Raw genomic sequence first — 144,179 nt, 5'->3', positions numbered from 1 at the left:
AGCTAAGTTCAAATATGGCATCAAACACTTCCTAGCTGTGTGACGATGAGCAAGTCATTTAAGTTTGCTTGACTTAGTTTACTCATATGATCTAGAGAAGGAAATGGCAGATCACTTTAGTATATTTGCCATGAAAACCCCAAATGGGGTCACAGGATTGTACATAATTGAAAAATAACTGAACAACAACAAAAAACAAAAATAAAATCTAGAAACCAATCAAAGATTCTTGAAGGGGTGGCTGTTGTGGTCAGATTTATGCTTCAGAAAGATTAGTTTGGCATATGGAAGATAGATGAGAGAGGAAAGAGAATGGAAGCTGAGAATTCATTTTGGAAACTGTTACTTTGAATGAATGAAAAATTATTGATTAGAACCTAAATTTAAGTAAGCACTGTTAATAGAAATAAGGGTACAAGTTGGAGACAATCTATAGAGACTGATTCAGTGAGACTAAGCAATTAATTGATTAGATTTGGGCAGCGAGTTCAAGTAAAGAAGCTGAGAGTCAAGGACTACTCCAAAGTTGTAAATCTTGGGGAACTGGGAGTTGACTAGTGAAAAAAGTATAGATTCCATTAGAAACATATTGAATTTGAGATATTTACAAGACATTCAAATGGATATTTACAAGACATAGTCAATGATATGTTGTTTGTTTGTTTGTTTTTTCCTGAGGCAATTGGGGTTAAGTGACTTGCCCAGGGTCACACAGCTAGGAAGTGTTAAGTGTCTGAGACCAGATTTGAACTCAGGTCCTCCTGAATTCAAGGCTGGTGCTCTATCCAGTGCACCACCTAGCTGCCCCCCCATAGTCAATGATATGGAAACTGAGCTCAGGAGATAAGGATTCATTGGTTATCTAGACTATGATAATTTACCCCATAGAAACTCATAGAAGGGAAGGCAAGAAAAGGAAAGCAAAGAAAGGGAAAGAGGAAGGGAAGGCAAGAACAGAAAAGTTAGACTTTAGGGAGTATTCAGGAATAGGCAGCCAGAAAGATATATATATATATTTTTTAATTAAAGTGTTGTTTTTTTCAACATTGACTCTTGAAAAATCTTATGTTCTAATCTTCCCCCCTTCTCTTCACTCCCTTCCCTAGGGAGTGTAATCCAATATATATTAAACATGGTAAAAATATGTTAAATCCAATATATGAATACATATTTATACAATTATCTTGCTGCACAAGAAAAATCAGGTCAAAAAGAAAAAAATGAGAAACAAAATAAAATGCAAGCAAACAACAACAAAAAGAGTGAAGATGCTATGTTGTGATCCACACTCAGTTCCCACACTTCTCTCTCTGGGTGTAGATGGCTCTCTTCATCACAAGATCATTGGAACTGGCCTGAATCATCTTATTGTTGAAGAGAGCCACATCCATCAGAATTAATCATCATATAATCTTGTTGCCACATATAATGATCTCCTGGTTCTGCTCATTTCACTTAGCATAAATTCATGTAAACCTCTCCAGGCCTCTCTGAAATTATCCTGCTGATTGTTTCTTATAAAACAATAATATTCCATAATATTCATACCATAATTTATTCAGCTATTCTCAACTGATGGGCATCCACTCAGTTTCCAGTTTCTTGCCACTACAAAAAAGACTGCCAAAAACATTTTTGCACATGTGGGTCCCTTTCCTTCCTTTAAGATCTCTTTGGGATATATGCCCAGTAGAAAAACTGCTGGATCAAAGGGTATGCACAGTTTGATAGTCCTTTAAGGCATAGTTCAAATTGTTCTCCAGAATGGTTGGATCTGTTCACAATCCACCAACAATGGGGGCTAGTTCCAGTTTTCCCACATCCACTTCAAGATTTGTCATTTTCTATTCTTGTTGAGAGGTATGTAGTGGTATCTCAGAGTTGTCTTAATTTGTATTTCTCTGATCAATAGTGATTTAGCATCTTTTCATACAACTAGAAATAGTTCCAATTTCTTCATTTGAAAATTGTTCATATCCTTTAACCCTTTATCAATTGGAGAATGGCTTGATTCTTATAATTTGAGTCAGTTCTCTAATCTTGTCTGCATTTGTTTTGTTTATACAAAACTTTTTTACTTAATATAATCAAAATTATCTATTTTGTGTTCAATAATGATTCCTCTTTAGTCATAAATTCCTTCCTTCTCCATAGATCTGAGAAGTAAACTATCCTATGTTCTTCTAATTTGCTTATAATATCACTTTTTACATCTAAATCATGAACCCATTTTGACTTTATCTTGGTATACAGTTTTAAGTGTACGTCAATGCCTAGTTTCTGCCATAGTAGCTTCCAATTTTCCCAGCAGTTTTTGTCAAAATAGTGAGCTTTTATCCCTAAAACTGGGGTCTTTGGATTTGTCAAACTAGATTACTATAGTCAATGACTATTTTTGTCCAGTGAACCTAGACTATTCTATTGATAAACTACTCTATTTCTTAGCCAGTACCAAATAGTTTTGATGACCGCTGCTCTATAATATGGTTTTAGGCCATCTTCATTGGCATTTTATTTCATTTATTCCCTTGAAATTCTTAACCTTTTGTTCTTCCAGATGAATGTTGTTATTACTTTTTCTAGATCTGTAAAATAATTTCCTGAGAGTTTGATTGGTATGGCACTAAATAAGTAGATTAATTTAGGTAGTATTGTCATTTTTATTATATTCGCTCAGCTTACCCATGAGCACTTGATATTTTTCCAGCTGATTAGAGCTGACTTTTTATGGAGAGTTTTTGTAGTTGTATTCATATAGTTCCTAACTTTGCCTTGGCAGATAGACTCTCAATTATTTTATATTATCGACAATTATTTTAAATGGAATTTCTCTTTGTATCTCTTGCTCCTGGACTTTATTGGTAATATATAAAAATGCTGATGATTTATGTGAATTTATTTTGTAATCTGCAACTTTGCTAAAGTTGTGAATTGTTTCTAGTAGTTTTTTAGTTAATTCTCTAGGTTCTCTAAAAGAATACCCTTATGTCATCTGCAAAGAGTGATAAATTGTTTTCCTCATTACCTAACTCTAATTCCTTTAATCTCTTTTTCTTCTCTTATTGCCAAAGCTAACATTTCTAATACAATACTGAATAGTAATGGTGATAGTGGGCAACCTTGTTTCACCCCTGATCTTATCAGGAATGGATGTAATTTGTCTCCATTACATATGATGCTTGCTGATGATTTTACATAGATGCCACTCATCATTTCAAGGAAAAATACATTTATTCCTATATTCTCTAGTGTTTTTAATAGGAATGGGTGTTGGATTATATCAAATGCTTTTTCTGAATCTGTTGAGATAATCATGATTTTTGTTAGTTTGGTTATTGATATAGTCAATTATGCTAAAAGTTTTCCTAATTTTGAACCAGCCCTGCATTCCTGGTATAAATCCTACTTGGTCAAGGTATATTATCCTGAGGGTGATGTTTTCTAATGTCTTTGCTAATGTTTTATTTAAGATTTTTGCATCAATATTCATTAGGGAAATTGGTCTATATTTTTCTTTCTCTGTTTTCATCCTATCTGGTTTAGAAATTAGCACTATATCTGTGTCATAAAAGGAATTTGGTAGGACTCCTTCTTTCCCTATTTTCAGAAAGACATTTTTTAATGATATAGTAAAGGAAATAGAAATAAGAAGAATCATAAGAAATTCAAGAAAGAAAGAATAAAGGAAGAGATACTAGTCAACAATGTCAAATGCTGTGGAGAAGTAAAAAATAAGGATTGAGAAAAGACTAGTAAACCTAGCAATGAAGAAATTACTAGTAATCTGAAAAATTAGTTTAAGTTGCACAACAAAGTTTTAAACCATATTACAAGAGGTTAGGAAGTGAGTAGGAGGAGAGGAAATGGAGGCAACAGGTATTAACAGCTTTTTCTAGGAGTTTGGCTGTGACTAGGAAGAGAAATATGAGATCATAGCTTGAGGGAATGGCTGGGTCAAATAAAAGTTTTTTAAGGATAGAGTAGATTTAGACCGATCTTTTAGCAGCAGAGAAGTCAGCATATAGGAAGGAGGGCAGCAAGTATTTACAAAGTACCTAGTATGTGCCAGGACTTTTCTAAGCACTTTATAAATGCTATCTCATTTGATCTCACAATAAATCTGGGAGGTAAGTGATATTATTATGCCTATTTTACAATTGAGGAAACTGAGGCAAATAAAATTAAGTGACTTGCCCAGGATCATATAGCTATTAAGTGTCTGAGTATGGATTTGAACTTAAGTCTTCTTGACTCCAGGATCAGCATTCTGATATGCTGTGCCACTCTTAAATAAGACTAGAAGAAATATAATCCAGGGCACATAAAGGAGTTGAAGTTAGCTAAAAGAACCATCTCTTCATCAGAGAATAAATGAAACAAGCATAGATAAATTTTTTAATTAAAAACTTTTTATTTTTCAAAACATAAAAATGGACAGTTCTTTAACATTAGCCCTTGCAAAACCTTGTGTTCCAATTTTCCCTCCTTTCCTTCCCCTAGATGACAAGTAGTCCGATATATGTTAAACATGGTATGTTTATATGTTAAATTCAATATATGCATATATATGCATATAATTATTGTGCTACACAGAAAAATCAAATCAAACCAGTAAAAGGAAGAAAAACAACAACAAGAAGAACATGAAGAGAAGAAGAAGAAAATGAAAGTAAGCAGGAACAAAAAGAGTAAAAATTCTATGTTGTGAACCACATACAGTTCAGTTCCTACAGTCCTCTCTCTCTGGGTGTAGATGGCTCTCTTCATCATTGAACAATTGGAACTGGTTTGAATCATCTCATTTCTGAAGAGAGTCATATCACCAGAATTGACTATTGTATAATATTCTTGTTGCCATGTATAGTAATCTGGTTCTGCTTATTTCACTCAGCATCAGTTCATGTAAGGCTCTCCAGGACTCTCTGAAATTATCCTGCTGGTCATTTCTTACAGAACAATAATATTCCATAACATTCATATACCAGAACTTAATCAGACATTCTCCAATTGATGGGCATCCACTCAGTTTCCAGTTTCTGGCCACTACAAAGAGGGCTGCCACAAACATTTTTGTATATACAGGTCCCTTTCCCTTCTTTAATATTTCTTTGGGATACAAACCCCAGTAGAAACACTGCCCAACAAAGGATATGCACAGTTTAATAACTTTTTGAGCGTAGTTCCAACTTGCTTTCCAGAATAGTTGGATCTGTATTGTTCCACCAACAATGTATCAGTGTCCCAGTTTTCCCACATCCCCTCCAACATTCTTCATTATCTTTTCCTGTCATCTTAGACAATCTGAGAGGTGTGTAGTGATATCAAAGATAAATATTTCAACAAATAGGATAAAAGAAATGAAATCATGGAGGGCAACCCTCTTGTTCTCTAAATCCCATAGTTATTATGCCCTCAGATCCACATTAAGTGCCCTGTGACTTTCAAAAGGATATTGCTGGGTTACAAATCCAAGGAAGATCATCATTTCCTATTTCCTACCCCTCCTGTCCTCTTGCCCTGTTTGAGGTGCTGATGGCCAAACTCTGCCTGCTGCCCAGCCATCTCTGCAGCTACTTCCTCTTGAGTTCTTTAGCCTCTGTGGTCACCACAGTAGTATGCTACACAACTGTCATTTATTCCAAAATTTTCTAATATTTCATTATATCTAACCTTGCACATATACTTGGCCCTATGAATGAATAATACATAAATATGTTACTTAACTCCTGTTCTGTTGTAAAATGTTGAAATGGGGCAAAACATTTCCAACAGAGCCTAGACATCACTAAATAGTGCAACGTTCTACTCTATTTTTACAATTATCTTTTTCCTCTGGCCTTTTCTAAGAACAAGGTTGGGTCAGGATTGGCAGATTGCATAGTGCTCCCAAGACCTTCCTATATTGAGGATCAGGGAAAAGATTTCAGCGAGTCTATTTCCATGAATGCTAAGGGGACTTGGTTAGAGTCAGAATTTGTGGTATAAATGAGTAGAGATCATCAGCTAGTGAAAATAGAAAGAACTAAGTTGTAAGATTGCCGGAAATAGGAGCCAATTGGCAACCAGAATTACTGATCACAAAACTGAAGAGGCTTGAAGTAGTAATGGTCTACCAAAGGAGGGCCACATCAAAATCAAAAACACAATCAGATCCAAGATATCTAAGAGGAGGTGGAAGGCTGAGGCTCAGGGAAGCAAAGGTTTGGTCCTGGGTGAGCAATAGGGTGTTAAGTTAGATACAGAAGGATCCAATTTGCTGCACTTGCTGGCCTCAAGAATACATTCCAGCCTTAAGCTCAACCATGCAGAACTAGGCCCCACCCTTCAGTTTTGCCCAAATTTCCTTTAGTTGTAGAACTTTCACCTTCACTGCCACCCTCATTAACCCCTTTAGCAACCATTTCAGACCCATTCACTAGGTGGATGTCAACTCAAAAATAAGCTGTGTGTACAGATTAGATCTTCTCACTCAGGATTGCAGCTGCATTGCCTCCTACTACTAATCCTAGTAACTGTAGGGTTTCATCTGCTAAGTCTTGATTTTTGGACACAAAAAAAGGAAGGCGAATGGCAATGAGAGGTACTAGCAATAAGAACAGTGATGAAAGGCAAGAAGAATCAGAGCTGAGGCTCTATAAAAATGATATTTATCAAAAAAGTATTAACCAAAGAATTCCTTAATTTGACCCAAATGGGAAACAAAGGAATAAATAGTATAATTTAAACATATTAAATAATTATATTATATTATATTTATTATTAAAATATTATTATATTATATTTACATATTCTTTATGTACATTTTTTAAAATTTTAAATATGGGCACAGACTTTTTTTGCCTTTATTTGTACCCCCAACACTTAGCATAGTGACTGGCACATAGTAGATACTTAATGTTTGTTAATTTGATTTAACTATAAGCTATTTACAGAAAACTCAGGAATGTTAACTAGGCTAGTGTTTTTAAAATTTTAATAAAAGTCTACTTCGTAACCAATAACTATCAGCTAATAAGAAATGAGTATCACCAGTTAGTGGTTAGTGCTTTGTTAAATAACTAAAGATACCTTTGGGAGTTGAACTTAAAATATGGACCCACACTTACCCCCAAATCCCTAAATCCTAGCTCATTCTTATTAGCTAGAACTTGCCAAAAATGCTCATAAAAGACGCATCTATCTTGATATAGTAAGTAGAATTTTGCAGAATTATGCTTCATTCATCTAAAAACCACATTGTAAATTTTTCAGGCAGAAGCTAAGTACTTAAAGGAAAACATGAGCAAAAGAACTATTTTCTGGTTAAAATTAAGGAAAAGAAATTTTTTTTCTTCTAATATACTGGAGGGAATTCATAACAGATGATTCTTGGGAAATTATTTTTCATAGCTTGATCATATTCTATTAGCATTTCAGACAGCAAGATCAGTCTTAATTCGAGTACCTCACATTTCAGGTTATAATGAAAATAGGATTTTTCTTGGGTATTTTTTCAGTGCATGAAATTTTTAAATGATTTTCAAAGGAAATCAATAAAGTATTATTATTACAAAACTGAAGGAAGCTGCTTATAGTTAAGACTCAATTAAAAAAATTTTTTTTTAATGTGACTTGTCATAGACCCTAAAAATAGTTTCCACAGAATACATGAAGTTGCAGATTGACTTTATTATTTGGGTAACATAAGTCCTCCCACAGATTTACACATAAATTATTTAAATTAGCTCAGGACTTACCTGAGTAACTTGGAGAGTTAAAAATTGAATTAATTTTGAAAATTTGTTCTCTAATCTTAAATCTTCAAATAATTAACACTAAAGCATTATATGTCATGGGAACATGAATTTAATCAAGTTTGAAAAAACAACTTTGAAATGGAAAGTAATATTTTAAAAATTATTTAAAAGTAATGTTTGGAATCAAGTTAACTTATATAGCTTACTTTGCAGCTTTGTCAGTATTGTGGTTTCATCTATGACGGCATTTTCTCCACTAATGCAGATTATAACCTCTTCATCTTCTTAGATTCTTATATATACAATGTGTGTATGTGTGTGTGTGGAAAGTATATATATATATACATACATATATTTATATATTTATAAGTATATATATATTACAAATCCTCCATAGAAAGCCTACCTGATAAGCTGGAGGGCTTCCCCTGGTTTTTTTAATAGCTCAGTGGGATAAATATAGCATTCACACTATGACTTTCTCATTTTTACTATATTCCTAATTTAACTCATTTTTGTTTATATGTGTCCATATGATTTTACATTATTTTTTACCCACAAGTCATCATTACAGTAAAGAGATTAAACACATGTTACTATGTGTCAAGCAGTATGCTAAGTGGTGAGGTTACAAATAGAAGGAAACTAGACTGTCTAGCCACAAGGAGTTTATATTCTAATGGGAAAAACAATCAGGGGAGTGGAAAACCTGGAGTGAGGAGGATAAAAGCATATCATTGAAGGGGCAAGGCTACTGGTGAGAAGGTGAAGTCTAGAAAGTGAATTGAGAAAGGACTGAAGTGAGCAAGGGAAATATGGTAATCTCACCAATTCTGAGAGTATTAGCAGAAACAAGTTATCATCAAAAATGAAGTATCTCCAAGATGGACAAGCTTGTGTTAAGAAAGTAGATTACAACACCTGAAGTGTGCCTCCTAAAGGACTAAAAATTATTTGCTACACAAATATTAAAAAAAAAAAACAAACAAAAAAAACTTCACAAGGGCAAAATTGGGAGCTATGACCACTTCAAGTTGTATGGAAAAGATTAGTGAACTACAGATTCTTAGGAGTCTACCAGGTGACACAGCATCAAAAAAATTAAAAGCTAGCATAAGGTTATGTTTGAGTATAAATAACGAGGCAGATAATAATTCCACTTTTCCCTGCCTGTTCATGATATTATGTTTAGCTGTGAGCATCAAATTTTGTATCTTCCTTTAAAATTTTTTAAAGTTTTATTGATGAATTTCTTTCATATTATAATACTTTCTCTCCTCCCAAACATTGAACCTTCACAAAGAAGCAAAGATGGGCAAATGTGACTAAAACAACAGCATATGGTAGCTTATGCAATATGTCATATCTGTGGTCCTACACCACTCTCTCAATAGAGAGAAGCTGTCTCATCAACTGTTCTCCAGAACTAACATTGTCCATTGCAATTAATCTTGTGTTCAGCTGCTTTTTAGTATAATTTTCATTTAAATTATTGTAGTCACTACATACATTGTTCTGCTGGCTCTTCTTTACTTTACTCTGCATTAGTTCTTATAAGATTATCCATATTCCTCCAAATTTCTTGTTTTCCTTGTTTCTTATAACAGAGTTGTGTTCCATCACATCCCTATATTATTTTATAGCCATTCTCCAATTGATGGTTACTCCCACTTTAGCTTCATTTGTTTTTTGGTTTTGCTATCTTTAAAAAAAAAAAAAAAAAAAAAAGCAAGAACTGGGACAAGTAGATGGCATAGTGAATAAAGCACTGGCCCTGAAGTCGGGAGGATATGAGTTCAAATCCAGCCTCAGACCTTTACTACCTATGTGACCCTTGGGTAAGTTAGGTAACCTTTATTGCCTCTTTTTTTTAAAAGCAAGTATTACATTTTTAGCAATAATATTGACAAATTGGACTATATCAAAGGAAAGGAAACCAAGATTCTGATGAACCTAAAGATCATGTAAAGACAAGTTATATTGAAGTGAAATGGTAATATTTGATTGGAAGAAAAGAAAATTTAGGACAAAAATCAATTTAATATGGATTTATTGAGTGTATTATACTAGACCCTGAGGATACAAAGAGAAAAGAAGGAAGGAAAGAAGAATGGAAGGAAGGAAGGAATGAAGGGAAGGAAGGAGGAAGGGAGGTGGAAGAAAAAGAAAATAGCAAAGAAAGAAAGAGTCCTTGTTCTTAAGGAGCTTATGTTTTACTGAAATGTGATGGTTATTTTCCAGTATTTTAAAGGATATCACCATGGAAGAAGAATTAGACTTGTTCTGTTTGGCCCCAGAAGGCAGACCTAAGAGTAATAGATAGAAGTTATAGAGACAGATTTCAAGTCAGTACAAGGAACACTTTTATACAATTATTGTCCAAAAAAGGAATGTGCACTTCAGGAGCTAGTAAGTTTTCCATCACTGGAGGGTTTCAAATGATTGCAGGATGCTCACTTGTCAAAAGTGCTGCATTGGGGGTCTTGCTCAGGTATATTCTGTACTAAAGAAACTCTAAAGTTCCTTCCAATTCTGTGGAATTTATGAAGTATATCATTATATATAATTATATATAATCACATTTCAAAGTAGAGTTGTTCTGAATGTTAAGTATTGTATCCAGAATAAAGAAGATTCACTAAACTGTCTTGATGTTCAGAATACTGGTTTCTTTTATGATGGAGAGATGGGTGACATAGCTAGAAGGAGAGGCAAACTAGTAGTAGTAGTTACTTTTAGATTCAGTAGACAGATAGCAGAGGATACTCATATTCTCCTTTGCAGATATCAAAAATGTAAACCTATTCTTCACAGGGGCCATCTGCTACAAGGAAAAAAAAAAAAAGTGTTTTTCCTTGAGGAAAGAGGAGGAAGAACTGCTGTTAGTAGCCTCTCGTGAACAGATTACTGCCATCTGTCCTAGAGAGATGCTATCTTTCTACAAAAGTTTTATTTCTTTATTAACTTTTCAGTGAAGTCTATTCTAAAAATCATGGTTTACATATGCCATGCTTTGAATTAGCAGCTAACATTAAAACTTTTCTAGGGAAGGGAAACATCATGCAAATTCATAAATATCTCTCAAGGCTGAAGGAACTGGGAGAAATGGGGCAATAAAAGTAAAATGTAAGTAGGTACAAAGTAATACACATAGGAATAAGTAATCCAAATGATTTAGAGTGCTAAAGACTGAATTTGATCACAAAAAAAAAAAAAAAGCAAGATTTGTAACTATAGACTTTCCTAAAGATATGGCACAATATCATAGGTATTATTTTGGTTAAAGTTAAAAAAAAAATTTTAGAGGAAGGTACTAAATAAGGTATTATAAATGAAACAAATCTGTCTTTGAAAAAACTTTGGCAAGTATATGTGAAACCTGTAATTTAACTATGGCAAAGTTATGTAATATCTTCTTGAGAAATCATAAAGGTTATGGGGTTGACTTGAAATCAACTTTTTGAGGGTTCGATTCCTTCCTTTCTCGTTTTAGGATTTAATGAATACAGGTTGGTTATGCTACACAATTTGATGGGAATATATGATGCAAGGAGACCTTCTAATGGCTTCTTGGTCAGTCTTGTCTCAGATAATAGCAAAACAGTGTTATGTCATATTATTCAATTAATCAGAAAAGTCTCCTGACCCCTCCCCTTTTCCCCCTATAGTATCTGTCAACATATAATCACCCCAATACAATCTTGGCTCTGCTGCTTACTAGTTGTCTGACTTTATACAAGTCACTTCCTCTTTTTAAGTCTCAGTTTAGTCTTCCATAAATCAAAGGAGTTGATTTCTATTATCTCCAAGGTATCTTTAAGCTCCAAATCCTATAATCCTATGATCCTATGAATTGTTGCTGCTCATTTTGGCCAGGGAATCCATCCAAAATGTCAGAGGAAGGGTCATAAATGGTAAATACTGAAAAGGAAGAGAGCAGGAATATTCACCAAGTGCATTGCTCTGCAGCTTAGAGTCAGTCTAGACAGTGTGGGAGAAAGAAACATGAGTGAAAATGCCAAGAAAAGATTAGACCACCTGGATCAACCAACTAACCAAGAAGGATATAAGAAAACACAGGTCAATGGGGCTTGGATAGATTCCCTGGAGCATGTAAACAGCAACACTGTTTTGTTTGCTCAAGGACTGTTTTTTGAGCTCACCTGGGCTATTCAGGACTGATGAGCTTTGGCACTAGTAACAACATGCTCATGTGTTTAAAATGCAAGAAATATTTTATTTTACAACATGAGGATAAAAACTATCTGAGAATTTAGGCACGGGCAATTCATAATTTTACCACTCTTTCCAGTTCCACTTTCCTAGTTCCCTTCACTGTTATCACTAATCCAAAGCCAAAGCTCTTTTTTCTCCTTAAATCCTTGATCACTGGGAGAGCAAGATTCTTTCTGTTTAGGTTCCAGATTCTTACATTGCATCTGCCTGAACTCCAACTCTGTAAGTCCCCTAGATTTTGCCATTAGAATAACTTGAACTCCATTCCCTTTCAGAGGGATTGGAGCTCTTGAGTGTTACTACTATTAAAGAAGCAATATTCATAGCTCTATGATTCTGGAGCCATGTTTGAATCACCATTTGCCATATGACTAAAAGAGACATATGACTAATTTATACCTCAATGAGTAAGAGACATAGGATTTCAGAGTTAAAGGGGCCCTTAGACGCCATTTAGTACAACTCCCTCCTCTTATAGATGAGGAAATGGAAGGCCCAAGGAGGTTAAATGACTTTAAATGTGCCTAAGATTACCCAGAAAAATAAGCAGAACAGCAAAGATTTGGTCTCAGGTCCTCTGAATCCAAATCCAATATTTATTCCATTTGTTGATACAACTTCCCATTTTAGTCCTACCTGTATAGGAATAACTTCTATGACACCCCTTGGAAAAGATGACTTTCAACAAAGGGAATGTCATTGTTTCCTGGCTGCCCATTTTTCTTTTGGAAAGCTATATTAGGAATATTTCCCCTTTTGTTGAGATCAAAGGATGACTTTCTATAATCTCTATCCTTCATTCTTATTTCTTCTGTTTTGCATAGAACATATATATAATTTATACAGAATATATATAGAAATATATATATATTATAGAATATATATATTCCTATTTCATATATATATTATTCCTATTTTTTTCTGTTTTGCACAAAGTAGAACAAATCTTCATTCTTGTAGATAAGTACTGTAATATTCTAATTGAGAAATTGGTGGTTTTAAAGACAGTAAATTATACATGGAAAAACTATATTCAGATGGAGTGCCATAGCCCATAAGTTATCATTATTTTATACTTTTTCATCTAATTTTTTCATGTAGCAACATGACCTGATTTCTTGTATTTTCTGAACTCTAACCTGTTTCTAAAAGTCCCAACGTTCTTTAGAATTCTGTTCTTTCTTCAATTTTACCAATGTCAAAAGTTCAAAATCTATCTTATTTTTAGGTCTCTGATTTATTCTGAGTAAACTATTAGCATAAAACATTAGCATATCAGTTAACAACAATTTATGAAATACAATGTACCAGCCAGCCTGTTTTTGTCCGCTAGGGAGTATATGTACATACACACTTATGTATATACACATTTATGTATATATGCACACACATATGTGATATATTGTACTGTTTATGTTAGCCCTATTCTATACTCCCCTGAGCTCCAGTAATCTGTCATGAACTGCCTAATGGATATTTCTAACAGGATGTCCCATAGATATTTCTAAATCAATATGTCTAAAATAGAACTTACCTTTTCCCCAAAAACCCAATCCTTTCCAGTTTTTTAAAATATAGATGTATTTATATGAATATACATGTCTGTATACATAGATAGATGTATGTGTATATGCATAGAGAGAGGGAGGGAAAGAGAAAGTAGAGAGAGAGAGGAGAGGGAGAGGAAAAAAGACAGACAGGCAGAGAGACAGAGGGTGAGGAAAGACAGAGAGGAAAAGGAAAAGGAAGAGTGAGGGAAGGAAAAAAGGAGAAAAGTAGGAAGGGAGAATGGATCATTTGCATAACAATGTCCTCTGTAATTCAATTGCACTTTAATCACTCTACCAAAGACAAATTCTGATTATTATTGTTACAATGGATTCAGGCTATAGGTCCTGCCACATTCCCAAATTCAAACTAATTACCTAAATAATTAATCAATATTGTCATTAATAAAACTGGAAGGGATTTTAGAGGCTATCTAGTCCAAACCCTTCATTTTACAGATGAGGAAACTGAGTGTCAGGGAGAATAGGTGACATGTTCAAAATCATACAGATAAGTAGCAATGGAATTAAGACTTAAAACCAAATACAAAGCTTCTTTCTGCATCACAAAGTAATCTAGGAACTAAAGATTCAACATAACATTTAGATTCCATGGAGTCACAGATGGTTTTGGAGGAGGGATTTTTTACCTCAGGTTCTGATCTTTATACTTCACAATTAGATGTTGGTCAAAGTTCAGATAGGGACAAATAAAATAATCAGGAGATGTGAAATAAATTTAAAAGATTTTGGCTCCAATTTTGAAAGTTGAAACCTGGGAAGAGCTATAAAACTGATGCGGGTTGTGGTCCCTTTAAGACTAGCCCTTTCAGATTGATTTATTCCTTTCTGATTCCCAACCCCTCCTAGCTGAAGAAGCTAGCACTTTTGATTCACAAATCCTGGTCATAAGCACCCTTTTGAATTCTAATAGGAGATGTGGGGCTCTCACAATCCCCATCAGATCTGAGCCAACTTGGGCTGTCCCAACCCCCATTCTAATGATCTGCTCAGGCTTCCCAACCCCCACCCAGCAAATTCTAGCCCTTGCTGAAACCCAGCCATGAGTCAACCTGAGACTCTATCCACAGGCCCTATAAGCTATAAAAGAGCCAAGCTGGAGTCCTCCCTTTGCAGAGGTCCCAAACCTGCCTTACCCCTGGCATGCCAAAAGATCTCTGCCCACTGGAACCCTGATTCTGTGCCTTTTATCTCTACCTTCAACTTTACTAACTAGACTTTACTTCCAAACCCCATAATAAACCTCTTTTATCAATCTAGGTTTTCAGGTCTGTAAATTCTTTTACAGGGGACTCTTGGGCTGCTACTAGACCTCATTTAACTCTGTATCTTTGTGCTGAATCCAAAGGGATTGCAGGGGAGCTCTTTTTGACTTCCTGTATCCTGAACCTGCCACTAGACCTCAATTAACCCTAATTTCATTTAGATACCCTCAATTCTAAACCTCATCAAAACCACTAAGTCTATGATGGACTGAATATGGATTTGTTCACTAAATTCCACAATATTAGAAGCAGAGGCAAGTATTATATTTTTAGGAGATAAAAGTTTTACTTTATACTTTACACTTATAATAGTGATGAGGTTTAAGTTTTGGGGTTCCCTTTTGTAGGGAACCAAATGGTCTAGATTTAGGGAACCGGGGGCAGCTAGGTGGCGAAGTGGATAGAGCACCAGCCTTGAATTCAGGAGAACCTGAGTTCAAATCTGGTCTCAGACACTTAACACTTCCTAGCTGTGTGACCCTGGGCAAGTCACTTAACCCCAGTCTCAGTTTAAAAAAAAAAAAAAAAAAAAGATTTAGGGAACCAAAATGAGATTAGGGTTTCTGGTGGTTAGGGAGTTAAATGATAAAATCTAGTGGCAGGTTCGGGGTTCAGGAAACCAAATGAAGAGGTTTGCCTCCCCTGTACTCCCTTGGGATTTGACATAAGGCTAGCCTTCTGGCTGCACAGAGATTCTCTGTAAAGGAATTTTCAAACCCGAAAATCTAGATTGATAAAAGAGGTTTATTATAGGGATTGGGAAGAAAGATTAGAAATCCTGACAGAGAGGCATAAAGTCTCGTTAGAAAAATAGTTGTAAAGGTAAAGAGGGTAGTACTGGAAAAGAATAATATTCCAGTGGACAGAGGTTTCCTTGGCATAGCATGGCATAGCCTGGCATGTTTAGAACCTCTGCAAAGAGAAGATTTTAGACTGGCTCTTTTATAATAGGAGCTTTGGCTACAAACTGAAGAGGGCTAGTGGGTGGAGTTCCAAATTGGCTCATCTACAAGCTGGGTTTCAGCCTGAGCTGGAATTTGAAGAGAATTCAATGAGTTTCTTTAATTCAATAGGGTTGGAATTTGAACCAACCCCACCTAGATAACAATTTGTCTTGTTTCCGTTGGGCAGGGTCCCTCACTGAGGAAGAGTTGAAGGAGATTTTCTCCTTCAAGGAATTTTCTTTTGGGTCCCTTCTTCAATAGAACCCTTCTCTTCCCATTCCTTTCCATAACCCCAAACATTTATACCCATCATTTGTAGTTGATCACAGGAAAACTTTGAGACTTGACTTCTCACCATTTATGATTGATTCAAAAAATCTACTAATTGGATGTGACCTAAAAAAGCTGATAACGCAGGATAACCTGGTAGAAGAAGAGGTAGATTTTTGTCTGTTATCTCTCATAGATGCACAATTCCAGGTGTCAGAATAAGACAACTAATCTAATAAGAGATCAGGAGTCCTCTACACCAATATAATAGTGACTAGGAACATAGCTTCTCACATGAAATGTAGATTCAACTAACCTAGCTTTTATTAGGAGGGTCCTGGCATTTGTGTATGTTTTCTTTCTTTTTGTAAATGACCCTGTGAACATCAGAAGATGCTAAAATGCCTATGAATGATGATTGCAAGGGTAAAATCTACTAGAGAAATTTGCAGCATCAGTAATTAAGTCTATTGATTTGACCAATGTGAGAATTCATTTTGTTTGACCACACAGACTATCTCAAACATCTCATTTCTGACCTAAAAGCTTGCTTTTTTTTTTTTTTTTTTTTTTAACATTCTTTGGCTTCTCTATCATGCTCTCCCCCTTAATTCCTTTTCAGCTTCCTTTTGTGTATTGTCTTCTCCCTTCAGATTATAAACTCTTTGAAGAGAGAGAGACTATGCTTTTTTGAATCTGTATTCCTAGTTTCTGGTAAATGTCTGGCACATAAGTAGGTACCTAACAAATGTTTATTTGCTATTGATTTTATATATACATATATACATATATGCATATATATATGCATATATATTTTTAACAAGAGTTTTATTATTTTTTAAGAAAGACAGGATGAAAAGAAAAAGGATTTTTCTTCATTGAAAAAAATTTTGTCAGACTAAAAATCTTTTGAAAGATATTTAGATTTCATACTTTTAAAATATATAGTCTAACCAATGATACCACTTTAACACAGTAAACAAATACCATCAAAATTTCAAAGAGCATGAAAAAAGTCCTAATAAAATGTCAAACTTCAAGCCAAAGTCATAACTATCTATATTCATGATAAATATCTGCTATATAGTGATTGGAAAGTTCCTCAGAAGAGATATCTCCAAATATTAGATACTTTCTAAGCAGAAGGTATCTAAGAAGGTATATCTGTGAGTGCTTCCTAAATAAAGAGCTGAGTCCTGCTAAAGTCAGATAGAATAAGGGATACATAAATGGGAAATAATTATAGAATATGCTGACATGAAGTAATTAAAAGTTCCTGCAGTTCAATCCAAGTAAAAGTGAGGAGCATTCAGGTGTCTACAACATAAACCACAAATTTTTTGGGGGGGTCAAGGAATATATCATATTTATCTCTGCAGCTAAATGACTGCCAAACACAATGCCTTGCATGTAGAAGGCACTCAACAAATCCTTATTGCATGGATGGATGGAGTAAAATCCCATTGTAGCAAATTCAAATCTCCACCTATTCATTTTATTGTAGTATAATTTTGGAAGAATGAATACTAAACTTACCTCAGTAGGCAGCAGAAATTAAAATTCAAACAAAACTGTTCCCTAGTCACTCTGTAAGAAATTAACAAGTGAAAAGCAGCAAGAAAAAAGAGCAAGGTGTCATGCTACAAACCCCTTCATTCTCATTCCTTTCCTTTTTAAGCTTTTACATATTATGTTGTTTTGATAGGTGGTTTTGGAATTTCAGTGAGTTTTTCTTTTTTGGGTAGGGGTATGAATCAGGATGTTTGAGGTACAGAGGAATGAAGAAACTCAAAGGGTAACCGTTGCTGGATGGCAAAGCAAAAATTGCGATGTTTTTTCCATGTCCCCTACAATATAATCAGATGTGTTTTTATAGAGAAATGATTATAGGGACATAGCCTAAGAAAGCAGAATAAATCCTCATAATGAATTAATTGTAATTAGGCCAACAGAATGCTATAGTTACAAGGTCTTAGAAATAATTTTATAGCTTCTGTTTTAATGGTTGACAGACATAAGGTAATACTCAAAAATACAAAAAAAATACAAAAAAACAAAACAAAAAAAAATACAAAAAAACAAAAAACTACTTTTTGGTACAAAGAAGTTGGGATCACTGCCTTCTTGATCTCTGTTGAAGGGCTTTCTGTTCTGTCCCAAGTGCTCAAACATTGAGCTACTATATTCTCTGTCTGAAGCAGGAAAAACACATATGTTCAGCGCCCAGTTATACCTGATAGGAAGATGATCCTCTCTTATAAAAAGCTATTTGTTTTTTCAGTTAATAAAGAGTGAGACCTTTTATGAAAAGCTTATTTGAAACTTAGAATTTAAAGACAGGCCTTCCTTGTACACAGAAGTTTTCATGTACAGTTGATGTGGTTCCTCTGGAAGCCAAAAGAATGGTTTAATTTATTGATTAAACCAAAAACTTTGATACTGGCCTGAGCATGTCAAATCATTTTGGGGTAAGAGTAAATATTTCCTAATTGAAAATTAATGATGCAAAATTACAAAAAATAAGCTTGGACCTTAAAAAAGTTATCTGAGAAGATATTTCCATTGCAATTCTGCCCTTAGTTTTTCACAATGATGGTTGGGACATTAAATATACTGCCAGATATTTTATATACATATATGTATGTATATATTTAACAATTTATTGTTTGTTTGTTTTTCCTTCTTCCCGTTTTCTTTAAAAATAATTATTTTTGCCATGTGGGTTGTCTCTCTGGGAGGGGAAAAATGGAGAGATACAGAGAGAAATTTAAATAACTATAAATGTCCCCAAGAAAATGCTTATTTACAAGTATCTTCAGTAAAAACTTTTCTTTTTAAGTGTGTCAGCCAGACTAAAATGATTAGAGCTTCTGGAGGGATGAGGGAAAGAAATGATTCAGTAGCAAGCTTAAATGCTCAGAAGGTTCTAGTTAGAAATACTAGAACACTGTTCATCTCAGTTGAAACTCAAAGGAGAGTACAGAACCTATGGATGTTAGTAAGCTGCAGTCCTGAACTAGAGATTGGCACATTTCTAAATCATGAAGACCTAGACTCTTGAAAGATAAAATTCATAAAAGATAGTTTGGACAGAGTAGTGGAAATAGAACATGTATTAAGGAAAACAACTAGAAGATTTTCATGTATCTTCTCTAAATCTTCATTTTCTTCTTAGTAACCCAGAAACTTTGCTGAAGGTGGTAGTATATCTGTGATGAGATAGTGAGACTGAAAGAGGAAGGTGTGGGCAAGGTTTGAGAAGGCAAGCCATTGCAGTTCCCTTTTTCCCATTAAGAGAATTAAAGGATGGATGGAGGGTATATATCGATCCTTGTCTGTCACATTGTAACCATGATTTCCCTGAAAGAAAATCATTCAATTAGACTTGAATAACTATACAACTTCCCAGCCTAACACATATGACTTGATTCAATTTAATTCAACATTTATTAAGTATCATGTGCAGAAAAGCATTTGCAACTGAGCTAGGTTTTGGGAAAAGACAAAATTTAAATAAGCTACAGTTTCTGGCTTTCTTGGAGTTTGTCAGTCAGTTAACATTTATTAAAGGTCGCCTATATACTAGGCATTATGCTAAGTGATAGGGATATAAAAAAAGTTCCTATTATGAGTCTAAAGGGAGAAACAACATGCAAACAGCTATACACAAACAAGTTACATACAGGATAAATGGGTAATAATCAACAAAAGAAAGTTACTAGAATTAAAAAGGGTCAGGAAAAAGTCTTCTTTAGAAGATGAGATTTTAGCTAGGACTTAAAGGAAATCAGGGAATCTAGGAGGCAGAAATGGGGGCATTTTGGTCTCATAATCTAGTAGAGAAATAAGTGGGATACACACATTATTATAATAATAACTAATAAATTGTAATGCATAAGAAAGGTCTAAATGAACATGTGGTACAAGGCAGTAGAAAGAGCGTCATTATGAAGAAGGGGCATCAGAAAAGGCTCCATGGAAGAAGAAGTATTTAAGTTGGATTTTATAAATTGGATAAGGTGGAAATTAGTAGACAAATGGGAAAGGGTACACAAAACTACACAAAACATCTTTCATCAGCTTTTTTGTTTCTGACTCTACAAGTATCATGCCTTCCCAAAATCACTTGAAAATCTCACCACCTGAAATCTCATCAATTTGGAGACTAATCCAGCTTTGATACCTAACACCTTCTCAGCACACTTTGCTTCCTCTTTACCCTGGTTGGAGGGTTGGAGAGTGAAGCAAATTCTTTCTAAAGTCTTCTTTTATAGAAGGCTCAGAATTTTCTAATTAAATTATTCATTTTCCATTAGCTGCTTTGCTTAATTTTGACTCCATAAACATGTCCTCTGGTCCCTCCAACTTTTATGCTTGTTTTTGAGTATTATCTCATTAAATTTTAAGGTTCTTTTGGGCAGGAACTGTATTTCTTTTTCATATTTGTATTGCCTGTGCTTAACACCTTGTCTGGCACATAATAGGTTCTTTAAAAAATGTTTAGTGATTATGACTACATGATAAGAACTATTTTTTCTATTCTGGAAAGAAACAAAAGTAGTATAGACAATTGACTATATGGTTGGTTGGTTTATTTTTTTAGCTCAGTAGGAAGTAATGTTTACTAAGTATTTGAGCAAAAGTTCCCTAAAACACTATAATAATGCTGTTTCTGCTTTTTACCTCCTCTCCACAATTCATCTGGACTACTGAAATAGTCTTGTAACTGACTTTATCTCAAATTTCTTCCCACTGCAATCCACCTCTAAACTTCTTACATCTTACTAGCCTCTCCTCACTTTATACTCCAGATTTAGTATACTGGTCTATTTGCAGTTCTTCAAACATGATAATTCATCTTCCTTCTTGGTATTTTTATATTGGCTATCTACTCTGCTTTCTTACCTCTGTATTTTTGTTTCCTTTTGGCTTCTTTGTACACTCATCTTTGAACACTGTACGGGAAAATTGTCCTACTGTTTTTGTCTCTTCTCTCCCCTTTCCCTTCCCCTCTACAATTACTACTATAATATATTCTGTATATCTTTTGTGTTCATAGTTGTTTGCATTTTAAAGCTAATACTTTCTTGGTCTCCTCAGCTGTTAATGTCTTACCTTCATATACTCTGTCTTTGTCTTCCCCAAAGACAGAGACAGACAAATACGTGTGTGTGTATAGATAGATAGATAGATAGATAGATAGATAGATAGATAGATAGATAGATAGATAGATAGAGAAACGAAGAAAATGTACCTAAATATTTCTATGCTCTTCCCCTCATTAGAATGTAAAATCTGTGAAATCAAAGATTGTATTTTTCTTTCTATACACTTAGTTCTTAGTACAGTCCTAGAACTTTAAAAATGCTTAATTTTTTTTTTAAAAGCTAATTGAATTGAATTAAATTGGATTGCAAATGGAGAAATAAAAAAATTTGAGTTTAAGTAAAGTCACTTGCTAAGGTCACTTAGAAATCTGTGGCAAAGGAAGCCCTGACTTCCTAAAACTCCTCTATAGCTTCCCTTATTAAATCTCAAGTTTGTTGTTGAGCTCTGCAGTAGTGGATAAATATCTATTTGTCCTAATTATGTCTATGTTAGGAGAGTGGGGGAACCCTGAAATATAAGGCTTTCCATTTAGATGCAGTAGTGTATTCTTACCAGTACACTCTGAAGCACCTTGTAGATGTGTTAAAATATTTAATTGATTAAATAAGTTCAATTCAACAACAAACTTAGCAAGTCTGGGGATAACAAAAAATAGTAAAAAAGATTCTTCTGCTACTCAAGCTTATCATAACACAATTTCTATTCTCAATAAGCTTTATAATCTAATGGAAGAGACAAAATAGTACACAAGTTCAAAGTAGAATGTGATAAATGCAAAAGAAAGACTTCAATAAAATGCTATAGAAAATTTGAGGAGGGAATTTTTCATGAATGGTAATCTATTCAATTATGAGGATAGTTCTATGTTTAGTAATCACATACTGAGGTGGCAGTGGCAATGAGAATAGAAAAGAAGGAATGTTTGAGCCCATGAAGGTGGAATCACCAGAACTCTATCTTCACAGGAGTATCATGAAATTGACTTAGAGTTACACTGGTCATTAGCAGTCACCTCGTCCAACTTCCTTATTTTATGAATGAGGAAATACAGGTCCTAAGAAGGGAAGATCTTGCCCAAGGTCACAGATCTGTATTCAAACTTAGGTCTTCTCCACACTGAATGAATTTGACCCTTTACCATTCTGTTACTAATTCATCTTCTCTGTAATTTTTGTATTTTCATATAAATATATTTCATCTTCTATAGTAGGAAGAGGACTTCACAGATTACAAACATGTGGTCAATTTAATTTTAAATTCCCTAATCAGTCAATTCCCTTCACATTAATCATAGTTTTTCCAGAGATCTGAGAAATTTACATTTTTCATCAGTTTTCCAGTCACCAATGGATGAACAAAAGTATAAAATACTTATTTTTAAAGAATTCCCAATTTTCTTTATTCTCAATATTATCAATAGAATGAGAATTTGTATTGAATCTGTGGTTTCCTAGACCTACACCTATAGTTGCCTGGGGCACTGATATGTGACTCCCCCAATGTTATTAGGCCACTATAGATCAGAGGCAGGATTTCAAGAGTCTATTTGATTCTTTGATCTGAACCCACTATCACATGCTGTGTCTCAGGGAGAATACATATCAAAAATTTCAACTATAAGAAGATAGATTGTGAAAAAAAATTTAATGCATAAATGTTATTTCAATTATGTTCAAGACTTAAATTGGGTGGCATTACATAGGATTTCAGAGCAGTGTTTTTAATACAATATCTGGAACATAGTAGACAATAAGAGCTTGTTGGTTTGACTTAATGAATTTTTATTATCTTTTTAAGATGAGTAGGGAAAACACCACAATTTTAAAGACAGTATCAAATATTATAAGTTGTATTGGATCTACAGTGGTTATATTGTAATTAGAAGGAAGAAAATATCTTATTTTTCAGAACTGTCAGAAGAATAGACATTAAGAAGTTTTTGAAAGAAGAATTTGTGGACTTGGACATTTTTGATAAAGACACAATACTGCAATACTGTTTTGGAATTTCATCAGACAACTGCAAATTTTTTTTTTTAATTTGAAAAAAATTTCAAAAAATTACCCCAAATTGGATGATAGTCCATTTATTAAAGGAAATTTAACAGATGTTCCCCTTTTTTGGGGAAATAGGAAAGACTTGAATTATGCCCCACTCCCCCCTCACAACATTAAAATGTTTCTGGCTCTACTCCTAGGACTTCTAGGAATGGACAATTAAAGTAAAATAAAAACCCCAACAATATAAACAACACTAAGATGAATTTTTTTAAAGGCTTGAAAACACTAAATATTCAACTCTTTTTTGAAATTCTTAAAAGCTGTGACTTTGGAGTAGATCCAAGGTCAGTAAACTAGGTCCTCTCACTTATAATTTCCTAGACTGCCAAAAAATAAATACTCACTTGCTGTGACATGCCCCTGTTATGCCTCGCTCTTTCATAACCCGTAGAGCTTCATCTCCCCCTTTATAATCTGAGTGGTTGGGTCCTCTATCCTACCATTTAATTGGGATGTCTTGCATCCCAAGCAACCGCAAGGAATCATTTCTCCCATCCATAGTTGGTCGTACCTTGATCCTACACAGCAACCAAAGTTGGAACTAACTCAAGAGCACATCCTTGGTACTCAGCTCTTTAATCCCCACCCAGTCTCTACAATCACTTCATTCTTAGGAACAAGAGAATCTCTTCTGTGGGATGGGCAAATGGAGATGGAAAGAGAGGAAGGTCTATTTCACTCTTCAGTTTTAACTCAAACTCTGACTGTGTTCTGTTAGTTGCAAGTTAGGGGGTTGTTCTGGAGTCACTTTCTCTCTTTAGATCAGGCAGAGAGATGTGTGTGTGAGAAGGAGGAGGAGGAGGAAGAAGAAGAAGAAGAGGAAGATGAGAAAGGAGGAGGAGGAGGAGGAGGAAGAAGTAGAGGGAGGAGGAGGAGGAGGAAGAGGAAGAAAAGAAAGAGGAAGAAGAAGCACAAGAAGGAGGAGGAGGAGAAAAAAACAGAGACACGGAAGGAATGAGAGATAGAGAGGGGAAAAGAGGCAATGAAGAAGAGAGGCAAGAGAAAGGGTATAGGGGAAAGGGAGAAGACGGAAAGAGGGAAAATGAGAGAGAGAGATTGGTAGAGAGAAAGAATGAAAGTGGATAGGAGAGAGAATGAGAGGGAGAGAGGAAGAGAGGGAGAGAGGACAAAGTGGTGGTAGAGAGATGGAGAGAAACAGACGGGGAGAAAGAATGAAAGAGGAAGAGCAGGAGACAATGATGGAAGAGAGAATGACATGGGGGGCTCAAGAAAAAGAGTGAGAAAGGGACAAGTGGTGGCACAGAGATTGACAGGGAAGAGGGGACAAGAGATCGAGAAAGAGGGAAATGGTGAGAGAGAGATTGATGAGAGGGGAGATAAAAAATGAAAACAACAGAGAAGGAGAGGGGAGAGAGAAAGCAGATGAGAGAGACAGCGAGAGAGAAGAGAGAGTAAACGAGAGACAGAGAGAGAAGAGAGAGAAATGAGAGAGATGAGAGAAAGGGGAGAGAGAGGAGAGAGGGAAGAAAGGGGAGAGAGAGAAGAAAGAAAAGAGAGAGAGAGAAGAGAGAAGGAGAGAGAGAGGAGAGAGGGAAGAAAGGGGAGAGAGAGAAGAGAGAGACAGAGAGAGACAGAGAGAAAAAGAGAGACAGAGACAGAGATAGAGAGAGACAGAGAGAGAGAGAAAGAGAGAGGCAGAGACAGAGACAGAGAGACAGAGAGAGACAGAGACAGAGAGAGACAGAGAGAAAGAGACAGAGAGAGAGAAAGAGAGGCAGAGACAGAGAGAGACAGAGACAGAGAGAGAGACAGAGAGAAAGAGACAGAGACAGAGAGAGACAGACAGAGAGAAAGAGACAGAGACAGAGAGAGACAGACAGAGAGAGAGACAGAGAGAGAAAGACAGAGAGAGACAGAGACAGAGACAGAGAAAGACAGAGATAGACAGAGACAGCGAGAGAAAGAGAGACAGAGAGAAAGACAGAGACAGAGACAGAGAAAGACAGAGATAGACAGAGAGCGAGAGAAAGAGAGACAGAGAGAGAAAGAGAAACACAGAGAGAGACAGAGACAGAGAGAGAGAGAGACAGAGACAGAGAGAGACAGAGACAGAGACAGAGAAAGAGAGAGAGAAACAGAGACAGAGAGAGAAAGAGAGAGATAGACAGAGACAGCGAGAGAGAGAGAGAGAGAGAGAGAGAGAGAGAGAGAGAGAGAGAGAGAGAGAGAGAGAGAGAGAGAGAGAGAGAGAGAGAGAGAGAGAGAGAGAGATTGAGAAAAGGTGGCAGAGTAAGAGCATCTCTCCGCCGTCGGGTCAGCCCCCGCCTTCCCGGCGGCAGAAAGGAGGGGAAAGGAGTGTGGAGGGGTGTATGTGTATATGTGTGTATGTGTGTATGTGTGTGTGTGTGTGTGTGTGTGTGTGAGTGTGTTGGAGGGGGTGGGGGAGCCGAAATCTCGCGGTGTTTGCCCGCTGCTCGGGCCGCCATATTGTGTGACAGTATTTTGGTTTGGACTCTGCTGGCGAAGAGAACGAGAGCTAGCGAGAGCGCTGGGGGGGTGGGGGGAGGGCTGGAGCGTGAGCGGGGGGGTGGGGGAAGAGGGAGGGAGGCCGAGCAAGTCCGAGCCGAGCAGAGAGGATCGGGGAGCGGCGCCGCCACCCACCCACCTCATCGCCTTCGACCTGCTGCTGCTGCTGCCGCCGGCGGGGCGACCCAGCCCGACCCCCTCTCCTCTTCTCCCCTCCCCCTCGGCCACGAGAAGCGGCGGCGGCGGCGGCGGCAGCAGATCGGAGGGGGCTGAGCAGGGAGGGAGCGCTGAGGTGTCCCCCCTGCCGGGTGGAATAGGAAGCGGCGGCGGCGCTGGCGGCGGCCGTGGCGGAGGCGGCGGCGGAGACTGAGACGGAGACGGAGACGGCTGACCTAGTGGGAGAGGCGGCGGCGGTGGCGGCCGCGGCGACGACGGTGAAGGGTGAGCGGAGCGCGCTGCCGGGCCTTTGCGGGGCTCCCCCGGATTCCTCCCCCTTCTCCCCTCAGCTGCCCGCACCTCCCTCGGGCCCCGGTTGGCAGGATCTTCTCCGGGCTCTGCAGGCCTGTGCGCCTGGGGCGCCTGCCGCTTCCTCTCGTTTTCTCTCGTTTTCCCCTTCCACACCCCCTTTCCTTTCTCCCCTTCCCCCACTGTGACAAGGTGGAGATCGGGTCCTCGGGAGCCGGAGGACCGCCCGCAGGGAGGGAGGGAGGGAGGGAGGCAGGGAGTGCAGAGCCCGCCCGGGGGCTTCCTCGGATCCCGGCACCGGGGAGAACCCCAAGGTGGGGGAGGGCTCCCGCTGCTGCCGCTGCCGCTGCTGCCGCTGCCGCCGCTGCTGCTGTTGCCGCCGCCGCCGCCGCTGCTGCTGCCCCATTGCCCTCGATCCGCCCCTTCGCTGTGTGTAAAAAAGTGTCTCTGTATTTGCTAGTGTTTGAAATGGGGGTGGGGGGATGGAGAAGGAAGACTTTGGCCTGGGGTGGGAGCGGGAGGCTGGAGGATTTAAGAGGAGTGGGAGATCCTGGTCCTTCCTCTCTCCCTCTCCATCCATTGTAATGATGCCTTTAAGGGGTCTCCGTGCCTCCCGGAGGAGGGTTGGGTTTTTTTTCCCCTTTAATCTCTCTTCTCCCTCCACCTCCGTCCCTCTAGCTTCCGTTCCTGGCTAAGGTAGATGGGATGTATATTTACTTGGGGGGGAAAGGTATGGTAGCAAATGTCCTTACAGGTGACAGGTGCGTGGCTGTGCTGTCCATGCTGTGGGGTTCATTCGAGTGATTTGTATAGCAAAGTGTCGGAAGCGGTGTGACTTTGTGTGTTTATATGTTTGGTCGTGTTCGATTCCATATATAGTATATTTGAGATGTTAGGGTTTCCATTCTTCTAGTCAACTTAATTGTTGTGGAGAAATTCTTCAAATGCTTCTGATAAGAGAGGTTTCTAGTAGTGGGAATTTGCGGCGTCCTCGGTCATCACCCCCACCCCCACCCCCACCCCCACTCCTCCTGTATTCCCGAAGTCCGGACTCTTAATTGGGTTTTCCGTACTCTTTATTCTTTGCAAAGAATTTGGCCACAAATGGGTAGCAACCTTAACACCAAGTAATCTCATTTTGCATCCATTTTGTCTTTTTTAAGTAAATACTTTATATTAAGGTCAGATTCATTCATTTTTTAAATAAAGGAAGGTAAAAAATTTTTTATCAATTTAATGCAGTTTTAGACTCCATATGCAGCAGACTGGAGTAAGGCTTTTTTGTTCTGTTCTCAGTTATTACTTTTGTTTAATGTATTTTACACTGTCTAGGAATTGTCAATATACACACATAAAATTTTCCATTTGAAAAGATTTGAATTGTAAGCTTGAATTTTTAAAATTCAGTTTTAAATAGCACCGCACATACAAGCTTTTCATAGTAAGCTTTTTTAAAGCACTTGTTTGTTTTGAACTCATTTTCTTTTCATTTTATAAAGTTTTGGCTGAGCAATTTGATAACTAAAATTAATGAGAACAATGTCAGGTAAATGAACTGCAGAATGGATTAACTATAAATTTAGTCTTACAGGATCATAGAAAAAAGTTCTTTTTAAACTTGTACAGACAGAATGTGTTGAATGCTGATGCTATCAGTGTATTAACAGGAAATAGAGCAAAAATTCCAGTGATTCAGAATTTGATTGAGGTTTTTTTTTTCTTTTAATCTAATCAGTTTTTACAGGTTATGCTATATTTTATGTTTAACATATTGTAAGAGATCAAAATGAGAATCAGGCACATTGGTCACATTAGTCATATTAGTCATTTAACCTTTATATGTTTATTTCATTTTTTTCTCCTCAAGTGTTTGGAATAACTTAAGGTTAAAAAGTATCTTCCAAAAGTAACTTTGATGAACATCTACCAGAACAGCCATGAATAGTATTTTGTAACTCTTATGAGCCAGTTTGTTGTGTAGTTCCTGTGCTGCCTACAAGTCTGATTTTTTTTTTTTTTTTTTTTTTAATGATACTGGCTTGTCTAAAGACTGAATGTCAATTATAATTAATGGTGCTCCATTGAAATGATGCTTATTTTTGGTCCTCACTTTGAGGAAACTAGTCTACACTATTGTTAGTAATATCTTAAACAAGTTTTTGTAGGATTTTCTTATGGTGATTACATCTGGTGAAATGAAAATTTTAAACTACATCAAACTGAGTAGGCAGATTGATTTATCAGGGTAAAATGTAGATGTTTACTGATGTCTTCTAGTATTTCTTACCTAATTGTTTTGTTTTAAGGTATTCTTTTGTAGAGGCATATCATATTTAGATAAATTATTTCTTTGGAATCTTGAGGAAGAGTTGAGGAATAGCAAAATTACCTCTTTTTTTCCAACAAGAACATTTAGGATGGGAAGATATCTACTTATATAGCATCATTTTGGTAAAATAGTCTTTATGCAGGATGTGGTGTCCTTTATTTTAAAAAAAAGTATCCAGGAAATGATTGAAGTAATAGGAAAGAGGATAGCATTTTTGATTATGAATTAAGATGTTTGCCAAAGACTTTGCATCCTTTAGTGTCCAGGATCATAACTTAGGAAAACAAAACCTGCTAATTTAGAAATTTTGCTTTGTTATAGAAGTCTAAAGGAAAATTTCCATGATTATGTTTTAAAGATTGTCTAGAGAGTGTGTGAATTTGGGCATATTAAACCCGTGCTCTGGATCTTTTTCATTCTTAATACATCTCTTCCTGGCCCTGGTTACCATGACTCTCTAAACCACTGTCTTTTATCTTCTCTTTGCCCTCCCTTGCAGATTTCTGAGGAGGGCAGAACAAAATATTATTAATTTGTTTCACTTTTCTGAAATTAACAGATCATTATCAGAATTGTTATCCATCTAAAATTTGGGAGGATGGGTTGTAAGATGTGGGTAATTATAAGAGTATAGCAGTTAAAAAGGAAAGAGGATTTCTGATCTTTTTTTTTTTTTTTCGTTGTACATTTCTTTTTTTTTTTATTTTTTTTTATTATATATATATATATTTTATAATATTATCCCTTGTATTCATTTTTCCAAATTACCCCCCCTCCCTCTATTCCCTCCCCCCCAATGACAGGCAATCCCATACATTTTACATGTGTTACAATATAGTCTAGGTACAATACATGTGTGTGAATATCATTTTCTTGTTGCACAATAAACATTAGAAGAGGATTTCTGATCTTATTGAAAAGTACATACAAAGGAAACTGAGTTGAAGCAAGGGTGGAGAAGGGTTAAGTGACTTGTCCAGGGTCACATAGCAAGTAAGTGTCAAATGTCTGAGGATGGATCCTCCTGACTCCAGGGCTGGTATTCTAGCCAGGACCACATTTAGCTTTCTCTAGAACTCTTTATATGATTTCTCAAGTTTCCCTGTGGAACATAACTTCTAGTTGAAGAACAGTTCATTGATAAGGATTCAGAAAGATGCAGGAGTTGTGTAATATATGGGTATTCAATACATTATCTTTGTCTTGATTTCATTGCCTTTGTGAGTCATATTAGTAAAGTATTTTTGCATTCATTTTACATTTATGGTTGTATTATTTTAAGGATATTTACTTCATTAAAGGTAGCTAAAATCAAAACTTGAGCATTCTGGAATCTTTCTGATATTATTTATGATGAAGATGATGAGTGTGATAATAGTTGGCATTTATATAGTACATTAAAGTGTTACAATCAGTATCATTTAATCTTACCTATGATATTGGTATCACAGCAATAAAATAACAAATGGGTTATCTTCTATTTTACATATGAGGAAAGCACATTAAATTAAGTGACTTAGACAGGGCCACACAACTCAAAAATTTAACCACCCAAATGCTTTTTCCTTTTGACCTTCTTCTACTTAAGAGCATCTTAAACTGTGGGGCACAGTCCCCACTGAATGGGGGATTATGAAATTATGATTTATTATCAGTAAATGATTTTTGATTTGTATACCCAAAAATGTTTAGAAAGCCCTGCTCTACCTCAGTAAATAATTGAATGTTAGGACAGCAAGCACTAAAAATTTAGAAATCATTTTTTAAAATTTCAAGATCTTTTCCTCTAAAATAGCAAATACAGTAATACCCCCAATTAATTTCAACTTCCAACAAGAAAGTATTGAAATAATTGTCACAAACCCCTTGTTCTAATGCCAGTATTATTTGTCTTGAATTTCTAACGGAGGCCTTATTGATTTTTATCTAATAGTTCTTAACAAATTTGGTTATCTAATTCTTTAGCCAGATAATAGCAAATTAGAAATAGTGGCCTAGAAAGAAGGCCTATGAATCAGACACAGGAACAGTAACAGTGATAGCTGATAGTCTGAAACCTATGGAAGAAATAGAAAACTAAAACTCAAACCCGTAATGGTATTATCATATATAATATAATAATGGATATTCAAACTAATGACCATGAGTCAACCACAAAATACATCATCTTCTGTTTCAGAACACAGGAAACAAATTAGTAATATCTTTTAGAGATATTTTCATGAAAAAGTGACCAGAATAAGTTTTCACACTTGAGGGGATAGCATTTCAAATTTTTTTAAAAATTCACTTATGTTAAAAATATTATTCCCAATGATACTAAAAGTATTGCTATATTTTAAGCAGCCTTGTCATACTCAATTTAAACTTTAATATGAAAAAATTACAGTTAAATGCTTTTATCTTTCATAAATGCCATGTTCAGGGATACTCTTATATGACACCATCAGGGAATGTGGTATGACAATTAATCACATATTCCAATCTGTAGATACTGAATATGAATTACCAATATTTTTTATACATAATCTAGTTTTTCCTAAGTTTAAGAACACTTGACAATCTTTATGAATGTGACTGTGGCTGTAAATTATTTTACAGTGAAAGCTAGACAATGTGAATTAGTAGGGATTTCTACTTGGCAAATTGGACAAAGTAATTTTCATTGTAATTTGATTTTTGGAATTTAGTGACCTCTGTAAGTGCTTTTATAATTCTAATATAAAATAAAAACTAACATTAATAATAAAATTAATTTTCAATTAAAGGGTGGTATCTTCAGAGCATACAATTTAAGGGAAAAGGGAAGATTAGAATAAGGCTAATTATAGCACTAATTATTTTAAAGAGTTTACACTTATTAAATAGTTTATCTCAGCCTCTTTGTAGAATTATTTAGGAATAAGTAGCATTCCCATAGTGAGGGTGGGGGTGGGATAAAAAGTTTGTGTCTGCCTTTCACACAATAAATTTTGGGTGTACCCTTTAATGCACTGTCTTTCATTTATTTATTTATTTTGTGCTAGCTGTTTTTCTTGAGTCAATTTTGGTGGTTTTTCTATCCCTTGATTCAGAGGAGCATTTACAAAGGAGTAGAAAGCCATTTTTTGATTTTTAAGCTCTCAAGAATCACTTTAATTTTAAAGCTAAATTAAGATGTCATGAAATGTATTATCACTTTGAAATCTATTTGTGTCTATTTAGACTTGTTTTATGTCTGTCTACATCTTTCACTAATATTATGAATATATATATATATATTATTGAAACGATAGAAAGCTTTATTAGCACATTTTCCCCAAAAAATATTTTTTGCTTTGAAAAATATCATAGGTGGAGATGAGGAGGTCAGTCCCTTGTGCCTGAATTACTGTGCAGTAGACCATTCTGAGGCAGTGATTAATAAATAGTCTAGAGCTTTTAGAAGCAAAAATAGCCCAAAATAAAAATATAATGCATGTGGCATAATTCTCGAACATGAACTGTGTATTTTATAACACATTACTATCTCTGAGGGGAATTTCATTTGAACTAGAAGTTTATACTGGCATTATTGAATATAAATATATTTATATTAGTTTTCCATCTGTGTCCATGTAATAGCATATTCTTATATTGCCTTGATATTTTTTAAATTTTGATAGTATTTCATTTTTCCAAATACAAGCAAAGACAGTTTTCAACATTAACCTTTGCAAAACTTTGTGTTCCAACATTGTCTTCCTTTCCCCTCTCTCAAGAAACTAAGTAACCTAACATAGGTTAAACAAGTGCAGTTTAAACATATTTCCTGTAGTTGTCATGGTGCAAGAAAAATCAGCTCATAAAGGAAAAGGCCATGAGAAAGAAAGAAAAAAAAAAACAAGCAAACAAGAACAAAGGTAAAAATATTATGCTTTGATGTACATTCAGTCTCCATAGTTCTCTCTCTGGATGAATATGAGGCTTTCAATCCCAAGTCTATTGAAATTGTCTTGAATCACCTCATTGTTGAAAAGAGCCAAGTTCATCATGTTGATCACATAATATTGTCATTATGTACAATGTTCTCTTGGTTCTGCTCACTTCACTCAGCATCAGTTCAAGTAAGTCATTTTCAGATTGCCTTGATTTCTAAGGAACATTGGTATTTTGGGGAAGGAAATAATTTTAAGGAAAAGAGAATTCCTATTCATCCTTTAAAAGATATCTTTTTCAAAATGTTTATTGCTTAGTTCAGCTTTTTCTTACTCTTTGATAAGTTTCTGGGGTCTTTGTAATGAATAAAAATTAAAGTCTTCTTGAAAACTAAGTTTCTATTAGGCCTTAGCAATTTACTTAAAATATATTTTTCAACATTCATTGATGTTTTAAGTTTCTCCATGAGAAGTTTCTATCATGATTTTCATGTCCTAAGATAATTTTTTAAACATAGTTTGTAAATAAAAAACTATTAAGACTTTTAATGTTATTTTTGTTTTAATGATTTAAAAACCCTTATTATGAAAGGTGCTTACTTGAGTGAATTCAGGAAGTCCAATTTAGCTACAGACAGGTAGAACATGGGTAAAGGGAGTCTTAAGAATTTGTAGTATTTTAATTGCCTTGTTAAAGAAACTAGCATTCTTGTTTTCAATTAAAGAAGGAAAGACAAAACAGACTTTTTGGCAGAGCTTCAGAATAGTGGTATAGAAGCCAAATAATGAAGCAGTATTTGAGAGGATCCTACAGTATCTTTGGGAAATAGCTAATAGAAGTTTAGGACATAGTACAGTTAGAGTGATTCCTGATAGGGAAAAAATACATACATTTTTATAGTTATAGTAGAATGCCATTTGTACTTAAATAAAATGGGTAATAATAAAGGAATAATCTCTTAATGGAGAAACCTGTTTGTTCTACATGAATGGCATTAATGAAATCATTGTCTTAGATCTATTTTAGAGTAATAGTTGGCATTTAATAAATGCCTATTGACTTAAAAATTATATTCAAGAGCAGTAGCTGAAAGACCATTATCAAGGAAATTGTGTTTGGGGTCCAATTTATAGGACAGTATGAATTAGAATTAGGCATTCAAGAATGAATGGCCATCAACTTAACTTGGAAGGAGTAACCATGATAAATTGAAATACAGTTATAATGCTGTTTTGTTTTCAGTGGAGGTAAAATATAATACCCTTTGGGTAGGTGTGTGTGTATGTGTATGTAATTAATTTGCAACTAAAACAATCAGGAAGCATTTATTAATTGTGTACCTATACCTGAGCACTGTGGTTCTTTCTTTCTTTCTTTTTTTTTTTTTTTTTTGCTGAGGAATTTGGGGTTAAGTGACATTCCTAGGAACACAGGACTAGGAATTGTTAAAGTGTCTGAGGTCGGATTTGAACTCAGGTCCTCCTGACTTAAGGGCTGGTGCTCTATCCACTGAGGCACCTAGCTGTCCCAATCGCTGTGATTCTTAAAAAAAATAAAATATCCAATAATATGTTGACTATTTAGATTATTAATTGTATTATAGATTCCTAGTTATGGCTTAATAATAGTCCTTTCCCTCACACCCTGCCTTATATGTTGATTGTACCTCTTAACTTTAATGTATATTTTATTTTTCAAGATTGTGCTTAAGTTTGGGGTCATGTATAGTTGTTCCTAATATAGTTTTAATTTTTTTTTCTAATAGCTTAAACTTTAGTTATTTTCTATTAAGAATCTTATTTTTGATATTTGGTTTCAGGTTAATTCCTTTCACCCAAAAAATCTTGATGTCAAACCAACCTCAAATAGTATTAGCAGATTTGATGGAGCAACAATTAATCACTTATTAAGTGCTTTTTATGTGCCAGGCCCTGTGCTAAGCATTGAAACTGGCCAGTGGACTGGTCTATATTATATAGCTTGTGCTTCAGCAGTACAGGGCTAATAGCAAAAAAAATGGAATGTTGTTCCACTCCCCATCAATGAGTGGAGAAAGGTTTGCCAATGTAAATGGGATACTGAAATCATCAGCTCAGTTTTGTAGAATATAGTTCTCACTCAAAAAAAAAAAGTTTTTGTTTATTCAGAAAAGTTGTCAAAAGCAGTAATGCTGACATGGAATTTTTTTAGGGAAAAATATATTGAAATGCTTATTACAATACCTCTTGTTTATTCTTTGGAACTAAAAGTTAATTTACCATTGTCTTTACTGTTCCTTTTTTATTTAACAAAGAATCACTTTAAATAACTACTTGTGTGTTGTTTTAGGTGTTCTAACCCCTGTACCCTGTTAGTTCAGGTTTGCTGTTGGGATGAAATGAAGCACTTATGAGTCATTGAACAAAGGAGGCGAATGGAAAGGAATAAGCATTTATATAGGGCTTTTGCCAGGCACTGTACTGAGTGCTTTACAAATACTACTGTATTGAGTCTTCACAACAACTTTGCTGTTATTATCCTCATTTTACAGTTGAGGAAACTGAGGCAAGCAGAAGTCAGTGTCATACAGCTTAGAGTGGAGGCAGAAAGTTTACTTTATTCCATATACAGCAGGGATACAGAGGCATTTAGCTTCTCTGAATAATGGAGGAAAGTTGTAGGCCTCATCTCCATTTCTAGCTGGATCTGGAAACTTGTCTAGTCAGTATTTTATCAAGGTATACTGATTCACATGGTTTTCACCAAGTGTGAGAGGCACTGACTATATGTAGCTGGGGCTTGGAAGCTTCAGCCAGTCAGATTGCTTGGGAGGAGGAAGTTGGGGAACTCAGGGACACTGAGTTAAGAAAGTATTGGTCCTATCACATATGTTCAAAAGAATAAAAATTATTCTATCATATTCAGCAAGGATTTATTAGGCACCTACTTTATGCAAAACACTATTAGGGCTGGAAATATAAAGACTAAATGGAAATAGATCTTATTCTCAAGGAGTTTACATTCAACTAAGAGATAGACTGATAGATAAAAACAAAATAATTTGGGAAAGGATAAAGATTAGTTGAGAAAGTTTGTGGAGTGGGATACATAATTAGGCATGGGTGCAATGTGAGTTAAGACAGAGATATGAGTTCAATCTTGTAAGTAGATCCATTTGATTAGAGAATGTATTGAGGATAATACAGAAAAGGTTAGAACTGTTGGAGTTAGATTGTGGAGTGCTTTAAGTCTAAGGTTGAAGACTTTTGTATTTTTTTCCCTAGAAGAGGGCTTTTGAGTAGTGGAATGGCATGGCTAAGTCTGTCCCTTAAGAAGATGGTTTTGGCAGCTGGGTAGAGTTGGATTAGAAAAGAGAGTCTAGCAAAAGGGAGACTAGTTGGTCTCTTGTTACAGTCCAAGCAAGAAGTACTGAGGATCTTACATAAGGTAATGCTTCTTTTAGTGGAGAGAAAGGAGAAAATGTGAGAGAGGTTGTGAAAGTAAAATAGACATAAGATTTGGCAGCTTTATATAAGGATGAGGAACAGAGAGGAGTTGAGTCTTAATTCCAAGGTTGGAAATTTAATGACTGGAAAGATGGTAATGTTTTCCACAAAAATGTTTAAATGGAATTGCATATCTCTTCACTGACTTTCTTCTTCCCTAGTAGTCAGAATGAAAAGATTAATCCCACTTTAAACATATCCCATCTGTTTGATCCTTGTTTCATTAGGAGGCCACTATCAGAAGAGAGCCATATTGTAGAACATGATAATAAGAGGTAGAAGTCGACAGAAGGCATTTACTTTTAGCAGAAGGAAAAACTTCAGTAATCATAGCCATTCAAAAGTGGAATAAATTCTCCACCTTTGGAAGCCTCCAAGTGCAGGTTAGATCACTTACTGAGATGCTGAAGGCTTATTCTAAGTAGTTTATGATTCTAGTAAAGTTCCAAGTAGTACTACTTGTACTTGCTGACTTACCAGGGAGCTCCGTAGCCTCTTTTCCTCTAAGAAGAATTAACTGACAGAGACCACTCAGAAGTGTCGAACCAAGGACATCAAGAACAGCAGGTGAAGGGAGGGACAGAGGCCTTTAGGTGATTAGTGGAAATCTTCCTTCATAGCTTTGATTTATATCATGCCTTTCTTTGAAAAAAAGTTAGTTTTTATATAAGTAATTATAGTTTCTGCACATTAACTTTATTTTCTTTTTAACCAATTTCTAGTGAGTACCTCTGTATAAAGCATTGGAACATTCATCTATGGATCTCAGAGGCTATCTAGTTCAATCTTCCTCATTTTACACATAAGGAAAATGAAACCCTACAGAGATGGAGTGACTTCTGAGGTCACATTAGTGGTATGAAATCAGAGGTAAAATTTGAATGCAGATCATCTGAATATCATTTGTGTGACAATTCGTTTAATCTTCTTAAGCTTTAATTACTTCATTTGTAAAAAGAAAAAAGGAAGGTATGTGGAGGAGTTGGACTATATCATTAGTGTCAGAAATGGATCCTAGAAAACCACAAATTAACATTATTCATCTTTTATTATGTTTTTATTTAAACATGACTTCAGAGTGTTATGGGCAGAAGTTTGATGTCTCTGGATTACATGATACCTGAGATTCCTTGCAACCTCTGATATGAGATACTAAATCTTTCCAAGAATATAAAATGAATCCTTATTCTAGTTTATATTTATATGTATAAAAATTCCTCCTTTACTGTACCAAAATATATGTGTGTATATATTTTGGTACAGTAAAGAAGGAATTGAACTAATAGTTGGAATTTTACTAACTTAACCAAGAGTGGAATAAGTATTTATTAAGTGGTTCCTATGTGCCTGTTATTGTTCTAAGTGCTTTACAAAAATTATCTCATTTGATCCTGTCTACCAATCTAATTTGTTTTGGTAAAAACAACAGATCTAAAAGAAAACAATTTGTGTTTGATTTGCTGTAACTCTACGGAGTATAGACTAAAATGAAATATTAGCTTTATTTTTTTTTTAAATCACAATATTAATTGTTTCTGTTTTTTTTGCTCATTCCTTTGTAAAAGTCTAAATTGCTAATTTTAAATTAACCAATAATCCACAGTTTGTATTTTTACAGGGAAAGTATTAAAAATTTGGAGGGACTCAAACTTTGATTATATCTCATGTAAAGTTAAATATAATAGTGTAAAACTTTTACCACTTTATGTATAAAAATGATTATGAACTACCAATAAGGAAGTTCTCCTTAACAAAGCAAATCAGCAAATGAATAAAGCTGCCTAAAGACATTGAGAAATTTGACATTACCAAGGTTGCAGAAAGTATAGAGTATAAAAACTGGGAGTATAGAAACTGGATTTGAGACTAGATCTTCTACTCAGATACTACAGTAAGGTGCTAATATATTAGTAATATCATGTGTTGGTAATTGAGGTGCTAGACATACTTTGTGATATGAATTAATATTAGCCAATGTGATCATACATTTAAATAAATGAATATCATAAGTTTAAAATATCTAATAGTGTGAATAAAAACAATTTCTGCACTTAAAAAGAAATGATTTGATCTTTCTTTGAGACAAAAAAAAAATTGCTATTTGGTGTTGTAAGGATTTGTGTAAACAGAAGTATCATCAATATAGATAGGAAACTATCTAGGAAGTTCACTTGAGCATTTGAGGGAAGGAAAATATATAGATAAATCACTGTGTAATATGTGAGAGGAAATTAGTAGTATGGAATTAGAAGGGTTTTTAAGTAGTAAAGAAAAGTCAGGTGAATTTATAAAATACTTTTTTAAATAAATAAGGAAACTCTTAAAATCTCTTCAATTTAATTAGTAGAGGGACTTAGTATAGGAAGCAGTATGATGTTATTGAAAGAGTGCTACTCTTAGTGATAGTTGAGTGAATGGGTTCAAATACTGCCTCATTATTTTAATCCTGAATGTTTTTTGTGTTATTCTGGCAAACTGCTTTAATCTCTGTTTTCTCATCTTTTAAATTGGATAATAAGTTGCCTGTAGTACTTGCCTGACATATAAGAATCAAATATGATATAGCATATAAAATACTTCTGCAAATCTTTAAAAGCATAGTGAATAAAATGAATAAAAATTGCTTGCTTCTGGGTTTGTGTGAACTTTGCATTGAATTTTTTTATTTTAAAATAGTTGTCATATGTGTGTTGATTATCCTAGTTATGAACATCTAATATTTCATCCTTTCATGTAGGTCTTTCCGTATTTTAATATATGTTCCATTTTTATGATTTTATGGCATTTTACTGGCATACTTTATTACCATGGCATACTTGGCTGTTATCAAGATATTAGGCAAATGAGTTTGTGATTTTTTTTTTTCTATTTCAAAGAGAGCAGCTATGAATATTTTTATACAGAAACTCTTTTTCATACTTTAGAATATTTTAGGAATAGAGTTCTAGGTAGTCACTTTTGAGATTTTTAATGTATAATCATTACTTTCCACAATGCCTATGTCTTTTCACCTATACCATGTTAGAGCTTTCATTTTCCTGAAGCCCTACCAGTACCAACTTCCAAATTTTTTTTCCTGCCTAGTAGATATAAATTGAATTCAGGCACATTTTCTTAAGTTTTAAGCATAAGTTTCTTCATTTTTAAATGAGGGAGAGGGCCTAAATGACTTCTGGGTTTCTCTTTCCATCTAAAAGCTGTGATTCCTCTATGATTCTCTGATTTTTTTTTTTTAAAGCCACATTTTTCGCTTTTTCATGGCCAAAATTAATAATCACTTTATAGATAATGTCTCAGGATTTATAATGCTATTTCCTTACAATAGTGATGATCTTATCATTCCATGTTTCCCTCTGCCTTAAGAATCCCATTCTTAGTCCTCACCTTCTATCCCTAGATTATATTTCCCTAAATCAATTCTATTTCTCATTAACCACTTGAAACAATTCCAAATGTGTTATGGGCCAGAACTCTGAACTTGAAACAAAGAATTCTTACAGAGTGCTAAGTCAGTGGAATTGGTAGAGACAATAGTTATCTAATTTAGCATGGTTCAGTGTGATTGATTTAATCCTACAAGGAGACGTTAAGGGCCAGAACTTGAAATAAGGTACTAATTGAGGAAACAATGCTAGTTTAGCATTGATTTAATCCTACAGCAAATAAAGGTTTCCTAGTCATAATGACTGGTTTGTACTCAGTGTGGAGCTTATAAGCTAGAAGCCTCAGCCAGGGAGATTCAGAGACAAGCAGACAGAAGGCTGTCCGGCTGAAGGCTGGAGCACAAGCCCTTGGACTCAGACAGATTCATCCCATCTCACACCAACTTGGTGGCAGGCTATCCTCCTTCGCTTCCTCACTGAAACCAAGACTCCATGGAAGGTCTCCAGAAAACTAGCCAAGCCCCAAGTGAAGGAGATAGGACTTTGAAAGAGATAATAAAGGATTTGGACTTTAATACCTGGCTGTACTTGTGGTGATTACTGAACTAAAAGGAAGGCTACTCCCAGAGACCCCAAGAAAACCTCAACAGAGAACATTACATTTTAGAGAGAACATTACACAAATGTTTCCATCTTTCCTCAAGTTTCCCCATGACAATCCTGCCCTAAATTCTTTCAGCTGAGGCCCTCACCTCATGCTTACTAAAATATTTAGGTCACTTAAGGAAAGCTTTTGCTTCCTGTGGTATCTCACATCAATCAATCTTTGCCCACTATGTCCTCCTTTACTCCTATAGTCTTTTTTCTTGCTGAGGCAAACCACTCTATATTCATTCAATCCATCAAATCCCAAACTTTTTCCAGTAGATTGTTTCTTCAAGTCATCCCACTTTTTTCACTTATCTTCAATTTTCATTCTCTTCCCTGTTGTCATTTTCTTCTTTGCTGCATATAAATACATTGCTGGACTCATCCTTTTAAGAAAACCCTCATTTTGAATTCGTCATCCCTGCTAACTAACATTTTATATCTCATCTCCTCTTTTTAACTAAATTCCTTGAGAAAGCCATCTATAATTGGTGCTTCCACTTCATTGGTTCTAAACCCTATGGGTTTTTTAGAGCAGCAAGGTGATACAGTAGACATTGTGTTAGACCTGGATTTAGAAATTCCTAAGTTCAAATCCAGCCTCCTTTACTTATTAGTTATGTGACCTGAGCATGTCATTTAACCTTTGATTGCCTCAGTTTCCTCAAGTGTAAAATGAAGGTAATAAGAGTACCTACCTTGCAAGATTCTTGTGAGGATCAAATGAGATGACATTTGTAAAGTGTTTAACACAGTGATTAGCTTATATAATATATATATATATTTAAATTCTTATTCCCTACCCTTTCTTTGATTCTGATTTTGAACCTCATAATTCAATGGAAATTGCTCTCCAAAATTATCAATGATCTTTTAAGTGCTGAATGAGACCAGGTGAAGTTTTCTCAAAAAAGTCCATGTTTAACATATATTGGACTACTTGCCATCTAGGAGGTTGTGAAAGGAACGGGGAGAAAATTGGAACACAGGGTTTTGCAAGGACCAAAGGTGAAGAATTATCCACCGTTTTGAAAAATAAAAAGCGAATAACGAGGAGGGAGATCAAAAAAGATGGAGTGGATTAAACTTTAGGCTAAGTCAAATGATCCCTAGAGTTCTAGGGTAAGAAATGTCAGAACCTAGGTCTAAGCTTTAGGAAGTGACTTGACCCACAAGAAGCAGACATTGGTGACCACTGGTTAATAATGGTTACATCCTTTTTATTCCATCCAGTGAAAAGACTTAGGTCTTTTGCTGTTTAATCAGCTTTACTATTTCCAGCTTGCCATGTTGGGAGCTGAGATGTCTCCCAGATGTGCTTGGGCCTTTCCCTGCAGGGACTGAATAAATGCTTTCTCTTTGTATCTGAAGATGACTCTGATTAGTTTGGGTGAACAGGTTTAGCATCCATCCCACACAGTACCAAATCTAATGGCCTTTCCCCCAATATCATTCTTCTTGACCATTCTTAAAGACTTTGAAACCGTTGATTATTTTCTCCTAGATGCTCTATTTTGTCTAGGTTTTTCAAGATGCTATACTTTCTGGTTCTCTTCCTACCTGTCTGACTTACTTCCTTTCAGTCTTCCCAGACTCTGACTTGGGCCTTCTCTTATTCCATTCACTCCATGAATTAAATTTTCATTTCTATGAATCTTCATAGAAATTCATAGATTCCTCAATTGATATATAGTCAGTTGTGCTCTAATGTACATTTTGAAAATATAGATTTGTTGAAATTGCTATATTAGGGAACATTTTGAGCACAACTTGAATTTCTCGTTTCAAGTTTGCTTCTATACAATTTCTTCCAAGAGAAACAGCAAGAATGCAGAAAACTACACCACTTCAAAATAACTTAAATTTCTGATGCCCACTTCTACAAGCAAACTTCAGGCTGTTTTCAAAGTGAAGTACTATATTTATTGTATCTATTCTTTTGTTGAGGGATAAGATACCCTAACAGCGTTTGGGGGTCCCCAGGTTGGTGTCACAGGTTTTGCGAAAGAATTTAAAGTCTCCTAAGTTAAATTGGGAGAAAAAAATTGTGACACTAAGAATTCTCAAGGGGCTAGGATCCTGATTAGGAAAATAGCTGGGAATTGAATATATCTTTATCCCATCTCCTATCCCCTAAGGCTAAGGAGTACATGTTGCTTGTATATTTTCTTTTCCTTCTCCTTCTCCTCCTCCTCCTTTTCTTCTTCTTCCTCTCCCTCCTCCTCCTTCTCCTTGTTCTCCTTCTCCTTCATTCTCCCTCCTTCTTATTCACTTTTTATTTTTCAAAACAGTGGACAATTCTTTACCTTTGGTCCTTGCAAAACCCTGTGTTCCAATTTTCTCCCCCTTCCCTCACAACCTCCCCTAGATGGCAAGTAGTCCAATGTATGTTAAACATGGTAGAAACAGATATTAAATCCAATATATGTATACATATTTATACTATTATCGAGCTGCACAAGAAAAAAAGAGAAAATAAAATGCAAACAAACAATAACAAAAAGAGTGAAAATGCTATGTTGTGAACCACACTTAGTTCCCACAGTCCACTCTCTGGATGCAGATGGCTCTCTTTATCACTGAACAATTGGAACTGGTTTGAATCATCTCATTTTTCAGGAGAGCCACTTCCATCAGAATTGATCGTGTATAATCTCGTTGCCATGTATAATGATCTGGTTCTGCTCATTTCACTTAGCATCAGTTCATGTAAGTCCTGGAGCTTATTTTCTAATGGGAAAGATCACATGTAAAAGTAAACTGAAAGGGGAAGAAAAGGAAGGACATAGAAATTATCCAATAGAGGGCATAGTGGAAAAAGTCTGAAATGGGCATTCTTAAATGTATATTCTAGGAAGAGCCATCCAGTCAAAGGGTAAGAATAGCACTTTTAATAGACAAGTTCCAGGGCTGGAGTGAGCTTTCAGGATGTGAGGTTTCTAGGACAGTAGAAGAAAAAGTTCAGAGTGTAGCCTATAGAGAAATGAACTCCATCCTCCATCCTCTCTTCTCTCTTCTGACCTTCCCTGTTATTGTCAAAGGCAATACCATGCACTCTCATCTCAATGCCAGTCTCAATTTATCACCTTATTCCTGGATTATTGCAATAGATTTTTGAATGATCTGCCTCTCTCAAGACTTCAGTCAATCCATTCTCCACTTAGATGCCAAAGTAATCTTCCCAAAGTATATATTTGAGCAAGGTCTGATCTTAATCAACTCCAGTAGCTGCCTGCTGCCTCCAGGATCAAATACAAAATCCTCTGTTTGACATTTAAAGTTTATCAAAACCTTGTCCCTTACTATGTTTGCACTCTTAACATTTTATTCTTCATCTATTTTATAATGTAACTATTTTTTTTTTTTTTTTTTTTTTTTTTTTGCCCCTTGCATATGCCATTTCATCTTCTGAGTGCCTTTACAGTGACTGTCAGTCTCCACCTTTAATATTCTCCTTTCTCCACTACATCTTCTGGCTTCCCTGGCTTCCTTCAATAATTAACTCAAATCCCCTCTTTTATCAGAAATTACCTTTCACCTACTTTGTATACATATCTTATGTGTTTATTGTTGTTTGTTTGTCATCTCATTTATTAGAATATAAACTCCTTAAAGGTAGAAACTAAATTTTTTTTCTTGTATCCTCAACATTTAGTATTGGTCTGGTATATAGTGAGCACCTAATAAATAGTTATTTACTGACTGAGAATACTCATTGCTTCAACTTTCTCATCATCCATTTACTCCTTCAACCTCTCACACTCTGGCTTCTATCTGTAGCCCTGACCAAAAATCTTTTGTTAACCAAATCCATTGGCTTTTTCTTGTTTTAGAACTTATTTTCTGTGATTTGTCAACTTTGTATAATATTTGACACCATAAAACACGTGTTCCTGAACTACATCCCTAATTGCTCACAGTATTTTTACTTGAATGTCCACCTGCATTGTAAACTCATTGTTTCCAAAACTGGATGCTGATTTACATGTACTCTGAGTCCCCAAGCCAGTCACTAAACTTTTCATTGCCTTAGGCAGCTAATCCTTTTAAGACTATAAATTGCAGAAAAGATTCAGATCTGTGTTGGTAGAGGGAATTTGCTCATCTGGAATCCCTCATACCAGTGAAAATCACAGATCCTTTCCCTGTCCCCATCTTTGTATTCCCAGTGCCTATGGTAGTGCCTGGTACATAGCACCTGGTACATAGCAGGTATTTGAGTGTTATTTAAGTGATTGAATACCTAATGACTATCTGAAAAGGATTATAAATTGTATTTTGGATTTTTTTCAAGTGTGCTTTTTCATATGCATAAGATATTAATGTTATCAGTATTATCTTTGAGTATGAATGATGATATACATACATAGTTATGCTTACATTAAATTTGAGAATGCATCAGATTTCCAGACTTATTCTAGTGGTTTACTTATTTTACAAAATAGTTAATATTTATCATTTTTATAAGCAAAACAATTTAGTCTTAACTTTTGTTGTATTCAGAGTAATTTTTGAATGCAATATAGTAAATTATATTTGGGGGGTGAAGGCAGAATAGGTCACAAAGGAGTTTTAAATGAAGAATTCCTTTATTTTTTAAAAGTAGCATTACTTTTATATTATATTTACAAAACTTCTGATACCTATCACAGTATAGTTGGTAAACTCTTAATTCTTAGTCTATGCCAGTGGAGCTCTGGCAAGGTTCAGTTGAACTGGAAAGGCTTTGAATAAAGAGTAATGGAATGACTCTTTGCTTTTCCAGATATTGGCCTAACTAATTTGAGAGACTTATTACCTGGTTTGCTGTATGCTAATAAAACCTAATCCTCCATTATCACTTCCAGCATCTCTCAGAGACCACCTTCTAAGTTAAAGAAATAATCCAAAGTAAAAATAGAGGTTTTTTAATGCAAACTCTTAATCAAGACTTGCTTTTCCAATTATTTTTCAACAGTGGTGCTTGGTTGGGCAAGCCATCTTTACCTTCATATGATTGGTTCTTGTGATTACATTTACAAAATGACTAGAGATTATGTTTGGCTTGACTGTCTGTCTAGAAAGAAAAATAACCTTGTGACCAGGACCTCTATAGCAACATGCTGTAGCCCAAAAACATTACTTGGACTCATTTCCTTCATATATCAAATTGGATAGGAGAGTTTCTCTCAAATATCTTGTGACTTATTTGCTTGATCTTTTTTTGCTTGACTTTATTATTTTTCTGATAATCCTTATAATTCAACATCATTGTTAATAGGGAATTGAGGAGCCAAATTTTTATATGAAATTATCCAGTTTTCACATTGGTAAAGAGGTAGTTCTTTAACTTTTTGTTGTTGTTGTGGGATGGGGTAGGACAGTGAGATATAGAGAGTGGTTATTTAGAATATCCAGACCTTAAAGAATGCCTAAGGTATTGAGAGGTTGTGATTTGCCTGCGCCCAGCCCTTTAGCCATTACTGCCTCTATGAGAAGCATTCTTTTTAGTACACTTTTTATCATTTTATTTTACTTGTGACCTGTGATTATTAGTACAGAGAACTCCTGCTAAAGAAACTCCTTTTACCAATGTAGATCTCAAGCTGTTTTGAAACTTGTAGTCTTATAGAATTGCCTGGCACACTGAGAAGTTATGACTTTTCTTCAGAAGTCACATAATCATTTTTGTCAGAAAGAAGGTTTGTATCTGTTTTCCTGAATCGCATAGGGGCAAGGCCCCCTGTGTCCTTTAAATTGGATGCTTGCATTGTGTTCGTTTTAAAATGTAGATAATTATCAGTAATTTTTTTTTTACTATTAAAGGATATTTATTTAATATTGATTTATTTCCCAGCGAAAAATAAGGGTTATAAATATTAGAAAAGCTATCATCTGTCTTAAATAGCAAAATGCCTGTTTACATAATGTAAATTAGCACTAGTTTGCACTGCAAAAACTCTTAGAGCATATAAAGAAGGGCAGAGTGATACATTTTAGTGTTGAGTTTTTTTAAAACATTAAAATATTTCATTTTGAAAGATAATTGAAGTAAATAGAAATTTTTTGTTGTGGGTATATTATTAGTTAATATAAATATCTACTTTATTAATTCATATTGATAATTGAGGTCCCAATTATTTTTTTAAAATTTGGTTCATTTAAAAATGAGTAAAATTGAAATTATGAAATAATTTCTACAAAGGCAAAGTGAGCTAATTTTTCTTTTTCTAATTAAAAATGTCTTTTAAAAAATAAGCATTTCTTCAGGAGTAGTCATCCAGTGTTATATAATTTACTACAATATAATCTACTACTTCCTGAGATAACCCTTTCCACTTTAGGCTACTGTCATTTTTAGAAGTTCTGCATTGATTGCAAGGATTATTGTTCTTAAAAATAATACTCATACACTGGGACTTAAAAATAGAATTGGAAGAGATCTTATGTGTGGTCAGTCTCATCTCTTATTTTGCAAATAAGAAAACCAATGCCCAAATAACTAAAGTGACCTAAAGTTACACAAGTCTTAGAGATGGAAATAGATGAGTCTTTGTCACCTAATTCTAAGACATTCTCTCTACTACAAAATAAATAGGAAAAATATAATTTATACAAAATTATGTTACATAATATATAATTATTACGTTATTATAAATTCTATATATTTGAACTATTATACAAAAAAGGACATTATTAGATTAACATATTTGTTACTTAGAAATTTATTATATCTTTCACATAGAATCTTTAAACAATCAGGAAGTTTTAATATAGACTGTTGAACATTTCATGGAAATAACAGTGCAAAGCAATAAATACAGTACTGAGTACCTAGTAGATATACTTAATAAATTCTTAATTAGAACCATCCAGAGTAGAATGCTCTGAAACGAATTTGTTAGAAATTTTTTTTTGTGAGAATAAAAATGATCTTTGAAGCCTCTTCTAATCAGGAGTCTGTAAATTCAGCTATGAACATAATGAAGATAATGGGGGGAGGGGAAATTTTCCCATTCATTGTGATGCAAATTAAAAGTTTCTACTGGAAATCAAAAATAATCTATTCTAGGGTTAGCTTCTGAAGATATTTCTCAGTAGCTTTAGCAACAGTCTAATGTATCAATGGTACATTGATACTGTGTATTTTAAAAAATGCCTTGCTGATTGAATTTGACTTTAATAAATACCTAAATGCACTTGGTAATGACTTTTGCAACTGAAAGGATAGTATTCTTACACTACTGTCTATAGCCTTTAGAGATACTTACATACACACACACACACACACACACACACACACACACACACACACCCCTAAACTATTGTGAAACATGTTATACATACATATATATACATACATATATAAATATGTGTGTATGTGTGTGTAGATAGATATATATATGTGTGTGTGTGTATGTGTAGATATATATACCTATACCTAAACTATTGTGAAATGTGTTATCTATGTCTGCCAAAATGAAGGGAAAGTGAGTGTTATAAATCTAAATGCTTGATTTTCATATGAACATTCATGAGGCAAGGATTATAATTGTCTTATAAGGACATTGCTCTCTTGAATAATAAGAAATAAATTGATGTTAGGAGACTATAGCCCCAGTGGTTATAAACTGGTAAGAACATATATAAGGAACGCCATTGGCAGTATTTCATGGCTTACTAACATAAGTTCCAAAGTGTCATTATTTTAAAATTCCCACTTAATCACTGCCTTTGAATATTCCAAGTGATTACTGGTCTTATATTAATAAAGATTTGTTTAAACAATTTTTTTTTTCATTTTCTTTTTTTTTCTGAGGCTGGGGTTAAGTGACTTGCCCAGGGTCACACAGCTAGGAAGTGTTAAGTGTCTGAGATCAGATTTGAACTCTAGTCCTCCTGAATTCAAGGCTAGTGCTCTATCCACTGCGCCACCTAGCTGCCCCCCAAATTACTTTTTTTTTTTTTTTTTTTTTAAATTTTATTTAATGTTTTGTGTTCCAAATTCTATCTTTCCATCCTTTCTTACTCCTCCCTGAGAAGGTAAGCTATCAGATATAGGTCATACATATGAAATTATTTATACCATTTCCATATGTTATTTTGTATAAGAAGACTTTTTTTTTTTAAATAATAATAGCTTTTTCTTTCCTTTTTTTTTTTTTTAAAGCTCATTTTCAAAACATATGCATGGATAATTTTTCAACATTGATCCTTGCATAGCCTTGTGTTTCAGATTCTCCCCCCCCCACTTCTTCCCTAGATGGCAAGCGATCCGATATATGTTATACATGTTAAATCTAATATGTGTAAACATATTTATACAATTATCTTGCTGCATAGCATTTTATTTTCAAAATACATGCAAAGATAATTTTCAACATTCACCCTTGCAAAACCTTGTGTTCCAGGTTTTTTTCCCCTTCTTCCTCAACCTCCCTTCTTTCCCTAGACAGTCAGGTAATCCAGGATAGGTTATGCAATTCTAAACATATTTCCACATTTATCATGCTGCATAAGAAAGATCAGATCAAAAGGGAAAAAATGAGAAAGAAAAAAACAAGCAAGCATATAACCATAGAATAAGTGAAAATACTATGTTGTGATCCATATGCAGTCCCTATAGTACTTTATCTGAATGCAGGTGGCTCTCTCCATCATAAGTCTATTGGAACTGTCCTGAATCACCTCATTGTTGAAAAGAGCCAATTTCATCACAGTTGGTCATCACATAGTCATCTTGTTGCTGTGTAAAATGTTCTCTTGGTTCTTGTCACTTCATTTAGCATCAGTTCATCTACAGGGCTTTCTGAAATCATCCTGCTGATCATTTCTTGTAGAACAATAATCTTTCATTACATTACTATACCATAACTTGTTCAACCATTCCCTAGCTGATGGGCATCCACTCAGTTTCCAGTTCCTTTCCACTACCAAAAGGGTTGCTACAAATGTTTTTGCATATGTGATTCCTTTCCTGTTTTTATGATCTCTTTGAGGTACAGGATCCAGTAGAGACACTGTTGGATCAAAGAGTATATACACGGTTTGATAGCCCTTTGGGCATAGTTTCAAATTACTCTCCAGAATGGTTGGATCAGTTCACAACTCTACAACAATGTATAGGTAGAAGACTCAAATTTTTAAAAATGAAAAAAAAAAAAAAAGAAATAATATGCTTTTGTCTATATTCAAACAAAATTAGTAGGTAGATAGTATGCTTCATCATTACTCTCAGGAGATTGTCTTGGATTGTTTAAACTACTTCCAAGGACAAAACTGCTTACCTTTTGAAATAAATTTTCATGACCCCAGAGTATGATTTTTATATTTAGAAATTTTACAGAATTTAAAGAATGTCAAGTTTGTTTTTTGGTTTTTTTTTTTTTTTTTTTGGTTTTTTTTTTGGGTTTTGGATGAAGTAATTGGGGTTAAGTGACTTGCCCAGAGTCACATAGAAGTGTTAAGTATCTGAGACTAGATTTGACTTCAGGGCTGGTGCTCTATCCACTGTGCCACTTAGCTGCCATGTCAAGTAATTATTTGCTGCTTTAAAATAATTCACTCACAAGAAAGAATGACTTACTTCAGGGATTAATTAATATATTGCTATATACATCTGCACTGATTCATTGTGTAAATGATAGGTATTTATTACTAATTTCCTACAAAGTACCAAACAATGTGATTACAAATACAAAAGTGAAAATTGTCTTACCTTCAGAGAGCTTACATTTTATCAGAGGATATAACATGTGCATATCTAAATATGTACACAGGATATTGGAGGGAAAGTACTAGCTTTTGGGAGGGATAAGGAAAAACATCATGAAGAATATGAAACTTGAGTGAAGATTTTGAGAAAACCAGGAATTCTAAGATGTATAGGTGGACAGGAAATGTTTTCCAGATACAAAGGACATAAAATTCAAAGACAGACAGGAAATGAAGTCTGTGAGGAATAACAAAAGGCCCAGTTTTGTTGAAATATAATTTTAATAAACTATATTGGAATATATAATATGCAATAAGGCTGGAAGGTAAGTTGGAATCAGGTGCGAAGGGTTAGAAGAGCTTCTGTGGATAGTATATTGATAAGGGAGATAGAGTAGAATTGCCTAGCAGCAGTGAGGGCTCATCTGAGGTTATACATCATAAATTTGTAGTGAACACAGAATTCTGTGATTTATTTTTTTTTCCCCTCCAACTTTGTTCAACAGCATGTATGTAGGAAATAAAGGTAGCAAATGGTGGAAGTGATCCAAAGCTAAAGGCTTGACTGGGTATAATCAGCCTTATGATAGGAGTGCTAGGAATTCAAGAGCAGAAGATAGGGTAGAATTGGTTCATCAAGGAGTCAAGATGGGGAGAGAGATGAGTAGGGTTACATAAAGGGAGGTAGAGAAGGGAGGATTTGATAAGAGGATTTCAGAATTCTTGATCACATAAAGGGGGTTTATTTGTGTTTGATAAAAAGATTTAGTGTATGACTATCTATAAGTGTAGCTAAGATGTGTTGGAAAAGTAGCTTGGTGGTCCTTCCTCCACTTCCCCCAGTGTTACCAGAGGGAAGCCAGGTTTCAATAAGAACTAGTAGATAGAAGGAACTGGAGAAGAAAAATTAAAATGAAGGAAAGACTTTTGTCTGAAATAGACATTCCAGAGGGCACATGTGGAATTAGGACAAATGAAGCTTTGGGGTAGTAGAGTTGAGGAGGAAGAAAAAAAGGAATTGGGTGATAGGAGATGTAGAATGAGGTTTTGAAAATGATCTTCAGAAGTTCAGACATTGAGATATGAAGATTATAACCAAGGGTGAGAATATTCATTTTTTGATTGGAGGGAATCCCTCTTCCTTCAAAGAAAAGGCACAGCAGAAGATGGGAGGCCTGAAGTAGAAGAGAGGGTTGTTGTTCTTTGTACTAGAGATTTTCTATAGCAAAATTGGGATGAAGATGCTGTGTGCCAGTACAGATGGAAATGGTTGCTTTGGGGCAGATGGAAAATGCCTGGCCCAATTCCCAGCAGCCTTTTCTTGGGGAAATGGAAGGCTCATGGTATTAATCCACCTGCGATCTAAAGTTTTCTCATCTGAAGAGACAAGCTATGAGACAGCAGCAAAATATGGTAGATTCTCTATGCAGATGGAAATGCTCTTCCTGACCCCTAGCAGCTTTCCTCCAGGGACATTCTGTGTCCAGCAGGAAATGGAAGGCTTTAAGGACACTACTCCACTGATGGGCTTGTTGCCTCTGGGGTAAAATATCTCTTCGCTTTGACATTTAAGCTTGTCACAGTGTGGTTCCATTTTATTTTTCTAGGCTTGTTTCAAATCCCCTTCACATGCTACATTTTATCCAAATTGGCCTATTTGCTATTTACCAATTTACCATTGTATCTTTTGTCTCCCTGTTTTTGCACATTCAGACACTACTATTCTCAAATGAACTTTCTCATTATTTCTGCTTCTTATAATCTATAGCTTAAAAGTTTTTTCTTACATGGTGTCTTCCATGAGCAGCTTTCTTGATCCCCATGGGTTAATTAGTGTTTATTCTTTGTCCTTAAATTATAAAGTATTAGTTTTTCACTTTGCACATACCCTTTGTCATTTTCATATTCTGTTGTTTTAGCCAGATACGTGTGAGGTGGTAGCTTTTTACTTGCATTTTTTATATTGGTATAGAGTATTTTCCTCCTTAAAATTATTGATCGCTTTTGACTTGTTTTATCAATTGGAAAATGGCTTATATTTTTATGAATTTGGATCAATTATCTATATATTTGAGAATTGAGACTTTTATTGGAGAAAAAAATTCCCCATTTCTCCTTTTCTTCTCATTTTGGCAGCATTAGTTTTGTTTGTGCAAAACTTTATAATTTGTTTATCTCCTTTGAACCATCTCTGTCTCTGAATTGGTCACAAATTCTTCCACTATCTTTAGAACTAACAAGCAATTTTTCCATGCTCCACTAATTATGATAGCATTTTTTATTTTAAAATATGTACACATTTTGAGCTGATCTTGACACATAGTATAAGATGTTGGTTTATGCTTAGTTCCTATCAGACTACTTTCTAGTTTTCCCAGCAGTTTTTAACAGATAGTGAGTTTTTACTCTAACAGATGGGATTATTAGATTTATCAAATACTAATTTGTGCTTATTTGCTTCTATAAATTGTATATCTGACCTATTGATTGACTACCCTATTTCTTATCAGCACCAAATTGTTTTTATGATTACTGCTTTGCGGTGTACTATGAAATATGGTATTTATAAGATCCCTTCCTTAACATTTTCTTTCATTGATTCTCTTGTAATTCTCGTCCTTATTTTCCAATGATTTTTTCCCCCTTTTTTTCTAGCTCTATAAAATTATTCTTTGATTGCTTATGGCACTGAATTAATAAATTAAATTGGTTTGGTCCACACATAAGCAGTTAATATTTTGTTCATTTTATACTGTCTACAATTATTTTAAATGCAATGTTTCTATCTCTTCCTGCTGGGTTTTATTGGCAACATATAGAACTGCTGATGATTTATGTGGTTTTGTTTTTTATCCAGCAATTTTGCTAAAATTGTTCATTGTTTCTATTACTTTATTAATTGACTTTCTTTAATTGAGTCATGGAGAATGAGTGAAGGTGCTTCCAGTATTGGAAATGGTGACCCAGGAAGCTGTGTCATCAGGTTAAATCCAAATTTCAGTAGGAACTAATAGATTAAAGGAATGGAAGAAGAAAAGATTTAACATGAAGGGAATTTTGTTGTCTGAAATAGCTATTCCAAAGGGCATGGTAGAAGGTCTGAATAAAGTTAGGATTGAGCTTTAGAAAAGTATGGTTTGAAGGGGATAGCAAGGAGGAATTGGATAGTAAGTAAAAATATTAGTTTTGTTTCCTTACTGTCTATACTTATACATTCCACTTCTTTTTCTTGTATTATTGCCTAGCTAGCAATTCCTTTTTTTTTTAATGAGCATATGTGTATGTGTGTATATATATATATATATATATATATATATATATATATATGTATGTATGTATGTATGTATATACACACACACATTTAATAACCATTAATAGAAACAAATACAAATTCAAAACAAGGGACAGAGTATGACAAATCCTTAGGCTCTAATAAGACAGAACCAAGTTCTATAGCTTGAATTTTAGCAAATCTATTTTTAAAAATCAACCTAATAGCATATTATTAAGGAAATAAATAGTAGGGTGGGGTCCTGAGGAGTCAAATGAGTGGGCAAACACTGAGAAAAAAATAGTCTATTGGATTCTTATTTTCCATCCAGAGCTGCTCTTCATTGTTGTTGTTTTTTGGGGGGTTTTTTGTTTTGTTTTGTTTTGATCTATGTATCCATATCTATGTGGTTATGAAGCAACCCATATTCCAATCTGCTCTTTTCTTTCTTTTTTTTTTTTTATTAATTTTATAATTACAAATTTTTTGACAGTATATATGCATGAGTAATTTTTTTATAACATTATCCCTTGTATTCATTTTTCCAGATTTTCCACTCCCTTCCTCTACTCCCTCCCCTAGATGACAGGCAATCCCATACATTTTACATGTATTACAGTATAACCTAGATAATATATATGTGTGTAAATCCAATTTTCTTGTTGCAAGTTAAGTATTGGATTCCGAAGGTATAAGTAACCTGGGTAGATAGACAGTAGTCCTAGCTAGCAATTCCAATATGATATTGAATAATGATGATAATGGATATCCTTGCTTTATCCATCCTTTTATTGGAAATACTTCTAGTAATAATTGGGGATATATTATTAATAATTGCTTTTGCTTTTAGTTAGATACTGCTTGTTTTAAATATAGCTTCACTTAATCCTATACTTCCTAGTTGTTGTGTGTGTGGTTTTTTTTAATAGGAACAGCTATTGTATTTTGTCAAAAGTTTTTCTGCATCTATTGATAGTGATTATATAAATTTTTTTATTTTGTTATTGATATGGTCAGTTATATACACATTTACATATTTATTTTCTTTCTTATTGTTTATTATAAATTCTGCACTTAGCTCTGGTCTTATTATACCCAGACAGTCGACTAAGGAATGGGATAATTCATGTGCATAATAAATCTTTTCTTATTTGTTAAAATATAGTCTCCTTTATGCTGCTGTTTTTGATACTTAACATGTCTACATCTAAACATTCTTTTAAAGAAAATGTTAATGACATAGAGGCATGAAATTTTGATATCTTTTCTTTTTCTTTTTTTTTAAACATTTATTTTATTTTAAAATATGGAATAAGAAAAAACAGAAAAGAAACACAAAGCAAAATAAAACAAAAGAGAACATTGTCATATGCCCTGCAGAACATCAGGAAGTATTCAAAATATATATCAACAAATTGCCAGTTCAAGAGAGTAGATATATTAGTAAAATAAGTTATATTCGTGAGTGTCCATTTTACTACCTTGTAAATCGTTCTTTTGTTTTTTGCTTCCACACCTTTTTTATTTTATTCTTTTTTCCTCCTTTCATTCCCACCTACCCCCATCTATATCATCTTAAAAAGTCAATTCACTTGGCTTCTAAATGTATGATTATGGCATAGTAATAGGAGTTTGGAGCTTTTCTTTTTTCTTTCCTGAATCATACTTTCCTTTATGTTTCTCCTCAGCTGAGTTAAAGTCAAAAAGAAAAGTGTCTTTTTGGTTTGGAGGAGTTAGAGATTAATCTTCATAGAATAACCTTACCACTTTGTCTTTGGCAATTGATGTTGATGCCTAAGCTGCAATTATTTTCAGTCAACTTTTTTTTTTTTTTTAACAAATACCTAATAGTAGTGCAATATGTGATGACCAAATGCCCCATGAAATACTATTTTTGAAGCTTTAGGGTATAAAGTTAAATCTACTCTCCGAAATCCTGTCTTTGTTTCTTCAGGGAACACCTGTGACCCACCGTTCTGTTTTACTTCTACTTTTACTGTCTAATTTATAGCAAAAATGTCATTTGATATGATTTAGCTCTTCTACTGATGACTGCTCTAGTCAGTCATCAGACAAGCTCATTTAGAGTACCAACAATCAAATTCAAATTTAATGGTCTCAAATTATCTTATTTATAGTATCCTTCGCTCTATTGTCAGTATTATTGAAGGATTGGAAACGGATATAAAAATGGAAATAGGACTGAGGGCCATTTTTGTTTTTCCTAGGTTTCATGAATTTTGATATCCAAGATAACTTTATAAATTTATGTACTCACTACAGAGAGATATCTGAATTTTCCTAAAATAATTAATGTATTTTAGCTTATTAAATAATCATTTCTAATAGACTAATAATTGTGAAGTAATCTTGAAAGATCAGGGGGCTTGTAGTGAAAAAACCTTCATTCAGACCTCTTACTAGTATATCAACATTGGATAAATCATGGAACTTGTCTATTGTCACCAAATGCTTGATTTTTCAGTTGGCCTAACTCTCAAAGCTATCTTCCTAAGGGAAGGAGAGATGGAGAGATATGTAATCAGTTTTTAGAGTTCTCTGAGGGCTGAAGTATATAATTTTTTAGAATTTCACAGAATCTAGTATGTGTCTCTGTATTAAGTGGGCATTTAGTTTAAGCTGTTGATTACTAGTTACCTGCTGATCAGAAATATTTTGGGGCCTCTTAATTCATTTTTCATTGGGTCTCTTGGTTTTTACATCATATGGCATATAAGAGCATTAAGGAATTTTATTTCTTGGTAGTCAGATCCCTATTCTACTAGTATTATCCCTTTTTTTCTTTTATCATAGTATGGAAAAAAAGGTTATATGATGGAAACACTAACTTTTGTATATTATAGCTCCTTCAAAGTACTGCAAACAATTAGGGCATACATTTTGGATATATTTCTCTCCTCTGCCCTTAGCTACATTAAAATAAACCCTTTAGGAATTGGCACTAAATTTTAAAATGTAGTATGTTTTCATATGGTGAGTAATATAATGTATTTATAATTCAGTATTTAATTTTTAAATATTTTTCAAAACTCATAGTGTTAAAAACCAATTCCGTTTGTGATGTCATTGGAGATTAAATTGTCTTCTTCAAATTTAGAGTACTATTAATAGTTTACATCTAGTTAGTTCTTTCTGAGCTTCTCAAAATTAGTTTTTAGTATGGTAGTTGTAAACATTACTTTTTTTTTTTTTTTTTTCTTCATTAAGCCTATGTATAAAATCTAATAGGCCTTTGAAGCTGCTTTGAAAGCTTGGGAAATTTTGGTGGGGTAGTAAATGGAACCTTATATCAACATTACCATGTTATTCCTGATATTTTTATATGCCAAGTTTCACTTTAAAAAAAAATACTATACAGATAGGAAGGCAGTTCTTTTGGAGTTAGCCGTTTTATTAATTAATATGGAAAAGGTTAGGTTGTAAGTCACTTTGCCTCTCTGGGCTTTGTCTTCCAAATCTGTTAAGTGGAGGGGAAGGGGTTTTGAAGTCGATAATTTTTAAACTTTAACATCTATTCAAGAAAGGAAAGGAATCCCAAAAGCCCCTTGTGAATCCAGTTTCCTCTAAAATTGACTTGCTTTTGCCTGAGGTACTTATGCAGTACCCCACAAAAGAAGCATAAACACTTGAAAACATAAAATTAAGATTCAGGCTGATGTTTTTTCCCCAGGGAATCTTAGGAACTTTCTACCCTGTTCCTTCTCTTTCCTGTATTTATCCTATATTCTCCATCTCAAATGAGATTTTTATTAATAAGAAAAGCTTTTTAACTTCACTGTATAGCTAAAGCCCAAGCAGTTTATCTTGATCTATTTATAATTCTAATATCTTATTCACTTTTGATCCTGAGGCTATTATAGCATCAAGATAATCTTGTGATTTCATTTTTTTTTTTTTTTTTTTTTTTTTTGCTTGAGATGCCTCAGCAAAGCATTTTCAATATTAATGTAGCTTGGCAGTTTTTCTGCCTCTGTTAGCCTTGAAGAGTTGTTTAGATCACAGAAAAATTTAAGTAGCACACAGAGCTAGTATATATCAGAGTTAAGATTTGAACCCAGGCCTTCCTGATCCTGAAACTATCTGTATATATCTATTATGTACCACTGTGGTTATATAAATAGTTTGACTAGCGTAGGGGTAACTAAATAAATACCTATTTATGAACAATACATTCTATAATGGTGTTACAACTACTATTACTGTGAAGTTCTTGTATATAAAATGCCATTCTAGAAATTGCAAGGAAATCACTTCCAAACTCTAAACTTTCCCCTCGGAGAGCTTAATCTAAAAAGAAAGAGATGAACCGTAAAATGAAGGCAAACTCTTTCCTGATTTGATAAACTATATTAACATTTCAAGTTTCCAATTAAAATTCTCAGAAGCGCTATGTCTAATATGTGAATCCCAAAAAGAAAATTGCTGTCCACATTAGAGCCAAGCATTTGTGCAAAGACCAGGGTGAAGGCTGTACCCATTAGTTTGGATTCATGTTCCGTTGCTTATCCAAAACCACATCATCTTCATACGTTGAATCCTGTTTGATTGTATTTTAGGTTTCCAAAGTTTTCTGTAAGTCTTTGCAAAGAATAGATTGAAATATGTTTACAATGTACACATGCAATGTAGTCTTGAGTTTGCCATTTCTAGGGGGAGAGCTTGTTGAGAGAACTGAAAGTAATAGTTAAAGGAGAGGAAATGAACTTCAAAAGCTTCTTCCTTGTTTGATAACTTGTTTTTCCTGATAGACTAGTCTTAAACTAAAAAGCTATCTATCTGTATTAGTAACTAGTTATAAAGTTTGATTTGTCACTTTCTCTGTTTTATAAAAATATATATCTATAATTTGAGCATTTACACTTAGGAAGCATTTTAGCCCAAGTTAAAATTTTAAACTATTTTGAAGAAACTTGTGGCAATGAATACATTTGGAGTGACTATAAGGAAAGCATTTTTTTGATTCTTTGTGGCTTGTGACACATGCACTGCTATTTGGTAATGCCAAGGAAGGTGTAATTTGATCTTTGAACCATATTTGGTAAATACTAATTTTGTGGTACATGCTGTTCTATCAGTAAGAAGAAAGTTGTTGCCAAAACATAAGGTTACACTCCTCCCCTCACATTCTCTAACTCCCACCCCCGACTCAATTTTGTGTGTGTGTGTGTGTATACTGAATTTAGATTAATCAAAATCAATCTCATGTCTTTTCATAATGTTTGTAGAACTAGGAAAAAAATGTATCCTAAATTGACATGGAAGGATAGGAATTCACTATCTTGTTGTAAACAAATATTTGTATAATGCCCACATTGTGTCAGATGCTGTGCTGAATATCTTGCAAACATTATCTCATTTGTTTCATGAAACAATCCTGTGAGGTAAGTGCTGTTATTCCCATTTCATAAATTGAGGCCAAAAAAAAAAAAAAAAAAAAAAAGGTTAAGTGACTTGTCCAAGGTCACACAGCTAGTGCCTGAGGCCAGATTTGAACAAAGGTCTTTCTGTCTCTAGGTCCAATACTCTTTCCACTTCACTGTCAATTGCCTTTGAGGATATAACACTCATATGTATTCTGTACGAATGTAGTCAGTCAACAAACATTTATTAAGCACTGTTGTGTCAGGTATTGTGCTAAGTATGGAATTGAAATATGTAATTCTTTAGTTTTTCCTCTAATCATAATGTCAGTCTGTTAATGGATTCTTAGAACATGATCAGATGTAATTTTTAAAGTAATAAGCCTAGCTGCTGTTCTGTAGCCATTAAAATAAGAATCCTTTAAAGATAATCCATATGTTTAGGGTAGGAGAATGCCTATTCCAGTTTTATTAGCTTGATTCCAGGGCTGAAGAATACTTATTTCTGCTAAAAATTTCATACCAGTATTCTTCAGTTATTTCTCCAATCAGCCCCCTTAAAGAATTGGAAAAAGCCATTAGAAACAAACAAAAAAATGAAAATACTATGCTCCACAGTTCTCTTTCTGGAAGTAGATGATATTTTCTATCCTAAACCTATTAGAATTACCTTAAATCACCACATTGTTGGATAGAGACAACTTTATCACATTTGATCATTACATTATCTTGTTACTGTGAACAGTGTTCTCTTGGTTAAAAAACAATTTCTGCAACTCTGGCACAGTTAAAAGTGGTAAGAAGATTGGGAAAGGAATAAGCATTTATAAAGCACTTAGGACATGCCAGGCACTATGCTAAGCGCTTTACAAATATGATCTCATTCAATCCTTATAACAACCCTGTGAGGTAGGTGTTATTATTGTCCCCACATTATAATTGAAGAAACTGAAGCAGACAGACTTAAGTGAGTTGCCTAGTGTGACACAGTAAGAAAATGTCCAGAGCTGGATTTGAACTCATGTCTTTCAGACTCTAGATCCAGTGTTCTGTCCACTGCACCACCTAGAAGGAAAATACTTCCAAGACATGATCTCATTGATGTATGTAGTCATTCCTGTGGTATACATTACAATTTATCCTTATTTTCTAATTACAATTCATATCTGTGTCCTCCTGGTTTCATAGTAGGAATACTTAGTGTGCTAAGAGTATAATCCTTTAGATCTCTTGACATCACATGGGTATTAATATAGTACATAAGCTGTGTATATTTGTTACACCTATTACCACATGTCCAAACCACCTCCTTTTTTTTTTAGTCTTTTGAAATTTTTATGCCACTGTTTATAATTTTTTTTGTTGGTTATATTTCATAACCACATGCTTCTGTTGTCCTGTGGAATACGTAGGGTTTTAATTCTTTGGAGAAAATGGCATTCTGTTCCTTGAAACCACATATTACTATCAAAATATTTGCCAAAAAAAAAATAGATTTTTGTTTTTGGTAGAAATTTGTGAGTCAATTGCTTTGGTTCCCCAAAGTCAGTACATACAGCACACTTTAACTATTATTCAATTCTGGAACTAGTTCACTCCCTTTATGAAGAAAGGCAAAAAACAGTCCCTGTCTCAAGTATATGCAAACAAGATATATACAGAATAAATGAAAGATAGTTAACAGAAGGCAGGTTCTAGCATCAAGGAAGATTAAGAAATGCTTCTTATATAAGGTGGGAATGAGAAGACAGACAATGTGCAAAAGCCAGTGAAAATATACTGAATTGGGAGATGGAGTGTCTTATTTGAGAAACTGTGGATATTCGATCCAAAGGCACTTTTATCTACTTATATGAAAATCATTCTTGAGTGCTTAAGAATCACTTGAGATTCTACCATGTTCTAGGGTTTGATGAAATTAGACCAGTGGAATCCACAAATAGAAATTTTGGTAGAATTCAGTGCTAGACATCATTCATGAAAGTATTACAAACCTTTCCCTGTTTCATGCCTTATTTGATATTAATAAGGTCATTGAATAGTTGTTTTTATATATATTGAAGAATCTTGTAAGACATGTATGGGTATTAAGGCATTTTGCTCTGTCATGCTTTTTTATAGTCAACATTAATATTTTATTATTATGGGATATTATATCCTCTATCTTTCAGTCAATTCTATGACTGAAGATGGGATCTGCTATATAGAAACTAGATTATCACCTCCATCTTTTCCTCCTCTAAGTATGTATACTCATTATATATACCAAAGTATCCTCATAAAAACTTTCTAGAAATATGTATATAAGTCGGATATCTGAGTTAGGAATTAATATTTTCTCAAGTGCCTTTTTTTCATTTAAAAAATTATGTGAGGCAGTGTGGGATAGAGAGTTGGCATTAGAGTCAGGAAGACCTTGATTCAAGTGCCACCTCTGACATACTAATAGTATAATTCTGGGCAAATGTCACTATCCAAAGCACATTCCTAGACCTTTTAAATTACAGAATAAGTTGCTTATTGACACCAGACACTCACTATGCCAACTGAATCACTGGGTGCTTCCTCACTCCTTATAAACATGTTCAAAACTTCCCCCATTTTCTGAAAATTCACACTTGTTCCATGTATTTCTTCTTGAAATTATTCTATGGTTCTCTTCCCTTTGGTGGCTCAACTCCTTGAGAAGGTTTCCTTTCAACTCTCTTTTTTGTTCTTGGCAGCTTGGCTTCTGGCCCTACTATTCAGCTGAAACGTCTGTTTCCAAAGTTACTAACAATCTCTTAATTGCCAAATCTAATGGCTTTTTTTTCAGTCCTCCCTCTTGACTTTCCTGCAGTCTTTGATTCTCCATTAACCCTTTTTTTTCTTTGATACACTCATCTCTCCAGGTTTTCATGATACTACTCTCTTCTCCTGGTTCTCTGTTACCACTTTGGTTACTTTTGTTACCTCTTTTGCTGGATCTTCATCCAAATCAGGCTTTGTTAAGCATGAATGTCCCACAAAATTCTTGCCTTGGGTTCTCATTTACTAGTGTGTTGGGGGTAGGGGTAGGAGTAATATTAGACAGGTGGTGGGGTAATAGATTTTAAATGTCAAACAGAGGATTTTATATTTTATTCTGAAGATAATCAACAAATAATATGTTGAAGTGCGATACTATATTCTTTTTACCTTTTCAGGGAGCCACTGGAGTTTATTGGAGAAGAGAAGGAGAAAAATAACATGGTCAGACCTACTTTAGGAAAATGACTTTGGCAGCCAAGTAGAAAATATACAATAGACAGGAAAGGCTTATGGCAGGGAGACCAGCCAGCAGGTTCTTGCAGTAGTCCCATATGTAAAGTGATTTGGTGACAATCTCATCAACTCTCACAGATTCATTTACCACCAGGCTCACTATTCAACCTCAAACTTCTCAAACTCATTGTGTCTAAAACTGAAGTCATTCACTCCCCTCCCCCCTGCAAAATCCCCCCCACTCTATAAATTTTTCAGTTTTTATTAAGGGTATCACCATCTCCTAGTCCCTCACTTGCAACTTTAGGTATCATACTCAATTCTCTCTCTCACCACCCATATCCAATCTGTTGATTCTCTCACCCACTTCCTTCCTACCCACATCCACCTCCCCCTTCTCTGTTCTGACACTGCTGCCACTTTAGTGCAAGCCTAACTCAGCTTCCACATGCACTGTCATAGGAGCCTATTGATTGGTCTCCCTGACCCAAGTCTCTACCCTTTCTAATAACATTTTTCTACTCGGCTGCCAAAGTGATTTTCCTAAAGCAGGTCTGACATGTTCACCACATTAAACTCCAGTAACTACCTGTTATCTCCATAATCAAATATAAAATCTTCTGGCATTCAAAATCCTTCTTAACCCCTCTGTGCATGTGCACGCACGCGCACGCGCGCACACACACACACACACACACACATCCCATACCTGGAATTCTCTCCCTCATCTCTGCTTCCTGGCTTCCTTTTGTTGCCAACAAAAAGTCTACCTTCTGCAGTAAAGTTTTATATCCTCTAAGTCTAGTGCTTTCCTCTTTGTTAATTATTTCCAATTTGGGGGACATATCTTTTTTGTACATAGTTGTTATGTTATTTCCTCCATTACAGTGAGCTTCTTGAGAGCAGGAATTGTCTTTTTCCTTTTGTTATATTCCTAGTATTCAGCACAGTGCCTGGTAAGTACATGTTTATTGACTGATAGTTCTGTACCAGAAAAAAGTTTGTCTTGGCATAGCAAATGCTTTCCTATAAGCATACACACAAGTCCTTCAAATCATGTTCCCTGAAAATAGTTCAGGCAAAAATTATCATCTGAATTATTGGACTGATAGTACATGTTCCTTTCTACCTTGGTAATTAACATTTTAATAGAAAAGTATGTGTGTCTATCAATCTGTTTTGGGGGATTTGGGCTAGCTTAGGCTGTGATTCCCCATTTTCCCCCTCCAAGTATTTAGTGTGCATTCTTTCAATGTCTTCAAATTGTGTTGCTTCTTATATTGTCCTCTACTTGGTTTAGCCAACTTTTCTTGCTCTTTTTTCTTTTGTGCCATTTTTGTTTCTTCATACAATGCTTTGGAACCAAAGTTAGCATCCAAATGTTGTTGCTCCACTGTTACTGATGGGAAAGTAATTTGTTGTGGAAATCATGACAGTTCTTTTCCATTTTTGCATATTTGTCATCTTAAGGTTTCATATTTATATGACCGTGAGAGGATTTGGATTAATTGAATTTTTTGACAAGCTTTTTTTTTTTTTTCCCCCTCTACCATTTTCCACTTTTTTTCTAGGTGATATATTCATAGTTTTCTACCATCCTCTTTTCTTAAGTCTCTTTCAATATCTGACCTTTGATTTTTTTTTTTTTTTTTATTTTTATTTTTTGCCATCAGTACCATGTTTTCTTTTATCAGGTTGCCTTCCTTATCATCTGATTGGGTGTTATTGAATCACTTTATAGTAGACTTCTGCTAAAATAAAATATTTTGTTTCAAAAGGTTTTAAGAATCATTGTACTGCATTATACTGTTTATTTTGATGCCTTGGTCTTTTGACTGAGAGTATAATACTGCTTCATTGACTGGTAAATACATAAATCAAGTTTCTGAGGATAATTCTGGCCTTGAGAGTTCCAGAAACAGGCTTAAAACACCACTTACTTTTGACCAATGAATGAATTTCTTAACACATTTATGCCAGTTAAGATAGGAAACCTATTGCTCCAGATTGGCTATAGAAATCTAGAAATCTGACAGAATGTGGTTCTTTCAAGTTTTGGTTTTTACCTATTTTATTGCCCATTCCTTCCTCCATCATTCCCCTGTGACCGTGCTGTCCATCTTTCTTCCTCTCCTCATCCCATCACATAGTTACCCATGTTATTTGCTGTATAATTAGAATTTCATTGCTAGCCAAACTTGTGGCCATTTAGGTGACCATATTTATTCCTTGATTGTCAGTTTGGATTTAAATTGAATAAAGTAGAGTGGAGTGTTGAAAACATCATTTCAAGTTGAGTTTTAGACTGGGCATAGGGAGAGAAAATACTATTGGCAGAATCATTTACTTGGTGATTCTGAGCCAAGAAGTATTAGTAGGTTGAATATAAAAGGACAGTTATAGAAGCAAATTATATGTGTTCTTGCTTGTTCCTCAAAAATATGAATTAGAGTTATTTGTTATAGGTGAAAAGTAATCTAATAAGGCAATTAGCTATCAAATGAGGAATGGAAAGACTGCTTTGTAAATATTATAGTTTGTGACGATTATTGTAAAATGGGGAACCCCCGTTAGTTAATTGGCTGTTGAAGCAGACATGACTTCCCACTGACATGTCATCACAACTAAATGCAGCCTTTAGATATTAAGAAATGCTGGTGACATGGGTGATGTTTATATGGAAGGGGAAGGAGTATGTCTGGATGTCATTGAGATTGAAATGCTGAAGGCCACTTACATTGCACACCACCTCTCCCATCAGTTTTTTACCTATATCCCAAATTGATTGTTAGTAGCTGTTTTGTTCCTCCTCACCAAAAAACAAAACAAAACAAACAAAAAAAAACGGAAGTTCCTGGAGGCAAAAGCAGATTGGTGATTGAGAACCAGAACTGCCCTACAAGTGAGCCTTTTAGGACCTTAGAGTTTTATTTATAAAGCTTCCAGCTTTAAAATGGATCCAACCAAAGTTATCTCAAGGGTAAACTGATAGAGTCACTTATAAATAATATTCTAACCCTAGTGTCTGTCTTGTCTCAGTCTCTCTCATTCTTTCTCCTTTCCTCCACCCCTACCCTCACTTCTTATTTGTCCAAAAACATATAGATATATAGATATAGGTATATATATATATATATATAAAGTTTGAGGCTACAGCCTTGGCTCATCTACTTAGTAGACAAGTGACTGTGGCCAAATCACTTGAGGTCACTGAACCTCAGTTTCCCCATTTGTAAATTAAAGATGATAATGCTTGTAGTACTTTCTTCATGGGATTAATGTAAAAAAAAAAAAACCTTGTGAATTATAAAATGCTGTATAACTATGTAATGTAGTTATTGCCTATTTTATTATTTTTTATCCTTATTTTTAAATTCAGAACTTAAACATTTTCTTATATAAAGCAAAACAAAGATGATTCTTTACAAAACCACAAATTTCCATTTCATACTGCTTATATGTATATTGCTGTTTGTCAGTTGTGTCTAACTTATGACTCCAGCTAAGTTTTTGGTTTTTGTTTTTTTAGCAAAGATACTGGAATGGTTATCCATATTTTTCCTCTAGCTTATTTTACAGATAGGGAAACTGAGGCAAGCAGGGTGAACCGACTTGCCCAATAGGGCTATCAAATGTCTGAGGCCAGATTTGAACTCAGGAAGATGACTCTTTTTTGATTCCACCACATTAACCTCCACCTCCCCCATGTACATGCACCTGCACACACGCACACACATATGTGGTTTCCTGAAGAAAAGAGTGAAATTATTCCTGAAGTATTATACTTAGGAAACACACTCCTCCCTCTCCCTCTCCTTCTTTTTCTCCCCCTCTCTCTCCCTTTTTCTCTCCTTTTCTTCCCTCCATACCACTCACAGAGATATTCAGAAACATAACATAGCGGCAAAGCAGAGTAGGAAGTGTCCTTGAATCACAGAATCAGAATTCATATCTCTGCTCTGCTCTGATCTTACATCTTATATGATTTCAGGCATTAATTTCTGGATATGTAAAATGAAGGGTTGTTTTGAAGAAGTGTTTTATAAACATTAAAGCACTATAAATAAGTGATGGGGTTCTTTTTCAATAACAGATGAGGAAACTGAGAGATAGTTAAGTGACTTGCCTAAGATCATATAAATACTTGAGGCAGGACTCTAACCTTAGGTATCTTTTGGAGGAGCAAAGGCAGTTGGAATTATGTGACTTCTCAAGGTTCACACAGCTAGTACATGTCTGAGGCCGGATGTGAACTCAGGTCTATCTGACTTCAAAGCTGATGCTATATCCACTGTACCACCTAACTACCCTAATCTAATTATCTTAATTACAAAATCAATTCTCTTTTTACTGCACACCACATTACCTCTTAAGTCATAATAGGTTCATAATACTCTCTGTTTTTCCAGTAAAGTCTTTCCTTACTGGGAGAAAACTAATGCAAAGCATTGTTTGATATCTATAGTTAGTGCTCTTAGATAACAGATTATTCCAAAATTTCAGTTCCTGTGATCATTTTGGTTTAAAAAAAAAAAAAAAGTAAATTTAGCACTCTAAAGGGTATCACTAATCAATTAAGAAGTATAATAGGTTTGGAGCTTACATTATTAGTAAAATAAAAACTATTAAAATATTTTTTGTCATTCGTTCTTGCACAGTTTTTTTCTTCCCTGTTAAATAAGAAACATAAAATTCATTCAGCCACAAGTTATTATGGCAGGGCCTGTAACCGACTATGTCATTTTCAGTGTTAGCCTGCTACACACAAAAGATTGTGCAGTGATATTACTCGAGAGAATTGAAAGGCTGATAAATTTTGAGCTTTCACTTCTTGTCTATTCTAAATGATGATTTTATGGTTAGGTACTCTTAAATTTTAAGATTTGGAATACAACCCCCCAAAATGAAATTTTTAAATTAAATTTTTTTAATATACATTATCAAGTTTTAAAAATCTTATCTCTTCTAGAAACATTTTGAAAAATATTTGTAAGGATATATATATATATATATTATATATATATATATGTATTTATACACATATACCCTTAACTATCAATTACCAATGTTACCAATCACTTAAATGTGTGTGAATCATTTTAAAATTGCTGATGTTAACTGGTCACTGTAATGGGTTAACATATAAGAGATCTATTTGTGTCATACTACATCTGACTTTACTTTGTTTATTATAGCAAAGTCTAAATATGGATTTCTGTATTCTCTTCCATGCCACTGTGTTCTTATATCAAATACTCAGAAATCCCCATATAGAGCAGTTGGCTTACATGAGTGAATTTGGTATCTTGTTTTTGGAGGGGAGAAGACTGAATAAGGTGAGAGGACTATATAACCATCTCTTTTTTAGTTAACAATAAGATAAATTTTCTCCTTCAAATATCCTCTTCCCTATTTAAAAACATTTGTAACAAATAACCATAGTTGAATAAAACAAATTCCCATTTAGCCATATTAAAATTCACTTTTCTCATATAAGGTGGGTAGTGTGCTTCATCATTTAGTCTTCTAGAGTGGTCATTGAACGAAGTGACTTAAGTTTAAGGTTCCTCACATTTTCAAGAAATTAGTTGTAAAGCCAGAGCTGGAATGGATCTCAGGAGTCATCTAGACTACACCCATCATTTGCAGATCAGGAAACAAAGTCCAAGGAAGATAGGAAATTCTCAAGATCACCCAGGCAGTATATGAACTCTGGTTCTTTGCTTCCAAAGCTACTGCTGTTTTCAGTGTACCAAGTCTTCTGTCTACATGAAGAAATTCATGCCTATTATTTGCTTTGTAGGGTATGCTATAAATGTTTTAAAATCAGGAGGGATATGACTTTTACAAGCACTTTTATTTTCTATTTCCCTCTTCTTTTAGAAGAATGCAAATTCTTCTATGCAAAAACTATTGAAAACCTATTGTTGTACTGAATTCTTTCTTTAGAAGACCAGGTCTGGGTGTCCAGTGAACCACAGTCTAAGTACCTTCTTTTATATGTTAGAACTCAAGTATAAAAGGAAATAATATTGAATTAAGAATTCAAAACATACAGAAGGTAAACAGTTACATAATGTTATGTTTTGATAATATGTGACCATTCAGTCTTAGATTTATTATATTTTTCTTGATCCCTTATAAATGGTAGCATTTACCACAAAACCACCATACATAATTGCTGAGTTTGGCTGACTTGCACATTCCTTCTAGAAGAAAGCTATATACAGCTGCTATTAGCTAGTAGGAATTGAGCATTTATAAGCTTTTGTTAATGTAAGAAAAGTGGTATGGAGAAAAATGGTAATTCTTTCAATAAATATAGACAGACATGATTTTAAAAATTCTAGTTTTATAACTTATTAGTAGATCTTAGAGAATATTTGGCTCCTAATAGTTTCTGTAAATCATTTGACTCTTAGCAGACAATAGGGGAAAACAACTAGAAAACAAAAGGTAAGAATATCTCCTAATAAAATAAAATTCCTATTTCAATAACAAATATTGGTGTCTTTTTTTTTTTAAGTTTACTAGTAATTATTTCAAAATGCATTTTCTTTTTCAGATTTTTAACAAAATAAAAGTGATTATAACTAGTTGTTGACACTGTTGGGGTCATATAATAGATTTGACTTTTTCCCCCAACTAATTAAGCCATATAATATGGTAGCATCTAAAAATGCTTCTTATTCTAAAAGTTTATTTCAGGGATGAATTAGTCAGTTTATTCAAGTTTTAACAAAAGCATGGGTACTACATGGATGACAGTAACTTGATATATTATTTGTTTATAGTTGGTTGCCAGAGTTGTGAGATTATTTATATTTTGAAATGCATTTTCCATAATTTGAAGCCTATTTATAGCAAATGTCCAAAAATGTTAGTTGGAAATTTGTTTTTATCAATTTTATTGTCTTTATGTGGTTGATTAAAGATATTATTTTGAGGTAAAGTTCACTGAAGATCACTAGAAATATTTTTTAAAGTACATAATTATGTTTTTTAAAAGGATTTAATTCATTATAGGTATACTGTCATAGAACAAAGCTTCTTAAACTGCAAGTCACAATCCTGTAAGTAAATGTGGGGGGTTAAAAAATCTGTCAACACTAAAAGGTTTTTGAACACAACAGCCAAAATTTACTTCAAAATCAAACACATAATGAATCAGAGGTGTTTTCTGGCAGTGCTTGACTATGTTGAGTTTCACTCCAGCCTTGGTTCTGAACATACAGTGTGCACACTTTACATTGCACATGCATAATGCATATGCACACACACCACTAGAAACACCACAGCTCAAATTCAAGACTGGGTCTGATAAAAATTTCTTAGGAGAAAAGGGGTCGTGAGTAGAAAAAGTTTAACAAGCCTCCAGAGAACCACACTTAAAATGTCATGTATTTAGTAAGGTAAAATTTTCTTAATAAATTTCTGAATCCTTAACTTTCCCATCATCATTGGGAATATGAAGTTTCAGGCATCTTATATGCCTTTCTTAGGAGATTTCAAAAACAGTCATAAATAATCTATATCTTTAGCTGGTCTTGTCACTTAACTAGTTTATATATACATCTGATAAGGGTTGTAGTCTGTTTTACATATGAGTATTTAGAAAGCTATATGCAATATCAGCAAACATTATGTAATGACTGAGACTCAAACCTCAATTTCAAGAACTGTCAGCATTATATTTACTTAAACCAATCAAGCAGATTCATTACTTTCTCAGTCATTTGGTTGAAGTATGTTTAGATTCTAGATCAGTAAATTGATGTAAAAAAAGTTGATTTAGTAATATTTCTTTTGGAAGCACTATATAGCATGGACTAGAAAGAGACAGATAAGATATATTAATGACAACCAAGATTGTAAAGTTGTAAAAATAAAAGGGTAAAGACAAATCCCAAGAGACATAGAAAGACTCCAGATGGCAAAACCAGAAGCAATGAGTGGAAGTTTCAATAAGACAATTTAGACAATAAAGAGAAACTTGATAACAATTAGTACTACCCACAGTTGAAAACCTGCCTGCATGAAATAGGGAATTCCTCTTCGTTTCATTTGTTGGTTGTGCTATAAAGATCATTTTGTTCAAGTATAGATTAAACTAGATCACCTTTGAGGGCCTTTCTGTGATGAGATTGAACATTTGTAAGGGTCAGTCTGATGAGTACCTATTTGAAATAACATTTGGCCACATTTTTAGAATTGCAGAAAATTAGTAACTTGAAAAATCTACAGATTTAAATGTAGTACATTTATTAAATACTTACTATGAGCAAAGTACTTTGCTGACTACTTACAAAAATGAAATAGTCCCTGTCCTCAAGGTGGTTAATGTTCAAGACAGTGAGTTAGCTATGGACAAATAACTTACAAACTTGTGTTATTAATAGTGTGGTTTAGAAGAAGTTTGCCATACCTCCATCAGATAATGTTTAACCTTGAACTCTTCCTACTAGTAGTCTAATCAGTGCACATTTAATAAGTGTTTGTTATGTGTCAGGAGATGTACTAAGTGCTGGAAATATTAATACATTATATTCAGTAGGGAAAGACATGGAGGGGGGGGAGAGAGAAGATAAAGTCTGGAGTATAACCTGCAGAAGGCAAAATGAAATATAACTGACTGCTTGGGCACTTTCCTTAAATATAAGATCTAGGAGAAGCCATCCAAACAGAGGGAGAACACCAAAGGGGCAAAGAATACTTCCAGTATGTGGATTCCAAGGCCAGAGTGAACTTACATGATGAGAGTCATCTGGGACATGATAGAGAAAGTAGAAAAGTTGAGCAGTGTGTTTTTACAGGATAGGGTAAATCTGTGGAAAATAAAAGGGGAAAGGTAATCCTAGGTACATAGAAGTTTGAGAAAGAGACAAGGAAAATCCCTGACTAGGGTAGCTAAAAGTACCTATGACTATCTTACTAACTACTTACGTCAACTATTCTGATTTAAATGGACAAAAAATGACCAGTAAGAGTAGATAGACCAGTGTCCCTTGAGTTCTGACAATCTGAGTTCAAATCCAGCCTACACATTTGACATTTACTAGCTGTGTGATCCTGGGCAACTCACTTAACCCCAATTGCCTTGCCAAAAAAAAAAAAAAAAAAAAAAAAAAAAAAAAAAAAGTTGACCTATGAGACATAGTGTTTACCTTCACTTATATTTCTACTAAGTTTTTATCCATAATCTTAGACTTACATGGCATTTGCCATGTTACTGTTAGATAAACATCTTGGTTTGATCTCAAATGCTTTCTTTTAAAAACAAAAATTATTGTCATCTGTTGTTTTGATGTCACCTAAATATCCCCCTACAATGAAAACAGTCCCCCCTTGCCTTCCATATTCTTTTGAGGATTTGAGATTTGTGGAGTGAGACAGATGGACAAATTACTGGAGAAGGGTTATACTAATAATACATTCAGTCTCTTTAGTTCTCTCTCTAGACATGAATGGCGTTTTCTCATTCTAAGTCTATTGAAATTGCTCATTGTTGAAAAGAGCCAAGTCTATCACAGTTGATCCCTAACGTGATCTTGTTGCTGTGTGCAATGTTCTCTCGGTTCTACTCACTTCACTTAGCATCAGTTTATGTAAATCTTCCCAGGCATTTCTGAAATTAATTCTTATAGAACAATAATATTCTACTACATTCATATACATAACTTATTTAACCATTCTCTAACTGATGGACATCCATTCAATTTCATCCAGTTCTAATTTTCAAAGAGTAACTTTCTCCTTAGACTCTGGATTAACTTTTCTAATTGGTTGACTTTATTAGTAGTAATCTTGTTTTTCTTAGATTTTTTGTTTGTTTGTTTGGATTTTTGCTTTTAATTTTTCCTCAGTCTCTCTCAATTGATTTTTTTTTTTCTGAGACAATGGGGGTTAAGTGACCTGCCCAGGGTCACATAGCTAGGAAGTGTTAAGTGTCTGAGGCCCAGATTTGAACTCAGGTCCTCCTGACTTCAGGGCTGGTGTTCTATCCATTGCACCACCTAGCTGCCCCTGTCCTTTGATTTTTTTTTTTTAAATCTTTTTTGAGTGTGTGTATATATATATATATTTATAACCTATATAAACCTATATAAAATCTTTTTAGGCAGATAATCATTTAACATTATTCTTTGGGTAGAAAAAACTTTTTTTTCTTCACTGTTCTCTGAAAATGAACCCTGACTATGGTTGGATTTTTTTCTTCTTTGCCTTTATTTTTAATCAGAGCTTGATAGTGTAATCACCTCTAAATCTGTGGTGGGATGGTTGTCTCTGGCTTCAAGATTTCTTTCAGTTCTCCCCTCCAGCCTGGAACCCCAAACCAAGAATTCCACCCCTTTGTAAGTGCTCACAGCCACAGCTTCCCTACCCTATTGCTTCTGTACTTGTCAGGCTAGGTGTGTAGCTGTTCCTTCTTGCCCAGGGCCAGTCTCACCAGCACAACTAGGCCTGGAGTTCTTTATCAGCAAAAGTTCCCCCTCTCTTCCTGGATTCAGACCCTTAGTTCCCCATTCAGGAGGTGAAAGTTTCTGTAGTTGAAACTAGCCCCAGGGCTCCCAATTTGCTGTTTCTTTGGAGCTAGCCTGAAGGTATTTTATATTTCACACAGGCCAAATCTCAGTCCTGGGGTTTTTCTTCCAGCCTCCTCCAATTGTCCCCCTAGAACCTGTTCTGACCCAAGTTTTATTTGTTTTTCACTGGTCTAAATTTGCCCTGAGGCTCAAATTTGTTTGTGAAGGAAATCTGGGGAACTTGGAATTTTCTGACCTACTCTGCCATATTTCCAGAATCCTCTTCTCTTTCGTATCATCTTCTATGATACTATGATTCTGGGTGTTAAGCTTTCTCCTTTCCTCAGATTACACTTATTTATTCAGTATCTCCCACCCTCCCAGCCCCAAACTCCAGCTAAGTAGAATAAAATGTAAATTCCTCAAGGGAACACTTTTTAATTTTGTCTTTGTCTACTGGCATTTTATATATGGCTTTCTGATCATTGAATGAGTTGTTTAATGAAAGAAATATCTAAGGCTTCAAGAGATTGGATGACCATTTGACAGAAATGTTTATATGGTCTTCATGTATATTGTCACAGATAAGAACAATTGACCTTAATACCTATCTTGGAAGGCATACTTGATATTAAATTTTTGTGTTAATGAGAGTTTTTGTAGTATAGAATACTACTAATAGGAAGGAAGGAAGGAAGGAAGGAAGGAAGGAAGGAAGGAAGGAAGGAAGGAAGGAAGGAAGGAAGGAAGGAAGGAAGGAAGGAAGGAAGGAAGGAAGGAAGGAAGGAAGGAAGGAAGGAAGGAAGGAAGGAAGGAAGGAAGGAAGGAAGAAAGAAAGAAAGAAAGAAAGAAAGAAAGAAAGAAAGAAAGAAAGAAAGAAAGAAAGAAAGAAAGAAAGAAAAAGAAAAGATGTTAGGAGCCATTGCCAATTGAAAATAATGTCCCTGAAATCATTGTAAGCTTTTTTTTTTTTTTTCCTGAGGCAATTGGGGTAAAGCCACTTGCCCAGGGTCACACAACTAGGAAGTGTTAAGTTTCTGAGATCAAATTTGAACTCCAGGTCTTCTTGACTTCAGGACTGGTGCTTTATCCACTGCACCACCTAGCTGCCCCAAAATCATTATAAGCCAATGAAAAAAAATATTATATACATTTTGCTTTAGGAAATATATTTGTTTCATAACACAAAGTTTACCATAAAGTACCCTGCATTTTAATAGATCAGAAATATCTTAAAGGGATATGGGAAAGATTTTTTTTATAAGCCAGACAGAACTTTTTGAATTATTGATTTTTGGAATGGTTTAAAAAAAAAATTTAAGAGCTACTTTCTAAGAAAAGAATGATGCTATGAAGCCTTCCTTCACTGTTGATCAGCCAAAGAGACCTATAGACAGATTCAGTGATCTATAGAAGTCTCTCCTAGATACCCTTCTATAATAAGGCAGTACCAGTAAAACTTAAGATAGAGAAAACATGTTTTTTAATTTTTTCTTCCTTTCTTATCAATTACATAACTCACAAAATGTTCAGTGTTCTGAAAACAATGCTGTAGTGAGCATGGAAAAGGATAAGAATAGAAGACCCGTAAAATTTATTGTAAAGGCAATAAGATTTTATTAGAACTCTTAAGTATAGAGTGATAGGAACAAAGGAGAAAGGAGAACTGCTAATACTATTTGAGGAAGAAAACTGCTAGTGCTATTTAAGAAGGAAAAACAATTTCATTTATGTAGAGAATCAAGGAAAAGGGATATAGCACTTGAATTTATTAAATAAACCTTGAGTTATTATTTAATTGGAACTGAAATTTAATCTAAATTTAATTTATTTGCTGCTGAGGCAATTGGGGTTAAGTGACTTGCCCAGGGTCACACAGCTAGACAGTGTTAAGTGTCTGAGACCAGATTTGAACTTGGTTCCTGCTGAATTCAGGGCTGATGCTCTATTCACTGTGCTACCTAGCTGTCCCTAATCTAAATTTTATTGACATGAAAGTTGAGTCCTATTTAATAATAGCAAATATCTGTATTTCACAACTGATTTTGGAACTCTTTAAATTGTACAAAATAAATGGGTCCTTTCATTTGTTTAAAAAAAAAAAACAAAACTTAGTAACATTAGGTATTTAACCATAATCTTAATATTTACCTTTTTCAAAATCTCCTTAGAAGTAGATCTAGCTAAAAACCATTGTATACTTAAAATTATTTATTGCACTTTAAAACTTGAGAGAGGATGAAAATCCATTTACCCTTAGCTTTCCTGAAATCTGAAAAACCTTTATTGGATGGATTTTATTTTCTTTGAAAGTACAGATATTTCCTCTTCAGTCACCAATTCTTTCTCTTGGCATCAAATCATTCAAAAGAGTCTGGGTTATTTCTGCCAATTATCTTTTGGCAATTAATTACATTTCATGAACCATTCTTCATTTTTATACATTAATTTTTTCCTGTTTTTGTGTCCTGCAGCCCATTTTTCTTATTCTCAAATATTCCAAAGTTACTATCTCTTTTTCTTACCCTCATAAGTAGCCATAAACTTTTCTTATTTAAGCCTAAACCTTGTTGTAGTACTTTGTTATTATATGTTGGTTTCTGATTGTTTTCTTCATAGTATGGTTAAATCCAGATCTGCTGTAGAACCATAGAGACCCTTCCCTTTAAAATAGTTTGAATTTATAAAGTGTCATGCAATTAACTTTTCCTCTCAATAATAAATATTACCCCAGTTTTGCATAAGAAAGAAATGAAGAGGGCTTCAAGAACTAACTTCACCTACATCTACTATCAGACTACTTTGAACCAAGTAGTCTATCCCCAGGGCCTGTGATTTTTTATATTAGAATAAGCTTGCTCACTAACAGTCTGTTGGATAATATTGCACATTGGCTTATGGCAAACAATAGGAGAGAGATGGAGGTATTTTGTTGAATACAATTTAGTTTGGTCATTGGATTCACTTTTTCATGCTGAGCAAAACAAAAAGAAGGAACAAGAAAAAACAAGCAGTGTGGGCCTTTCCATTTAATAATCTGTACCAGTAATGAGAGTGACTCAGAGGAGACAACTAAGCCTGGAATTCATCAGTAGTTCCCCTTAGTACCTTGCGCTCATAATGAAAATATTCTACCATCCTAAGTCATTCTAAGATCTCTTTAGCATGCTCTCGGTTCTTATTCATTTTCCTTAGGCTGATTTAACTAATGAGAAGAATCATCTTAGTTGACCATTATAGCATTCTTTGTTAGCTGGAAGTTTCTTACTGTATTTTCTTCAACTTCTATGTGTCCTTTCTTACCTCCTGATAGAGGAAAAAAGAAAGTTATATGATATGATCACTCTTTAAGCACAGATATGAAGCCCTTTCAAGAATTTTTTTTTTCCTGGTCATCAGTTCTAATCACTTTTGCTTTCTTATATTTCAAGTCAAGTCAATAAGCTCATCTGCCAGGAACCATGCTAAGGGCTGGGAATTTAAATACAAGCAGAAAGAGACCCTGCCCTCAAAAATTTTATATTCTAATGGGGGAAAGGGAGATAACATAAAAAGAAACTGGAAAGCTGGGGGACGAGAAAAGTATCTAAACCAGTGGTCCTCAAACTTTTTAAGTTTAAGTTCACTGTCCCTCAGACTGTGGAAAGGCCAGACTATAGTAAAAACAAAAACTCACACTCTGTCTCCGCCCCTCAGCCCATTTGCCATAACCTGGCAGGCCGCATTTGGCCTGGCTGTCGTTTGAGAACCCCTGATCTAAACCATACTTTCTGGTAGAGAAAGTTCTATGTAGGTAACACGTATTAGAAATAACATGCCATGCATTAGAATATCATAAATTAACATCTGTGTTGTAATTTAATTTTTTTGTTATTGTTGTTGTTAAATATTTTCTAGCTACATTTTAATCTGATTTTGACTGCATTCATAAGGCCATAGTAGTGAGTGTTCTGGGCCACATCATAACATATTTGACATCTCTGCGTTTCATCATGTTTATAAAAATGTAATATCTACTGAAGTCTTAATCTGATTCATTGTGTCATAATAATCACACACACACATCACTTCTCAAATTGTCTCTCAGTGGAATGAATAGCTAGCTCTTTATTGTCCTACCAATCTGAAAAGGCTCTACTTTTTTTTGTTGTCCATGGACCAATTTAATCCATGTAGTTTGGGTGGAGGGGACAGTACTGAGAAGACATAATTGGCCATAGGAATGATTAAGAATTATTTGGGGAGACTAGTTTAATTGATTAGAAAGGTTATAGGCATAGAAAAAGTAAATTTAAATTCAAAATGACTAAATGCTTATTAAATGCTTTTATGTAGAACATTATTAGACACAAGAGTTAAAGACAAAAGGTGATCTAGGCATTTTTCTTTCCTTTTTCCTTTTTCTTTTTTTAGATTGACTCTCCTTATTTTGCTTATGCTGGAAATAGAGTGGCCACTCACAACCCAATGCTAATGCTGCTTTGCTTTTCCTAGATATTTCAGCCATTGCTTAGGAAACTGCAAGGCTAGGGGAAGGTCAAGTTGTGTGAAGGGCTTTAAATGGCAAGATTATTTTATTATATATAAAGGCCCACTGGACACCCTCACATCATGCTGGTTTCCTTGAAATGTAAATGTTAGTATAAAAACAACTGCCACCACAACAACCACTCCTCAGAAAGCCTCAAGAGATTTGTATATTTGGCTTCTGCAGCAAAATAGAGAGAAAACGATAGTATTAAGCAACAGGTGGTAAAAATTAAAAGAAGCAAGAATGCCAGTAGTACTGTGCAGACTCTAACCTACTTCTATACAATCATGAATCAACCTCCATTCCCACCAGTCTCTCTCCAAAAGATAACTAGACTTTTCTTTGAAGTGTAAATTACTTTGAAATTTTATGTGCTCCACCATGTGTCATTGAAATGCAACTGCTTATGATGGGGGATGCTGGGGTGAAGAGCAGAATCTGAATGATGGGGAAAAGGAGAATATGGTTTACCTTTTTACTATATCCTCAGCTTATTGGGTATATCTGCAATGGAATACTTACAGGAGGACATAGACTATGGTAGCACAGGATAAGATGATATGTATGGGTATTACTGGAGGGAATACCCATATTGAGTTTGTAGATCTATGCAAGTATACAAACTATAACTATATCCTATATAGTTCTATAGAATCTAACTACCATGTGGAACAATGCTTCTGTGAACAATTTACTTCAAGTTTATTCTTGGAATCTGTTACAGTACTCTCAGTACTTTTATCTTTTCAGATATGGTGGTATCTCCTTTAGCTTGGTAGAGAACAAGTCAGAATTTTTTAGAGTGAAGGACCAAGGAGGAGCTCTAAAATGAATAATAAAGATTCTATTTCCTGTGTAATTGTCCTTTCCTGTCTTCCCCATTCTTCACCTCCAGTTTCACACACACAAAGAAAAGGGGGGGGGGGAACACTTTTTGATTTGGAGTATGTTTCTTGGTCACTCCCTTTGTGGCATTGACATACTTGATTCTCTTTTTATTCTTGACACCTGTTGCTTAGGGCCATACTTTTCCCCATTCTTTTGTTGCAGAAGCCAAACATGTAGTCCTTGTGGGCCTTTCTCAGAGTGATTATTGTGGTGGTAGTTTTTAATTTCATTAGTATGGATAACCATAGCAAAAAATCAAATATTCCCCTCTCCTTTATTTTTCAAAATTGCCATCCACCCCCAAGGTATCATTTTATGATAAATATTAAGTCACATTGACTAGCCCCTGTAGTTTTGCACAACTTTATATCATTAGCAGAGTGCCATCTTCAAATGTTAAAGGACTTAATCAATGTAGATAACCTAGTGGATAAACCCATGTAAGTAAGCAAGAAATAGGAAATGGCCTAAGACAGTATTTGTAAGGCTATAAAAATATAGCTATGCCACTCTTCAGATAACATTATGATGATCTATAAGAAGGTATTACTGGAGAACAGTAAAGGATGCTGCCTGAGAAATTCATAATCAGAAAAGTTGATGCCATGTGGGAAAAGTAAATGATAATAAACAGTTCAAATGTTGCACTATTTCTTATGAAAAGGGTTTAGGGGAAGGGAATGAATATTAAATGTCTACTTTGTGTCAGGTATTGTGAAAGTGCTTTACAAATATTTTGTTTCATACATGGAATATTAGAAGATCAAAAAAAAGGATGTACATGAATCATAATGAGAGATTCTTGGAAGAACATATACAACATTTGTAAATGATAGGAAGGTATGGATCAATTGTATATTTAATAGTCAAGAGTGATGGTCTAAAATTAGCAAGGTGAACTATAGTAATTCCCAGAGCTCACTGTAAATCTGCAGGAGGGGAAGAACCAATCGGAGAGGGGAAGAGAGAGTGGGGGATGATTGACATAGGGTCATTTATAACAGTTGCCAAATGACAATCCTTAGCTTTTTCTTTTTGGATCCCAGGAGGTAGTACTACATGAATGAGATTACAATTCTTTGAATTATAGGTTTTTGTTTTGTTTTTTTTTTTAAGCTTAAAACTTGTAAGCTTTTTTTATTTGTTTAAGCTTAAAGATTAGTGAGAATGTTATAATCAAATTAGCTATATGAATTTCTACTTTGCCATAAATTATAGAATCACAGAAGTATCATCTTGGAAAGGCTCTCTCAGCAGTCCAACCCTTACCCAAAGAAAAATCATGTCTCAGTGCCTAGCCCACATTAGGCACTTAATGCTTATTGATTGATTGAATGTACTCAATAAATTATATCCAGCCTCCATTTGAAAGATTACAGAAGTGGGAAATTTCATTTTCCCAAAAGTAAGCCTGTTCTATTTTTTGGAATTTTCTGTTTGAAGTTTATCCAAAATATGCCTTTCTATTTCCTGTTTCCAACAAATAATCATTTTTTTCTCTTCCAAGTAGAACAATTAAAATCCCCCTTCCACAACACAACCTTTCCAGTACTGGAAGTCAACTATTTTTTCATCTCCAAGTCTTTTCGCTAAGATGAATATCACTAGTGGATCAAACATCCTCATATGATATGGTTTGAAGTAAAATTATCTTCCATTGGACAATTCCAGATAATTAGTATTCTTTCTAAAATATGACACCCAGAATTAGACACGATATTCTATGATTTATAAATTGTATTTTAGGGTTAACATTTTCTCCATCACTCTTGAGTGTAGACAGCCAACAAAACGAATAAGGCCCTGATTTGTATTATTTGCCAATTTCAGAAATGTAAATGCTTTCTATAATTTAACAATTGTTTCTAAGTTACTTTGAGTTCACTCTACTACACTGAAAACCTCAGGTCTTTGTCATTTGAAATGATTTCTATGCTTATCTTTGCCATCTTCTATTTGTGCAAGTTGATTTTTAAAAAATTTCATTATAGCTTTATATTTACAAGATATAGACGTGAGTAATTTTTCAGCATTGACAATTGCAAAACCTTTTGTTCCAACTTTTCCCTTCTTGCCCCTCACCCCTTACCCCTGATGGCAGGTTGACTAATACATATTAAATATGTTAAAATATAAGTTAAATACATGTATACTTGTCCATACAATTATTTTGCTGTACAAAAAGCATCAGACTTTGAAATAGTGTACAATTAGCCTGTGAAGGAAATCAGAAATGCAGGCAGACAAAGCTAGAGGGATTGGGAATTCTATGTAGTGGTTCATAGTCATCTCCCAAAGTTCTTTCTCTGGGTGTAGCTGGTTCAGTTCATTACTTCTCTATTGGAACTGATTTGATTCATCTCATATTGAAGAGGGCCACGTCCATCAGAGTTGATCATCATATAGTATTGTTGTTGTTGAAGTATATAATGATCTCCTGGTCCTGCTCATTTCACTCAGCATCAGTTCATGTAAGTCTCTCCAGGTCTTTCTATAAGCATCCTGCTGGTTATTTCTTACATAATAATAGTATTCCATAATATTCATATATCATAATTTATTCAGCCATTCTCCCATTGATGGAGATCCACTTAGTTTCCAGTTTCTGGCCACTACGAAGAGGGCTGCCACAAACATTCTGCAAGTTGATTTTTTTAAACTATTTTATGGACTTTTGTTCTGATTTGTTATTTGCTGGTATGAATAAGCAACAGAGCTACAGCCTAAGTTGCTGGAGGTGACATAGAAGAGAATAAAAATTAAGACTGAGATGATCTCTCACCAGGGGCATAGTCATACAAAGGAAATTTTCCTGGGAGTAGTAATGGAGGGAATACAAAAAGAAAGAGTCAGGGAATGTCACTTAGCAACTGCTATAGAGATCCCTGTGCCAGTGCCAGTCATTCCCCTTTAACTTCCAATAGATTTAAAATGAGGTCTGGCAATTACTATATTTCATTTTGCTAGTTTCAAACCATCTCTTGCTTATTTAAGTATACACATTTATGTACATATGTTTGTGTGTATCCTCCAGCTATTAGATCTTCTATAAATGTTATAGATATGGTATTCATACCTTTAACCCAATCATTAAGGACAACATGGAATGAAGCAAAGCCAAGGACAAAACCCTGTAAGACTTTACTAGAGACATTAATTTAGAAATGAATATTCTTTGGGCTCATTCAACCAATTCCAAACCTGTTCTTTACATAATCTATTTTGCTCATAAGAATATTTTTACATATTTAGCCATTGCCTTTCTGAGGACAAGATTTATTAGCGTTTGCCTGGTATATTAATTAAAATCATTGAAGAGGGGAATAGGAACTAATAATAGACTTGATTCACTCTTTTTTGCATAGCCTTGTTTTTCAGATTTTCTCCTCCTCCCCTAGATGGCAAGCAATTCAATATATGTTAAACATGTTAAAATACATTAAATCCTGTAAGGGTTAAAAAGCGTCTAGAAGCAAGGAATGCAGTTCAAGGCATGTGGGAGAACCTAAGGGATGAGAGGTTCTGAGGGGTAAGCGAGTCCTACATGGAGGTGGGGCACAGCCCCATGAGGTGGTATCTGACTCCAGGTACCACGCCTCCCTCCTTAGTGCTCTTAAAGCCTAGCACGCCTCCCTCCTTCTTCTCGGGCCAATCCCATTATGCCAGGTTCCTAGAGGACTTCCCCCTTCCCCCATGTCATCAGTGGGGTATAAAGATGTGCTATCTCAGAATAAAGTTCTTTTTCGCTTCACCCCTACCTTCTGGTGGTCTGTCTCTATGGGATCCGGGTTGGTGCCCGAAGACAGGTAAGTGTTGCCTAGCCGTGCCGTTGATGGACAGGCATTAAGAGTAGCTCTCAGGGGAGCTACCAGGTTAGAGTAGTCCTAGGGGTGTAACAAAATCCAATATGTATGAACATATTTATACAATTTTCTTGCTGTACAAGAGAAATCAGATCAAAAAAAGAAAGTAAATGAGTGAGAAAACAACAATCAAAATGCATCAATTCATGTCTCTCCAGAAATTTCTAAAATTATCCTCATAATCATTTCTTATAGAACAATATTCATATAATATTCTTATATCATAACCTGTTCAGCCATTCTCCAACTGATGAGCCTGATTCACTCTTTTTGTTGTTGTTGTTGTTGTTGAAGCAATTGGAGTTAAGTGACTTGCCCAGGGTCACACAGCTAGTGTTATCTGTCTAAGAACTCAGGTCCTCCTGGCTTCAGGGCTGGTATTCTATCCACTGTAACACCTAGCTACTCCCCTGATTCACTCTTAACCTGGCTTGTAGTGGTCATCATTTCCCCTTTGTTACCTGTTCACAAACCATTCCTTTAATAAAATACTTTAAAATTTTCTAGGAATTGATATCAAGCTTATTTTTATACTTTTTATTTGATTTTTATATTGAAGACTCGTACTTCATTCCCTTGCTGATTTTTGCTCGTATTACTCTATTGTTCCTTAAATATCTCTGTCAGTAGCTCTGCAATCATATCTGAGAATCCCTTCTATACTCTGGTAAGCAATTCATCTAGGTCAGGTAAATTTGAATTCATTGGAGGTTCCCTTGGTCTGTGTTTTACCAACTGGTCACAAATAGCTTCTGCATTTAACTAAAATATCAAACATTTCATGGGAAGTACTGTCAGCTGTTAGAGAGATATCTAACAGGACACATTTGGTATATTTAGCCAGGCTCAAAAAGTCCTGCTCTGACAAAAATTAAAAACTAAATGGAAATTTCAAAAAAATTTCTCTTGGTTTTTTTTTTTTTGAGAAGAAATGAAATTATTTCTTTTGTCTTACATAAGAATGATATTAATGAAAGGCAGCAATTTGTAACTTTTTTGTATTGACATAGATACATGTAAGTGATAAAACATAAGCTTCTTGAGAATAAGAATTGTTTCATGTTTTGCCCTTGTGTCCTTAGCACCTAACACAGAGCCTGACTCATAGCAGTAATTTTCTAAATATTTATTATTTGGTCAGGCTTTCAATCCAGAGGTAGCTACAGAAATGTTATGCAGTGGGAAAAAATAGTACAATGGAATAAGGTGTACAAGGTGATAACAAAAAAGGGGCAAAAATTATCTCTTGTTTTTAAAGCTTACACCTATGTTGGGGGAGATAATCTCAATGGGAAAGTGCTAATATTAAGAAAGAAAGGGAGGTTTTTTGGAGAAGGTAGAATTTTAGCTAGGAGGTAGAAGAGAGGAAGGAGAGAACTCCAATCATTGGAGATAGCCAGAGATATACTACACAGATTAGAGAGGGAGAGCAGAGAGGTTAGAATCATTGGATTATAATATTCATGAAGGAGATGTAAGATATATAAATACTATTAGGGTAGGAAGGTTTTTGAGCAGCTAAACAAAACTTTTTTATTTGATCTTAAAGGTAATAGGGAGCAGTTGAAATTTATTAGATAGGAATATGTCATGATCAAACTTGTGCTTAAGAAATAAATGAATATATAAAAAAAGAAACATATTAGGCACTTACTCAGTACAAAACACCATGCTAATCTGGAGATACAAATAGTAATATAAAATAGTATTTGTTCTCTAGGAACTTGGATTCTAATGAAGGAGACAGCTTATGTGAAAGGTTTCAGGTGCAAATCAAATAGAAAGATCCCATGTTGTCAGAATTGTCAGACGTGGACCCTTCACCTGAGACCTACAAAGTTCCAGAGTGAAACTTGAACTAAATTAAAAATGTGATTGAAAAATGTTTAACAAAATAAAGCATAGATAATGTTAACTTGTGATTTTCTAAGTCATTATACAGGCACATTTCTATTTGAATTTGACACTGCTGGTTCATTAGACTTGAGTTCTTTCATTTGATTTTGAGCTCTTTGAGAGAAGAAATTGATTTGGTTTGATTTTTGCTTTTCCTTGTACCCTCAGCTCTTAACAGTGCCTAGCACATAGTAAGTACTTAATATGGTAGTTCACTTATTGTCTGGTTCTTCATGTGCAACAGTAAAACAGAAGATTATACCTCTTTAATGTTATTTCCATTGACAAAATCACATTTGCTTCTGATGACACATTTGACTCTATCCAAGGACTTTAGTACTAAGAACTTTTTTCCCCTGGGGGTCTTTGGTACTTACAATCATAGGATCTGCAGAAGTAATTGCCAGACTGCATCTTCACAGAGCTTACTTAACAGAATGATGACTTCGGGCATTAGAAGCATTGCAATCCTTGAGGCTTGTAAATTCAAGGTCCTGGGTAGTGTCCATTAGGATCAGAAAATGTAGTGTTGATGGTGATTTAATTTGCCTGGCACATGCTACTATCTGTTTTCTTCAGAAAGCAATCAATGTGATTACTTGTTAGAGAATTGACTGAGAAAGACTTGAGACAGAGAAACCAACCAGCAGTCTTTTTCAATAATCCAAGCATGAGAACTTTCACAAGGGTAATTTCAGTGTTAGAGGAAAGAAGGGGCCATATACAAGAGATTTTACAAACACATAATTAATAAGACTTTATAATAATAGTATAATATATAATATATTAATATATAATAATATAATATATAGGGATAGGATGAAAGAGTGGGAGGAATTGAGGATGACAAAGAGATTGTGAGTCTGAGGGTAGTACTTTCAGCAGTAATAGGGAAGAAGAGAGTGGAATTGGGATGGAAAGATAACAAAGTCAGTTTTGGATATATTGACTTATAAAGAAAGTTGTATTAAGATCCAAGAAAGTAAACTGAATCATGGTGTCAGATCGTAAGAGGAAAAGAAGGAAAGAGCAGTGTCAGGAACATTTAACAAAAAGAGAGTTATTAACAGAGTCAAAAGCCACAGAATATTCAAGAAAAAAGAATTAAGAAAAGTCTATTAGATTTCATGATTAAGAAATCATTTGGGGTTAGTTATGGATGGTACAATGGATAGAGAATACCAGCTCTGGAGCCAAACTGGCCCTTCTGTTCACTTGAAGAACTCCTATCTATTCTTTCCTATCTTGGAACACAGCTAACACAAATGACATTACATTGTCTCCTTAGGTTCCTAATTCCTATTATCTTTCCTTTCTCCCCTTACTTGCTATCTCAGACCCCTAAAAGGAGCTAGATAATGAGTTTTGGTTTTTTGTTTTGCAAAGCAATCAGGGTTAAGTGATTTGTCCAGTGTACCACAGCTAGTAAATGTCAAGTGTCTGAAACTGGATTTGAACTCAGGTCCTCTTGATTTTAGGGCTGGTGTTCTATCCACTGTGCCCCAGGAGCTAGATATTATGAGAGATCTAAGAAATAACTTAGGGATTCCATAAATAAGGAAAAGGAGGTATTGGATTTTGTTTTGTTTTGTTTTGTTTTTAATCACTTCTACTGTTTAGAACTGAACTTTGCAAGATCTTCAACATTATGTCCAAGGATTTACTTCCCAAGAAGTAGAGCAGTGAGAGGTACAGTAGCAATACTTTGTCCATCTTAACCCTAGGTTCCTGGCTTTTGAGCTAAGAGAGAAACTCAATGATAAGAGTGACAAGAGGAAATTTTTATATTTCCCAGAGTCTCTTAATTTTATAGGACCCTGGGTTATAGGCAGTAACTGGGGAATGGGATGAGTGGGGAGTTAAGTCAGTAAAAGTGCTCTTTGGATACCTTCCATATTCTCAGTTCTACATTCTTCCCAAAGGTCTCTCACCAACAGAACCTTAAGACATTCCAGCTATAGCCCTTAGTTCTGCTCAAGGCATGGAAGGAAATGAACAAATGAAGAAACATTTAGTTTAATTCATCAAAAAGTATTTAGGGAGCATTTCTTTTGTGCCTAGCATTGTACTAAATCCTGTAAGGAATACAGAAATATTAAACTCAAGCACTGCTTTCAAGAAGTTTTTACTCAATGCAAAGCTGGAAAGGATTATTTCGTTTGGCTGAGAGATAATTACTTTTCCCAAGGTCATATATATAAAACATAAATTTCTGAGCAGAGACTAGAATTCAGATGTCTGGGCTCTGCTATTTCTGTAACAATGGTAGCTCTTAGAGGAGAGATCACAATGGTCACAAGTGATCCAGGAAGATTCTATATGGCAGGAAGGAGGTAGGAAATAAGCATTTATCAATCACCTATTGTGTGTCAGGCTCTGTCCTAAGTATTTTGCAATTTTCTTATTTGATCCTCACAACAACCTTAGGAGGTAACTGCTATTATTGAATTGAGGAAACCAAGGCAGACAGAAGTTAAATGACTTGTCCAAAGTTACACAGTTAATAAGTGTCTAAGGCTGGATTTAAACCTGGGTCTTCCAGCTCCAGTACTACTTGTACCACTTACTGTCAAGAGGATTTGAATTAGAACTTAAAGCATTGTGAAGAGATTCATGAGGTATGTTAAGGACATCCTAGGTCTTTATCTTCAATACTTAAGACAGCGCCTGGGACTTATTAAGTGTATAATAAAAGTTTGTTGTCTGACTAGTAATGTTAGTAAAGTTTATAGGGTTTGACATTTTCAGTACCTGGATCACAGGGGAATTTTCACAACAAACTTTCTACTTATCAGAGAGAAAGACCTGTGAGGAGAAAGAATGTGATTTGTTGTTACCAGAACTAGGAGCCAGGTCTTCAGGGATCCATTCTTCATTCCTTACAAAACTTAACTGAAAAATGGGGGGGGGGGGGTGTATGATGAAGTCATGCACCTGGGGTGGGAAATGATCTTAGTAGGTATGAATTTTGAAGTTTTCATCTCAAAGAATTGAGAATTCCTAGAAATGTTAAAGGACAGGAAAGTAGCCTAGGGGGAAATGATGAGAATTTCCTAGGTTCTACCCTTAAATAGTGTCTCAAAGGGACCTTGTGCTTATTGGGATCTTTCCAAATAATTCCTTTGCCCTCCTTTCCCTGGTATGTATGGACAAACCTAGGTCTCAACTAGTCTCAATCTAGTAGAACTCCGCTTATTTCTGTGCTGTTACTCACCTAATGGAAATTGGTGACCTGATTCTGAATTTAATGCCCCATGCTTCTTATCTGATACTTTCTTTACCTGTAAAGGGCTCTTCTTTAATCCTCAATGTCACCTGAATGCAGGAAGTCCTCAAAGGGAAATGAGATTTTTAGTAGGCCTGGAAGATTCAATTCTATAGGCAGTTGACCAGATCACACAGGTGACTCATGGAGAACTCCCATAACAATTTAAAAAAAGAAGTTTTTTCCCTATTAAAATGTAATTAATTTTGCCCTTTATTGTATTACTTGTTCACCATGATCAGTGACTACTACTTCTTTTCTTTAAGTATTCATGATTTAAGGTATGAGGCTTATATGTAATCTATAAGACTTTTGTTTCTGTTACTTCTTTTCTAAACAGTACTTTCTTAGATATTTTCCCCATCCTTACCTTTTCCCATCTTTGCAATGAAATCTCCAAATATCAGTGTGTGTTGGTTTAATTTGGAGCATCTTATAAAGTTAATTCTTTACAGAATTTTTTTACATTTCATCCTCAACAGTTTCACCCATCAACAATTGATATTGGTACACAAACTGAAAATATTTCCATGGGGACCCTTTTTTTTTTTTTTAAAGTATTATCTTTTTATTTTCAAAATGCATGCAAAGATAGTTTTCTTTTTTTTTTTTAATTAATAATTTTTTATTATATATATATTTTTTATAATATTATCCCTTGTATTCATTTTTCCAAATTATCCCCCCCTCCCTCTATTCCCTCCTCCCGATGACAGGCAATCCCATACATTTTACATGTGTTACAATATAGTCTAGATACAATACATGTGTGTGAATATCATTTTCTTGTTGCACAATAAACTTTAGATTCCGAAGGCACATGTAACCTGGGCAGACAGATATTAGTGCTAACAATTTACATTCACTTCCCAGTGTTTCTTCTCTGGGTGTAGCTACCTCTGCCCATCATTGATCAACTGGAAGTGAGTTGGTTTTTCTTTATGTTGAAGATTTCCACTTCCATCAGAATACATCCTCATACAGTATTGTTGTTGAAGTGTACAGTGATCTTCTGGTTCTGCTCATTTCACTCAGGATCAGTTGATTTAAGTCTCTCCAGGCCTCTCTGTATTCCTCCTGCTGGTCATTTCTTACAGAGCAATAATATTCCATAACCTTCATATACCATAATTTACCCAACCATTCTCCAACTGATGCTCATCCATTCATCTTCCAGTTTCTAGCTACAACAAAAAGAGCTGCCACAAACATTTTGGCACATATATGTCTCTTTCCGCTCTTTAGTATTTCTTTGGGATATAAGCCCAGTAGTAGCGCTGCTGGGTCAAAGGGTATGCACAGTTTGATAACTTTTTGGGCATAATTCCAGATTGCTCTCCAGAATGGCTGGATTCTTTCGCAACTCCACCAGCAATGTATTAGTGTCCCAGTTTCCCCACATCCCCTCCAACATTCATCATTATTTGTTCCTGTCATCTTAGCCAATCTGACAGGTGTGTAGTGGTATCTCAGAGTTGTCTTAATTTGCATTTCTCTGATCAATAGTGATTTGGAACACTCTTTCATGTGAGTGGATATAGTTTCAATTTCTTCCTCTGAGAATTGTCTGTTCATATCCTTTGACCATTTATCGATTGGAGAATGGTTCGGTTTCTTATAAATTAGGGTCAGTTCTCTATATATTTTGGAAATGAGACCTTTATCAGAACCTTTGTTTTTAAAAATATTTTCCCAATTTGTTACTTCCCTTCTAATCTTGTTTGCATTAGTATTATTTGTACAGAAACTTTTTAGTTTGATGTAATCAAAATCTTCTATTTTGTGATCAATAATGATCTCTAGTTCTCCTCTGGTCATAAATTCCTTCCTCCTCCACAAGTCTGAGAGGTAGATTATCCTCTGTTCCTCTAATCTATTTATTATCTCCCTCTTTATGCCTAAATCATGGACCCATTTTGATCTTATCTTGGTATATAGTGTTAAGTGTGGATCCATATCTAATTTCTGCCATACTAATTTCCAGTTTTCCCAACAGTTTTTTCTGAATAATGAATTTTTATCCCTAATGTTGGTATCTTTGGGTTTGTCAAAGATTAGGTTGCTATAGATGTACCCTTTTTTGTCCTTTGTATCTAATCTGTTCCACTGATCTACCGGTCTATTTCTTAGCCAATACCAAATGGTTTTGGTGACTGCTGCTATATAATATAGCTTTAGATCAGGTACACTTAGACCACCTTCCTCTGAGTTTTTTTTTCATTAGTTCCCTTGCAATTCTTGACCTTTTATTCTTCCATATGAATTTTGTTGTTATTTTTTCTAGGTCATTGAAATAGTTTCTTGGGAGTCTGATTGGTATAGCATTAAATAAATAGATTAGTTTGGGGAGTATTGTCATCTTTATTATATTCGCTCGGCCTATCCAAGAGCACTGAATGTCTTTCCAATTATTTAAATCTGATTTTATTTTTGTGGCAAGTGTTTTGTAATTTTTCTCATATAATTCCTGACTTTTTTTTGGTAGATGGATTCCCAAATACTTTATACTCTCAACATTTGTTTGGAATGGAATTTCTCTTTGTATCTCTTGCTGTTGCATTTTGTTAGTGATATATAAAAATGCCGAGGATTTATGTGGATTTATTTTGTATCCTGCTACTTTGCTGAAATTTTGAATTATTTCTAGTAGCTTTTTAGCAGAGTCTTTGGGGTTCTCTAAGTATACCATCATGTCATCTGCAAAAAGTGATAGTTTAATTTCCTCATTTCCTACTCTAATTCCTTGAATCTCTTTCTCGGCTCTTATTGCCAAGGCTAGCGTTTCTAGTACTATATTGAATAGTAATGGTGATAGTGGGCAACCTTGTTTCACTCCTGATCTTGCTGGGAAAGTTTACAGTTTATTTCTATTGCATATTATGCTTACTGAAGGTCTTAAATATATGCTCCTGATTATTCTAAGGAATAGTCCATTTATTCCTATACTCTCAAGAGTTTTTAGTAGGAATGGATGTTGGATTTTGTCAAATGCTTTTTCTGCATCTATTGAGATGATCATATGGTTCTTATTAATTTGATTATTAATATGGTCAATTATATTAATAGTTTTCCTAATATTAAACCAGCCCTACATTCCTGGAATAAATCCTACTTGATCATATTGTATTATCCTGGGGATGATTTTCTGAAATCTTTTTGCTAATATCTTATTTAAGATTTTAGCATCAATATTCATTAAGGAGATTGGTCTATAATTTTCTTTCTCAGTTTTCGATCTACCTGGTTTAGGTATCAGTACCATGTCTGTGTCATAAAAGGAGTTTGGTAGGACTCCTTCATCCCCTATTTTTTCAAATAATTTATATAGCATTGGGGCTAATTGTTCTTTAAATGTTTGGTAGAATTCACATGTGAATCCATCTGGCCCTGGGGATTTTTTCCTGGGGAGTTGATTAATAGCTTGTTCTATTTCTTTTTCTGAAATGGGACTATTTAAGCAATTTATCTCCTCCTCTGTTAATCTAGGGAGCCTATATTTTTGGAAGAAGTCATCCATTTCACTTAAGTTATCAAATTTATTGGCATAAAGTTGGGCAAAGTAACTCCTTATTATTTCTCTAATTTCCTCTTCATTGGTGGAAAGATCCCCCTTTTCATTTGTAAGACTATCAATTTGATTTTCCTCTTTCTTTTTTTTGATCAAATTTACCAAAGGTTTATCTATTTTATTGGCTTTTTCATAAAACCAACTCTTGGTTTTATTTATTAATTCAATAGTTTTTTTACTTTCAATATTATTGATTTCTCCTTTTAATTTTTGTATTTCAAGTTTAATTTTTGGTTGGGGGCAAAGATAGTTTTCAACATTCAGCCTTGCAAAGCCATGTGTTTTACATTTTTCCTTCCTTCCACCCCTCTATAGACAGCAAGTAATCCAAAATATATCAAACTTGTGTAGTTCTTCTATACATATTTCCACATTTATCATGTTTCACAAGAAAAATTAAAAAAAGAAAAAAATGAGCAAACAACAAAAATTTAAAAAGGTGAAAATACTATGTTGTAATCTACTATTTGTCCCCAGAATCCTCTCTTTGGATGCAGGTAGCTCTCTCTATCATAAGTCTACCTTAATTAGCCTAAGTCATCTCATTGTTGAGAAGAGCCAAGCCCATCAGTCATCACATAATCTTGTTTTCTTGGTTTTACTCACTTCATGTCTCTCCAGGCCTTTCTGAAAATCATCCTGTTCATTGTTTCTTATAGAACAATAATATTCCATAACATTTATATACCATAACTTATTCATCCATTTCCCAACTGATGGGCATCCACTTAGTTTCTAGTTCCTTGCCAATTACGTAAAGGGCTACTACAGACATTTTTGCACATGTGAGTCCTTTTTTCTTTTTTTTTTTTTTTTTTTTTTTTTTTTTATCTCTTTGGGTTACAGACCCAGTAGAGCCTGGGATCCCTAAAGGGTCTGCACAGTTTGATAGCCCTTTGGGTGCAGTTTCATGGGGGTCTTTTTGCAGATACTTATAATGAAATCTACCTAAATTTTATCTTAGATTTTTCTTGAAAATCAATTTGGAGACAGCTAGGTGGTGCATTAGATAAGAGCACCAGCCCTGAAGTCAGGAGAACCTGAGTTCAAATCTGGTCTCAGACATTTAACACTTCCTAGCTTTGTGACCCTGGGCAAGTCACTTAACCCCAATTGCCTCAGCCAAAAAAAACCCACCCAATTTGGAAGCAGTGAGCCAAAGGAAGAAAAATGGACTTTTTTGAGGTCAACCCTCCAAGATAGTACTCCATCTATTGAGCCTAGTATGTTTGGAGGCCCTCTCATAGGTTATGCCTCTTAATGTTATATGTTTGTGCTGCATTCAGCCTATGACCTTTATTTCTTTACTGCAAAGCTAAGATAGGACAGCATTATATCTTTAAATAATCTTTCCATGCTTTGAAAAGAATTTTGGGTTTTGATTAAAATACTGCCAGTGATTACCTGTGAACCTGGGAATTTCTCAGCCTCTATTTGTTAAATGAAGATTTTGAATTAGATGGTTTCTGAAGTCCCTTCCAACTCTAGCTCCTATGAGAGATTCAAATTGCAATTCTGCCATTGACTACCAGTATGACTTGGGAACATTATTTATCCTTTTTGAGCCTGTTTCCTCAACTTTTGGAGTTGGACCAGAAAGCCTTGAAGTAAAAGGATTAATTGTCCCTAATGTCTCTGTACCTGTACTAAAAACTTCAAAAAAATAGTCCTTTGAAAAAATAGGATACTGATTGACTTATGAACACATTATACCTGTTCCTATTGTCTGTTTTGTGTTTATTCTTTCCTAATCTTGGGTGAATGAGTGCTCAAAGACTCAACTAGTAAAGTTATGATTTTGTGAGTTTTCTTTGCAAGAGCAGAGTTCCGCCTTAAGCAATAAGAGGCAGTAGCAGAGACCACTGATCTTGTAGCAGCTTTGACCCAGTGACAAGTCAGAGCAGAGCATGTTTTTTAGTTTAGTTAATACTGGATATTAAGAGGCTATGAAGCAAATCATGTATGTAACCCCTCTCTTTGTTTTTCCTCATCTAAAATGGAAGTGATAATACTGGCAATGCCTGCCTGACAGGACTGTTACAAAGAAAAACTTTGTAAACCATAAAACTTATATAAATGTGAACTGTTGTTATCATGATCCTTTGAAGGAGTTCCTTCATCTCTTGGAAAAGGGCAGTGAATTTTAGCTTTGTGGAACTGATCAGTATCAGAAACCTTTCTGTTTATGGTCCATTCAGGTTCTCTGTCTCAGACTGTATTTTTACAAAATGGTTGGGCAGAACATAAATTGAAGAGGGCAGGTTCTTAGTCATTAATATCATTGTATTGTTTCTTTTTAAGGGAATTTTTTTAGTCATTCCATTCCCATCATACATACATATCCTACTATCAAAGTTTATTGCAATCAGCAATTTTTTATTTTTCACTTACTTGTAGTGTCATGGGAAGTTTTGTGGGGGTTTTTTGTTTGTTTGTTTGTTTGTTTGTTTCTTTTTTCCTTTAGTGGGGGGCTTGCTTTTTCAATGTAAGAAACATTAGGGTAGGATGGATGTTCACAATCCTTTATTATTACTACTGTGTTTGAAAGATTCAGAGAAATAGTTTGATGGATCTGTGATCTAATTACTTCCTGGTGGGGATTGCAGGACTTTGATATGCTCTTCTCCTGTATGATAATTTTGTTCATAATCCGTAATCTTCCACCAAGAATCTAATTAATTCCCTGGAGATCTTTATGAGTCTTTTTATATAAACTTCATAAGATTGTACTCAATTTTAGCAAAATAGCTTCATTAAAATTAAATTTCAATTATTTTAACATTAATTAAACTGGTAAATGTTATACTTTTATCATTATTCTGAATTGGGGTTTTGTAAAACCTTTATAGAATCAAAAATCTGTGTCCTCTGATAGTTAAACAAGCATTTTTCCCTCTTTCCTCCTGACTATATAATATTTCAGTTCTGCAGTGCAAAATATTTGCTCTTAAATTCTGAAAATAAGCCTTTTGAAATTCAGGATGAATCCTGTGTAAGACTTCAAGAATGGCTTCACATTGGAATTTTATGAACTTTTGAGAAGTTATCAAAAGTAATTATGTTTTTCATAGGAAAAGTAGGTATTTGTCTAAAATTGGACAAACATAACAGAATATAAATATCTTCTCCAAATAGAAGTGTTCGCAGCATATTTTTCTGTATTTCAATGAAATGAAACTGAATTTGACCTAGTATTTGGCTCTTCTAACTTAAACGTTAGGATAGAGTACAGACAGTTAACCAGTCAGCAAGCAGTTAAATTTCTTTTTTTCTAGGCAACTGTGTTCAGTGCTAGGGATTCATGGAGAAGTAAAAACAGGAGCCCTCAATTTGCTCATATACTAGTGAGACATACAACATTCAAATAACTGTACATGCAAAATATATTCAGAATAATTAAAATGTAAAAATTTCTCAGAGGGTAGATATTGGGAGGTTTGGAGAGACTAGAAAAGTGAACTAATTCTTAAAGAAAATTAGAAGATGAATCTTGAAGAAAACTAGAGAACAAATTTTTAGGAAAGAATACTTGAGGCATGGAGGATAGCCATTGAAAGTCCATAGTCAGAAAACAAAGGGTCATACATATGTAAGGGCAATTGGGCAGCAAAGCAAAATTTTTAAGAGATTATAAATGCCAACTTGAATTCTCTGTTAGATCCTGGAGACAATAGGGAGTTTATGAAGAGTTTGGCTTTAGCTATCAAAAGATCATAGATACAGACCTGGAAGGAACTTGAAAGGTAGTCATATCCAACCCCTCCTTTTACATGAGAAAACAACCTTTAAAAAGCATAGTACCTTACTCAGATTCATACCACTCTAAAGTGTTTGAGTCAGGGTTGGAACTCAGATCTTTTTTATTCCAACTTCATCATATTACTCTGTCCACTGCATTACCTAGCTGACTATCAAAATTTCCTCATTATCCCCCCTTCCATTGTCCATTTGGCAAAGTAATTAATAATAAAAATCCTGTTTCAGGCAGAGCAGCACAACATTGTTACCTCCTAAAGCTACAAATTAGCTTCCAAAGGAAGATCTGCAAAGTGTGCTTAGTGTTCAGACAGCTAATTGCAGATTTTACATGGTGTGTGATCTATAGTAACTGAAATCTTGACTATTTCTCTTAAGAAAAAATGAGTAACAACCCTAAGTAATATTTTCATCCAGTCTAGAATATGTTCTTCTAAACACTGGGAAATGAGTGTAAACTGTTTGCGTTTTTGTTTTTCTTCCCAGGTTATTTTTACCTTCTGAATCCAATTCTTCCATTCAACAAGAAATTCGGTTCTGCACACATATATTTTATCTAGGATATACTATAGCATATTTAACATGTATGGGACCGCCTGCCATCTAGGGGAAGGGGTGGAGGGAAGAAGGGGAAAATTCAGAACAGAAGTGAGTGCAAGGGATAATGTAAAAAATTACCCATGCATATGTACTGTTAAAAAAAAAAAAGTTATAATTATAAAATTAATTAAAAAAATAAAGTTAAAAAAGTAGAATATGTTCTTCTAGTTAACTTGGAATGTATTGTGTGTAGTGGGATTTTTTAAAAAAAAAAAAAAAATTTCAACCAGAAATGATCTTTGGTGTTAATATGAGATGTTTCTATCTTAGCTATTTAAATACTATTGTAAATTTTCTAACTGTACATGAAGTAGAATAGTGTTTCCTTCATTTAAAGTCATTTAGCACTGAAAAGAGTAATTCTGGAGCAGACATTGAGTATGTTATTGAAGGAGTATGTAGATGCCAGAATTCTGTCTGATATCTGTAATGACACTGAATTCTCAAGGTTATTTCTGTGAAATTAATTGTTGATGGGTTCTGTCAAACAAGAAAAAATATTTAAGTTATCATTCTAATAAGAGACCATGTATCTGCAATATAAAAACAAGTCTGGCTAATAGTAGATAAGCTTTTCACCAATAAGTTGATCCAAGTGAGAAATGATTTGATCCATGAAATGGACAAAAATGCAGAATGAACCTGATAGCATAGTATAGCAAAAGAAATACTGTATATATTTTTTTTTCTCTTTTCTCTGCCAATGATTATTCATTTTACAATTACTATTGCTTACTGTATTTCTCCCCATCCCACCCCCATTTATTTTCTCTTTTCATCCTATCACCCCTCAAAAGTGTTTTGGTACGGATCACTTCCTCCCCTGATATGCCTTCTCTTATCACTCTCCCCTTTCCATGTCCCATTTGCCCTTTTATTTTCCCACAGGGTAAGATAGATTTCTGTACTCTTATTATAAGCATATATATATATATATATATATATATATATATATATATATATATATATATATATATATATATATATATTATTTCCTCTTTGAGCCAATTCTAATGAAGTATATTAAATATTTTTAAAATAATTCCAGTGCTATATAAATTATTTGGAAAAATAGGCAAAGAAGTTGTCCTGTCAAATTCTTTTTGTGACACAAATGTAGTGCTGATACCTAAAGAACCAAAATAGTGAGAGAAAATTATAGACCAATCTCCCTAATGAATATTGATGAAGAAATTTTAAGTAAATTATTAGCAAAGAGATAACAACTTATCAACAGGATAATATACTATAACCAAGTGGGATTTATACCAGAAATGCAGGGCTGATTCCATATCAGAAAAACTCCTGGAATAATTGACTATATCAATAACAAAACTAACAGAAAGCATATGATTATGTCACTTGATGCAGAAAAGGCTTTTGACAAAAGACAGCATCTATTCCTATTAAAGACACTGGAGAACAGAGGAATAAATGGGATTTTCCTTACAATGATAAGCAGCATCTATATAAAATCATCAGTAAGCATTATATGTAATGGGGAAAAGCTGGAAAGATCAGGGATGAAACAAGGATGCCCATTTTATCACTACTGTTATTAAATATTGTACTAGAAATGTTAGTTTTAGCAATTTTTAAAAAGTGAAGGAATTAGAGTAGGCAATAAAGAAATAAAACTATCCGTCTTTGCAGATGAGATAATGGGATACTTGGAGATCCTAAAGAATCAACCAAAAACTACTTGAAACAATTAACAACTTTAGCAAAGCTGCAAGATATAAAATAAGCCAATATAAATCATTGGCTTTTTTTTTTTTTTAAATGTTACCAACAAAGCCCAAAAGCAAGAGAGAGAGAAATTCCATTTAAAATAATTGTGAACAGTATAAAATATTTGGGAATCTACTTCATAAGACAAAGCCAAAAAAAAAAAAAAAAAGTCACATCTAAAGAATTGGGAAAATATTAATTGCCAATTGGTAGATGGAGCTAATATAATAAAAATGACAATTCTGCCCAAATTGGTTTACTTTGTGCCATACCAATCAAACTACCAAAAATAACAGAATTCATCTGGGGAAAAAAAAGGGAGGGTCAAGTAATATCAAGGAAATTAGTGTCAGGGGGAGGGGAAAGCAAAGGAAGGTAGCCAGCAATACCAGACTTAAAACTGTTATAAAGCAGCAGTTATCAAAACCATTTACTGAATAAGAAATAGAATGGAATGAGGGGAGTACATAAGACAATAATCAATGAGTAGGAATCTATATTTGATAAAAGACTTCAGCTTCTGGGATAACACACCGACAAAAATTGCTGGGAACACTGGAAACTCAGTATTGATCAATGTCTCACATTCTATACTAAAATAAGGTTGAAATGATTTAGGCATAAAAGATTATACTATAAGCAAATGAGGAGAGCAAGGAATAGTTTACCTGTCAGATTTTGGAGAAAGAAGGGATTTATGACCAAACAAGAACATTATGAAATGCAAAATGGATAATTTTGATTTCATTAAATTAAAAAATTTTGCCCAAACAAAACCAATGCAGCCAAGATTAGAAGAGAAGCAGAAAGCTGGGAAACAATTTTTACAGCCAATGTTTCTGATAAAGGCTTAATTTCTAAAATATATATAGAGAACTAATTCACCTTTATAAAAATACAACTCATTCCTCAATTGTTAAATGGTCAAAGGCTATGAACAGTTTTCAGATGAAGAAATTAAAAAGTCATATGTAATCATGAAAAATGCTCTAAATCACTATTGATTACAAAAGCAATTAAAACAATTCTGAGGTACCACATCATACCTTTCAGATTGGCTAAGATGACAGAAAAAGATAATGATAATGATATGTTGGGGGGAGGGCGCGGAAAGACTAGGACACTAATGCATTGTTGGTGGAGTTGTGATCCAGCCATTCTGGAGAGCAATTGGAAATTATGCCTAGAGGGCTATAAAATTGCATACACTTTGATGTCACTAGTAGGTCTGTATCTCAAAGAGATCATAAAAGACGAAAAAGGACCCACATATGCAAAAAATGTTTGTAGGAGCTCTTTTTATAGTAACAAGAAATTGAAAATTGAGTGGGTACCCATCAATTGGAGAATGATTGACTAAGTGGTGGTATTATTGTTCTATAAGAAATGATGAGCAGGATGGTTTCAAAAAACATGGATAAATGAACTGATACTGAGTAAAGCAAGCAGAACCAAGAAAACTTGTATATAACAATAGCAAGATTGGGTGATGATCAATTATGACAGATTTAGTTCTTATCAGCAATTCTGTGATCCAAGGCAATTCCAATAAACATTAGATGAAAAATGCCACCCACATCAGAGAGAACATTATGGAGTCTGAGTGGAGATGGAAGCATACTGTTTTTGCCTTTTTTTTTTTTTCTTTTTTTTTTTTTTTTTTTTTTTTTTTTTTTTTTTTTTTCTTTTCATGATTTTTCCCTTTTGTTCTGATTTTTCTCTCCCAAAATGACTCATGGAAATAGGAATTAAAAAAGCAAACTTTTAATACAAAACAGAAAATCCTGTCTACTAATGGAAAGAGGGAACTCTTTAATTTGACTAAATATAATTACAACTGGAAGTGTCTAGGCCTTTTGTACTATATTGAATTCAAATAAAGGGGAAATTTTTTTTTTTTTTTTTGCCTCGATAGCATATTATTTTTTCCAATTTACATGTAAAGATAGTTTTTTGTTAAGATTTTGAGTTTTAAATTTTTTCTTCTTTCATTAATCCTCCCCAAGGCAGCAAACAATCTGATACAGGTTATACATGTACAGTCATTTTAAACACTTCCATATTGGTCATGTGTAAAATAAAAATCAGAGCAAAAAGGAAAAACTACAAGAAAGAAAAAGCAAACAATCAAAAAAAAGGTGAAAATAGTATGCTATGTTCTGCATTAAGCCTCCATAGTTCTCCCTCTGGATCATTGCATTGCTGAAAGGAGCTTTTCTATCCTGGTTCTGCTCAATTCAGTTCATGTAAGTGTTAAGAAACTGGTTTTTGATGAAATGATGTCTTTTAAAAAGTGAAATTATGAACTATGGCATAATATAAATTCCTTGAAGACAAGAATTGTTTCAAATTTGTCTTTACATCTACAATGCTGAGAACATGGCAGATACCAAAACTGTAGGAAGATTCTGGAATTATGCCAGTCTGATAAATTTAGAGTTAGGATATCACCTATAGTCAGTCAGAATTTAGAAATGATGAATCCTACTACTTCTTCACAAAATTCGTTAAAATATAAAGATAATAGACAATATCTGCCTTTTCTAATTTTATTTGATCTACCAATGCTAGCACCCCTTTTTTCTCTAAAATCTAAATGATGTATCTCCCCATTGTATCTCCCCATTGTACCTTTTATGCTACGTGACTTATTTGTAAAAAAAATTTTGGTTAATGCTCTGGTAGGCAATTATTCATGTTCAGTATAAGTGACTTATATGGCGAAAGGTGTTTACAATAATTTCAGTTGATAAGAATGGTAGTTCATATTTTAAATGACAAAACATATTTTTACAGTACACTAAAAAAAAGAAATGACAGAGACCACCAGAAGGGAATTAGAACTTCTAACTAACCTAATTGTCACCACAGTTAGATGATGCATTTGCTTCTTTAGTTTTCTGACACCCATAGTAAAAATTAAAAAAAAAAAATGGAAATACTTAGAACTGAAATTTCATTTTCTGACAAAATAAAGCACATAAAACCAAAGAGACAGACTTTTTTCCAGGACCTAAGCAGAGAATTAAGTGGAGCCAGTAGTAATTTGATGTCCTTTGGAAAGATAAAGAAAAATAATTTAGACAACAGTTTCTTGTTTTGAATTTCTCATTGGTTCACCTAATACCCAGGAATTTTTTATTAATAGAAACTTTATCATCAGGAATACACCATATCATTCAGATTTAAAAAAGAAAACTACTTTGGAAATGGACATCATTTTAAGTTAAAATAACTTCATAATTAATATAAAATATTATCACTTATACCTACCCTGTAGTATTGAAGCAATTGCTCCAGAACTGCAGTTTATTCCCAAACTTAGGAATTCATTAAAAGAATTTTTTTTTCTTTTCTCTACAGAAAATGCTTGGACAGAAGAGATGAATACTATTTTCACTAAGGCCTAGAACTGCCTATTGAACAACAGTCCTGATTAGGCAGTACACGAATGGCCCAAGGAAGCCACCAAATTGATTTTCAGGTTTTACATGACCTGCGACAAAAATTTCCTGAGGTACCTGAAGTTGTTGTGTCCAGGTGCATGTTACAGGTCAGTGTTGATTTATTTCTATAGATATAGATATAAATCTTAAGTTGATTTTAAGCACTGAAAGAAATCACCACATTTTCATTCTCTTGTTTCATAATTCAGATTCATAGTATTGGGCATGTATCTATCCTGAATCTGTCTCCAATTAATTGACCACAAACTAGATACCTAGATTTTATTTGTGTATTTTCCTCAGCTTTTAAAATTGTTGTGGACTAAGATTTTTGAAGTTTCTTTCACCTTCAGAAAATCAGTAGTTACTAATTATTAACCAGGAGGAAAGAATCTACTTCCATTTTTCCTGTTTCCCAACCGTAAACTCATTAACTTTAATAATTTATTGGATCTGTGATCTTATCAGTGTGGGTAGATAAGGTTGTCATTAGATAAATCTTTTATTGGGAAAAAGTATGTCTGTTATATAGCAAGACCAAACAAAACCTCACTGCCAATAGAAGGTATTGACTTAGGCCTGACTTAGTATCCTTTGCCACAACCCTAAGTGATGGAGGCACACACTCTTTTGGCTTTAAGCATTTTTTCTGACTTTCTCCCATGCTTAGAATGTTCTCCTTCCTCAAGTTGGCCTACTGACTTCCTTTTAGTCCCAACTAAAATCTCTTCCTGGCAGCTTTTCCCAGCCCTTCTAAATTCTAGTGCTTTACTTTTCTTTCTTAATTATTTCCTATTTATTCTTTGTATATTTGTATGCATACTGTCTCTCCCATTAGATTATAAACTCCTTAAAGGTGATGAGGTCTTTTATGTTAAGGCCAGAGAATATAAACAAAGGCAATGAGTGATACATAGTACTCCTACTTGTCTTTTCCTACTTGATAAGTTTCGGTGTTCATCTGCCACCTACTTCTGTTCGTATGGCTTGTCCTCCTTTTTCTTTCCTTGTATTAATTACCAACCAAGTAAAAACATTTTCTCTAATTTCTACCTCTTGGTTCTCTCATTCCCTTCTCCTCAACCCAATTCCATTTAGCTCACATTCCATCCTTACATATCCCTTCCACTATGTCTTCTGGAACTCCCATTTTCTAATGACCAAACTTTACTTCACGATGGCCTCTCACACTCATTTACCAGCCCTTGTCCCTTCCCACTTCTATTTACACACACACACAGACACACACACACACACACACACACACACACACACACACACACACAAAATAATTTAGAAAAATTTAAAACATTAATTCCAGCTTTGCCTCTCTTACCTATAATATTCTTACCTATACTGTTTTACACTCTCAAACATTTGGTCCCTAGATGTGGAATCAGAATTTTTTTTGCTTCCCACTGCCACTTTAACCAATATTCAGCAACATTTCTTATTTTTAAAGTTCACAAAATCAAAATTTTATACTGAATCCAAATAGTATTGGTAATTATTTATTTATTGATCCCTGGGTCCTTCTCTCTCCTTTCTCCAGGAGTTCAACACCTAGTTTACTTTTTCCTCATCCTCCTTGACTCCTATACTGAGGACATTAGTATCCATTTTTGCTACTCCCCAAATCTCCCAATTCCTTAGCCTCCTAAAATCCTATTTACAGTTTTTCCACTCCATTTTAGCCACTGTTAAGGAAGATTATACATTTGTTGTCTATAAGAGTTCTACTTCCTTAATAAGAATCTGTGACTTTTCCTCCATCTAACCATAACCTTTTATCTCCCCATACTATTTTCTCTAGTCGAATACTCTTAAATACTGCGAAGGAAGCCTTACAAGTTCCACAACTTGAACTATATCCAGGCAGGCTTTTTATTTATCTTTAATTGATTCTCTCCCCACTGAAGCGGTTCTAAGCTTTATTCTTCCACAGGCCTTCTTAAACTTCCCACTCTCCTACTCTGAACTAAATCCTATTTGAAGCCATTCTACATGAGCTCCTTCTTGTCCTTTTCACCTCCAAATTCCTTGACATATTCTCCCATTTTATCATCCTTTCCCCCAGGCTTTGACAAAAAAGTCTTTCTTTGCCGAGGCTCATCCAGTTAAAGTCCTCCCACCTTTTCCAGCAGATTTCAAAGTTGTTTCCCTACTCTCAAATCTTCAGCTATGATTGTCTGAGCAGAGGGTTAATTAGCTTGTAGCTAGCCTACATGCCCCAGTGATGTCAAGGAAGACATGGACAAGACAAAATATGATCCAAAATGGGTCATAATCTTTATTATTTGTGTTTCCTTTGATGGAATATATATCATTTAACTATTGGTACATATTCAGTTTTGTTGCCAATATGTCAAAAAATCTCAGCTTCTTTAATAACTAGACATATTTGGGTTTAATAGCGAGAAAGTTGGCCTTAAGTCAAGAAGATCTAAAAGTTCCGTTCTGATTCTTGTTCTTTTTGCAATCTAGAACAATTTCTCAGTGCCACAAGTAAAACTCAAATAGTATAAATTGTGGAGAAGGATATAGTATTCTTTGAAAGAGAGACTTTCTTCACTCATTTCTTGCTCTATGGAAACAGAGATCTAGTCTTTTAAAAAAAAAAAAAAAATGTTTCATCACAATGTTTTGAAGGAAAGCATTAGAACTAAAAGAAACTAGAACTTGAAGGAAGCCAAATAACAGAGAGCATTCCAAGCTAGAGGACAGCCAGTGAAAATGCCCAGAATCAACAAATGGATTGAGTGCCTTGTTCACAGAACAACAAGAAGACTAATGTCACTGAATCAGAATATTTGTCCATTTAGCTTTGAGGGAGAGAGCATCAAGTATAAGAAGACTAGAAAGGTTGGGAGAGATGGGGTACTCAGTTATGAATGGCTTTGATCACCAGAAGATTTTATATTTGATTCCAGAAATCATAGGGAGTCATTGGATTTTATTGGATTTGTTTGGATCGTGAAAACATAGAGGAGAATTCAAAAGAGAAGAGGGTGATCAATAGTTTCAAGACTATAAAGAGGTCCATAGGAATGAGGAAATCTTTAACAGTTAAAAGATCATTATTAATCGTAGAGAGAGGATGGGAAAGACATGGTCATTCTTGTATGTCCTAGGGAAACAGCCAGTGAACAGAAAGATTTCAAGATAAATGAGAGTGAGGATGATAGAGCAGTCTGCTAGAAAAGATGCATGGAATGAAATTCCTTGGGAATTGGCAAGGAAAAATGATACCTCAGTACATAAAACAGGTGAAAGAAGAGATAATTTTTGAAGGCATTTAGGTCATGGAAGATGAAAAGGAGGGGAGAAAAGGGTATTTTTGGCAGCTGGTCTCAATTTTTTCAGTAAAATATGGGGCAAGGTTCTCCACTGAGAATGGAAGGGAGGAGCCATGGGAGATTTGAGGAAGGATAAAAAGGTTTGGGAGTGATACTACAGTGGATGTCCAATGTAAACACTAACTGCTGTTGGCTGAGGGCTCCATAAGTTTATGTGTGGCCTGGGATGAGCCTGTCTATAAAGTAATTCTGAGGAATCCACATTGGGCATGTCAATTCTGGGACCTGTATTTGGATTTAAAAGTGTCTAAGCAGTTAAGTATCCAAACCTTGTTATTGGGAGATTCAAATTTTAAGCAAAATAACCAAAATAAATTGTCTTTTAGTTATCAATTACTTCTAATCCTAAAAAATTTCTTTGCATTTTCAAACCATTTAAAGTTGATAGGCATGTCATATGTAAGTTAATTTCTGATTATCAAAATGCTTCAAAGCATATTCAAATCATTTTTCCCAATCTTGTAAGAACTTAGGCACTTTAAAAAAAATGACTTTGGATGACCTCTATAATACATTTACTCACAATTAACTTAATTACCAAATAATTAAATTAACTTTTTACCATTTATTGTTATAATGAATTAATGCCCATATTTTAAAAAACTTACTATGAAAGAAATAGTTTAAAAAATAATAAACTATATGAATGGTTCTTATAAACCCGACTTCTCAAAATGCTTGTTTTTATCCCAAATAGCATTGCAAATACATGTTAAGATATCAAACCTAAGTAGGATAAAAGTTTTTAATATGCTAATCTTGTTCATAGTGGAGTATGAAAAGCTAAGCTAAGTATATATGCTTCAATACTTTTTCTTAGAGTTAAGGATCCCCTCGAATTTTGAAAAGAAATTGCTTGGGATAAATACAGAGCAGAAATGATATAGCTATTTTTCATTTACACCTCCCTCCCCAAGGATATTGGAATTTGCGTTTTTAACTTAAAATTTTGGTCATTTTTATTACTTGTTAGCGAGTCATTTTTCCATTAAATTGATTTTTAAAAAAATGTTTTTCTTAAAATGCAACTTTTATTATGTTGTAAGGGCAAAATTTTAAGTTAGTGGGGAAATTATTTGCATTGAAATTTGGTTTACAACTAGCTTTTATGGAGGATAAAAGATATAAATTAACTAAAAGTAAAATAATTCATAATTGACTTGAGTTTATACTTTGATGTGAATGAATATACCGATAAAGTTGCCCTATAAAGACTTACTTCAGAGAACCTTTATGCCTCCTTACTGAATTATTTATATTTTCGTGATCCATAATTATTTATGAGTACCAATAAGTATATATTCTTGCATCTAGTCTTATTTTTCCACACCTACCTTTTGACCATTGTATGTCTATTTAAATCACTCTGTCCTAAGTTAAAGCTCCAACCATCCTATTTATCTATCCTTTAGTTTATGAAAGGAAAAGTTCATAAGGGTGTAATTCATAAATTGAGGTGTCATTAATTTTTATTAATTCTTCCAACTATTGTAAATTAACAAAAGTCTTCTTTTTGTAAATTTTAATGAAGAAATAAATAACAACAATACTTAAGATTTTAGTAAAGAATTACCAATAAATTGTGGTTGTAGAGTATACAATAGGGGTGACATTATGTAGATTCCTAACACTTAGTGGATGGAAAGTTTAATGGAACTATTTTTTTTAATATTGTTTTTTATTTATAAGATATGTGCATGGACAATTTTTCAGCATTGCAACTTTACCCCTCCCAGATGGCAAGTTGACCAATATATGTTAAATATGTATAAGTTAAATACAATATATGTATACATGTCCATACCGTTATTTTGGTGTACAAAAAGAATCGGACTTTGAAATAGTGTACAATTAACCTATGAAGGAAATAAAAAATGCAGGCAGACAAAACTATGTAAATTGTACATTGAATTTTGAATGTTTTAACTAAATACTATTTTTTTGTATTTAAGAGAAGAGAATAAGCATTTATGTAGCATCTTCTGTGTACCAAGCACTGTATTAAGCACTTTTTACATATATCATTTCATATAATCCTCACAACACCTGTGATAGATGGGTGCTTTTCGTAAACTTTTTTTTTTCTTTCTCACTGAATTTTGTGGAGCTATTTTTGCTCTTATTCTAATAAATAGCTATTATCGCTTAAACATATACTTTTTTTTATGTTTTACATCAAAAATTGAGTAGAATGTTGCTCCACAAATATTTAATTAGAAAGGAGAATAACAGTTTTCAAAATGGCTTTAATGCTAAAATAAATCTAAAATGTAGATAAGGGAAAGCAGCATCCTTCAAGGAGTTCTAAGGCCAACAAAGTGTTGATTTTATTGGGCATAAGGATAGAAATCAAAATATTTTTAACTAGGAAGTGGTATCTCCAAAGCATAGGTCTTACAATGTTATTCCTTTGCTTAATATACTATACTGCAATTCATTCCCTGTAACTTTTAGTATCAAATGCAAATTCATCTGTTGGACATGAAGAGTTCTTCACAACTTGGCTCTACACTACTTTTCCTAGACTTAGAATTCTTTACCCACTTTTACACATTCCAGACTCCAAGCAAATTGGCCTTTTTGCTGTCAGACAAAACATGCTGTGTCCTTTTCTCTGTGTCCTATATCTTTCCTCCCATATATAGAATATACTCCCTCTTTTTACCCCTTTGATATCCATAATTTACTTTGATGGTCAACTCATTCTTCCCTTCCATAATGAGTCTTACCCAGTCTTTCCAGCTGCTAGTGTTTCTGCCTCCCAAGTTACCTTTTATCTATTTTGTATATATTTTGAGTTTACCATTATATGTATGTGTTGTCTAGCCTCATAGAATGTAAGCTTCTTGAGAACAAGGACTTGTTTTTATATTGTCATAGAATAAGCCCTTAATAAATGTTTACTGATTGATGTAATAGCATTGTGCTTCTTAGCAAATAGATGTTGACATATTGAGTGAATACAGTCATGTTAACTTGTGTTTCCATATACTCCAAATTCACTTTTTATTTCATTTATATTGTTTCTCCTAAAAAATACAAGAAAAATTTTCTTTTAGTTATTAATAGTTTGCATAAATTCATACCACCAGCTATCTTACTCCCTTTTCCTTTTGACTAATGTTTTTTTTTTGTTTTTTGTTTTTTTATTTTTTATTATATATATATTTTTTATAATATTATCCCTTGTATTCATTTTTCCAAATTATCCCCCCCTCCCTCTCCTTTTGACTAATGTTGAAGATACTGTATTTAGAATTAGATTGCCACTTTGTCACTCTGAAGGCTTTCTTACTTACTGGAGAACTTAGCTCTTTATGACAGTGATTATATTACTGTGTTTACTCAACAAGCAAATATTTTTAAGGACATATTATTTGCCAAGCTTTTGGATACAGAGACAAACTTGGAAACCTTTCAGGCTCATAAGATAACTGTGCTTAACAACCACATAGCAGTTCATAGTTTTAGAGAAGAATGAGACCTTAGAGTTCATCTCTAAAACTTTTTTCATTCTATTAATATTTTAATAATGATAATAAGGTTTATAAGTTTTGGGTTGCTGATATCAAACTATTTTGTTTGTTTTCTAGAATAATAATAACCTGGATGCCTGCTGTGCTGTTCTTTCACAAGAGAGTACGAAGTATCTTTATGGTGAAGGAGATTTGAATTTTTCGGATGATTCTGGGATTGCTGGTCTACGAAATCACATGACTTCTCTCAACCTGGACTTGCAATCACAACATGTATATCATCATGGAAGGGAAGGAAGTAGAATGAATGGAAGTAGGACTTTGACTCATAGTATCAGTGATGGACACCTCCAAGGTGGTCAGTCCAACAGTGAATTATTTCAACAGGAGCCACAGACAGCACCAGCTCAAGTTCCACAGGGCTTTAATGTTTTTGGAGTGCCCAACATTTCTGGTGCTTCAAATTCAACACCACACCTTGGATTTCACTTAGGCAGCAAAGGAGTTTCTAACCTTTCTCAACAAACTCCCAGATTCAATCCCATAATGGTAACTTTAGCCCCAAATATTCAGACTGGTCGTAATACTCCCACATCTTTGCACATACATGGTGTACCTCCACCTGGACTTAACAGTTCACAGGGAAATTCTATCTATATTAGGCCTTACATCACAACTCCTAGTGGTACAACTCGGCAGACACCTCAGCATCCTGGATGGGTATCTCAGTTTAATCCTATGCACCCTCAACAAGTCTACCAGCCTTCACAACCTAGTCCCTGGACTACTTATCCTGCATCTAATCCAGTGTCACATACCTCAACTCAACAGACAAACCAGCAAGGCCATCAGACCTCTCATGTCTATATGCCTATCAGTTCACCTACTACTCCTCAACCACCAACAATTCATTCATCTGGTAGCTCACAGTCTTCTGCCCATAGCCAATTTAACATTCAGAATATTTCAACAGGACCTCGCAAAAACCAAATTGAAATCAAACTTGAACCCCCACAAAGAAACAATTCTTCAAAACTGCGTTCCTCTGGACCTCGAAACTCTAATAATCCCTCCTCTGTCAATAGCCATACATTAACTCGAAGTCAGCCCACTGTTTACATAGCTGCCAGCCCCCCAAGTACAGATGAGGTGATGTCCCGCAGTCAGCCCAAGGTCTATATTTCTGCTAATGCCACCACAGGAGATGAACAGGTTATACGGAATCAGCCCACACTCTTCATATCAACGAATTCTGGAGCATCTGCTGCTTCCAGGAATATGTCTGGGCAAGTAAGCATGGGCCCTACCTTTATTCATCATCACCCACCCAAGAGTCGGGCAGTAGGCAACAACACCACTGCAACTTCTCCTCGAGTGGTAGTCACTCAACCTAATACAAAATATACTTTTAAAATAACAGTTTCTCCAAATAAGCCCCCTGCCGTTTCACCAGGGGTGGTGTCCCCAACCTTTGAACTTACAAATCTTCTAAACCACCCTGATCATTATGTAGAAACAGAGGGTATTCAGCACCTCACTGACCCTGTTTTAGCACATGTGGATAGGATCAGTGAGGCCCGGAAACTGAGTATGGGATCTGATGATGCTGCCTACACACAAGGTAATACTAATACTGAAAGCAAATTATTTTCCAATGGACTTCAATTTTCTTTTAAATAACTTGTCATTGATGTTGTTTTCTCTTAGTAATGGTAAAGCAACAAACAAGTCCTATCCCTGGACCAGTCATTTGAATTTTTATATAACAAGCTATATCATGAAGTTCAGATATTACAACTTATAACAACATGATGAGAAAAAATGTTTTTTTAAAAAATTCTGTTCATAACTTGACATATGTTCAAACTTTTTTCAAGAGAAGTTTTACTGTTTTTGATTACCTATAGTTTCAACCCTTTGTGAAATTGATGTGAAATTCAAAATTCTTTATTTGTGACTAAAACTCAGAAATGGAAGGAAACTAGTTTTATCTAATTTCTATTACCAGTATGTTTAGAGAAGTTACCAAGGAATGGGTGTATTTATATTTTATCACAGGGATTTTTCCTTATTAAATAGGATGTTTAAGAAGTTAAAGCTCTAGGAATTAGAAACTATCATTTTAAGAGATGAAGAAAGAAGAAAAATATGTTTGCTTTCATTTTAATGAAAGGTACCAATTTGGCAGCACAATGCAATAAAAATTTTCATTTCCATAAAGGTAAATTGTAGTTGAAGAATTATCTGATTATCCTGATTCATAACTTGGCTTCCTTTGTAACCATTTCTCTATTGTTCTGATTTGTTGTGATTCTCTGGTAAATTTGCTGAAAAGTCTGATTATGGTTACATTTTGTGAGTTTTAAAATAGGGACTGTGCTGAGTGAGACCTTCTTACTCATTTCCTATGTACTTTATATAATTGATAGTCACATCAGAAATACTCTTTATCTCTACTTTACCCCATATGTGTCAGATTTTTTTTTTCTTTTGTTTTGGCAAAAGATTCCTAAATAGACACTGGTGGGTATGGGGGTGGGGGTGGGTGAATACATAGTTAAATTATAAACAAAAAAATATTAAATTACATTGCTGTTAGATATGCCATGTTATTTAGAGGCAAAAGGTAGTAATGGATAGAGTGCTGGATCTAGTATCAGAGATTTCAAGCTCAAATCTGTTCTCACATTTTTACTGTCTAGGAGCCACTACGCAAGTCATTTAATCTCTTCCTGCCTCTTTTTCCTCATCTCTTCAGTGGGAGTGATAATAGCACCTATCTCCCAAGGTTGTTAAGAGGATTCAGATAAGAGATTTGTAATATTGCAAACCTTAAGGTGCTATAAATGCTAGCTATTGTGTGTGTGTTTTAATAAATGCCAAAACAGATGAGTTAAGAGATAGGGAACGTGATTATGTTGGGACAGCTAGATGGCACAGTGGATGGAGTGCTGGGCATGGAGTCTTCCAGAGTTCAAATCTGACCTCAGACACTTTTTATGTGTCCTTGGACAAGTCACTTAAACACTGTTTGCCTCAGTTTCCTCATCTGTAAAATAAAGTGGAAAAGGAATAGCAAACCACTTCTAGTATCTGTGCCAAGAAAACCCCAAATGGGATTATGAAGAGTTGTATATGATTGAAAACAGCTGGACAATAACAATATGATTATCTTGGCCCTATTTGACTATTATTCTCAACCTTTGTTGTTCTTTTTAACACTTTTGTTGTCATACATATAGAATTTTAGAATAGGGGAAAGCTATTAAATCACTCAAGCCAACCCCTATGTATAGACATGGAAACTGATCCCCAGATTGATTGACTACTTTAAAGTCACCTAGCTGTTTAGTTATTACTAGTACAAAAACCAAATTTCTGGAGCTATTTCTACTTTTCCTTGCTAACTCTCATTTACAAAAGAATTATGACCTAATCAGTAGTTATACATCAATTAGTGACCATTTTAATTAGAGTCTAGATATAGCAATTTTCCAGACTTTTTTCTGCCAAATCAAGCAATTCTTTCTTGGTTGAAAAGTGCTCTTTAAAATAAAATTGTTTAATTAATTGAATTTATTCATAAAGATATGTTTACATGTCCACACACACCAAAATGTATTTAAGAGATGGGCACGAAGAGGAGAGCAAAATAATTGAGGCAATATTTACTAATATTTATTACTTTCTAAGAATTTCAAGTTTCAGGCCATAAGCAGTGGGGGGGAGGGAGGAAGTTTGTTTGTCCATCTCTAATGGGAAGAAGAACAGAGAGCTGACAAATGATATAATCCTAGCCAGCTATTCCTAGAGGTGTATTAGTATTTCAGATATATACTCTCTCATCTCCTGACTCTACTGCTTTGTCACTGCTGACCAAATTCAGATATCAATGCAATTCTTTTCTGTGGAGTTAGAGAAAAAAAATCACTTTTAAGAGACAACTAGATTTGGAATGTAGGTTCTTGTCACCTGGCCTATAATCCTTTGATCTTTTTGATGCAAAAAACCACTTTCCTCGTGGAATTCAAGTAAAAATTGATCATTAATTTAGCAGGAAATTGCTGTATCTTTGAACTACCACAGTTTAATGTTTATGACTTATGCCAGAAGTGACCCACAAACTATGGTTAATAAGTATCCCATAAAAATGTATTGGGAATTATTGAACATACTAAACTAAAATACAATAAAACATAATTTTAAATTGTGATTTTTTTTTTTTTTTAAGACAATATGCAACCCACAGGAATGCATTGATTTCGAATTATTAGATTGTAGGGCAGCCTGATTCAATTTGTGAAAATGATACTTCTAAAGTTGTGGAAATATGCTGTTTCAGTGGAACATGAAGGGAAATCAGAGGAAATATATATATATATTTTTTAATTTATTTTCTTCTTTGAGAGATGGAAGATGGCACATAAAAATTTGCCTTCATTTTCTTATAATACTTGCAACCTGAATTGCTATGACAGAGGCAGTTCAAAGTAGAATATTAAGTTTGTTTTAAGATAGGTTATTTGACACTTTATTGCAATAGAATTTAAGTAGATAGGGAAAGTACTATAAGTTAATTAAGTATAAGCGTTAGGGCTTTTCTCTTATCAGCTGTGTACCAGGAAAGAAATGAAAATCGAATCTTCTAAGACTTATATATACACATTCTCTCTATATAAGATTCTATATATGTATTCAATTTTGGATACAAGATTTTCTGCAAGATACATTCCCAACTAGAAGAAGCAACATGAGGACTAGCTAATAATTTCAATTTAACAGTAATAAGATCTGTATGATGTTTACTCTTTAAGAAAAACAAATCAAAAGTGGAAAATAACTCATCAATTGTGAGTCAGATTATTGGCAAGGGATTTGCAATTTTTTCCATGAAGACAAGACACCCGTAATACCTTTGGCTTTCTTGGTTCTACCTGCCAAAGGATATTTTTTATGTATAAGTTCTCTTCAGAAATCTTTCCCTTGAATCATTGGCCTCTTATTGTATATTGGAAAAACAGAAGTCCCTTCAGTGGAATTCGTTTTATATTGTGGGAAATGGCAGAATAAACTCATTCTTATTCCATAACAAAGAAGGAAATAAAAAAACTAAATCAAATCCACCATCAAAAAGGGAATCTCCATTACACACATTACTTAACAGAGAATCTTTCCGTGGCAGATAAACGTTTTAGAGAGTAAAAAACATGTTATATATATGTCAGTTCTCAAAATTGCAAAATATTTTAAGAATATTTAGATATATTTGTATGTTTTACTGTTTAGATCTGTTAAGAATAATTGTTCTGCTATTGAAAAATATTCTTGGAATGTTGAATATATGAGTTACAGTGAGAAGAACATGATAAAGTACCAATATATATCTTTTTAAAAAATGGAGAAAGAATGAGGAGTAGTGGGGATTTTTTTTTGGCTTTGATCCTTTGTTGTCATTTACTTAATTAATTAATCTACTGAAAAATCACAATTCTTATTTTATACTTAACTTGGCTGAAAGTATTAGCAATAACAAAATAACAAAAAAAATTATGTTTTCCACAAAAAATATAAAATGAAATCCCCAAATTACATTTTGTATCTCTTCTTTAAAACATGTCCTCAATAACATATTGTTTTATGAATTAATTTATTAAAAGCATCTTTTATAGATTCTTACTTTGGTATGTTGCCATTAAAATACAGTTGAAATCATACATTATTGAAGAATTAAACCCATATAGTAAAATATAATTTCAGATCACTATTGTGAATGATAGGGTTCATTTCTCCCCCCCTCCCAAAAGCAAATGGGTTTAAGTGACTTGCCCAGGGTCACACGGCTGCAAAGTGTTAAGTGTCTGGGGTCAGATTTGAACTCGGGTCCTCTTGACTCAGGGCTGGTGCTCTATCCACTGTGCCATCTAGCTGCCCCAGAGAGTGTTCATTTGTTTTAAAGAAATTCAGTTTATAACTTTTTAAAAACATATTGTATATTATAATAGACATATATAGTATACATATGCAGTATGTTATAAATATTTTGTAGTACATTATACATTGTAAATTCTGACCTGAGGTTCTGTTTGGACTGTTCAGTAAAAATAGACATCCATTGATAACATTATATATATTTAAACAATTCTATTAAGGTCAACAAATGTTTTAAGTGCTTACTATGTACTTAACTCATAAAAGAACCACTCCACCTACTATCCAAATCATAAACTTTGTTCATCAGGATCACCAGTGCCTAAAGTTGTCACTTTATAAAAAAATGCAGGAAATTATGACAAGGTTGCTTTGTTTTGTTCTTGAGTTTTTTTCTGTTTTGGGGTTTTTTTTGTTTTTGTTTTGTTTGTTTGTTTGAAACTGATTACCAGTTTTAGATGAGAAAGAAAAATTTACTGATTTCCTTTAGAAAGAAATGTCATTGTTGACTTCTAAGCATCATATCCCTCTCAAGCAGTTGTAATGGAAAATTCACCTATGTTGAACACAACATTCCCTCCCTCCCTGCAATGTACCTCATAGTGTTCAAGGGGAAAATAGAAAATATTTCTAGGATGTTTTTATAGTGTCTTTCTCTAGTATTTCTCTTGCATTATTGACATTTTAATTAAGCTTCTCCATGTCTAAATGAAGGTAAATTAGAAAACCTGCCTGAATAGGTAGACTAGAATGAACAATATTGGCTTTGGAATATTAGCTCTAACTACAAATCTCACCTCTGATGATTAAGGGAGTATGAAGGAAACAGAGGAAGGAAATGGGTCAAATATTGGATGCATCATGTAAAGTTTCCTCAGTTGTAAATGAGGGGATTGGATTTGATGAATCTTGTATTCTCTTAACATCCTTAGATCCATGATCTTAGATGACTAAAAGATTTTCTAAATTGCTCAGAAAAGTGTTCTCTTTAGGAAACATTTATAATTGTTTCTCTTAATGCCTCTTAAAACTGTTTAAATTGATCAAAAGTGGGTAATTTTAATAGCCAAAAAAAATGGATTTATCAATAAATCATACCAAAATTCAATTTGGGATACATATTATAAATGTCATAATAGGATTTTTTTTCTTTTTGTTATCCCACTAAAAGCAAACTAATATAATCCAAGCTTTCTTGGCTAAAAGATTTTGTTATATGAATGTTAATATGCACCTTGGGTTATTTTTGTGGTACAAATGGCTTAAAAATCTTATCAGATGACCCATTACTTGTGACTTGACTATCACATTTTAAAATACATGTAAATATCCCACAAATTGTTATAAAATATATTAATGTTCAACAAACCTTTAAAACAAATGACCAATACTTAGGTCCTTTTTAATTCTACATTTTAAATAACATAAAGGGGATTAAAAATTCTTATTTTTATTCATTTTTATTTAGTAAGTATTGACCAAGTACTTTGAGCATTGTAGGTACTGTATGAAATACAAAATTTAATGAGTCTCACGGCCTTTTAAAAAGTAGCTTATAGTCCATAAATTTTTTATAACAACTTTCTTTCCCCCAGAATCAGCCAAAAAATGATAGAGTTCCAATGCTATTGAGAGAAATGAAAGCTTAGTAAAATCTTAATTCTTATTGAGTGAAAAGTTAAGAACATGGATTTAGCATTGGAAGTGACGAGAGCATTTGGATCAGAGATGTCATACACAGGCTGTGCATGCTGCTAGTGAAAATTGCAGGCTCACTTCCAAATGTAATTGGGGAATATTTAACAAAATGAAGTTTTCTAAGTCAATATATATCCTATAGGGATTCTTTTGTTTGGTAAAGTTCTTCTATTTGATATCTCTCATCTGGACTAACTCTCTGGTTTTATAGGTGTATCTAAGACCTAGATTGACTTCTCCCCTCTTTCTTAAATCTTTTTTCTCATTCTTCATCATCTCTTCTCTTTCATATGACCCTACAAAAGCCTGTAAGCTATCTTTCCCTAACATTTCTTTCTTTTATACCTATAATCCTAGTTGGGAAGGGGGGTTGAGGGGAGAAGGGAACTGCCTATTATTTACTTATTTGTTGTGAGGCAATTGGGATTAAGTGACTTGCCTAGGGAAGCGTTAAGTGTCTGAGGCCAGATTTGAACTTAAGAACTCCTGGTTCCAGGGTAGTGCTCTATCCACTGCACTATCTAGCTGCTCCTAAAATTGCCTATTTCTTGACTCCACTTAACTCTCCTCTCACTTCTCAATTTTGATCACACCAAATCCAGTTCCTTTTTTTCAGGCCTTGTTTTTTACCTCTCTATTTTATGACATTGTTGGCCACCCTCTCTGAGTTTTAATGACATTACTTTTATTTCTTTCAACCTACCTGACTACTCCTCTGTACTCTTTGGTGACTAGGGCCCTCATCCCATTTCTTCCTAATCTCATCAAATCCAAGGTTATCATCTCTGTGCAGATGATTTTGGATCTATACATTGAGCCCTAGTGTTTCTTTTGAGCTCCAAACCCCATATTACCAACCATCCATTGGATGGTCTTGTATGTATTACAAAATGGTATTACAAATTACAAAATTTCCCCCTATGAAACAACCGGTACCCTTTTCCCAACTTCCCCATTTCAGTCAAGGATATACTATCTTTTTAGTCACTCGGGATCACTACCTTAGAGCCTTAACTTTTCAGTTTTGCCCACCTTCACATCCAATCAATTGCCAAATTATTTTCTCTTTGCCTATATATATTTTCTGTTAATGTTCAGAAAATAAAAGATATTTAAATGCTTAATTTGATTACCCCAGGGTTATAAGATTGTACCAAAGGCTTTTGGAATCTAGATCTTCTTACTCCAAATCCATCACTGTTTCCTCTGTACCATTATTTAATGCCAAGACTTTAAGCCCTTAATTTTCATTATAATGATTCCTCTGACTTGATAGTCCCCAGAAGATCCCTCTTTAAACTGTTAATTTGCATAGCATGCACTTTTTTTATAGAAAATATACTATCTGCTGACCATCATGAAGTCTAGATTAATTGATACCAGATGTTAGATGATGAGGATGTCATGCTGTAGCAAACTTTTCATAATTATTTTTATCAATTATACTTCTACTTTCCTCAACTTACTCCATAGAAAAGAGTATCTACATTTGGCTTTTTTTTGGTAAGGTTATACTATATTGCTATGTCTAAATAGTGACCTACAGTGAGAATTTTGTTCTATATATTATATTAATATTATTTCTAGAAAAAATAGCACTGTTTATTACTTTACTTTCAAATTGTATATCCTTTCTCAAGCAAAGAAATGAAAGTAATTTCTTACCACTATATAGACTAGCCTAATGTTTGTTCTTCCAACTCTTACATCAGTCCTTAAAAAGTGCAATGTCCCAAGAATGCCTATATATTTAATCAAACACATAACATTCCACTTTGGAAGTAGTGGAATAGAGAGAAGTTAGAGTCTATATATCCTTACAATTTATTTCTTTTTTCCCACTTCATCTTCCCCTTCTCCCTATCTTTTTTTACTTCCTTTTATTAATCTTCATATTTCCACCTCATTAAATATATTTCTACCAATGTTCAAAGAATTTTCCCTTGCTTATTTATTTGCTAATTCACTGGCTAAAAAGTTAACATTTTTGTTCCAAAGTGAAGAAGAAAAAATGGTGATGGAAGAATGATAATAGCATAAGAGTCCTCTGTGCATTCTTCACCTCCAAATAATTCTTAGAAGGTTTATATAGCTAATCTTTGTAAAACCCATTTTGAGAAATGCTTCTGTATAAGTGCTTATTCTAAAGTCTTAACTTTAAAGCTGTTTTGAAATATTCTTGTCCTTCCACATTAATTCCAACCAAAAAATGTGCCTTTTGCAACTTTGGTTCCACAGCTTTTCCAAGATTCTCAGAATCAAACATGTCCATCTGGAATATTACTCTCCCTTCTACGTATAAGCAGTTTGTGTATCTCCCAACTACCATACTCCAAAAGACAGTTTAAAAAGTATTTGATGAGGGGGCTCAAGAATCACTGCCTTTTAACTAGGAGAATACCCAACCACTAATTTTTAATACCCTTTTGCCCCATTCCCTCTCCATCAAGGATATCTGAGGTAGAAAGTTTAAAAATCTGTTTGGAAGATCAGTCCCACCATAATCAAAGATAATACCTTATTCACTTGTTCTGTGCATGATATTTAATAGACATAATTTGATTTAAATGGTCTTTATAACTTAAAAAAGGGTGGCATACCTAGCTAAGTTTGTATTTTGAGGATGAAGAATTTGGAGGTGAGAATGAAAGGTGAGTGTTTCTTCTATATATTCTTTCTTGTTCTATTTCCTGTCTTTCTTTTTCCTTCATTAATAATCTGATAGCTAATAGAATCCACACATTTGTTTTAAGGTAATAAACAAATATTCTTAATGTGGTCAATTCTTCCTTGGAATAAGAAAAGAAAAAGCCAAAGGAAATTTATACCTGTAAATTTTATAGTTATATTGTCTTTTGGTCAATAAGGGGGGAAAGGAAGGGTATGTATGTTCCTACTATGTGCCAGGGCCTGTGCAAATAGCATCTTATTTGATCCCCATAACAATCCTGCAGCATAGATGCTGTTATTATCCCTATTTATAATTGAGGAAACTGGGGCAAACAAGCATTAAATTACTTATCCTGAATCACCCAGGTAGTAAGTATCTAAGGCTGGATGTGAACTTAAGTCTTAGTGATTCCAAGCCCATCACTCTAGTCCCTAGACTACTTCTCTGCCTAAACTCACCTAGTTGAGTTTTGGAGTCCATTGAGCATTTTTTTAGTTGTTTTTGTACTGTCCTAAATCAAATCTCAGTTAATAATCATAGTAATTGATTTTTGGTAATTTTTATTTTTATCTATGTTATATTTATTTTTATTTATGGTAATTTTTGGTGTGACTAGCATCATAGTTGGTCATTCCCTTAAGACATTATTAATTTTATGGAAAAAGGTTTTACATGATTACACATGAAACTGAAAGGAAGGAATGAGAGCATCTGAAATTCAAAATTTTTAAAAATATATTTTTTAATTGTTTATACATGTAATTGGAAAAATATTCCAAAAAAAAGAAATTATTCATTTATTCTGTTTCATTGAATCACTAAATTTTAGAGCAAAAAAGAGCTGTAAAACTTAATCAAAATCTTCCTTTTGTACTCATCCTTTTTAAGAAAGAAAAAGTTGAAGTACATAGTTAAGTGACTTACTCAGGATGCTGTTAGTGTCTCAGAACTTGTAAAAAATCAGACCTGACCTAATAATTTGTTGTAGAATCAAGTGTTGAAGGCAAATTTTTTGTCTTTAGCACTTGACACATAGTATAGGTGCTTATTTAAAAGCCAATTAAATTGATTTGAATGTGGAAAATTTACATAAGTCTGTCTTTCAGAAGTCCATTGGGAATACTTATCTAAATGATTATATTCATCCTTAGATTTGAAGAACAGGAATCTGTATTGTAACATGCAGGTCTAAAACTGTTGGTAAAAGTGAACAATATTTGTTTTATTTTAATAAATTGAAACTCTTTTTACTTTAGATTACTAAAATATTGTTAGCATTTAAAATATCCCTATGGGAATAAAAAAAAAAAGATTTAGAATCATTAAGGAAATTATTTTATTTTTTAGAAATACTGAGTTCTGTTTTTGTTTCCAAGATTTTCCAAGGTTTTTCAAGTATTGCTTTAATGAATACTTAAATGATCTGGATAGGATCTTATGTTTACTAATAATGTATTGCAGCTTTACTGGTACACCAGAAGGCCAGGATGGAACGGCTTCAACGAGAACTTGAGATTCAAAAGAAAAAGCTGGATAAACTAAAATCTGAGGTCAATGAAATGGAGAATAATTTAACTCGGAGGCGTCTAAAAAGATCGAATTCTATATCCCAAATTCCTTCAGTAAGTTTAAATAAAAACTGCTATTGTCTATATATTTTAGCACAAAACCAGGGTGCCTTTTCATTAAAAATCTGACTTATTTCTACAAAATTGCAATTAAAACTTTTTTTTCCTGTTTCTTTCCCTGTATTAGACTTCCTTTCCCCAGACTAACTTAACTTGAATAATATTTGAGGGTTAAACAGAGATCCATCTTAATTGGAATTATTTTTCAGCTTGAAGAAATGCAGCAATTAAGAAGTTGTAATAGACAGCTGCAGATTGACATTGACTGTCTAACCAAAGAAATTGATCTTTTTCAAGCCAGAGGTAAAGTATTGACTCAGTGTATAATCATCTGAAAATATTTCTCAATAATTTACTTTTTCTGTTGCTTAAAAATAAGCATTTACAATTAATAATCCCATTTGAATATTTGATTATCTACTAGTGTCCTTCATTAAGAAAATTAAGATTTCTACTTTATTTGCTAGAAAATATTTCTATGGTTAGTCTAAGATAGCTTTTCATTTTTCTGATATAAAGAGGAAGGATTATTCTGTTACATCATTTTTTTAGTATTTGAAGAATTAGTAAAAAGAAATATATTTTCAAGTAAATTTTTTACTAAATAATGAATCATTGATTTATTTTTTGTCTCTCCTTTATTTTTTTCAATTACTATTCAAAGCCCTTGCTATTGAACACAAAGAAAAAGGTCTCTATTTCAGTAAAAAAGTAGTCAAATTTTTCTTTGACATTAAAAGAGGGAAAATAAAGTAACTTATAAATTTATAAGTTTCTATGGTGCATACTTTTCCCTTCTATTTACTTTGTGTTTTCTACATTTTCTCAGTAATAAACAACAGATATTATGTATAACAACTTTGTTTATAATTTCATTTAGCCATATGTAAACTTAAACTTAAGAGTTAAGAGAAGTAGGAAAAGCTCAGGGACATGAGGGAAATCAACACAATTGTAGGTTAAAATGTATTCTTTAAAGAGAATTCTAGAGATTGAGGTCCAAATTACTTTCAATTCTGCTACTTTTACCTCATTTCTTAGACTGTCTTTCCTAATATACCCTTGATTCAAAATTAAAAGTAAACTCACACTTTCCCTGAGAGTTAACTATAATTTGAAATCAGTGAAAAAAATTTCTGATACTCATATGTTGTTTGATGATTATTACAAAAAGAATATTTTTGAGATTTAAAAAAAAACTATCTTTTGTTTTAGGACCACATTTTAATCCCAGCGCAATTCATAACTTTTATGACAATATTGGATTTGTAGGTCCCATGCCACCAAAGCCCAAAGGTATGTGAAAAAATGTCATCTTGAAAAACAACAATTTTTTAAATCCCATGTTATTTTTAACAACTTCTACTCTAGGATCACATCATTTGAGCACCATATAATTTAATCTATTTCCATTATTAGTGAATTCATAAAAATATTTTTTTCCTGCTTTAGATTTGAGGGAAAATTTTTCATAGTTGTGTTAGTATAATTATCCTTTTTTTTTTTTTTTTTTTAATTTTGCATGCATTAGTTTTTATTATCTATTACCCATATATTGAATCTTACCAGATATTCACCAAATACAAAATTTTAGGTTCTGAAATGTCATATTATGACTGCCCTCATCTACCAAATTTGGGTGAGTTTTTAGATTCTTGATAAGGGAGACTACACCCTAGAGAAATTCTTTTTCAAGAGGGAAGATACGGGTATTTTTTGCATTTAGAAGACTTCATATACAAAAATAAGATTATTTTAAATTAAACCAGGGATGCCTTATTTGTGTTTTAAAGGATTCATTGAACACCTAAAATATATTTACATGTTTACAGTGTGACTTGACTTATACACACTTTTTCAAGGAATATAAATCTTGAATAAAGTAAATCAGGTTACTGGCTTATTCATTAGTATCAAAAAGTTGTATTATTGTGATTTTATTGACATAAAAAAATAGATCAGCCTTTTTAGAAAAATTTCAAATGAAAAGAAATATTTAATTAATCTGTGATCTAGCGGCAGGAGTCCTGAATCTAGAATCAGGGGCCCCATGTTTGAATTCTGGCTCATCTTCTTGCTACTTGTGTGATGATGGTCAAGAAACTTCCTTTTGTCCGATCATCTTCAGTATTTCTTAGCCATAAAATGAGGAAGTTGGTTGATTTCTAAATGATCTTACAGCTATAAATGTTGTGGTTGCCACAATTAATAATCAGTTTTGAAAATTCAGGGCATATGCATGCACACAAAAAGTAATGATCTGCAGTGAAAATTTTCTCTAAAAACAACACAGATATTAAGAATTTGAGGCTTTTTTACATAGCAAGGATTATAAAGGTAAATGAGTGAAAAAGTTTTAGTTTGAATTACAGAAAAAAATAATAAATGGTTAAAGCCAGAAAAAGTAGTTTTTTAAAAGCTCAATTATGTATATATCCTGAAAGAATTCGTGTAGTTTAGATGAGAGTAGTGACATGATACTAATTCCAGTGATAATAAAATGAAAGGAAAAGGAGAACAAAGGAAAGGATACAAGTATGAGAGTGGCCAGAATAAATTTTATTTTCTCATCAGGGAGAATAAAAGTAATAAAGAATAAAAATAATAGAAACAAATTCAGTAGCAGTTAGAAGTAGATTGTCATTTTCCAAATTCAATCTGAAAATATAACTAGTTGGGACAGTAAACTTTACTTGAACTCATCCATTAAAAAAAACTGTCCTTGCTTTTATATGCAAGTGAAATTGAGGCAACAAAATTGACTTCAAAACTTATCCTTGAGGAAGGAGGCTGTGTTCTAATGGTTTTAGAATCATCTTTTAAGTATTTTATTCCACCGAAGCTGAAACCTATTAAGTGTCATGCGCAGAAACAAAAAATCTTGTGAGTTTCTAATAGTGAATCAGAAGTACTGAAATATGATAAATTATTTCTGCCTATATTGGTTCATCTATGAATTAGCATAGCATTTTCTGTTCTGCCTTAAGTGAAAGATTATGTATTATGAAAGAGAATACAATTACAAAGTGCTTTTTATAGGTTCTGGGTGGTTGGGGGGTGGGGGAGAAACAGCTAATTTTCTAAAATTTTAATTTTTTTGTATTATGTTAATGAGAATTCAGTTTGCCTTTTACTATATTTTGAATTACTTTATAATTCTTTTGTCTTAATATATACTCCTTTTGACTAGTACACTTCTAAAATAGATTTTTCTTTACATATGTTTTCTGTTACATTCTATAAATAATACCATTATTTCTTTGTCAAGATATCTTAGACTGCCTAGCATAAGTCATCAGGGTTCATTCATATTCTAGAAAAATAATTTTTTTGTTTTCAGAGTAATGCAGCACAAATTACAGTTTTTGATTGTTACCTTATTGAAAATTGATGTTTTTATTTGAGCAACGTATTGACACTTTCCTCTTAATGAAAAAAATTATTGATTTATCTTATGCACAGATAAACCATACGTGAGAGCTTCCTGATTATTAAACTGATCCTTGTGGGTATTTAATAAAATAAGATAAATATCTTTTTTGTCCCAGAGAGCTTTACCCTAAATACTCTATTTCATTTTCATATCTTTTCTTTTATTCCTTAAATTTAAACCTTAAGAAATAGAACGTCTTCATTGATGGAATAGCCTACTTGATGAGAGAAAATGATATCTCATTTAACAAATTTCTTATTGCAGCATATGATCATCTATACAAACTTTAGTCAACTTTTCATTGTTCATTACCTACTTAGCTTAAAAACTGTAAATTTTGTTGCTATGCTATCTCCATAGGCCAAATTTAATAGTATTTGAATGCTTTATAGAATGCTTCAATATAACCCCCAATAGTTCAATGTAGTTGACACTAAGGACATAGAGAATTTGTAAATTTATATACGTAACTACCTTAGAACCATAGGAGATGTTTGGTTCAAATGTACATTGGTGAATAACCAAGAATGCAAACAAACAGTCATTTTCATTGTTCAATAGAGCTGAACTATAAAGAGAAACACCTTTAGGAAATTATAATGCTTAGGTATCATCAAAATCCTATTATGTTGGCAGTACAAGACTTAATATGGGTATTGACTGTTATTGTGATTAAAGTATTTGTTGTTTATTAACAAAATATTGTTATTTATGAATAAATTTTAAATTCCTTTGTTAGTTTTTTTGTTTAGTGAGATAGTTGAGGTTGCCCAGAATCAGCACCCTAGTGTCTGAGGCTGGATTTGAACTCTAGCTTTCCTGATGCTAAGGCCAGTGCACTATTCCACTTTGCCATCTAGCTGTCCCTTTTCTTAGAATTTTTTTTAAGTAAAAATGCCTATCTCAATAAGTATTTTCTGTCAAACATGACATAATTCTTCATTGTAGAGAGATCTTTACTACATAAAACTCTATTACAAAAATAAACATTGTTTTATATATTTTCATTAGAAATTGAATATTTTTTTTTCTTGAATAAAAACTAAAAAGAAAAATGAAGTCTTTGCCCTCAGATACATTTATAAGTATCATTGCTCTCAGAAGGCAAAATTAGTTGGGGTTTTTGTTTTTTTTGGTAAAAAGTTTTCTTTTAACTCATGAAATCAGTTTTACTTCTTAAATCTGTTTATTAAAATTAGTTGTCAGCTAAGATTTTACAGAGCAACCTAATCATCCAGTTTTGAAATCTACCTTGCATTTTCCCTTTCATTCTGAAATGAAATATCAGCTAAATCAATCTATTATATATGTTGATAATAATGCAAGATAGAATTACCATTGGAGGATTTTAAAAAATAGTTATCTTTTTCCTTTGCATGGACCTCAGAGTTATTCGGGGAACAATGTACTGTTCATTGTCCTATTGATGAGGTTTAGAATTGGGAGTACCTAAATGAAATTGGGGTTTAATTGAGGTCTAGTGGCAGGTTCGTGGTACAGGGAGTCAAAAATGGAGCTCCCCTGCAACCCCTTTGGATTCAGCGCAAGGATACAAAGTTAAATGAGGTCTAGTTTACAGACCTGAAAACCTAGATTGATAAAAGAGGTTTATTATGAGGTTTGGAAGTAAAGTCTAGTTAGTGAAGTTGAAGGTAGAAATAAGAGGGCACCAGAACCAGGGTTCCAGTGGACAGAGAGTCTTTGGAACCAGGCATGGTGATGGCATGTTTAGACCCTCAGCAAAGAGAGGGCTCCAATCTGGCTCTTTTACAATGGGGGTTTTGGCTACAAGCTGAAGGGGCTCGTGGGTGGAGTACCAAATTGGCTGCTGGTTGGGTTTCAGCCAGGGTTAGAATTTGAATTGAATTTAGTGGGTTATGGGACTGTCCCCCACCCAGATAGCAAAGATGAAACTGTTTGCACTTGGGATAGAGTCCCCTCCCTGAGGCAGAGGATTTTTCAGAATTTTGGGTCCTTCTTTGTCACTATCTTCCAATGTGCTGAAAAAAATCTATATTCACCTGATAGAAGAAGAGAATTCTTTATTTTCTATGTATTGAGCACACTTGAAAGCATCATCCTATAATTGTCCTTTTATTTGCATTTATTTGCAACACATTACCAACTCTTGATGTTAGGGGCTCAGAACTTGGGGGTCATAAGAAGTCCCAAGAAATTAGTGTATAAATTTCAAGAGTCCATGAACCTACACAAGGCAGGGGAAATTACATCTTTATTTTCACTAAACCTCTTACTGAATTTTGGCTGGGGAGGTTGGGAGAGGGGGATGACACAAAAGTCTGTCTGGCTCTCAGGAAGCTCATTCTAATTGGAAGAGACAACCTATAAAAGATAGTTCAGCTGTAAAGCAGGTGGTAATGGCTGGGAGTTTTCCATCTCAATAGATGGAATAGAGTTGTTGATTTCTGTCTCCTTCAGATCTTGAGACATGTTTGACCTACTGCATGGTAGGAAAGAAAGAGGAATGAGGCACCTCTTATGGTAGTGGCTCTTCCCAGTGCACAGCAGTCCCAAATGGCTCTTTGAATGGAACAAAACAAAATAATCAAAAGAATTTTTGTACCACTTAAATTGCTCCAGGCATAATTTTTACATTTCATTCAATTTAAAACCATTTCAAAATTGACTCATTTATTTTCAAAGAAAACTGGTGGGAAATGACTAAAGAGGCTGATATGTGAAATTACATATCTCTATTATGTATAGCTTGCATTTTTAAAGGAAGATAACAAATTCAATATATCAGTTTCCTTGGTTTTCTCTTTTTGAACCTTATTGTTCTGCTTTAAAAAAAAAAAGTTTTAATGATCTTTCTTTTGGTATAATTATTTCTAGTCTTTTTATCTAATTAAAAAATACCTATTTTGAAACAGATAAGTATAACCAAGCAAAATAAAGCAATTCGTTGACTATGTTGGACTGTGTGTGCCTCAGTTTTCCCCTTGAGTTTCCCACTTTTCTCGGAGGACTGTGTATTGAGTCACATTTTTAAGAGAATATAGAGAAGAAACAAAATGTTCACAATATAGAAACAGGTGATATAAGAAGGAAAAGCTTTTATGCTACTCTAGTAGAAAATAAAACTGGACTTCAGTGATATGCACACTTTACTTTTTAACAGAAGACCTACTTCAGAAGCTATTGTGGCACATTTAAGAATCTTTTTCACTACATCTTAATATTAGCAAAATAGAACTAAAGTTTAAGGCACAGGGTGTGTAATTTTTCTATTGAAACTTGCTTCAGATCAAATTAGCTTCTCTGTATCTATATCTCTTTTCTCCTGTTATAAATTGGAAGGGGGAAGGAAAGATGGTGCTCTACCCCCATACACACATGGGAATATTGTGACATTTAAATAACATATATAAGTGGTAATGTTCCCCAGGAAAAAAAGCAAGGGGAAGAAAAAGGGAGGGGGGATATCATAATGTGATGTGGTGTTTAAACTTGATTAAGCTATTACTTGATGCTATATAACAATAGCAACATTATACTCAAATTATCTGATATTTTAACAGACCTTTTGATTTTTTTTCTCACCTAGCTTTTATTTCTAATTAAAAATATTTTGGTTGCTTGCAGATCAAAGGCCCACTGCCAAAACACCAAAATCTCAAGACACAGAGGAAGATGAAGGAGCTCAGTGGAATTGTACTGCCTGTACCTTTTTGAATCATCCAGCCTTAATCCGTTGTGAACAGTGTGAGATGCCAAGGCATTTCTGAGCCACAAGGCCCAAAATCTTCTGTAGAAAACCATAACAGATTTTCAAGGAACTATTTTGTCATTGGGGAATAAATGTTTCATTATTACATAGGATTTTGCAAAATTGAAGGTGTGACAAGATGGTGTTTTGCTTATATTAAATGGCACCCCACAGAGATGATAATACCTCAGTGTTGTGTTGCAGGCAGTTGAAATTCATCACATGAAAGGTAATCTACTGAAAGACTTGGTAGCCGGCTGCCTAAACCATGGACAGTATTACCAATATCCCATTAAGGATAATTCTTGGTGTTCAATACTTGGGTGTTCCCAAAACAACGTTTTCCCCTTTGTCACTACTGAATTTTGACAGGGGAAAGGAATAGAATGATAGCTTTTTTGTTGTTTTTTTAAAGCTTTCAGTGAAACACTACATAAGTGGTAAAAATTTAAAAGGAACAAGATTTAACTATTTAAACTGCTGCCACTTAGTGCCAATGGATAGGGGAAGAACTTGACGATTCTGTGGTACTTTTGGCCTTGTCTTTGTCTTCCCTGAAAACATCTCTACTCTGTGAAGTTAGCATCAGTCCAGTCATGTCTAAAGATGAGAAGGGAAACAGTGTGCGTTGTCTATAGAGGACAAATGGTGAAATACCCTTGCTTTTCTTTCTGTACATAGCTCTAGAGCCTGCTCTAAATGACTTCTTTTCTTTATTAATTTCTCATATTTCTCTATGTATAGTGTAATAGTCTTTTGTTAACTTTCTTTTTTTTCCCCTTTAGTGATTAAGCACGATCATGTCCTTTTTTAAAAGCTTTTATCTGAGAGAAGCAATGCCTTAAAATAAAAAAGAGCATTAATGAAATGAAACTATGCACAAAATAACTTTACTCATTCTGTGCCTTGCCCTTGCAAATGCTGTACTGTGAAGACCTGCAGATTCAGCATGGTTAAAAATGCAGGAAATATGGGAAGATTTATGCATTTAGTTCACTCTGTACAATGAATTTTATGGTGGGTGACTCTACAGTGTTTTGTCCTTCACAAGGCAACTTAAAACAGCAGATTATCTTCAACCTACCAAGAGAACAACAAGAATAAGCTTGCTTCATCCACCTGGGGTGTTGCAGAACTTTCAAGAGATATTTATTGAGGAAGTGAAGTACACACAATATCAAAACCAGCAACTGAAACACATAAACTCCCCTCTTCCCCTCCCCACCTCCTTTTTTGAGAGAACTTTAAATACTTTACCGTTTGGGCAATCAGTTTCCAAACCTGACTTGATGGCAGTGTCACATATTTATAAAATGAGGCTAGCCATATTTAGGAAAACAGAAGAAAAGCTGGAAAAGGAAAAGCCAACAAGCAGACTTGAACACTGAAGCAAACCTCAAGCATCTCTTTATTTTGATTATTTTTTTAATAAGGAAAACTACTCAGATGATCAGGAATGTATGTAATTGAATGAAATCAAGCAAAAGGAATGACAGTATGCATTTATAAAGGACAACATGAAAGGATTTCTGTAGCAGCACTTAGGATGAGGCTAAAGGAAGTACAAAAATGTAGCAAAAGGCAAGAGACAAAGTAAACTGTCATCCACAGTAAACATTTGCAAGTGGACATTTTAAAACAGAACAGTATAATTACAAGCAGTCTAAGTGAATGCAAAAGCCTTGGCTTTGAGGGGTTTGCATTTTGTAAATGAAAAGAAATATGACAATCCCAAGTAATTAGGCAGAAGAACCAAAGCACTTGCATTTGATGCATTTTGTTTCTAAAATGGGGCCTTGTTTTTTCAGCTTCATCTGCAGTTCTATGTGAAGATTGATAAATCGGTTTTTACCTGTTTTATTAATAAAACCTAATTTGGATATCTTGAGTTGATGGTTTTGTGATTTAGATGGGCAAACTGTCTTTGTAACAGATAAGTTATTTATAAAAATTAAAAAAAGTTATATTCTAATGTTGAATTTTGTGACTTGTTTTTAACGTTGTAGAACAGTGGGTAAGTGTACTCCAATGGAGCATTAAATAACCATTTGAACCAGGAAAAGAAGTTAAAATGCACAAATTCCATATTACGGTTTTAGACTGGTTCTCTTAGATTGTTTCTCATAAGACCATTGCCCAGTTTTCTCCACCACAGGTTAAAAAGGGGGGGGGGGGCTGTAAAATTATCTTTGTTTATCTTTCAAATGAGCCAGGACAGTGAACAGTAAGTCCCTTTTTCATGGTTTATGTTGGGAGTTAATTTATACAATTTTTCCTTGTATTTCTCCCCCATTTTAGAGACTCACCCCTGTGATGAAAGTAAATGAAAAAAGTGTGGTATAGTAGAAGGAGCATTAGATGTGGCAGCCGAAGGAGGCTTAGATTCACAGCCTGATTTGGCAGTTGTTGTTCCTACCTTTTTGTGACCTTAGGAAAATGATTTTGCCCCTCTGGGCCTTTGTTTTCTCAGCTAAGAAAGGGGGGATTAAGATGAGCCACTAATAAAATCTTAAAATCCACTTAGTGGTTTCAGATAACTTTCAAATTTAGACCTTGACCTCGAGAACAGAAATAAAATTAGCATTTCTCTAAGATGGTAATAAAAGAAAGGCATGATATTAAAAGGGACTAGAAAAAACACTGGTAACTCTGTCTTGAAATGAAATACAAAGGAAAAAAACACATCCTGCCTTGTGAGAAGGTAAGGCCAGTACGTGTTATAGTCTTTAGAGTACTTGCAAATTATTGAAGTGGAATGTAATGGTGTAAACCTGACATGGAAAGATTGGAGCCTTTTTGGTTTTGATCTCTAATTATTCCTTGGTTTTGGTATTCTTTGCATTTAAAAATGTATTTCTAGGCAGTTGGCATAAACTATTTAAACTTCTCAGGGAAATATGTCTGTGAGATTTGTCAGCTTTGCTCTTATCTACCAATAGCTAGCACATATTACTAAGTTGCATTTCATATTCCATGTTTCTGTGTCAATATCTACGGTGGTTTTTTTTTGGGGGGGGGTGTTTAATTTTGAGAGAATTGATTATACATTTCCTTGGAAATTCCAACTGCTTTTGTTACATGAATGACCAATCTGAGCTATATCCTACTCTTGGTTATTTTAATATTGGAAAGTAGGAATTGAGCAGTTTCACAAAACATAGATCAAAAAGAAACTTGTTTTAACCTGTTTTTTTTTTTTTTTTTTAAACAATGCTGCACTAAAAAGTGGGGAAAATTGACAGTGAATTCATCCATTTTTCCCATCCCTGTTAGCAGCAGAAATACTAACAGCTAAAAGTAAACTAGAGAACCTATTCATACCTCATTTAAATTGGATTTTGCTATGTCTCAATTGTATTAAATCAATAATTTAAGAGGCAGCATTAAACAGTTGATTGATATTTTCATGATCTCATATTTCTACTGCTCTAGAATAGTAATTTTATTTCTAAGTCATCTCTGCATATATCAAGTGGAATCAGAAAATTTTAATTTAAAAATATAAATCTGCATTACTAATATCTATTTTACTTGAAGATTAAATGGCTCAAGACTACCTATTAAGTCAAGTTACTTATACATGGGTAAATATAATTGGGCTACCTGGAAAAAATGAAATATCTTTTCTGAGAGAGTACAGTTTAATAGTTTTGTATTTGTTAAATTGCTTTTTTTTTTTTTTTTTAATCTGTGTGATATCTTTAGGACTCTGATATTAATGGACAATTTTTAATGATTACAATTTGTATTATGTCAAATAATATTTCACTTTAGTATATTTATTAAGTGATTAACCTACATTTCTGGCTTGTAATCAGAGTAATAGTTACATAGAAGGAATGAATTGCTATATGTAACTATTTAGAAAAATCACAAGACTAGTAACAATTCCCTTAAAACTGCTATTTTTTTATAGATATAAATGTACGTAAATAAACATTAAAGGCAGCTTAGTCTACATACTACTGGACTCTGGGAGCCAGAAAAATTGTAACTTTATTCAGGTTTAACTATTAATTTACTGGGTAACCATAGAAAAGTTACTTTTTTTTTTTTTTTTTTTTTTTTTTTGTAGACTTCAAATTCTTGTCTTTTAAAGTAGAAATAAACATCCTAGTATGCTACCCACCTCACAGAGATATTGTAGAGATGAATGGGTCTCTAAAGTTCTCAGAAGAAAAAGAAAAGTACTATTTTCAAACAATGAATTCTGAATTATGTGTGGGGTTTTGCCATTTTGTGAACTTTTAAAAAAAGCCCTTAAAATTCTTAATCAACAGTACTAATTATAAAGGTAAGTTTTATGCCATTTATCTCCAGAGTTAATTTATGGGGCATCTCTTTAGTAGGATCAGATTTGCAGTTTCTATAACTGAGTCCTTCTTCCTCTCCTCCCCCCCAATTTATTTCCAAGGTTAATTGCCAATGGAACCGATTATAAAGTTATTGAAGGTTAACAAAAGATGAAAGTGTTTTTATGTTTTTGTTAAATGTCCAGCTATCTTAAGGGAAAAAATGTATTTTTATGGTGAAGCATAACAGGTAAATTACCTTTTCCAGGAAAATAAATACTTTCTTCAAAGGAATTGCTTCAGTGTTTGTCAGCTCTGCATATTTGTCTCATTCTTAAAACTGACCCAGAAGATAAACTTTAGTCTTGGTCTTCAAAAATTCACCCCTTTTTCTGCATTCTCATTTTCCTCCTAAGATTATTGCTTTCCCACATCATATGCAATAAAACTGTTATAACATGCAGTCCAAAAAGGTTTTACACATATTTCCATGATATAGTCAGCAAACATATATCACCTAAAAAATTTGTAGACACACAAACCACCTAATCCTTAACACTTCCTAGCTGTGTGACCCTGGGCAAGTCACTTAACCCCAGTCTCAGAAAGAAAAAAAAGAAAGAAATTTAAATTCCCTGAATTCTCCAACAAAATTAGACCATACAAATTAATGTGTTAGAAAGGAATTTGATGACTGTCTAATCCTGCCTATCTCAAAAAAGGATTTCCACTATAATACATTAAACAGTAAGTCATCTGGCTTCTGCTTAAAGATTTCTTATGAGGGAGGACCTACTGCATTTTAAGGCAACCCATTCTCTTGGGTATCTTAGGAAGTCTTTCCTGGCTTTAAATCTAAATTTACTTTTTTGTAACTCTTTTTACTCCTAGTTTCAGCCCTCTGGAACTAATCAGAACTGTGCTTTAGCCTTTCAGATATTTAAATATAGCTCATTTTTCTCTTGAGTAGGCCAGATATCTCTTATTTACTTCAACCAACTGCATGCATGTATCCAAAACCTTTCACCATCCTAGTTGCCAACCTTATATATGTCTTATACCATATTATTATCTTTTCTTAACTGGCACCCAGAACTAAATATAATCTAGAGGTGGTCTGATTAAGACAAAGCACAGACTATGAAGTCCAAGTCATATTTGTGTGTTGGGGGTTTCTTTTCCCCACTGCCATGTTACATTCCTAATTCATATAAACCTGGCAGAATACTACAATGCCCAAGTTTTATTCAGAGAAAGATGTCTAAGTATACCTCCTCTTCATATACTTGTAATTTTTTAAAACCCAACATATGATTTCAATTTTTATCCTCATCCTCTTCAATTAGAGGTGTCCAGCTTTCCATGAGTCCTGCAACAGTCAGTAGTGAACCAGATTAAAATATAGTAGTTTAGACTTTAATAAAAATAAAAACAAGGCATAAAAAACATAGAATAATATGATATCAATATGCAACCCACAGGAATCCTTATAGTTTAGTAGCCATTTTGTCTTAAGTGTCAATGCAATGCATTGGCCTGATAAGATCTTTGGCTCTACTACCTCATCCATGGCATTTTTTGTTCTCGGTATCTGCAAATTTGTTCAACAGTTCATCCAACTTTATCCAAGTTACTAAATGAAAATAAGTTGCCCGGAATTAAGTGCAAATCCTTGAAAGAATACAATAATTTGTTGGGTTCCCCCCCCCCCCCCTGAGGCTGGGGTTAAGTGATTTGCCCAGGGTCGCACAGCTAGAAAGTGTTAAGTGTCTGAGATCAGATTTGAACTTGGGTCCTCCTGAATTCAAGGCTGGTACTCTATCCACTGCGCCACCTAGCTATCCCAATGCAATAATTTGTTAAAGCACTGAGAACTCTCCCAAGGGGAAAAAAAAGTGAAAATTGATGCTTTTAAGGAGCTTAAAATCTATCAGGGAACCAAGTTGTCTTTGAACCATTGATGACTTCTTTAAATCTAACTTTTCAGTTAGTCCAATTATCACCAATGCTATATCTTTTTTACCTTTTAGAAAAGGATAGTATGAATTACTTTATTAAGTGCTTTGCAAAAATAAATGTACAATGTTCTGCTTAATAATGGAAAAAAAAGTTACTCGAGCATGACCTCTTTTTTTTTTAATTTTTAAATTTTATTTATAATTTTTTCACAGTATATATGCATGAGTAATTTTTTATAATATCCCTTGTATTCATTTTTCCAAATTACCCCCTCCCTCCCTCTACTCCCTCCCCTTGATGACAGACATATGTTACAATATAACCTAGATACAATATATGTGTGTAAATACCATTTTCTTGTTGCACATTAAGTATTAGATTAGGAAGGTATAAGTAACCTGGGTAGATAGACAGTAGTGCTACCAATTTACATTCACTTCCCAGTGTTCCTTCTCTGGGTGTAGTTGTTTCTGTCCATCATTGATCAACTGGAAGTGAGTTGGATCTTCTTTAAGTATCCCCAAGTATGATTCTGGTTGTTTTTTTCAGTACTTGAAGATATAGTTCATCAATGAATGCCATTTGAATTCATAGAGGACAGGTCCAGATTAGATTTTTTTTTTAGTAGTGCCCTGTACTTTTTGATGGATAAAATTAACATTAGGACAAATAGAGAAATCATTGGCTGCACTTCTAACAGAAAGCTTCAGGTCTGGAGAACATAAGTCTCTTATTACTACAGTCTAAAAGTTAGTGTGGTATGAAGGAAAACTAGCTGGCCTAAAGTCAAGAAGTGGGTCTTTTCACATAATAGCTATTTTACACCAAATAAATCACATAATCTCTGCTCTAGGCAATTCTTTAAATTGAAGAAGAGGTAGTTTCTCAATTGGAAATTCCCTGTATTTCCCAGGTCTGGTACCATTTAACCTTAGTACTGTTTTATGTGGCTATGTAGAGGGCCACATATATTGAGGGAACTCTGGGTGAGGTGTAAGAACCTCCAGCCCAGAGGGAACCTGCTCTGGTCTGGTTGGGCTCCCCATCTCCCCTAAAGGCTCTCCTTCCTTAGAAGTCCTAGGGCAGTGACAACCTGTGTTGTAATTAAAGCAGAGTGATACCAAGTAGGAAACAGTCACCTACATATAATAGCAAGTTGTTTGTGTGGTCCCATGTGGGCAGTACGTAGTGTACCCAGTATTGTTTGGTATTAGGGTATACAAGGGTGAAAGAATTAGGAATAAATGGATTCCATATTTTCACCATCCTCAGGAGTCCCACCTCATCACTAAGATGATATATTTTAATCACCCGGATGTAGGAGCTCTAGAAAGCATGATATGTTTTGTCACTCCAACTTGGGGGCTCTAAAAAGCAGGCCACAACACTGCTATCCATAAAAACGACCTATTTCTTTTAATTTCTGCTCACCAGTCTTATTCATGCATGGGCACGCACACACACACACCCCTCCACCCTTCTCCTTAGGATGGTTCCTGGCTTTTCTCCCAAGAGTATGCCTTTTCACTTTTATTTTCCAATCCTGTTTTTACTTTTACCTTTCCTAATTTTTCCTGAAATGGGTCTTATTCCAGATAAGGGTTTCAACTCAGCAGTTTTGCTTGTGATCAAATGTGCCTCCTTGTGTTAAGATTCTTGTTTGTGGTCTACAATTTGGTTTTGTTACAGGCATTTGAGATAGTAAGTTTTATTATTGGTTCCCTTCTTGGACTTTTTTCTTCATCTTATGAATTCATTTTATCTATTGATAATCATTTTTATTGTAGTTATTCACTATGAACCTAAATATGCAATTTTATCCTTTCCTACTTTTTTATTTTAAAAGCCTTTTTATTAGATTTTAATACAATAAATGCTTCCAGTCTTTGCACACTGTCTTGTAGCTGAGCGTGTCATTCTTTTAAGCTATCATCTAGAAATCTAAATTCTATTCTTGGATACCATCATCCACTTTAGAAATCTCTTCTGAAAGGCCTCCCTCCCAGTTTGTGGCCTCTCAGTTATTCAATGATCTGACCTACCTTCATATTCCTTGACTAATTTTTTTAAACCTCATAGAATTATGTTTAGAGAAAGAAGAGATCTTAAAAGTCATTGAGTCCAATCTCCCATTTTTTAATAGAAGAAGAAGCAGACTCAAAGAGGTAATGTGATTTTCTAGAGGCACAGAACTAATTAGTATCTGGTACAGATTTTGAACTCATATTTTCCCGACTTCAAACCCAGAATTCTTGTCTGCTTTTCCATCTAACTGCATTTACATTTGTCCCCTTTTTCCTCCCCCATTTTGACATTACACTGTCTTGATTCTTCATTCTTTTTATTAAATTCTATCCTCAGTTCCCCCTCCCAATTTTTTATATTCAGACATAATCCAAGACAGGATCCTTGATTCTCTTCTTTGTACCCTCAACAGATTTTATATAGTCTTATGGCTTTAGATATCCTCTGTACATGAGAGACTTCCATATCTACACCTATGGTCTTTGCCTCATTATGGAACTTGAGTCCTATATCTTTAACTGCTTACTAGCATGGCAATCAGTTCAGCAAAGCTTTTTCCAATACTAAGCAACCTGATCAAAGTTTTCATTACTTCATACCTAGTTACTTATTAGCTTCCCTGCCTTTATTCTACCAATTCATCATACCCACTACATTCTATAATGGATCTAATTTAAAAAAAAATTAACTCCTTCTTTCTCTCCCTATACCTTAGTTTTCCCCATTTGTAAAATGCTGGAATGGGTTTAATAACTTCTTCAGGTCCCTTCCAACTCAATCCATTATCCTGTGGTTTAAAATTAATAAGTTGTAGTTGATGTAATCTATGGTTGTTTCAATAGAGAAGTGTTGCTCAGTCTGTCAGGCACTTAAAAAGAGGTAAAATGATTTAATTTTTCAATCAAGTTTTTATATAACTAGTATTATAGAACACATTCTGTGAAAGAGAAGTCCAAAGAAAAACATTTCCATCAGTGGGGAGGGTCTCTAGATCTAATGTTGATAAATGAATAATGCCATTGAGCTTACACTACAATACTTTTAGGAGAAATATATACAGTTTTAATCATCCATGTAAGGAAAACAAGGTAGTGAATAAGCACACTACTCAGATTTACATGAAGTTAGATAACAGATCATCATATTAGTCATCAATATCTGTGTTTTGGGAAGGATTATAGACAGACAAATGGAATTATCCAACTCAAAGCAATAAAAAAATTAATGAATGGGTACAAATAGGCTTCATTGTGTTAACCAATAACTACATTACCAAAAAATTATATAAAAGATATTTTAAGTATGTGCATGACCAGAAAAAGATATGTGGTGGTTAGGGGAAAAGAGTAAAAGACAACTAAGTGATAGACAAATGGAGTACATTAAAAAACACAAAGATAAACCATGTCTCCTGCATGCCCTTGGACTTATAAGGTAGAAGGAGGCATGTGATACATGCAAGTATGTACTTTGTGGTAAAAATGCAATAGTAATACATCAATATAGGCATAAGAGCATTATGAATCTTAAGAGAATCTATGAGGAAACAGACCAGAATGCATGAGTTGAAAGGTATGCAGAGAATAGAAACTTAAAGTACTTTTATAAAACATTGTCCCAAGTCCGCTGTGGAACTTCTGTGAAGAGTATTTGCTAGACGATGCTCCTTTTAGTATAGTTTCTGATGATTAAAAAACATCAAATTTTCCACAAAATGAACCTTGAAAACTAAGAGAAAGCTCCAGAGCATAATGTGGAGTGAGAAGGGATTAAAATGGTATATTAAGAAGTCAGTATGTGACATTTTTAGGATATGGAAATATATTTTATTCTGTTTTGCTCCACAATTTCTCCAATTTCACTTTTATCAAACTAAGAGTATTCCCTATCCTTCCTAAAGATTAGCCCCCAAATATTCCATTGCCAAATTACTTCGTAAAATGTTGATCCAAAGGATATCAAATATATGTCACTTTTTTTATTTCAAAGTTTGAAAGCTCCACACATATTCTGTGTTTATCAGTGGTTTGGTTTTTGTTTTTTTTGGGGGGGGGGTTTGGCCTGGAAAAATCATTCCCTCTTCTTGTTTTATTTCCTAATTTTTTCTTTTGTGAAGATGAGAAGAGTGGTCAGTATCATCTTTCTGCTATGCTGCTTACTGCTGTATCTGCGCCTGTCATCTTTTTATCTTTCCTGAATTTTTTCCCATTTTTCCAAATTTCAAGATGACTTAAAACATTTCTCAGGAATATTAGGATCTGCAAATTTGAGCATATTATTTTCATTCATTCTGAAGCTATTGAGTAAGCTGTTGGGTACTGATACTTCAGGAAAAATACAAAATAAACCATGTCTCTTGCATGCCCTTAAACTCATAAGGTAGAAGGGGCGATACATGCAAGTCTATACTTTGTGGTAAAAATGCAGTAATAATACATCAATATAAGCATAAGAGCATTATGAATTTTTGTTAATGGAAAAACCAATTAACTAGAATTTACTAAGTGCCTATTATGTACTATGAAGTATGCTGAGGTATGGGAACAAAAAGGTAAGTAATAAACAGTCCCTATTGTCAAAAATTCACAGTGTAATGAAAACAAAGGATTTTTACAGGATAATGGGAGGAGTCAAAATGAAGACACAAAGATTAAAGCAGACTGAGAAAGGCTTTTTACAGAAGAATTTTAGCTAAAATGAAGGAGAAAATGAGGGAGAGCATTGTAGGCATGGGAAAAAGCCAAAAAAAAAAAGGGGGGGGGATAGGTTATGAAGAGCCTGGAAAGTAACAAGATCTTATAGTTGATCCTAGAGATAATAGGAAGTGATTAGAGTTTATTGAATAAAGGCAATGATATAGTCAAATATTAAGTTTGATAGCCGAATTGATCGAGTGCAGTGAGGACTGACTTGAGCCAAGAAGATCAATCCACAGGTTATTATCCTATGGACTATTATCCAATAGTCCAGACACAATCCATCAAGTTGGTTGTGGTGTCAGAAAACAAAAGGAGACATATATAAGAGAAGTGAAGATAGAAATGAAAGCATTTGACAACTGATTAGATTGTGGAGAGAGGGAAGACTCAATGACTGACACCATGTTTGTGAACCTGGGTGACTGGGAGGATGCAGGTACTCTCAGTAGTATTAGGGAGGTTAGGATGAGAAGTAGGTTTAGAAGTAAAAATAGTTTAAGATATCTACAGGACATCCAGTATATGATGTCTAGCAAGCAGCTGAAGAGATGAGACTTGAGAAAGGAAAGATACTAAAACTGGATAAGTAGATTTGAGAATCACGTAAAGAAAATATAACCACTGGAGCTGATGAGCTCACCAAGTGCATTAGCATAAAGAAGGGGGAATCTCCACAATTAGGCATGACATGTTTGGAGATATAAAGGTGACACAGGAAATGTCAGAAGAGTGGGAGAAGAAACATGAGAAAGTTTAAAAATGAAAAGTAGAAAGAATATCAAGAAAGAGGATGACAAAAGGGTAAAAGGCTGCAGAGATTTTTTAAAATGAGGATCCAGAAAAGGACATTTGTTTGGCAATTACAACAGCAACTCTGGAGAGACTAGTTTCAGTTGAATGATGAGGCAAAAAACCAGATTGCAAATTCTTGAGAGTTGAGAGGAAAGGAAGTAGAGGTCCCCACTGAAGACAGTCTTCTTAAGGAGTCTGGCCACTAAAGGGAAAAGAGATAGAGGTTGATAGCTAGAATGGATAAATGAATTAAGGGTTTTTTGAGGATGGGGAAAACAGAAAATAATTGTAGGTTATCAGTCAGTACATGGGAACAATTGAAAATTGGTGAGAATAGATATGATAGAGGGGGAAACATGCTACAGAAAGTAGGATAGAATGGGATCTTTGTGCAGGTGGAATTTGCTTTGGCAAGAGGAGCCATTTGAAATAATAGCAACAGACTTTTGAGAGATATGCGATAAAGAACAGAAGAAAAGTAAAAGTTCTCTACAAAGTGGATATTCCATAGAGAAGGTGGCAAATAGCTGAGCCTTTTAAGGTTAGATAGGATTTACAAAATGCAGAGCACAAAGCAGAAATGAGTATTCCTCATAGAAGGACCCGCAAGAACAAAGTTTACAGGGAAGGAAAATAGTAGTTACCCAAGGAATGGCACATTGCAGCTGTATCTTAAATAGGAGTGTGCGATAAGCCTGGAAAGGTTATGGTGGCCAAGGTAATGATTTTTGTACTTTATTTTGTAGGCAACAGGGAATTATCAAAATAACAGAAACATATGATCAAGTTTTTTTTCATAAGAATGGTTAGTTAATTCAGCAACAGTGTAAGAATTAATTGGGAGAAGAAACTAAGCAGGCAAGTAGTAATGAATATGTATAAGGACACATTGTAGGAAGTGGTACAATGATTAGAATGCCAGACTTGGAATCAAGACGATAGAAATTCAAATCCAGACTCAGACACTTACCAGGTGTATGACTCTATTCACCACAATTGCCTCATCTATTAAATGAGCTGGAGAAGGAAATGGCAAACCATGCCAGTAACTTTGCCAAGAAAACCCCGAATGGGGTCACAAAGAGTCAGACATGACTGACATAATGACAACAGCAACATTTTTATCAGCTGACCAATAAAAAATGAGGTGCTGAACTTGTGAGTTAAGAAAACATGGTTTCTCCAAGGCAATCCCAATAGACTTTGGATAGAGAGTGCCATCTGCATCCAAAAAAAAAAAATTATGGAGATTGAACTTATGCTATGTTCGTTTCTTTTTTCTGTTAGGTTTTTTTTCCTCTCCCATTGTTTTTTCCTTTTGTTCTGCTTTCTCTCTCCCAACATATTCATAAAGCCATGTGTATTAAAAATAAAAATAATAATAAAAATGGGGGTGGGAGAGAAAGCATGGTTTCAAATCCTGTCTCAAACTCTTACTAAGCTGTGTAATCATGGGCAAGCATTTAACTTATTTGAGCCTCTATATCATCACAAGGTAAAAGGGGCTTTGTTAGTGAGCTTTTGCCTTATTTATTTAATTGGGGGGGTGAGGCAATTGGAATTAAATTACTTGCTCAGAGTCATACAGTTAGTGAATATTAAGTGTCTGAAGCTACATTTGAACTCAGCTCTTCCTGGTTCTCTATCCACTGCCTCCTCTAGTTGTTCCTTTATCTGGCTTAGAAATAGACCTCAATTTCACTTCCCCATCATTTCCAAACCATTTGGCAATATCTAAATGCCAGAAGAGTGGCCCTCTTCTTCCTGGCTTCCCTTTATCACCTTTCCCGTTAGAACATTATCTCCTCAAGGACAGATAATGTCATTTGTTTCTACTTGTATCCATCAATTACAATGTGCAACCTAATACACATGATCTGTATTTTTAGAGAGAATTATATTGATCTGATATAGTTTACTTCTTCAGTGAATAAAAGCTATGTTAACTCCTATGTTATATATTTCATTCTGTAAAACAAATACAAACTGTTAACCTAAGTGTCTCCGCAAGTTTCAGGGATAAGTTCGCCAACCTTAAGTTTCCTGAGTTCTTCATACTTGGATAAGTTGTTTACCTCATTCAAAAAATCCATTTTCTATTTTTTGAAAACTGGGACATTGGTCATGCAGTACCTTTCCTGTGCTGATGTGTTTTTAAAGATCATAGTGAGCAGCTCAGCAACCATATTTGAAAGTTCTTGCAATACCATGGATCCATGACATGGTAGCTAGCTCTTTTTCGGTAACCTCATGTATGTAAATGAAGCCATTTTAAATATTTTTGTTCCATACTTCACAGTCTAATAATAATTTTACTTGATAGAAAAGTAGCAGCAAAATAGAAATTAATAAGTTCTGCCCTTTCTCCTTCATTTATTATCTTCCTTCCATTCACTAGATCAGTGATCCAGTATCATTTCTGATCTTTGTCTCAGTGAAAAAGAGAGCAAAAAAAAAAAAAAAAAAAAAAAAAAAAGTAAAATAGAAAGTATTAAAGAGAGAGTACTGAGGGAAAGAAAATGAAAGTGAAAGTGAGAGTAAAAAGAGAAAGTAAAGAGAGTAAAAAGGAAAATAAAAGAGAAAGACAGAAGGGAAGGCAGGAAGGCTTTTCTTATCTTGAACTTTTAACGTGGGCCTTAGCTTACCCTGGGTTTTAGCATTCTGCTACTTTTATATGCCACTATTCTCTTATATTCATCCCCAATTACATGCTTTTTTTTTTTAACATTCCAGTTGGTCAGCAGAATTTTCTATTCTTCCTAGGCAGCTTCCCTTTCCCTTCTCTTTTTCATCCAAATAATTTGGATATGTCTGCAGAATATTCTTGAGAGACTCCTATTCTTCTTGAGCCAATTCTCTTTATAGAATCTTTGGCGAGGGAACCCTGTCTAGTCTTTCTCTGAATTCCTTGAAAATCATTTTCTCTTCCAAAAGCTCAAATGTGTATGTATCAGGCTTTAATCTTCTCCTCTTTATCAAGAGCCTTAAGATGGCATTGTCACTTATTCCTACATTCTAGTCACTACTTTTCATCTATTTTTTTAGTGTGCACATGTTACATAAACATAAAAGAATTGCAAAATTGCAAAACATAAAAGAAATATCATCCTAATTTCCTTTGAGATTGTATGGAAAATAAGTACAAAAGGAATACTACTACTATTGGTACTATGGCTCAGTCACTATACAAACTTAATATTTGCTTTGTGTCAGAACATATGAATATTTGACGATGGCTGTGGTGGGCTGGTTGTTCAAAAGAGTTATTATGGTCACCACTATTCCTGGATTCTGGGCTGTCTCTACTCAAGTCTGAGAGAAGGTAGTAAATAAAGGTGGTCTGAACTTTTGAAAACAAGATCTTATTTAGGTCAGTTCCAATGGAGTTGTGATGAAGAGAGCCATCTGCACCCAGAGAGAGGACTGGGAGGACTGAGTATGAATCACAACATAGTATCTTAACTTTTTTTGTTGTTTGCTTGCATTTTGTTTTCTTTCTCTTTTTCTTTTCCTTTTTGATCTGATTTTTCTTGTGCAGCATGATAATTGTGGAAATATGCATAAAAGAATTACACATGTTTAACATATATTGAATTACTTGCTGTCTACAGGAGGGGGTGAGGGGAAGAAAGGGAAAAAAATTGGAACCCAATATTTTGCAAGGGTGAATGTTGAAAATTATCTATTCATATGTTTAGAAAATAAAAAGCTTTAATATTTTTTTTAAAAAACCCAAGATCTTGTCTATTTAAGTGTCCATAGAATTGTCAAAGACCTATAGCAAATCCACATAAATCCTCGGCATTTTTATATATCACTAACAAAATGCAACAGCAAGAGATACAAAGAGAAATTCCATTCCAAACAAATGTTGAGAGTATAAAATATTTGGGAATCCATCTACCAAAGAAAAGTCAGGAATTATATGAGAAAAATTACAAAACACTTGCCACAAAAATAAAATCAGATTTAAATAATTGGAAAGACATTCAGTGCTCTTGGATAGGCCGAGCGAATATAATAAAGATGACAATACTCCCCAAACTAATCTATTTATTTAGTGCTATACCAATCAGACTCCCAAGAAACTATTTCAATGACCTAGAAAAAATAACAACAAAATTCATATGGAAGAATAAAAGGACAAGAATTGTAAGGGAACTAATGAAAAAAAACTCAGAGGAAGGTGGTCTAAGTGTACCTGATCTAAAGCTATATTATATAGCAGCAGTCACCAAAACCATTTGGTACTGGCTAAGAAATAGACCGGTAGATCAGTGGAACAGATTAGATACAAAGGACAAAAAAGGGTACATCTATAGCAATCTAATCTTTGACAAACCCAAAGATTCCAACATTAGGGATAAAAATTCATTATTCGGAAAAAACTGTTGGGAAAACTGGAAATTAGTATGGCAGAAATTAGATATGGATCCACACTTAACACCATATACCAAGATAAGATCAAAATGGGTCCATGATTTAGGCATAAAGAATGAGATAATAAATAGATTAGAGGAACAGAGGATAATCTACCTCTCAGACTTGTGGAGGAGGAAGGAATTTATGACCAGAGGAGAATTAGAGATCATTATTGATCACAAAATAGAAGATTTTGATTACATCAAACTAAAAAATTTCTGTACAAACAATACTAATGCAAACAAGATTAGAAGGGAAGTAACAAATTGGGAAAATATTTTTAAAAACAAAGGTTCTGACAAAGGTCTCATTTCCAAAATATATAGAGAACTGATCATAATTTATAAGAAACCGAACCATTCTCCAATTGATAAATGGTCAAGGGATATGAACAGACAATTCTCAGAGGAAGAAATTGAAACTATATCCACTCATATGAAAGAGTGTTCCAAATCACTACTGATCAGAGAAATGCAAATTCAGACCACTCTGAGATACCACTACACACCTGTCAGATTGGCTAAGATGACAGGAACAAATAATGATGAATGTTGGAGGGGATGTGGGAAAACTGGGACACTGATGCATTGCTGGTGGAGTTGTGAAAGAATCCAGCCATTCTGGAGAGCAATCTGGAATTATGCCCAAAAAGTTATCAAACTGTGCATACCCTTTGACCCAGCAGCGCTACTACTGGGCTTATATCCCAAAGAAATACTAAAGAGCGGAAAGGGACCTGTATGTGCCAAAATGTTTGTGGCAGCTCTTTTTGTTGTGGCTAGAAGTTGAATGGATGTCCATCAGTTGGAGAATGGTTGGGTAAATTGTGGTATATGAAGGTTATGGAATATTATTGCTCTGTAAGAAATGACCAGCAGGAGGAATACAGAGAGGCCTGGAGAGACTTAAATCAACTGATGCTGAGTGAAATGAGCAGAACCAGAAGATCACTGTACACTTCAACAACAATACTGTATGAGGATGTATTCTGATGGAAGTGGAAATCTTCAACATAAAGAAGATCCAACTCACTTCCAGTTGATCAATGATGGACAGAGGTAGCTACACCCAGAGAAGAAACACTGGGAAGTGAATGTAAATTGTTAGCACTAATATCTGTCTGCCCAGGTTGCATGTACCTTCGGATTCTAATGTTTATTGTGCAACAAGAAAATGATATTCACACACATGTATTGTACCTAGACTATATTGTAACACATGTAAAATGTATGGGATTGCCTGTCATCGGGGGGAAGGAATAGAGGGAGGGGGGGTAATTTGGAAAAATGAATACAAGGGATAATATTATAAAACATATATATATATAATAAAAAAAATTTTAAAAAATGAAAAGGAAAAAAAAAAAAAAGACCTATAGCAAGATCTTTGTCCCATCAAATAGATTCTCTGTGGAAGATGGAGAATTCATGGGAAGATGGGGGCAAGAATTTCACTGGATAAAAAGGTGTGGATAGATTGTGGTATATGCACTGATAGAGAAAGAAGTAAGATCAGAGGGTAATTAAAGTATAAAAGAAAAATTCTCCAAAGACCTATTGTGATTGGTCACATCAATATAAATTAATTGTAGGTTTATGAAGGCTGTCTCAAGAAGATGCAAGTTTAAATTTTATCTATCTAAAAAATACGTCGGTATGGACTTGGAGATAAACCACATGTTTTCTAAAGGCCAGTACAGCTAAATATGGAGACACTTAAGTGTAATGAATTTTTAGCCACACCAACACAAATTCTGTCTACTAAGGTATTAATTTTTTTTTGCATCTATAGGAGAGAAGAAAATTTCCACACTAATGAATGTGATCATTAAATTAATGTAATTCTACATGTCATCATCTACTTAAAGTAAATTCACTTTGTCAAACATTTAAATACCTTCTACACTCAAGACCTCATTCTTGGGAATGCAAGACAACATTACAATTCATATTCTTAAGGAATTTATCTTCTATTAAGTTCATAAGGATCCTCTTTCCAAATTAACTAGTAGATTTGTTTATTCTCTAGAATTAAGCTTCAAAGTAAGTACTTTGTTTAAAATGCCAAAACCACTGCGTCACCAAGTTGAATAGTCTTTATTATAATACTCTTATTATATAACATATGTTATCATATGTCATATGTTTTATATATAATATATATAATATATGTTATGTGTAACATATATAATAATATAACAATGTGATATTATTATATAATACTCATATATAATAACTGATGATAGATTTAATCCAAAAAAATGAAACTTTTTATGTCACTTACTTGTTCTAAATATAATCATGTTTTATGTTTTCACTTGAGTTATTTTGTTCCTATAAACATTAGAGCAGCTTCATAGGAAAGAAGTGAAAGAGCGCTCTCTCTCTTTTTCACTCTCGCTTTCTCACTGTCTCTCTCTCTTTACAAGGGCAGCTAACTACCCATCATTCTTCACTCCACTCCTTCACAGTACAATAAATTAAACCAATGTCTTCCTCAAATCTAGTTTTATGACAATTGAGAGAATTTCATA

The 144,179-nt window shown here is 34.1% G+C and overlaps 1 protein-coding gene across 3 annotated transcripts; it reads left to right on the top strand.

Moving 5' to 3' along the window:
* The first annotated feature begins 25,747 nt into the window (after positions 1-25,747).
* On the top strand, positions 25,748-127,345 carry TAB2 (TGF-beta activated kinase 1 (MAP3K7) binding protein 2). Of its 3 annotated transcripts, none has more exons than XM_074309583.1 (7): positions 25,748-26,116; positions 99,455-99,644; positions 106,487-107,990; positions 118,128-118,288; positions 118,504-118,597; positions 119,510-119,590; positions 125,334-127,345. In XM_074309583.1, exons 2-7 carry the CDS (start codon positions 99,543-99,545, stop codon positions 125,474-125,476), a joined length of 2,085 nt encoding a protein of 694 aa, XP_074165684.1. In that variant the 5' UTR covers positions 25,748-26,116; positions 99,455-99,542; the 3' UTR covers positions 125,477-127,345. The 3 variants fall into 3 exon arrangements, with proteins under 3 accessions (XP_074165684.1, XP_074165686.1, XP_074165685.1); XM_074309584.1 differs by lacking the exon at positions 25,748-26,116 and adding an exon at positions 36,574-36,721; XM_074309585.1 differs by lacking the exons at positions 118,504-118,597; positions 119,510-119,590 and having other exon boundaries at positions 25,779-26,116.
* The last annotated feature ends 16,834 nt before the right edge of the window (positions 127,346-144,179 follow it).

Source organism: Sminthopsis crassicaudata, chromosome 4, assembly GCF_048593235.1.
Source record: "Sminthopsis crassicaudata isolate SCR6 chromosome 4, ASM4859323v1, whole genome shotgun sequence".
NCBI lineage: Eukaryota > Metazoa > Chordata > Mammalia > Dasyuromorphia > Dasyuridae > Sminthopsis > Sminthopsis crassicaudata.
This window is presented reverse-complemented; position numbering and strand designations above follow the sequence as displayed.

What these genes read in the sequence shown, in the direction of transcription:
- TAB2 (XM_074309583.1), top strand. Translation starts at nt 99,543, where the DNA reads ATGGCCCAAGGAAGCCACCAAATTGATTTTCAGGTTTTACATGACCTG. An exon ending in TGATGCTGCCTACACACAAG is followed by an intron (nt 107,991 to 118,127) that starts GTAATACTAATA and finishes AATGTATTGCAG; the next exon opens with CTTTACTGGTACACCAGAAG. An exon ending in CTATATCCCAAATTCCTTCA is followed by an intron (nt 118,289 to 118,503) that starts GTAAGTTTAAAT and finishes ATTATTTTTCAG; the next exon opens with CTTGAAGAAATGCAGCAATT.